At 39.1% G+C, this 124,116-nt stretch overlaps 2 protein-coding genes across 2 annotated transcripts; both read left to right on the top strand.

Moving 5' to 3' along the window:
* Positions 1-2,528: 2,528 nt before the first annotated feature.
* On the top strand, positions 2,529-64,601 carry IL13RA1 (interleukin 13 receptor subunit alpha 1). Its single transcript, XM_079123406.1, has 11 exons — positions 2,529-2,794; positions 11,692-11,831; positions 16,953-17,091; positions 19,400-19,520; positions 28,604-28,791; positions 31,065-31,216; positions 36,792-36,839; positions 37,127-37,259; positions 40,301-40,397; positions 42,017-42,101; positions 62,057-64,601. The coding sequence occupies exons 1-11, from the start codon at positions 2,716-2,718 to the stop codon at positions 62,147-62,149; spliced, it is 1,275 nt and encodes a 424-aa protein (XP_078979532.1). The 5' UTR covers positions 2,529-2,715; the 3' UTR covers positions 62,150-64,601.
* Positions 64,602-89,270: 24,669 nt separating this feature from the next.
* On the top strand, positions 89,271-92,246 carry ZCCHC12 (zinc finger CCHC-type containing 12). Its single transcript, XM_079124679.1, has 4 exons — positions 89,271-89,316; positions 89,659-89,714; positions 89,877-89,992; positions 90,427-92,246. Exon 4 carries the CDS (start codon positions 90,535-90,537, stop codon positions 91,741-91,743), a length of 1,209 nt encoding a protein of 402 aa, XP_078980805.1. The 5' UTR covers positions 89,271-89,316; positions 89,659-89,714; positions 89,877-89,992; positions 90,427-90,534; the 3' UTR covers positions 91,744-92,246.
* Positions 92,247-124,116: the final 31,870 nt, after the last annotated feature.

Genomic DNA, 124,116 nt, shown 5'->3' with positions numbered 1-124,116 from the left:
GTGCATAGGTCAGTCCAGGACTCCAACCACCCTGAGCTAAGGCAAAAGCAAGGTGACTGATAGTCTCATGCCCAAGTCGTCAGGGCTGTAAGGGTTAAAGCTAAATTTGGTGTTTCCTCATCATGATTTTGATTACTCAAAGCCAAACTGATGAGAGTTTCTTGTTTATACATTTCCTGGAAAGCTTTCCGTTTATCTGCATTCTGCTGCAGACCACGACAGTGGCCTAATTCGATCCAAGATACCCTTTGAACAAAAGTACACAGAGATTACAAATAAAGGTTTTGTGTTGAAGAAACAGCATTCTTAATCCTCTCTGCCACCTTCAAAAATAATTTTTTAAAAATTATTGCTGGATGTGTAAGGATCAGAAGGAAAGGGAATTAGTACAAATTCTTAGTCCTGGATAGTTGGCCAGAATCATCTTGGTGATATGAAATCAGATTCCTCCCTTCCCCTTGCCACCGTTTCTCTTTTTCCTCACACTGCCCAAATTCTCAGGGTCTTTTCTGGAGGCTAAATAACAAGTTGCAAACCTTATCTTTCTAATCATTGGCTGCCATTACAGGTTATTTTATTAAACACCCACTCGATCTATGCCAGGCAGTACCCATAATGGCACACAGCCAGTCCCCAGGGCCTCCTTTTCCAACTGGAGACTCCTTAAAAGGGAGATGACATAATCATTTTGGAAATGTTATTGTAAACGCATTATATTAATGTTCATAGCAAATGTCAACAAGCGTGTATGTCTGGTGATAGGAGAGGGGAGGCCTTGGGTTACAGAGTAGCCAACCTATTTACAGAGGGATTTAAAAATAATAGTACTATCTCTCAGTTCTATATGCTTCGCTAATTTATGGGGCATTTTCTTTAATATAATTTTATTCAAATGTATATATTTAAATATATATGGCAGGGATTTATACTGAACCTTTAATTGCAAGAATCAATACCTTAAGAGACAATGCAGGCAGGCCTTCCACCTAGAAGCCTCCCCTCTGATAACACACCCTTCTTTGTGTCCCATAATTCCATGTTCTTACCTTTATGATAGACCCTCAGACTGGTTGCAGCTCTTTGTTAGCACCATCTGCGTGTGTGTGTGTGTGTGTGTTTGTGTCTGAAGATGGAACACAGGGACTTGTGCATGTTAAGCACAGGCTCTACCACTGACACCCCCAGTCAAATTCTGGTTCTAAAGATCATCTTCCACAGTTCCTAGAAGTACTTCATAAATATTTATTGAACCTGAGGGCCTTCATTCCAAGAGTGGAGCATTTGTTTTGATTGGGTTAAACATCCTAATGCCCTTTGGGTGAGGTTGATACTGGGTACGTTATCAGTCAATTTATTGTATATTTTTTGCAACTGCTTTTCAGGTATATACATTGATTTAATTTGCCCCCGATACACCTCACTTAATGGGTCTCATAATCCATTCAGACATGACTCTTTCCTGGAGGGGATGATGACAAAATAATGCTTCCTACAACATGCCCTGATCCCTACCACCTGAGGACGTATTGTCTTACATAGTAAAAATGACTGCAGATGTGATTTAATCAAGGCTTTTATGTTGGGAAGATTATTGTGCATTATCTGGAGGGCCCTGTCTAATCCAAGGGGAAAATGAAGGTAGGAAGTTCAGTCAGAAAGAGATGGGAAGCAAACAGAGGTCTGAGTGGTACAGCAACAAAGCAAAGAATGTGGGCAGCCTAGAAACTGGGAAAGTCAAGAAGACAGATTCTCTTCTAGAATGTTGAAAAGAAATGCACTTTGATGTTAGGTTAGTGAAACTTCTGACCTCCAGAAGTGACTAAATTTGTGGAGATTTGTTATCGCAGCAGTGGGAAACTCAAAAGGGTTCTCATTTTCCTCCTTCCTCGACCTTTCACAGGCACCTACTTTCTTGTATTCGATGTGCAGTCTTCCAACTCATTCCATGCTCTCAATATATATCCTTGAAAATAAGTACATAGGAAGTTGGTTGTGTGCTTTCAAAAATACAAGTACATTGTATGGTACTGTCCTTTGTATTTGGAATGTTGATTTAAAAAATAATCCAACTCAATATACTGCATCACCAGCTTTCAGATATACTGTTTGTCCTTCTCATAAAGCACAGGTGCCACCAAATCTGTTTGGACTCTCGAGTCCACCCAGTGAAGTAGGGCTGGTGTTAGTAACCCTGGAGTCAGAGTTTAGGAAACAAGGGCTCAGAGGCCAAGGGCTGGCAGCCAGGTTTTCCGACTCCCAGGCCAAGGTTCTTTCCACAGATGACAGTGCCCTAGTGTCCAGCAGGGCACAGCCCTTGGCACCTCCGAGACCCCTCAAGTGCGCACCCAGCCGCTACTCCAGCGGGCGCTGACTCCACGGCGCCGGGGGCGGGGGCCCTCGGGCTCTTGAGCTGGGCCGCGACGTGGTCGAGGAAGTTGTACTTGGTCAGAGACCGGACCTCGGAGCGGCGGGTGGAGGCCGAGCGACGAGGCCACGTCTCTCGCGCGCCGTGGGAGCCTCGGGAGCCGCCGGCGCCCCGCCCCCTCCGCCCGCGCTCGCTGGCTAGGGTTACCTGCGGCCGTGGGCGGGGCGGCCTTTCCCGTCTGCGCCGGCCCCCAGCCTCCAGGGCGGCGGAGCCGGGAAGTGGGAGAGGGAGCGAAGTAGGCGGAGACTGCCGAGGCTCCAGCCCGGCTGGGCTCCGAGGCAAGGGGCTGCATGGAGCGGCCGGCGCGGCTCTACGGGCTGTGGGCGCTGCTGCTCTGCGCCGGTGGCGGCAGGAGCGCCGCGCCCACAGGTGAGTGGGGCCCCTGGTCCGGGATGGTTGCCGGAGGGCTGGGGATGGTAGAGGTCGCGGCCGAAAGGCCGGCGAGGGCATCGCGGGGCCCAGGGGTGCGTCGAGGGCAGGCGCTGGGAGCTGCCCTCGCGTCGCCCCGCGTTCGGCGACCGCAGCTTCCCGCGATGGCTGTCTGGGGTCCTGCGTTCGCACCGCGTTCGAGGTGAGAGACCCAGGAGTGTCGGGGTTTTCCCAGGCGCGGTGGTGGCGACAGCGGAGCAGGGGGCGACGGCAGGCAGTCTCGCTTCCCTAGCGCCGTCGGGAAGAGCCCAGTAGGCTGGCGCCCGGGGGCGGTACCGAAACCTGCCTGTGGCTTTGCTGTGAGCCCAGGAGGGGTTGAGGAAGCCGGAGATGGCTGGGAAGGCGACCCAAGTCCGGGCGAGCCCGGAACTTCCCGGGATCTGCCCAGGGCGGCGCAGATCCTTACTATGGGAACGTGGCTTTTGGGGGGTGGAAGTTGACGGGAAGCGCTTAAGATCCCGGTCCCTGAAGAAAAGGACGTGAGAGTCACAGCCTTCTCTGGCATCTGAGAAATCCGTTGAGAAACCTGGAGCACCATCTGGGCGGATCTTCCCCCTTTAATAAATTTATGTTCTGGGTTAATCTTAGATATATGGAAAAGTTGCAAAGATTGTTCAGAAAGTTCCCCTATCCTCCTCAACCCTTTACAGAAACTTTGATTAATCAACACTGCAAAGTTGCTATAAAAATTAAAGCTTAATGATTTCTTCTGTTCCTTCTATGAGTGGTCTTTAGGACATTTTTGGGCGGCAATGGTAGCTCCAAATTTTATAGATTTTATTATTATATTGATATAAATACCAACAATTTGCTTATTGCATTTTTACCATTGTGCTCTTCTTTGAAACTCAAGTTAAAACGTCAGCTAGGAAACCTTGATGCCATCTAGTCAGTGAACATAGTGTATACAGAGTCTGCTTTGTGCCAGGCAGTGTTCTAAGGGGCTAAAGATGCTACAGTGAACAAAATAGATCGAATTTTTGCCCTGTGGAGCTAATGTCCTATTGGCAGAGTCAAGGGCGCAGCGGGAGGGTGTAAAATATATGGTATGTCAGATGACACTAAGTGCTGTGGAGAAAAAAGAAGACAGGGCAGAGGTATGCCATTATAAATTTTTCAGAACTTACTGAAAAAGCAGCATTTGATTAGAGACCTGAAGGATGCTTGAAGTTTGTGTATGTGTGTGTGTGTGTGTGTGTGTGTGTGTGTGTGTGTTGCCAGGGGTAGACCCCAGGGCCTCACACATGCGCATGCCACGCCAGTGCTCTATCACCGAGGTGCATCCTTAGCCTTTAAAAATTATTCAACTGCCTGCCTGTCTGCTGAGCCAGGCTCTGAAAGTCAACTTAGAATCTTAGAGGATACAGCATGATCTTTGCCTCCAAAATATTTCTGGTTCAACTGGGAACACCTGATTTCCACAAATACGTGAGGAAATTTCAGGTCAGAGAAGGGAAGGGACTTGTCTAAGGTCACCCATATTATTAGTCTCCTGATACTCACTCTGCCACTGCAGCACCCTCCCTCCCACAGAGTCCCTCCCACACGCACCTGAAACAACAGCTGGCCTTCTAGACAATACTGGCAACCCCTGAATTTTGTCACAGTGATTTGCTGGTAACTTGTTTACTTAGAATACAAAAACTTTTGCTCCCCATTAGAAATATCAGTAGAGCCAGGCATGGTGGCACACGCCTGTAATCCCAGCAGCTGGGGAGACTGAGGCAAGAGGATCTTGAGCTCAAAACCAGTCTCAGCAAAAGCAAGGCACTAAGCAACTTAGTGAGCCCCTGTCTCTAAAATACAAAATAGGGCTGGGGATGTGGCTCAGGGATCAAGTGCTAGTACCAAAAAAAAAAAAAAAAAAAAAAAAAAAAAAGAAAAAGAAAGAAAGAAAATATCGGTAGACTTTCCACTGAGGTATGGTGACAAAAACATTAGTTATCCCCAGTCATGAGACTTTAAGTTTTGGTACTTCTGACATTTACAGCTGTGAGACTCTGAGCTAGTCATTTACCCCTCCCTTGGACCACAGTTTTATCATCAGTGAAATGACGAGGTTGAATTCCTTAAGTTCTAAGAGCTCTTCCACCTTTGACCCATTAGGTTTAAACATGATTAGGTTACCAGCTTAGTTTAGTCTGTTCAGCTCAATAGCCCACATTGTGGCAGGTCCTAATAACGGCTAGCATTTATATAGTGTTTACTCTGTGCCCAGCAAATTTCTAAGTGCTTTACTTCTGTTGCATTTAATCTTTACAACCTAAGCCATAGGTGCTGTTACTAGTTCCATTTTATGTATGAGGAAGCTGAGGCACAGTGAGGGTATGACCCTTGCCCAAATAAAGGGGAGGAGTGAGGCTTCAAACCCCAGCAGCCTGATTCCAGAGGCTATGCCCTTAACCACTGTACTCAGTGTCCCTCTCAGTAGATGTGAGGGTAGTCCTTAGCTGGCAGGGAACCGTTTGCCTCCCAGGCAGCAGGGCAGTACTGGTTGGGACCCATGGAAGTATATGCAGACTACAGAAGCAAATAATATATATTGGAGACTGACTTTATGATGGCTGAACTGTGTAATCCAAATAATAAATACTACAGGCATTCTGAAGAGAGGAAACTGCAGGGATTGATAGTTTCATGGAAGAGGTAAGATTTGAGCTAGACCTCCAAGATGGGTGGAATTTGAGTAGGTAGAGAACTGATTCCCAGTGGGAGATGGTTGGCAGGAGCAGACCCACAAGTGAAGGTAAGAGTGCTCTTTTGTGGTAAGGAGCCTGAACTGGCAGGAGAGGGCATTGGCAAGGTCAATCGAGGCAGAAGAGATTTATTTGCTCTTTTTTTTTTTTTTTTTTTTTTTTTTTTTTGGTACCAGAGATTGAACCCAGGGGCTTAACCACTGAGCCATATCCCCAGCCCTTTTTATTTTGAGTCATGGTCTCACTAAGTTGCTTAGGGCCTCACGAAGTTGCTGAGGCTGTCTCTGAACTTGTAATTCTCCTGCCTCAGCCTCCTGAGCCACTGGGATTACAGTTGTGTGCCATTGCACCCTGCTTTGTTTGCTCCTATAGACCCTGAACTGGACATGGTCTGAGGAAAATGACCCTAGAGGAGAAGCAAGCGGGAAGACTTGACTAGTTAGGAAAGCCACTGGAGTGTGAAGCTCTGTGGCAATTGGGGATTACAGGTCTCTGTTGGAAAGATGTGCTCTGTACACCTCCACTGCAGGACCATGATTTACTGGTGTCTCCTTCACCTGGTGAGGCTCAACAGAGCATGTTGTTGTGGTTGGAGTGATTAAGAAAGATGTTGCAAGAAAAAAAATGCACAGGAGTTGATGACTGAGTGGATGTGAGGAAAGGAGATGGTTGACTCATATATGATTCTTGTGATTTCCTTAATTTTTCCCAAAATGTGCCAGCTCCTGTGACTGGACAGAAGAAAAAACTATAAAATAAGCAACATGCTTTAAAGTTTAAAAAATATTGAGTTGTGTTAACTCTTACTTCACGTAGTATGTGGTTCTAGATGACAGTAGGCTCACTTGGGGTTTTCATTTTAGCTGGAGGAGATACATGGGTCATTTCTTCCTTCCCTCTTCCCTTTCTGAAGTCAATGATTAACCCCCAAGAAATGTTGGAAAGTAGATGTCTAAGGAAGGTACAAGGGATACTTTTTAAGTCTCAAAGGCCATGGATACATAACAATTTCACAGAAAGCTGAAGCAACTATTTAGAACCATTTTGTCTAGTCAAAGAGAAAGCAGCACTGGGCACGTGGCACTCACCTGTAATCCCGGTGGCTCTGGAGGCTAAGGTAGGAAGATCATGAGTTCAAGGCCAGCCTCAGCAACTTAGCGAGACCCTGTCTCAAAATAAAATATTTTAAAAGGCTGAGGATGCAGCTCAGTAGTTAAGTGCCACTGGATTCAATTACTGGTACCAATAAATAAATAAATAAATTTAAAAAAAAAGGAAAAGAAAAGAAAAAGAAAACAGGTAGCTAATACATAGTACTTGATCTGTGCAAAAACTGTTCTCAATGCTTTACCTATATTAACTTATTTAATCCTTACAGTAGCCCTTTGCAATAGGTTATTGTTATCTTTCTCATGTTATAGGTAAGAAACATGTGGATAGAGAGGTTAAGTAACTTCCCATTTATTAATGGGGTATGAACTTGGGCAGTCTGGCTCTATAGCTTTTCCTTCTAATTACTACACTCTAGTGAAAGAGCAGTTAGAGATCTTTACAAGAAGTATCATCACCACTTCTTTATGTATATGTTTGAGTGTATTATACACATCCACACACACAGTTCTCAAGTATTCATATGTTTAAATATTTGGTGATTATATTTTGAGATGTATTTATTTATGCTGGAGATTTAGCCCAGGGTGCTTTACCACAGAGTGACAGCCCCAACCCTTTTTTATTTTTATTTTTTTTATTTATTTGAAAAGTTTTTTTTAGTCGTAGATGGACATAACACCTTTATTATATTTATTTATTTTCATGTGATGCTGAGGATTGAATCCAGTGTCTCATATGTGCTAGGCAAATGCTCTACTTCTGAGCTACAACCCCAGACCCCCAGCCCTTTTTATTTTTTATTTTGAGACAGAGTTGTACTAAGTTGCTTAGGAACTCGCTAAGTTGCTGAGGCTGGCCTTGAACTTATGATCCTGTAGCCTAAGCCTCCCGAATTGCTGAGATTATAGATGTGCACCACTGAACCCAGCTCAATTTTTTATTGTGATAAAATACAAATGGACCTCTACTTAATAATGATCTTTCCTATGGTTTTCAACCTTACAGTAGTGTGAAATCACTACATATTAAAAAGAAACTATTATTTCAAATTTGATTTTTTTTTGGGGGGGTGCTGGGTATCAAACCCAGGGCCTTGTGCTTATAAGGCAAGCACTCTACCAACTGAGCTCTCTCCCCAGCCCCTGATCTTTTTAATAAACATGACATATTCAATATTTTATCATAAAATATTGATGATTTTGCCCTCACTATAGGCTAATGTAAGTTTTCTGAGCACATTTAAGGTAAGCTAGTCTAAGCTATGATGTTTGGTAGATTAGGTGTATTTAAAGACATTTTCTTTCTTCTTTTTAAAGAGTCAGGTTTTGCTATTTTGCCCAGGCTGAACTTGAACTCTTGGGTTCGAGTCCTGCCTCAGCCTCCCAAGTGACTAGGAGTACAGACGCAAGTACCCAGCTTGTTTTCTGTTCTTGTCTTGTTTTGATAGTAGCCATCCTAATGGGTACGAAGTGGTATCTCATTGTATTTTTGAATGATATGTCCCTAAATGTAAGATATTGTGAACATTTTCATGTGCTTTTGACCATCTGTACATCTTGTTTGGTGACATGTCTATTCAAGTCCTTTGCCTCTTTTTGACTTGGGTTTTTTCTTTGTTGTTGGGTTTTAAGAATTCTCTCTATATTGTGGATATGAATTCCTTATCAGATATGATCGATAACTATTTTCTCCCATTCTGTGGGTTGCCTTTATACTATGTTGATATTGCCATCTGATATACAATTTTTTAAAAATTTGCACAAATTCCAACTTGTCAATTATTTTTGTTACCTGTGTCCTTAGTGTCATATCAAAGAAATCAATGCCAAATCCAGTGACATGAAGCTTTTGTCTCACATTTTCTTCTAAGAGTTTTAGATATCACATTTAGGTCTTTGATCCACTGTGAGTTCAGTTTTGCACACAGTGTTTTGTAAGGTCTTCCTTCTTTCTTTCACATGTGGATATCCTGTATTCCCAGCGTCAATTGTTAAGACTGTCCTTTCCAATGAGTGTTCATTTGACACCCTTGTCAGAAATCATTAGGCCATATATGTGATGTTATTTTCATGTTCTCTATTTTATTCCCTTGTTCTGTATGTCTTTGTGAAAGGACCATGCTGATTATTGATTAATAGCTTTTTAGTAAGTTTTGAAATCAGAACTATGAGTCCTCCAGCTTCATTCTAATTTTTCAAGATTGTTCTGGCTATTCAGATTCTTTTGAGGTCCTATACGAACTTTAGAATGGGTTTTTCTATTGCTGCAAAAAACGTCATTGCAATTTTGTTTTGTTTTTGGCAGTGCTGGGGATCAAACTCAGGGCCTTGCTAAACAAGAGCTCTATCACTGCATCACCTTCCCATCCCAATGTCATTGGAATTTTGATAAGGATTGTATTGAATCTTGAGGTCACTTTAGATAGAATTGACATCTGTTTTGTTTTGTTACCCTGAATTGAACCCAAGGGTGCTTACCCACTAAGTCACTTCCCTAGCCCTTTTTATATTTTATTTCGAGACAAGATATCACTAAGTGGTTTAGGGGCCTCACTAAACTGCTGAGGCTGGCTTTGAATTCACGATCCTCCTGCCTCAGCCTCCTAGGTTGCTGGGATTTCAAGCGTGAGCCACCATGCCCGGCTAGAATTGACATTTTAATAATATTAAGTTTTGTAATACATGAACATGAGATGTGTTTCCATTTATTTATGTCTTCTTTAATTTCTTTCATAAATGCTATATATATATTTATAAATATATAAATGTTTTATATATATACGCATATATATTTTTTTTTTAATTGTCAGTGGACCTTTTTTTTTATATGCAGTGCTGAGAATCAAACCCAGTGCCTCACACATTCGAGTCAAATGCTCAACCACTGAACTACAACCCCAGCCCTGTAGTTTTTATTATACAAACCTTTGACTAATTTGTTAAATTAATTCCAAAGTGTTTTATTCATTCTGAGGCTACTGTGAAATGGAATTGTTTTTGTAATTTCCTTTTCCTGTGGTTATTTTTAGTTTATAGAAATATGACTAATTTTTGTGTGGTGACTTTGTATCCTGATACATAGTGGAATTCATTTATTAGTTCTAACAGTTTCTTGTGATATCTTTAAGATTGTCCACATATAAGATCATGCCATCTTCAAATGCATAATTTTACTTCTTCCTTTCCAACTGGATGCCTTTTATTTTTTGTGTCTAAGTACTCTGGTTAGAAATTCCAGGAATATGTTGAGTAAAAGTGGCAAAAGTGGCATCATTGTCTTCTTCCTGGTCTTAGAAAAAACTTTCAGTCTTTCACCACTGAATGTGATGTTTGTTGTGGATATTTCATATATAGGATTTATTATTGTGAAGTACTTTCCTTATAGTCCTAGTTCGTTGAGTATTTTTATCATGAAAGGTTTTTTTTTTTTTTTTTTGTACCAGGGATTGAATTCAGGTGTGTTCAACTGCTGAGCCACATCTGCAACCCTTTTTATTTTTTATTTTGATCAGGGTCTCAATGAGTTACTTAGGGCCTCACTAAGATGCTGAGGCTGGCTTTAAGCTCACAGTCCTCCTTCCTCAGCCTCCTGAGCCACTGGGATTACAGGCGTGCACCACCATGCTTGGCTTTTTCTTATTTTTCTTCTCTTTCATTTGTCTCTACTATAATCTTCATCAGTTCCTTCCTCTTCATAAGTCTGGATTCCATTTGATAAATTACTGTAACTATAGTCCGTAATTAATTATAATTCAGTTTGCTGCTTTAGAAAATTTGGGGGGATTTTTTTTTAATGAATTTAATAAATTTTATTTTGGATTTTTTTTTGTTGGTTCTGGGGCTCTTTCTCATGCTAGGCAAGTGTTCTACCATTGAACTGCACCCCCAGCCATATTTTGGAATAATTTTTGATTTACAGAAGGGTTGGAAAGATTGGATAGAAAGTTCCACCCAGTTATTGGGGAATGACATTGATAGTCCTGGTTTTAGGAGTTCTCAGGAATGTTTGAAATGTTGTTTCATGGCTTCTCCTCTTTCCCTCTTCAGATTAGTCAAAGCTTCAGTTCCAGCTGCTTAGTGTCAGACCTCAGGGGAACAACTGGGCTGCTAAATCTCTTTCTCAGTACTTCTTTGGAAAAGCTCTCAAAACAACAAAAATAATAACCAGATCATGTTAGAGAGCACAATTAAAGACAAACTTCTTAAATCTACTTGCAGAAATGCCGAGATTAAGTTGGCTATTACAAATTGAGATTTAAATCCCAAGTGCAGGGAACCCCAAATTCCTGCATGAGCACAACTCAGAAATGCTAGTATTTAAAAATATATTCTTCTTTGTGTTCACGGCATATCAAATACAGTTGGCCCTCTTTTGTCAAAGGGTCCCATATCTGTGGGTCAAGTAACCACAAATTGAAAATATTTGAAAAAAATTGTGTCTCTACTGAACATGTACAGACTCTTTTTCTTGTCATTATTCCCTAAACAATAGAGTATAACAACTGTGCATCAGTTACATTGTATTAGGTATTATAAGTAATTCAGAGACCATTTAAGGCATAAGGAAGGATTTGTGTTAGGTTATAGGCATATACTACTCCATTTTGTGTAAGGGACTTGAGCATCCACAGATTTTTGGTTTCCACAGGTGGAACCAAATTTCCATGTATACTGAGGGAGGCCTGTAGTTAAAAACATGACAGAACCACATTTTCCAGGTTGTAGTTCCAGCTCTGCCATTTACTAACTGTCTGCTATGGGGCAAGTGTGACTTAACCTCCCTGTACCTCAGTCACGTCATCTTTAACATGAGGCTAATAGCAGTTCCTATCTCAAAGGTTGTTGTGAGAATTAAATGTATTAACATGTGTAGAGTATTCGCAACAGTGCCTGGGTCAGTAAATGCTAGATATTGTTAACTCAACTATTATTATTCTTGACTTTTAGGAAGTGAGAGAATGGACTAAATGAACCATTAAAAATACTGGCTGGTATTGATAAATTTCTTTTGTGTGCTTGTTTTGAACAGCAACTCAGCCACCTGTGACGAATTTGAGTGTCTCTGTTGAAAACCTCTGCACAGTAATATGGACATGGAATCCTCCTGAGGGAGCCAGTCCAAATTGTAGTCTAAGGTATTTTAGTCATTTTGGTGACAAACAGGACAAGGTAAGTTTTCTGGAACATACTGCATTGTTGAGGTAAAGTGAACACTATGTTTTGGGAACCAAGAATAAGTCAGAATTCTAATCTTACTTCAAACTGGGAATTCTATTTTGGGTTGTATCCAAATTTCAATAGGGGTTGAACCAGCTATTGACGGAAGTGAACATTTAAAAAATATTTATGTTATTATTAAAGTTTGTTCTTACCTGTAGCTGTGTCAACTTGCATCTATGTAACACTTTCAGTTTTCAAGGAACTTTCACATTTAACATCTTGTACAGATAGATGTGCAAGAACTTTCTGGTCTAAAGTAAGTGGCCATAAAGAAAGTGAAAAACTAAGATGTCAGTAGTAGGTGGGTTTGAGGAGAACGTTTCCTGATGCCTGAGGAAAAATGAAGGAAACTTTTTAGTCAAATGTATTCAACTAATTTAAGTAAATGAGTATTAACAGCATTGGATAATTTCAGGGTCTTTATGATAATCTTTTCAACTGTAATATCTTTATATCTTCTTTCAGTATGCATATATATGGTGGGAAAATTTTGGTGGTGGGAAAAGTCAAACTAGATTTAGTTGGCACACTAGTCTTAACTGACTTAACTGGTAAGTGACTTAACCTCTCTAAGCCTTAGTATCCTGGTGTGTTAAATGGGACTCTACTCACTTCCCTGGCTTGCTGGCATGTAGGAAATAATGTATATGAAAGTTGAATAGTGATGTTGGAACAGGGAACTTTCCAGAGGGAAATTTGCTTTCCTCTTCCTTCTCTGCTGAGGTATTAATTATGGCTTAGGTATTAATTGAGGCTTGTCAGAAGTAGTTGTGATTGATTGATTGGATTGAACCCAGGAGTACTTTCCCCAGCCCTTTTTATTTTATTTTGAGATACATGCAGCCATCTCACCTGATTAGAAATTGCTTTCTGTTTGTTTTATATTTTTTTGAACTGGATATTGAACCCAGAGGTACTTTACTACTGAGACTTATCCCCAACCACTGCTCCCCGCCCCCAGCCCCCGGTTTGAATCAAGGTCTTGCTAAGTTGCTTAGAGCTTCACTAAGTTGCTTAGAGCCTTGCTAAGTTGCTGAGGCTGGTCTTGAAATTGTGATCCCCATCTTAGCCTCCAGTGCCTATGGGATTTCATGGTGTGGGCCACCATGCCTGGCAGTATTTGCATTTTAGAAGAGGTCCTCTAATAGAAGTTCCAGGAGTGAAACTCAAGTTCCCCTTTACATACTACTGGCTTCTTCCTCTTCCTAAGGAAGAGTCTTATGTATTTGAAGTCTTAGTGCTTATTTTTGGTAGCAAAGGATTTTAAGTGCGTTTGCATGTGAATCCCATGGTCACATAAGTATCTAAGTGAAACTCTGAGGAGAGTCAGGTCCCTTTTCACTAACTTGTCAAGGATCAGTCGGGTAAATATGCCGATATTCTAGCCCAGAAACTAAGCTAAGTCTTCAGTGTACTTAGAGAAATTTAGACTTGAAAGTCTAAACCTTAAGACACAGTGCAATTAAATAGAATTGGGTTTGAAAATTTGTCTCTTCTCCTCTCAAGCTGTGTGACCTTGGATAAGTCACTTAACCTCTCTGAGTCTCCATTTCTTTGTTTTTAAAATCTGGGGTGGGACCGAGGATTTCATGTGCATTAAAGGAAAAGAGATTTGCCATGTACCTGACAGTTTGTGCTCAAGTAATTGTTAGCTATTATTATTAATGTTGTTAGGTTGAAATGCACAAAATTGCCACTAGTATAGCATAAAAATGTTTGAATGTTGTCAGTATTATATAATTCAGCCTAAGATTATCATTTAATTTTTTTGTTCCCTCTATTTTGCCCCTGAAGAGACCAGATGGAGACCATAAAGGGTAACCTCTGCCTGAGGCCTTCTTGTTATTTTAGCCATTTAAGGGTTAATATTTATCAATCCTGCAGTTCTGATAAATGTAGATTATTCTTTCCAATCAGTGATGGTGAATTTCCTGTCTTGACTTGTTGGAGTTTACTATGCTAAAGCTGAAAATAAGTGGCAGGAGTGATTTTCCTCCGTTCTTTCTTTCTTTTTTTTTTTTTTTTTTTGCGGTGCTGGGGATCAAACCCAGGGCCTTGTGCTTACAAGGCAAGCACTCTACCGACTGAGCTATCTCCTCAGCCCCCTCCCTTCTTTCTTTCCTTTGGATACACCATTAATATCATAGGTAAAAATGGGATGTGTATACCTTTGAAACATTGAAACACTGTCATTATGATGGTTTGTACATGTTAGTGGACTTATGCAGTGTCCAGTGGTCCCAAGTTGCTAAATGAGATAAACTCTGGAGGTCATTTTCAATCTTCAGATGGTAGGCTCATCAGTCAATGTCTATTAATTCCCCAATCTGAAAAGTAGAAGGATCTAGTATCAGATTTTAGTTATCTTTCATCATCAAGAGATAGGCAAGTCCCACTGGGTGAATTAATCAAAAGTCCCTTCTGTCCAGGCATCTAGAGAGGCAGAAGCTGAAGCTGACTCCATTTCCTTCTGGGAAAGGAATTTTGGAGTTGGGAAGGTACAATCCAACCAAGTGAACATTGGTCCAGATAAATAAATTCAGGACTGTTGATACATTTTCAAAGGATGCCGGATTCCCTGAGGGGTGGAGAATAATATAGCAGCTACCAGTAGAATGATTCACCAAAGCCGAAAGTCACATGGGAGCCATCACACATATCTCATCAAGATCTGATGGGAGGAATCTAGTCCTTCGTGTGATAGAGATATGCCTGACTTGGCAATCATTAATAATCAGAGTTCCTATTTTCTTTTGGCAGTACTAGGGATTGAACTCAGGGGTGCTTTACACCGAACTACACCTCCAGGCCTTTTTATTTTTATTTTTATTTTGAGACAGGTTCTTGCTGAGTTGCCCAGACTGGCCTTGAACTTGCCATCCTCATGCCTCAGCCTCCTGAGTGGCTGAGATTACAGGTGTGCACCACAGTGCCCAGCCACAGTTCCTACATTGTTTGAACCAATTTAACATTGTTTACCTTGAACTCTCAAATACTTTAAAAAATATTATTTAAAAAATATTTCCTCCCAGTGTCCTGTTTCTACATTATCTTATTATTCATGTGCCTAAAAGATAAGATTCAGATTTAGGTACTAAAGCATTTAAAAATTTTTAAATTCCATTATAATAAAAATCTCTGTGTAATAAAGGTCCTCATCCCTCTAACTGAAACAATATCTAATATGATAAGAGAACTGAAATTTTTTCATGATGATTCTAGTTTATTGGTGTTTTAAATTTGTGGAAAATTGATTTTTTGTGGTCTGTAGCTGGAACCCAGGGCTTCACACATGCTAGGCAAGTACTTTACCACTGAGCTCACCCCAGTTCTAATTTATGATAGCTGATGGTATGTTTTCCCCTGGTGTCCTCAAAAGGCAAATACAGATTCCAAACAAGAATTATCAAGGATCCTTAGGCCAGTGTGACTCATTTAGGGGTAGATAGGACTTGTGTTCAGTACAATTGTGAGTTTAGTGAAATTTTCATGCAAAGCTTCCTGCTGCCTTAACGTGATGCTGGGAGGTGGTCTTCAGCTTCACAGGCCCAGAAACCTCATTTCCTTAGCACACATTGATCTCTTAAGGGGCAATGTCTTACTTTGCTGTGAAAACTAAAATGATGATGCATTCTAGAAAGACTCCTGTCAGCATAACTGGTGTGTTCCATCCTAGTAGGCAGAGCCTATATGGGAAGCCAAATGATAAGTAGGTTTCTTGGCAAGGAATCAGGAATTTGTTGTGAAAATGTACTTTGCTAAGAATAGCTTGAGGCCCCACTGAGGGTAAGCAGAGCTTTGCTGGATACTCAATGTCCATGTAGCTAAGTCCCCCCTCTTTTCTCTCAGCCAGAATTTTGCTCAAAGATATTTCTTTTTCCAACTGGACCAACTTCCCTGTTCATAGTGCTGTCTTGACCTGGCCTAAGAACTCTTCTGTTTCTGTAAAGGGATTTTTTTCGTGTCTTTGCTATGGTTTATTCATTGTTGAATACTTCTTAGCAGGTATTCTTACATCCAGGTTTTGGAGGTATCTCACAGTTGCCCTCATGCTTAGCTGGCATCAAGCATGTGAAATGTCAGAATAGCTGTTTGGGGTAGTAGATAGAGCTAACTATGACCAGTTTTCCCCTTCATGATCATCAGCACATTTTAAAAGGAAATATTATCTGAAACTTGAGTCAGACACTGTTACAAAACAGGAAGTACTCTCCTTGAAGCTCTGATTGAAAGCAGCTCCATTCTTAATTATTCCAACTCTGTCACCTTTGGAAATGTTAATTTTCCAGAGAGCCCTTTAATTTCATTATTCTAAGTCATAATAACTGAATTGGTGATTTGTGTCTTTAAGATGTCTATAAGTTGACTTTTGTGGCTCCACAAATCTCATCCACTTTTTAGAATAAGAGTGTATGTACTCAGTGCACATAGTGACTCTTTAAATTTATATGCATATGGAGGATAGTCAGAATAATCAAACAGTACAGAAAAGTGTTTAATGAGAAGTGTTCATTTGACTTTCAGTCCCCAGAGATAACAACAATTACCAGATTCTTAAAGCAATCCTTTTTTTACCTTGATCTTAATGGTATAGTACATCTGCTTGAAATTGAATTTTGATAATCATATTGTGTTTCCTGTAAAGTGGTTTTTGACAGCTGATGCGTTAGCATGGTATGTTTGTAGATACATTTCATGATGTTGACAGTTTTAAAATGTGGGAAATTTTCTTTAATCCACACCAGTGTTTGTCAGTGGTGGCACAGCTTACATTTGGTGCAGGATTATTTGTTATAGGAGGGAAGGCTATCCTGTTTTTTGCAGGATATTTAGCATCTTCCTTAACCTTTATCCTCTAGCTGCTAGTAAGTTATGGATGTCCCCAGACATTACTAAATGTCCTCAGGGATGGTAAGAGAACAAAAGTACTTTCAATTGGGGATCATTCATCCACAGTGTTTGACGACAACTTACCATTTAAAAAAAATTTGGGCATACTAATGTTAAAGTTTTTAAGTGCATTTTTGTGTGTTTGCTCAAGCAATACCTTTTTAAACTTTCTAACCTCAGATAATTGCTCCAGAAACTCATCGTTCAAAGGAAGTGCCCCTAAATGAGAGGATTTGTCTGCAAGTGGGGTCCCAGTGTAGCACCAATGAAAGTGAGAAGCCCAGTGTTTTGGTGGAAAAGTGCATTTCCCCCCCTGAAGGTAACAACTGGAAAAACACTCTCTCTTGGTGTTTAGGGATTAAATCCAAATGCTATATGTACTTGTGTTTATTGGTCATTGATTCATTCAATTTTCAAACTTTTACTGCATCTAATAAGGGCCAGAGAGTGTACTAGGTGCTGACAACACAATGGTAAATCCAAGTTTGTCTTTTTCTTCAGTGTGCTCAAGACAGTTTGAGTAATAATGTCTATTAGTTCTAGTGCTTTATAAATTGGAAAAATGGACACACACACACACCCACTTCCCTAAATTGAGCCTCATTAGCTTACCTTGTGAAGTGAGTATACCATGTTTTATTACCCTGATCTGTTTTATAAGGAAGAAGACAACTGAGTGACTTGCTCTAGATCTTCAGATTTCAGGTCCAGTGCTTTTGTTAAAACCAAAATACTATTTTATTCTGATATATGGAAAATAAGTATACAAGATGTATTTGGGGAAGAATGTTAAAAAAGGGAAATAAGCATGTTGGCCTAGCTTCAGTACATGACTAGCACTGGGAAAAACTGACAAGTAATGAGGTTGATCATTGTCCCCCAATCTCACATCATCCAACGTCCTTCTAGCTCATATGTTGCATACAGAATATAGTGTGTACTGATAAGAGCAGGGTTATGAGATACTAGCTGTCTTAGGTTTAAATCCTAACTGTCACTAATCACAGAAAAAGTATGATCTTAGGCAGATTCCTTAGCCCCTGTACACCTCAGTTTTCTCATCTATAAGACGGGCATGATGGTGGTAACTACCTCTTGAGATTATTGAGAGGATTATCTAAGTCAATATATATGAGATGCTTAGAATGATCCCTGGCAAGAAGAAATGCTGTATACATGTTCATACTTCCTTCCTTCTTTCCTTCCTTCCTTCCTTCATTTCTTTCTTCCCGGTCTCCCTCCATCTATCTCCCTTCCCTTTCCTTCATTTTTCTTCTCTTTCTTTCCCCTCTTCCTTTCTTCCCTGGGATTGAACTCAGGGGAACTTAACCACTGAGCCACATCTCCAGCCCTTTTTATTTTTTTATTTCCAGAGAGACTCTGGCCTTGAACTTGTGATCCTCCTACCTAAGCCTCCTAAGCAACTGGGATTATATGTATGCACCACCATGCCCCGCCACATGTTATTTCTTAATATTATGTTGTCCCTTGGTTGAGTAGGGCAGGGACCTATTTTTCACCTCCATACCTTAGCACCACATGCCCTACCTTCCTTGCGCTGATTAAAACCTATGAAATACTGTTCATAAAATTATAAAATTCAAGACTGCCAAGAGATTGGGAGCATGGTTTAAGATAATTTACCTGCTCTGTTCTCATTTCTTTAGGAGTTTAATAATCTGAGAAGTTATATTATGACATAATATGGTTGATGAGAGCTTGGTGCAGTGCCCCTTCAAGGATCATTGAGGGATACAGGTTTATTTACTTATTTTCAGTACTGGCAATTGAACTCAGGGTTGCTTAACCACTGAGACTTATCCTCAGGTCTTTTTTGTATTTTATTTAGAGACAAGGTCTTGCTAAGTTGCTGAGGCTGGCCTTGAACATGTGATCCTCCTGCCTTAACATCCTGAGTTGCTGGGATTACAGGCATGTACCACCATGCTTGGCTACAGGTTTATACTTTAAAAAGAGGCATTGAATTTAGAGAAATGCCACCTTAACTAAAATAACTTATTAAAGATAGGGATTTCAGTTCAGAAAGATTTTTGGGCTCCTAAAGGCATAACACAAAATAAGTTACTATTAAAGTTTATGTTTATCTACTTAGAACTATTTCAGGAGGAATATTGTTTACTTTTTAAAATAGTATTGATCAAAAGACAGGAAGGTATACTGTACCTTAGTAAAGTGTTTTTCAATACAGGGACTGGAACTGGGGATGTAACTCAGTGGTAGAGCATGTGCTTAGCATGCATAAGACCCTGGGTTCCATCCTCAGCACCAAAATAAATAAATAAAGGTTGTTTGTATTTCTGTATTCATTTGTGAATATTCATTTCCTATGATTGAAATATTATTTGACCTTTAAGCCTCTCTCTCCAGTAAAGGTAGAAGAGTTAGGGTCCCCAGACATAACAAAATTGTATTGTGTCAGGAGGTGATAAAGAAGGTTACAAGCAAATTAGATTTGTGTTTTTGCCATCTTGGTGACTTCTAGGTAAAATGGGATGAGAGATTAGGGATTAGCTTTCTGATAAAGTAGACTGAAACACCCTCCACCATTCACCATGCCATGGAGCCATTGGCAATAAGGGTCCTAAACTCTTACCTGGTTATTCTAGGTGATCCTGAGTCTGCTGTAACTGAGCTCCAATGTGTTTGGCACAACTTGAGCTACATGAAGTGCTCATGGCTTCCTGGAAGAAAGACAAGTCCTGACACTAACTATACTCTTTACTATTGGTGAGTATGTATGTGTAGTAAAGTTATTGGAGGAATGATTGTGATTGTGTAGGGAGCCTTTGGATTTAACCTAGTTTAAAAAGAGGAATATTCTATTATTTTCTACAAAGGCAAGAGGGAGGGCACTTTGCTTCGGTGGAAAATGCGTCTGCTTTGGTGTCTACTTTAGTCTTTAGATTTTTTATATATATTTTTAGTTGTAGGTGGACACAATTCCTTTATTTTATTTTTATGTGGTGCTGAGGATCGAACCCAGGGCCTCACATGTGCTACGTGAGTGCTCTACCACTGAGCCACAACCCCAGTCCAGGGCGTCTTCTTAAAAAAAACTTTCTTGTATGTTCACATAGCTGTATATTCATCACCATAATCAATTTTAAAACACTTTCATTACTTCAAAGAAACCTATTCTATCAGTGCTCAACTCCCTTTCTTCTTATCCCTCCTAGCCCCTGGCAACTACCCAGCTATTTTCTGTCTCCATAGATTTGTCTATTCTGTACGTTTAATACAAATGGAATCATATAGTGTGGGGGCCTTTGAGACTGGCTTCTTTCACTAGGCACAATGTTTAGGGGACTGGGGAGATAGCTCAGTCGGTAGAGCGCTTGCCTTGCAAGCACAAGACCCTGGGTTCGATCCCCAGCACTGCAAAAAAAAAAAAAACCACAATGTTTACAAGGTTCATTTGTGTTGTAGGATGTATCAGAGTATGTATTGCTAAATAATGTGCCATTGTAGGGATACACTACATTTTCTTTATCTGTTCATCATTTGATGGACATTTGGTCATTTTTTGCTATTGGCTATTGTGAATAATGTTGCTATAAAAATTCATGCACAATTATTTATGTGGACATATGTTTTCACTGTAGGAGTACCTATGAGTAGAATTGCTGAACTATATGCTAACTATGTTTAACTGTTTAATGAAGGCTCTATTTTTCTTGACATTATTAAAAACATGTGTTTTCCCTGTTAAGTGAATGATGATACATAATGGAGGTGGGGGATGGGGGATAAGAGAAGAATGGAGGAACTTTAGATTATGTAGAGGGAAATGAGAGGGAGGAGGGGGCGGAGGTATGAAAGCTGGTGGAATGAGACATCATTACCCTGTGTACATGTATGATTACACAAATGGTATGAATCTACATCATGCACAGCCATAGAAATGAAAAGTTGTACCCCATTTGTGTACAGTGAATCAAATTGCAGTCATAAAAATTAAAAAAATAAAAAATTTTAAAAAGTGAAAAGTAAAAAAAGACCTTTCTATTTTTAACTATAGATCCATAGGGTGCTGCCGTGTGTGTGTGTGTGTGTGTGTGTGTGTGTGTGTGTGTATGAGTGAATGAGAGAGAGAGCTCATGTACTTTTCACCCAGTTTTTCTCATTAATAACCTCTTGGGTAACTATAATGCAATATCAAAACTAGAAAATTGGCATTGATATAATCCACACCCTTATTCACAGTTCACCAGTTTTACATGTGCTTGTGTGTGCTCACATGCAGTTTTATTACATTGGAAGTATAGAATGGTTCCATTGCTACCAGATGCCTTGAGTTGCCCTTTTATAGCCATACTTGCCTTCTGCACCCCCTCTTCTCTGCATTTCTCTCCCCCAAATATTCTCTCTCTCACCACTGGCATCTAATAATCTATCTTCCATCTCTATAATTTTGTCATTTCAATAATGTTACTGGAATGGAGTCCTGTAGTGCATACCACTTAAAACTGGCCATCTTTTTTTTACACACAAATGCCCTTAAACCTCATGCAAGTTGTTATGTATATAGTTTGTTCAACAGTGTTACTGGAAGGGAATCCTACAGTGCATACCAGTTAAAAATGGCCCTTTTTTATACACACAGAATGCCTTTAAACTTCACGCAAGTTGTTATATATATCAAGAGTTTATTCCTTTTCATTGCTAAGTGGTATTTCATGATATGGATGTACTTAATTTTTGTTTTTAATTTTTTGTATACTGAGGATTGAATCCAGGGGTACTTTACCACTGAGGTAAATCCCTAGCCCTTTTTAGTTTTTTTTTTTTTTTTTTTTTTTTTTTTTTTTTTTTTTGGTGCTGGGGTTGGAACCCAGGGCCTTGTGCATGTGAGGCAAGCACCCTACCAACTGAGCTATATCCCCAGACCTCCTTTTTAGTTTTTATTTTGAGAAAATTTCACTAAGTTGCTGAGGATCTCGCTAAGTTGCTGAAGCTGGCCTCAAAGTTGTGATCCTCTGCCTCAGCATCCTGAGTTGCTAGGGAGTCACAGTTGTGCACCACCATGCCTGACTGGATGCACCTGTTTATTTATATTCACTGAAGGGCATTTCAGTTGTTTCCAGTTTGTTGCTATTACAAATTAAGCTTCTATAAATATTTACATATAGGTTTTTATGTGTGCATGACTTTTTATTTCTCTTAAACAAATACTGGAGTGTAAATTACAGAGTCATATGGTAATTGCATGTTGAGTTTTATTTAACAACCGCCAAAGTATTATCTAGAGCAGGTGGACCATATTACATTGCTGCCAGCAATCTAACTCAATTCAGTAAACCTTTATTTAGCCCACATTGTGGGGAGAGCATTGAATGGGTAGCAGACAAGAAACTTGTCCCTTGGTTCCAAAAGCCTAAAATAGGGGGAGATAGTGTCCAGCACAGTTACCTTTGTCACTCTAAGCCAGTGTATGATAGAGTCTGTTGCTGAGGCACTGAAGGATTTTTTTTTTTTTACGGTGCTGGGGATCAAACCCAGGATCTTGTGCTTGCAAGGCAAGCACTCTACTGACTGAGCTATCTCCCCAGCCCAAGGATTCTTGTAGGAAGCTAGGGTGGAGTGGGAGGTGATGGCAGGGGCTGGGAGGCTTCAAATGGGAGATAGACCAGACAGATGGGAGAGTTTGTTAGAGCTTGGCCCATGGGAAGAGTGTTCTGAGGGATGGAGAATTTTTTTAAAGCAGATTTATTTACTCTTTCTAAAGGCCCTGAAAATATCCTGGATGCTTCAATTATTTTTTAATCAACATATAATATTTGTACATATATATGGGATCAAATATTGTAATTTGATACATGTATACAATGTGTAATAATCCAATCAGGGTGATTAACATTTTCATCTCAGATATTATCATTTCTATGTTTTGGGAACCTTTAAACTCTTCTCTATTTATTTTGAAATGTACAAGTAATTGTGGACTATTGTGGCCCTGTTGCACTCTAGAATATTAGAACTGCTTTCCTGTCCCCTGTGTCTTGATACCTATTGTCTACCCTCCCACTATCCCTTTCTCCCTTCAGAAATGGGAATATTGAGTTGGTTTGATAGCAGGCGGAGAAGGGAGGATCCAGCCTTGACACTCTACCTTGTATGTGAACTTGTTCCTCTCACTATTTTTGTTAAAATGTTTCTGAAAGAACAGGTTGTAGAGGACTATGTCAAGGAGATCTGCAGCTACCAAATAAGCACTTTCATCCTAGAGTGTTGAGCTGGGGGTGGGGTTAAGTGACAGAGCACTTGCATGAAGCCCTGAGTTTGATCCCCAGCACCATAGAAAAGAAAGAAAAAGAAAAAGAAAACCATCCTGGTGTGTCCACTTTGCTTTATGACCTGACAAAAAGTATTTTTGGTATATTAAAATACTCATGGCTATAGAATGCAAAACCCCCCAAAATTTTTGTTTAAATTTATTTTAACTGATACATAAAAATTATACATATTTATGTATCACTCATGTGAGACTTCAATACATGGACAGAGTGTGTAATGTTTAAATCATGTTAAACATTTATACCTCTTCAAACCTCATGACTTTTAGAATGAAAACCTCCAAAGTCAAATTTACTGACATGTCTTATAGAAGGGTCCTCCCAGCAAAATTGAGACTCATTGCAGGTGAAACCAGATGGCACTGGGATTGTGTGGTTCTTTCTGGAGGTTTAACCCAGGGGTGCTTTGCCACTAAGTGTCATCCCTGGCCCTTTTTTATTTTTATTCGGAGACAGGGTCTTACCAAGTTGCTGAGGTTGGCTTTGAACTTGTGATCATCCTGCCTCAGCCTCCTGTGCTGCTCATTTCTCCTTTCCTTAAAACCCTTTATGGCTCCTTGGTGTCTTTGAGATAAAATCCAAATTCTTGAACAGGACAGACAATGGTGTTTATGACCTGGCCCCTGTCAACCTACCTAGCCCAGGTCTCATCCCCTGTCCTCTTGCAGCCTACCATCCAGCTCACACTGAACATCTTTCATTTCCTCAGACTAACACTTCAAGCACTCAGAAGAGTGGAATTCAAACAGATTATTCACACAGAATAGTGAAAACATTCTGTTCTTTTGTCACCCATATTTTGCCCTTTCCCATAATGCCTCCCATTTTTCCTCATCTCAGCTCAGACACCATTTCCTCTCCAGAAAGCTTTCCTTGACCTCTTAAGTCTAGATACATGCCCTTTCCTCATGTCCCACGGCACCTTGTACTTTTGTATGTCATAGCGCTCAGCACATTGTATTGTCATTTCCTGTTTTCTTGGTGATAGCCTGCCCCAGGCTGCAATCTCCTTTGAAAACAGAGGTTGTGTCTTGCTTCCCCCAGTGCCTGACACATGGTAGATATTCTATAAATCACTTGTGAATGTTTGGTAGGATCCAGAGCTAAAGAACATTCAGGGTTGGGGGAAGAACTTAGAAAGTGTAAGTGACTCAGAAGTATTATAGTATGGGAATCAAAAGAGAAAAGGATGGAGTAAATAGACCTGAAGGTTGGCTGGTAAAGAGGCCAAAGAACTAAGTCTAAGAAGTTCTGGCCTGTGAATGTACTCACTGATATGCTGATGCTGACACACAGAGAGGGTGGGGGAGGAGAGAATAGAAGTTCATTGGATGAGGCCAAAGGGCAATGACGGGAAGGGAGTGCGATGGGAATAGGAAAGACAGTAGAATGAATTGGACAGAACCTTCCTGTGTTCACATATGAAAACACCACAGTGAATCTCCACATCGTGTACACCACAAAAATGGGATCCTAATTAGAATGTTATACTCCATTTATGTATAATATGTCCAAATGTGCTCTACCATCATATATATCTAAAAAGAACAACAATAAAAAAGAAGCACTGGCCTGGTTCTTTTGACATTGCAGTGAAGTATAGGGAGAAGCTTGTTACTACAGACTTTTAAAATTATGTGTTATTTATTTAAGTTGATGGACCTTGATTTTTTATTTATTTATATGTGGTGCTGAGAATCAAACCCAGTGCCTCACACATACCAGGCAACTGCTCTACCACTGAGCCACAACCCTAGCCCTACTACAGATTTTTAACAATGTCTAGGAGTTGGTAGCATCCTGTGTTTATTATGCTATTTAACCCCTCTTGCAGTCCCTGGAGGAATTATAGATAAAACCACAGGGAAACCTTTAAATAGTCTGTATCTATATAAGGGGAAGGAAAGAAGTCTTAAAATCATGTCTCATTCTTTGACAGACTGTGGAAAAGTAACATAGCTAGTAGAATTGGGTAGCACTGCAGGTGGATGGCTTAATCCTTGGGGGTTCTGATAAGACAAAAATAGGGAAGTGTGTTGAGAATATACTAGCACAAACTAAGTCTCAAATTGTGCTGAGTGTCTTCTCTGAATGAATGAATTAGAAAAAACTGGACTCACCAATTTGAAAAAGCATTCTCCTTCCTCTATGCTTATGTGGGTTCTTTGCCAAAGCTGGTAGTAGACAGGACTTGGGCTGACTTTCAGCCCTCAGTTGATGCCTTTTTGCAGGGTACAGTCTATATATACAATAATAGAAGGTGGCTCAAGAGAGTGGTAGTTCATTGACACCCAAGTGGGGTAGGTATGAAAGATCCTACTTCCTATCACATACATTCCCAGACCTGTTCATCAGTAGGGTTTTTTTTTTCCATAGTATACATTGTGTGCTATTCAACACAGGAACTGTTAGCTACTTGTGGCTATTTACATGAAAATTTAAATCAAATAAAATTAAATTAAAACTTCAGTTGCCCAATCTCACTAGCCAGTTTCACAGTGGTTCTTGTATTGGGCAGCACAGATATGGAACATTTCCATGATCTCACAAAGTTCTTTAGAACATTGTTGGTAAAGGTTCTTTATCCTCTGACCCCACTACCCTTAACTTTTTCTTTCTGGAGCCAAACTGCTTGTATTCAAATCATGGCTCACTTCCTTACTATCAAGATGATTTGGGGCAAGCCCCTTCTTTCTGATCCTGAGTTTTATAATCTGTAAAATGGAGGTAGTGATAATAGTTCCAACTTCTTAAGGTTGATGAGGGATGTTATTGTATGAAAAGTGTTCAGAGCCATGACTAACTGCTGGTCAGTATAGATTAAGCACTGAGCCCCAATAGCTGTCATTATTGGTGTGTGTTATTTATCCAGTCCCTTACAGATTGAGTCATTGCACAGCGCTGGCCCCTTCTCTGATCTTGGAGATTTGGTACCAATCCTTTACTTCTTCTTCCCCTGGTCTTCCCTAGATAGATTCTTTCCCAAACAAGATCACAAAAGCAAGGGAGTCAAGATAGTGCTCATTAACAAGCACCCAGAAATGGTGTAGGTACCTGTGTAAATCACATCACATATACTGCCAAAGACTATTTTCCCTAATCTTCAATTAGAAGATGTGGAGTCATTTTTTAAAAATTCAAAATAGATCTTTGAAACTCTAGGGTAATGACTTATGTCCTTACAGAGATAGTCTGGCATTCAAAGGACCTGAATAGCTACAGACTAATCAGGGCAATAAGTTTTAGGGAATTTCTTACCACATTAATCATCCTCAGGGTTGGAAAATAATCTCTAGTTTATCCATTTATCCCTCATGTCTGCAGTGGATTCTGCAGAGGAATTCTGTGTGTTTATTTCCACGGAAAGCACTTGCTATCTTAGTTTATCATCTAGTCTTTCATGAAAAGTTCAGAAAAGTTGTCTAATCAAAACCAGTATTTTCCCTTTTATTATTTTTCTAAGTTACAACAAAATTGTTTTAAAATTTTACATCTGGGGTCCAAATACTCAGGGTACAAAAATGAAAAAAGGATTTAAAAGACTGCTTATTAGAGGAGTTCCTTTCATTATTAAAAATAATTTTGTGCATAATTTTCTCTAGTTATGTAAGAAAAATGTCTTTAGTTTCTGTTTCTGGTTGTGGGTGGGAAACATTCCAGGATGGTCTGATCTAAGAACTAGCCATGACAATAACTTAATTTTTAAAACATTGTTTTCTTTCATAAACTATAGGGACCTACGACTTGGAGAAAAAGTCTTGTACTATCTCTTGAAGGATAAGAACATTCTCTATGTTGAAGACTTTACACAGTCTTTGTAGGAGTAAATATATGAGATCTGAATTTTACAAAAGGATTTGCAGGAGAACTCCCTGGAGAATTTTTGTTGGAATGCCTGATTCTTAGGCCCAGGTGATCCCCTTCTAAGTCAGATTCTCTGAGAGAGGGTTTGAGGAATCAGCATTTTAAATAACTACATGGGCCAGGGATGTAGCTCAATGGTAGAGCACTTGTCTAGCATGCTGGAGGCCCTGGGTTCCATCCCCAGGATCAAAACTAGCTAAATAACTGTATAACTACAGATGATTTTGAGGTAACAGACCAAGGGCTTGGGACTCTTTACTCTTCTTTCATTTTTAAAAAATTGCCTTCCTTTTCTGCAGAATGTTGGCACAGCTCCTATTGTGGCTAAAGATAGAAAGCCTGATTCTGTGTCTTCTGCTAATTACTAAAAAAAAAAATAGTTCCTACACTAAAATGTGTAATGAGTGCATCTTTTCTCCCTGCACTATGCTAGGTGCTAATGATCATTAGGGAAGGTATGCGTAGAGGTGAAGTGGGAAATAAGATACCAGCAGTACTATTTATTGAAGGCACTTAAAGCCACATTGTGGAGTAGGGCACTTAAAAAGCCATTGTGTTCTGGAATGTTGATCTGGCAGCAATGGAAGGACACTAATGATGAAGGTCAGGGAGGTCAATCTGGGGAAGTCATGAAGCCTGAGGCAGTGAGATTATGAATCAGGGTGTGGGCAATGAGAGTGTCACAGAAGACAAGAATCCAAGAAGCTTTGCAAGCAAAATTTGGTGATAGAATATAGGGAAATGAGAAAAAAAGGGTGATTTCAAAGTATATAAGGAACCTAGAGAAAATGAGCTCAGAATGATGGAAATGGGAAAGTTGGAAAAGGCAGTTTGACGGGGAAGAGAGTACATGCTGCACTGACCAGAGACTGTAAGGCAAGAGTAGAACACTCGGATGGGGCAGCTAGAATCTGGAGGTTCTAGCAGGGGAGCGCGGCTACTCGTATACTCTTGACCGAAGAATGGTCCTCCTCTATTGGGGAAGGTTGTCCTCTTCGACCAAGCGCGCAGCTTCGGGAGGGACGCACATGGAGCCGTGAGGGAGGAAGGGGACACCCGCCTAGCCAGCCAGATCAGCCGAATCAACCCTGGTGATCAATGGGGTGACAGATGTCACAGCCAGATCGCCCTCACATCCGGGCAGTTAGAATCTGGGACTACCTCAGGGTGAGAGGTCAGGAATAGGAATCCCCATAATAGAAATTATAGTGGAAGGATGGTAGTGATAAACTGGAGTTGAATGGAGGAGGGAGTCAGAAATAGAGAAGAATGTGAGTATGAACAAGCCAGAAAATAAAGGAATGAGCAGGCAGAAGGGACTCGAGGGGAACGATGGGTTTCAGCTTATCCACATTTTCAAGAGGCATAAAACTACTTCTCATCCTGGCTTCAGAATATCTTCATTCATGCAGAAGAGGAATGCCAGGACTCCCATAGCTTCCACAGCTATTTTCTATACAAACGTCTATCAAAGAACAGCCTTTTTTCTTAGAGCATGAAATGAGCCATATTATGAAATAGAGTTGAAAGAACACTATCTCGCCTTATTGCAAATATTGCTTTTCATGGACATCTTTAATCATTAAAAATTCTACCTTTGTTTCTTGAATACTTTGTTCAAAATAATGCAGAAGGTTGTCTCTTGTCTTGTAGGCACAGCAGCCTGGGGAAAATTCTTCAATGTGAAAACATCTATAGAGAAGGTGAACACATTGGTTGTTCCTTTGATCTGACTAAAGTGAAGGATTCCAGTTCTGAACAACACAGTGTCCAAATAATGGTCAAAGATAATGCCGGAAAAATTAGGCCATCCTTCAATATAGTGCCTCTAACTTCCCGTGGTAAGTTTTAAAAATCCTCAATGACTATGGGTAAAAGTGTGCTATATCTTTTGAACAATCAATAAAAATAATAAAAATAACGATAATTTTGGTTTTAAGGTCTTCTTGAAACAAGAGACTACACTAATGTAGACCTTTCTTGATATTCTTTGATGAAGCAAGCTTGGAAATTCTATTTATTAAGAGCTCATGTGCCAGATGCATTATTTTTGTTTACTTAGGAGTACACGGAAACTTAGCGCAATTAGTTGTAGAACCAATATTGGAACCCAGGTCTGTTTGACTCTAGGACCTTTTCTCTTTTCACTAGTGATATTTGAGAAGATGGTGCTCATATGATCAGATAGTTTCAGAATAATCTATCTCTTGGTTAGAAAAAGCTTAGATTGAGGGTGGTAATATTAGGATTAATATACAAAAAAAAATTTTTTTTGACACTAGGGAAACCCAGGACTTCATGCGTACTAGGCAAATGTTCTACCACTGAACTATATCCCCAGTCCAAGACTGGCATTGAACTTGCAAAAATATTTAACACTTTCTATGGCACAGGCACTAATCAATCAGAACAACCAGGATAGCAGTGTCTGGGTATACTAGCTGAGTATTTGCCTATCAGAAAGATTTGAACACAAAATATCTGTTTGAAAATATCTGGTTGAGGTCCCAACTCCTCTACCCTAGACAGGCATATACACCTTTTATAAGTATTTTTTTTATCTATGACATGGCGTATTCAGTTCTTTTTGACCTCAAAGAATTGTTATTAGGTTCCAATGATATAAGGTGTATAACAAGTGTTTTGTGACTCTCTATAGCAAAATAGCATCCACATACTGGTTAATTTGTTCCTAGTACCCTAGCAGGGAGCTCCAAGTCTGACTAAATGGTGTATGGATGATTCATAGGTAAGAAGCCATCATTTGACAAAGGCTCCCAAGTCTGTGAGCAGAACACTGCTTCCCACCCCTACAGATAGTCACAAGAATAAATTCGAGTAGGGGACCAAAGGCAACCTGGTCAGTAGGTGATGGGAGTGAGGCTGGGGTAGTTTGCCAAGTGGTGTAGCCTAAAGCAAAGTCCCCCCCCCCCCCCCATTTGGTGGATTATCCTAAATGGACTTTCTAAGACTTATTTTGCTGTTCTTCTTCCTGGAAGTAATGGTGACATAAAGAATAATCCTTTCAGTCAGACTATGACATATACAAGTTTTTTTCTGTTAATTATTCATTATATTCTGTGACATGGTCTTAACAAATACCTGACTTCTGCAAAAGTAAAGTGACTTGGCTAATGCTTTATTTTATTTTATTTTTTTGGTACTGGGGATTGAACCCAGGTGTGATTAACCCCTGAGCCACATCCTTAGCCCTTTTTTATATTTTACTTAGAGATAGAGCCTTGCTAAGTTGCTGAGGTTGACTTTGAACTCGTGATCCTCCTGCCTCAGCCTCCCAAGTTCTGGGATTACAGGCATGCACCATGGTGTCCAACCCAGGCTAAGGCCTTTTTAAAAAAGAACTTTATTTTATAATGTAATCAAATAACATTAAATTTACTATTGTAATCATTTTAAGTGTTTAGTTAGTGTTAACTATATTCACATTGTTGTGAAACAGCTCTCTTGAACTTTTTCATCCTGCAAAACTGAAATTATGCCTACTAAACATTGATTCCTCTCCCCTAAAACCTTAACAACAAGTTTTTTCTGTTTCTTTGAATTTGACTACTTTAGATACCTCATATGAATGGAATTATACAGTATACATCTTTTGTGTTTAATTTATTTCACTTAGCTTAATGTCCTCAAGATTCATCCATATTTTGGCTTGTTATGGAGACTAGTGGATTTAACTCTGGTCCTTGATTGGCTAGGGAAGACTCTTGGACCTAAAACTTTGTTGCCTATGAGGTGGGAGCACATTTGGATCCAAGCATTTTTACTTATTCTCTATGTTGAAGCCATATATATGTCCTGATTAAAACCTGGTCATGTTCAAACCAGATGCAGGTCGGAGTTTGTGACATTTACCAGACACACCCAAAGATTTTCCTTAATTCCGTTTTACTAGGCAGTTTTAAATAAACTTCTTCAATTAATTGTGGCTAATCAGAAATTGTAAAACTATATATTTGATCATGTAAAGTCATTAAAAGCATCACCCCTATTTTGATTTAACTTTGTGAATCTTCCTTAACCATATATTGTCCATGAATATATGTATATAATCAAATCAACTTTGGAAGCTAATTTGCTTTCTTCTCTCTTTCAGTGAAACCTGATCCTCCACATATTAAAAATCTCTTCTTTCAAAATGGTGCCTTATATGTGCAGTGGGAGAATCCACAGAATTTTATTAGCCCATGCTTATCTTATGAAGTAGAAGTCAATAACAGCCAAGCCGAGACACATGATACTTTCTATGTAAGTTTTCCTTTAGATGGTTGTTTTTCTTTAGATATTTTTCTTTCATTTGAATGTCTTACATTGAAATATCAATGAAATGTAGGTCTTACATTTGTCACCAGATGATGATGATGGTGATAGACTTTTTGTCTGAAACAGGGCATCATGGAAGGTTGGAGGGTTTATGGTAGTATTGGCTACTAGGTTCAAGCCATTCATTGATTTGTTTGTTTGACAAATTTTTATTAAGTGTTTACCATGTGTCGGGCACTTTTATGTACTAGCGATAAGGCAGCAAACCTGACAAATTTTTTATCTTCATGAACCTTACATTCTAGAGAATAAGTATGTAAATGAGCAGGCTAATTTCAGACCATGAGTGCTATGAAAAAAATAATAAAGTGGGGTGATGGAGTGTAGTGAGCAGTTATAACTGAGGGTATATTAGATAGGGAAATTATCCCAAGTAATCACCTTTGAGATGAAACCAAAATGCTGAGCAGGAACTAACTATATGAAGATCTAGGGTTAGAGGGGGTAGCAAATACAAAGTCAGAGGCAAGAATGAGCTTGACATGTATAAGAAAACAAAAAGGAGACTGGTGTGGCCAAAATAAAGTAGGAAAAGGTATCATAGAAATAGGTAAAAATTAGGTAGCCTAGATATTTGGAGGCTCTGATAATGCCATTCCATTTTCTTGGCATTTGTGCAAGGAAAATAATCAAATTTGACTAGTCAATATTTGTTGGGTTATGTATGGTTGTGTCGTTCAGAATCAAATGCAGTACATACTAATTCGAGATCTCTGTGGGACCTTGACCAGAATGTAGTATACCTCAGGGCATTAGCACCATTATTATATTTATATAGAAGTCACAAAGTAGCTGGTACACACACTTTTAATCTTAGTGGCTCAGGAGGCTAAGGCAGGAGGATCATGAGTTCAAATCCAGCCTCAGTAATGGCCAGATGCTAAGCAACTCAGTGAGACCCTGTCTCTAAATAGAATACAAAATAGGGCTGGGGATGTAATTCAGTGATCAAGTGCCCCTGAGTTCAATCCCGGATACCCCCCAAATAAAAAAGAATAGGTCACAAAGTAGGTCCTTATACATTTCTGATTGGATCACAAAGTAGGGACTGGTTTGTCTCTTTGTTTACTAAATTGCAACTTTTGGCCCAGATTTAAAATCAGGCTACCCTATGAATGTATTTCCATAAGGTGGCACCTCAAGACCACAGGGACTACACCACTCACTTGTTTGCTACCTGCCTGGGTCCTTTGTGTATTTGGGTTCTAGAAGTTAGATGCAAAATGTTTCATACTGGTTTTTAAAGGAGCCCAGCATCTTGCACGTGGGTAAATTCCTTAGTGCAGTTGTTTAAGCTCATCATGGATCTTTCAAAATGCTTACTAAAATAAGCCAGTGTTGACAGGCTGTAACTCCACAGGGAGCAACCAGGTCCACAGCAGATTAGAATTCTGGGAATTTGCAAATGAAATCTGGCTGCTGAAATATAGTCATTATTACTACCAGAATCCACGGTGTCCTCATGAAATACCCCAAAAGGCAAAAAGCAAAGGACTTGCATGTGGGGAGGGGTGTGATGCATAGATTTACAACAAAGCAGTTTATCAGAAGGCTGAAATAGTCTTGATTACTCCAATCTTTTACTGTGTAAAATCCTGAGACACATGCTACTTGTATTAACACATTTGTCCCCCAGTTATGTCCTGATATTTAAAACATGATCACATGTATTCCTTTTTACTAAAAATATAAATACTGTAGGAGTCAGATGGTGTCTGCTTTGTGCCGTTCTTGCTTCTAATAGTAGCTAACGTGTACTGAATGATCACTGTGTACTAGGTATATTTGTAAGTACTGTATCTGAATCATGTAGTTTAGAGTTCACAATAACTCTGAGGATCTAGGTCCTGTTATTGGGTCTCTGTTTTATAAGTGAGGAAACTTAATCATTCCTAAGATCATATTTCTAGTAAGTGGTAGATTCAAGATTTAAGCAAAGATGTGTTCTTGTATTCTTTTTGTAATTTGTTCTAATTAGTTATACATGACAGTAGAATGCCTTTTGACACATCACACATAAATGGAATATAATTTCTCATTTGTCTGGTCGTACATGGTATAGTTACACAGATTGTGTGATCATATATGCACATAGGGTAATAATGTCCAGTTCAATCTATTATCGTTCCTACCCCCATGCCCCCTCCCCTCCCTTCACTCCCTTCTCGCTAGTCCAAAATACCACTATTGTACCCCCACTCTTCCACTTATTGTGAATTAGCATCTGCATATCAGAGAAAACATTTAGCCTTTGGTTCTTTGGGATTGCAAGCTTATATTCTTAACCACTGGAAACCACCTCAATATTTACTTGTAATAGTAATAGACATCACTTATTAGGTGTTTAGAATATGCCACAAAGATACTCTTCTGTGTGCATTTTTTTTTGGTAGTACTGGGGATTGAACCCAAAGCCTCATGCATGCTCATCAAGTGCTTTACCACTGAAGGCCACATCCTCAGCCCTCTACGCATTTTTTATATAGTAGCTTATAACAATTTGTGAAATAGGTACTATTGTAACCTACATAATTTTGAGAAACTAAAGGTTCAGAGAGGCTTAGTAACTTGCTAGTCTACATGGCTAATAAGTCAGTAAGTACTCAAAGATTGATTGGTCTCCATGTATTAAACTTTGCCTGAGAATACTTAGTGTACCACCATGTGCATAATAATCATTTAATGAAATCTTATTGATTTAAATTATTTTTTTTTGCTAACTTACAAACTAAAGAAAACACATAGATTATGGAAGTTATCTACCTATTGTCAGAACTATAGTGTCTCTGGAATTCTCTCCGTTTATACACTTGAGCTTGATATTCTCTCTCCTAGCAGATGTTCACCAGCTGCTTCCTCTCTAGAATTTCATCATTTCTTTGTGTGCTCACTGATTTTGAACTGTTTTGGTTATATATTTTTTTCTTTTTGTAACATTCAGGAACTATTTTTTTGCCTGGTGTTATATTAAGAAGGGATGTGAGCTGGAACACGTACTGGTACCATCACAAGAGTACTGTGCAGTTAGAGGTAGCTCATGACACAATCATGAAATAAGGAACAACTCAGGGCCTTGTGCTTGCAAGGCAAGCACTCTACCAGCTGAGCTAACTCCCCAGCCCAGAACAACTTTTTTTTAACCGCCCCTCCCTGCACCCCTGCAAATCATCTTCTTGGTACTCTGTGCCCTTGATTTTCTCCTCTGAAAGGTATCTAATTAACTGATAAACTATGCAAGGGAATTTACATTTGAACAAGAGCTAGAGTCTTAAACTCACAGAATGATTTGCTGACTTTAGAATTTACATATTTGTGAGATGGTTGGGGGAAGAAGGACATCAGTCTACAACCTGATGCCTCAAGTGGTAGTTGACACTTGTGATTCCTAGCAGGCCTGTGGTTCCAAATGGCCAGTAATGGGACACAGTAGCCCCTGAACTTTTCTTTTATGCCCTTGTATGAAAGTTTGAAAAGATGGTCCTTCATCATTCTATTGACCTTTCATCTCTTCATACATGCTGGCAAGAAATACTTAGTGAATGACGCTGAATGCCCAAATTAATGACTGTGTTCTGGTCTTTGTTCCATGTTTAAACATCTCTTTGATAGAAGTTGGCTAAACTATGTAACAGACTTTCATGCATTGAATTTTCAGTCCACTTTTGAAAAACTTACATTGAATGAACTAACTATTCTCTTTATATCAGATAGTAAGTGACTTACATTATGTGGGGAAGAATTGTGCATTAGACTTTCTTTTATTCTACCTAGTCAGTTTTTGTACCTTATATTCTCAACAAGGGGGACTAGTGTCTCTCAAAATTTTTTATCTGGCTGGGGGTATAGCTCAGTGGTAGAGAGCTTGCCTAGCATGTGTAAGACCCTGAGTTCCATCCCCAGCACCACACACATGCAAAAACCTCCAACTTTTTATTGATGTATAATACACTATAGAAAAAATTTACAAACTAAAACATAGAGTTCAATGATTTTTCATACATGGTTTTCACAAATGATTTTTCACCCATGTAACCAGTCCCCCAGAACCTCCTCATGACCCCTCTTGGTTGCTACTCTCCCAAACAGCAACTACTATCTGGATTTCTAATTCCATAGATTTGATTTATTGCTACTTTTTAATACTTTTTATAAATGGAATCATACTGAATGTACTTTTTTGCGTGTCTGCCTTCTTTCACTCAGCATTATGTTTATGAAACTCTCCAGTATTGTTTCCCATAATTGTGGATGAGTCATTCCCATTCTACGCATTCCATTTTATGAATATACCACATTTTATTTATCTGTTCTCTCATTGACTTGGATAGTTTCCCATTTAGGTTATGATGAATAGTGTTTCATGAGCATTTGCATACTTGTCTCTTGGTGCACGTATGTATACATTTCTTTTATGTATAGGCATATATGGGTTATAAGGTTACATATTATTGTCTGTAGTAGATAATAATAGTTTTGCCAAATCATTGTGCCAATTTACACTATTAAGCAGATATTGAGACTCCTAGATGATTAGGCCTTAACTAATACCTGATAGCATCTAGTAGGTGTTGTGTATTGTTATCTGTGGATTCAGTTTGCATCTCCCTGATCACCAGTTATGTTGATAAGTTTTTCATATGTTTATTGGTAGTTTGTATATCCTCTTGTGAAGTGCTTATTTAAGACTTTTGCCAATTTTTCTATCAAGTTGCATTTTTTTCTTATTAATTTGTGGAGAGAAACTTTATACAAGTCCTCTGTCAGAAATTGCAAATATGTTTTCTCCTTCTATGCATTGCCTGTTTATTTCCCAAATAGGGTATCATTTGATGAATGGTAGTTTTTAGTTTTAATATAGATCACTTTATAGGAATTTTCTACTCATGATTAATGTGGGGGTTTTTAGTACTGTTTACGAAATGTTATGAAAATGTTCTGTTGCTCATCTAAAAGCTCATTATATTTATGTGTTTCATTTATATTACTTTGCATATTATATCTGCAATATATTTGCTATTTAGCTTTTGGGGGGATGTACTGGGGATTGAACCAAGGGTGCTTTACCAGTGAGCTACATCCCCAGCCCTTTTCTTTTCATTTTTTATTGGTATATTCAGTTGTGCATATTGATTTTTTTTTTATTTTAAGAAAGGATCTTGCTAAGTTGCTTAAGTTCTCTCTAAGTTACTGAGGCTGGCCTTGAACTTGTGATACTTCTATCTCAGTCTTCTGAGTCACTGTGATTACAGGCACATGCCACTGTGCCTGGTGAGCTGCAAAATGTTTGTAATTAATCTTGCAAATAGTGTGAGTTAGGGATCAAAATTCTTTTTTTCCTGCATGGATATGTAATTGACCTAGCACTACATATTTAAAAGACCAAACTTTTTTCAATGTACCTGATCCTCTTTTAATGGAATATAAGGGAGGTTTGTAAGAAATGACTGAAAGATACAAAATGTGTTATTAAATATTGGAAACTCATGTTTTTATTTTCAAGGTTGAAGAGGACAAATGTCAGAATTTAGAATTTCAGAGAAACATGGAGGTCAGTAGATTCAACTTGAATTATTTGGGCTTATACTCCCATGTTATCAGGGGTGGAGCAGAGCATAAATTTGAACTGATTTGGGAAAAACAAACTAATTTGTTATGTGGTGTTATGTGGGTTATTGCCAGTTTTTTTTTTTTTCCCTAAGGAGACAGTTAGATAATTTGAATTGCAATCCAAGTCTTAATCATATACAGAATTTGGCAAATAATTATATTATGATTCAATAGCAGAGGCAGAATAAACTGGTAATATTCTTTGTGTATTTTTATTTTATATCTAAGGATACAATTTGTTTCATGGTTCCTGGTGTTCTTCCTGATACTTTTTACACAGTCAGAATAAGAGTCAAAACAAATAAGTTATGCTATGATGATGATAAACTCTGGAGTAATTGGAGTCAAGCGATGAGTATAGGTAAGAGAAGAGAATTTAATTATAATTTGAAACATTGATGTGTGGGAACTGAGGTGTAGCAGAAAAAATATCGGGGAAAGAGACTGTCATGCTTCCTTTTTTGGGGGGTACTAGAGATTGAACTCAGAGGTGCTTAATCACAGAGCCCCATCCCCAGCCCTTTTTATTTTTTTAATTGAGACAGAGTCTCTCTAAGTTGCTTAGGGTCTTTCTAAGTTGCTGAGGCTGGCTTTGAACTCGTAATCCTCCTGCCTTAGCCTCCCAGGCTACTGGGATTATAGGTATGTGCCACTGCACCCAGCTGTCATGTTTTCTTGATATCAGCCAAAGTGTACTTACAATTGACATTTATCTTCTCTGTAATTACTATCAAATAACCAAGAGTTAATTGACAATTTAAAAACTCTGTAAAACCAGACCCCAAATGGTGTTATTCTTATCTCTGTCCCATTTCCAGTTTTTATTAATAACCTGAATAAAGACATAGAAGGCAGGGATGATCAAATCTTCATGATGTACCATGCTAGAGGACTGTCCTATATGCTAGTTGATAGAATTAGGAGGGGCAATATGATCTGATGGAATTTAATAGAGATAAACCTATATCTAGATTGAAAAAATCATTTGTTAGTGGAGATTCTGAATGAGCCAGGCTCAAATACTGGATTAGAAAGACCTAGGCTTTATGTCTCTATGTTGTAGAGTGGCATACAGGGTTATTCTTCACTGTAAGCTCAATGCGACTCAACAGTGGAACCTTAAATAGTCCTAAGAGGCATGTGTGGTATTGGGCAGCAATACCTGTGCATCTCCCAGAACACGGGAATGCTGCAGGGTAGGACATGGTGGTCCAGCCACATCATAAGTGTGCAGTATCCTATTCCAAGTAATATGTTGTAGGAGATGCTTTGGCAGACTGGACACCCTGCCCTTAAAAGGGTAATCAGGATGTTGAAGGACCTTGAAACTTGGTGAGGAACATTTGATGAAGTAGACTTGATAAATCATAATTGCTGAATTCTAATATTTGAGGAATCATCAGATAGAAGAAGGAATAGGCTTTCCTTTTTGCAGCTCCATGGGGCAATATAGAACCAATTTAAGAACTTTGAAACAGCTGAGTCAGAGAGACAGGTTGTTGTGGTGGAAGTCAGTTCCCCATTTATTGAGATACTGAACAAGCTATGTGCCAGGTATGATTGTACTAGGTGTCTATTGTATAACAAACTACCCCCAAAGTTTAGTGGCTGAAAACAACACACATTTACCATCTTACAGTTTCTTTGATTCAGAAATGTAAGCATGGGTTAGCTAGAGGCCTTATGTGGCTGTCAGACTGCAATTAGGACCACAGTCTTTCTCATGTGATTGTTGAAAAAACTCAAGTTACCAACTGATTGCTGGATGGAAGCTGTGGCAGGTTAAATCATGTACCCCCCAAAAGATATGTTCAGTTCTCAACCCCTGTACCTGTGAACATGACCTTATTTGGGAATTGGGTTTCAACAGATATAATCAAGATGAGATCATACTGGATCAGAGTGGGTCTTAAATCTAATGACTAGGATCCTTATAAGAAGAGGAGAGGGCATACAGAGTTACAGATAGACACACAGACACACAGGGGCAAAGGTCATGGAAGAAGGAGGCAGCAAGTGAAGTGATGGAACACCAAGTACTCTCAGGAGCCAACTGGAAGAGTTGAGGAGTCTTCTCAAGAGCCTTCAGAGAGAGAGAATGTCCTTGCCAATGCCTTGATTTTGAACTTCTAGCCTCCAAAACTATGAAAGAATAAATTTCTGTTTTAAACCCCCTAGTTTGTAGTAATTTGTTGCAACAACTTTAATAAACTAATAGGGAAGCTTCCCTTAGTTTCTTGCTATTTGGACCTTCCCACAGGATTACCTCCTGACATGGAAGCTGGCTTCCCCAAATGAGTGAGCCAAGCAAGAAAGGATGTGTGAGGGAACACCCAGTGTGGAAACCATGATCTGTTATCACCTAATATTGGATGTGACATCTTATTACTGCTGTTCCGCTGTTTAGAAGCAAGTCAAGTAGTGCAGCCCATGCTTAAGGGCAGGGGATTACACAAGAGCGTAATTACCAAGAGGCAGGAATCTTGTGTGGTCCTCATAAAGGCTGCCCAAAGCAATGCTGCTAGGCCCTTATGATGCTTTCTAGATATTTATGCCATTTTGGGAAAGATGAACATATAAATAGGCAAATGGCATTCCATGTGTTAGGTGTAGCAAGGCAGGCTTTGCATTGTACAGTGTTAGATTTGAGACATGATGCCATCATTTGTTAAGCCCTTCTGATGTGTTACTAAACTTCTTATTCCTCTTGTCTGTATAAATGACAGATAATACTATATAACAGGGATAGGAGATAAGCCTGTCAAAGCATCTCATGTACCAGATGTATAGTAGGTTGCTCATTTAAGAATAGTAGTAGTTGCTGTTAGGACTATTGTAGGTTTTCTAATACTATAAGTAAGCAGTAAGAAAAGATAGTCACTGTTCATTAGATGACATGTTTAATAGATATGACATCTTTGTTAACAGTGTCTGGAACTAGTTAAGATATCCTGATTGCAGATAATCTTTAGGGTGTTTACTTGTCCAGGAAATTTCAGGCACCAAAACTGGACATTTTTGTAACTTTTTTGTTTTTGGTACCAGGGAGTTACCCAGGGGTGCTTAACCACTGAGAAACATCCCCATCCCTTTTAATATTTTATTTAGAGACAGGGTCTTGTTAAGTTCTTTTAGGGTCTCAGCTAAGTTGCTGAGGCTGGCTTTGAACTTGCAATCTTCCTGCCTCAGCCTCTTGAGCTGCTGGGATTACAGGTGTGCACCACTGTGCCTGGCTTTTGTAAATATTAAGGTAACAGAAGACAAGCTAATTGAACAGTTTGGGACAATAGGTTGGAGTAGGGTCAGAAATATCTGTAGTCTCACAGGCTAACAGAACTGTTGCCTCATCTCTTACTTAAAGGGTTTTCATTCTCATGTCTTTACTTGTTTTCTGTTCTCTAGGTAAGAAGCCCAGTTCCATATTTTACATAACTATGTTACTCATCATTCCAGTCATTGTTGCAGGTGCCATCATAATACTTCTGCTTTACCTGAAAAGGTAAGGTACCTGCCTGGGCAGGTTTTAGTTTCTGCTATTCTGGTTGCTATGGTTACTACTATCTGTCCTGGTATTTTATGTTTGCCCACATATTAGAAGCATTTTGCCTATAGATATTTTTTCGTGGTATGACATGGCAAAAAAAGTATAATTGTGCCTGTTTTCTGATAAGGAAAGCATTGGTTTAGTGTCTTAGGGTGTGTTGAAGCACTGCTCCTTTTGCATGTATTTAGCATCATTGGATAGATCTTCTACTAATTTATTCTTTTAAATGTATAATGTATCAACATTTAGTTGTTTTTTTTTTTTTTTTTTTTTTTGCGGTGCTGGGGATTAGAACTCAGGGCCTTGTGCTTGCGAGGCAAGCACTCTACCTTCTGAACTATCTCCCCAGCCCCAACATTTAGTTGTTAACTCTTGGAGTAGAAGTTTAGAAGTAAGGACTGGGGATAAAGCTCAGTGGTAGAACACTTGCCTAGCATGTGAAAGGCCCTGGATTCAATCCCCAATGCTGAAAAAAGAAAGAAATAAAAGCTAGGGGTTTTGCTCAGTGATATAGCATGTGCTTAGTAAGGGTGAGACCCTGGATTCATTCCCAGCACCAAAAAGAAGTGAAGATTATTGCTACAGAAATGACTTGTGTAGTTTTAATGCAAAGCAGGCTGCTGCTAATGCTATAGGATGAGAACTTCACCAGATTGTGACTAATATCTGGCACTTACTTCTTAAGAATATTTCATTTTCTTGGACTGGGGATATAGATCATGGTAGAGCACTTGCATAGCATACACGAGGCAGTGGTTCGATCCCCAGTACTGAAAAAATAAACACACCCAAGAATGTTTTATTTTCTCTGGCTCACTATATGGATTTTTATTTGCTCCTGCAATAAATACCTAAGATTGGAATAAGGCTGTTAAGCTGGGTCCAGAACCTACTTTTTTCTTTGCAGTACTGGGGATTGAAGCTAGGGGTGCTTCACCACTGAGCTACAGCCCTTTTCATTGTTTATTTTGAGACAGGGATTTGCTAAGTTGCTGAGGCTGGCCTTGAACTTGTAATCCTTCTACCTTAGCCTCCTGAGTTGCTGAAATTATAGCCATGTGCCACTGCACCCAGCTCAGAACCAATATTTCAACATTTTTTTGATATGCATACTATTATATATTGAATGCCTATTTATTTGCCAGGCACTATACTAAGTGTTGGGATTATAGCAGTGAACAGATTGAAGTCTGTCTCTATGTTCTAGTTGGGGACACGCGCGTGCGCACACACACACACACACACACACACACACACAGTTATCAGGATTTTGTTTTCAAAATTATAAAAAGCAAGCTCTCATCTGATCTATTCAAAGTATAGCATCTTATTATTTGAATAATAGAATATAAGTAAATTGCTTATTCTGTTGGTTCATTTGCTTCACCCATACATAATGCTCTTAGGATGCTAATTTCCCATAACTGTTTTAAAGAGTATTTTCACAATTGTCTCTTCAAAAAATGGTTGTGTACTATGACTTTTACCCACACTTTCTTTTAATATGGCTATATTTAAGTGGAAGCTCCTATATGCCGGAAGATTTGATGTAGATTATCTCTGTTTTCTTAAAGGCTCAAGATCATTATATTCCCTCCAATTCCTGATCCTGGAAAGATTTTTAAAGAAATGTTTGGAGATCAGAATGATGATACCCTGGTAAGCACTGACTCCATGGGGGTTTGAAAATTTTTTTGAGGTTAGCTATCAGATTTTTTAATAATTATAGTAAAATATGCATAACATAAAACTTACCATTTCAACAATTTTAAGCATGCAGTTCAGAGTCATTAAGTACATTTATTATGTTATACAATAATCACCACTGTTTTTATCCAAAACTTGTTCATCTCACCAAACAGAGACTGTATTCATTAAACAATAACTTCCCATTTCCCCATCTCCCTGCCTCTGGTAACCATTAGTCTATTTTCTGTCTTTGGGAATTTGCCTGGTCTAGGTACCACATATATGTGGAATCATACAATATTTGCCTTTTTGTATCTGACTCATTTCACTTAGCCTCATACTTTCAAGGTTTATTGTGTCAGAATTTCATTTTGAAATTGGTCATTTTAAACTACAGTTTATCTAAAAGATTAAAGAAGAACAGATTTAAGATTTTGGGTCTAAGGTCAAGCATACCAGCTAAGAAGGCCCCAGAATACTTTGCCTATCTCTGATCACTGGGCTTCATGCTCTTTCTGGGATAGAGGATGTATTTTATTGACATACATACAAGGAGGAGCCTCTTATATGAAGCTAATCTAATACACTGCCTGAATCTTGGGTAATTTTTAAAACTTGATGCAGGGAAATATAAAGATGATGTAAGTGATGGAAATGCACTTTGTTCATGCAATTCCATGGAAAACTGAACTGCAAACACAGAGAAGTAGGACAGACCCATCCCAACTGCTATTGTCAGTCTCCAGCAGATTCTCATGCTAGAATTTGTGGCTAGAAACCTAAGACAGTACGGAAACAAAAGAGGTTGAGGTTTCTGTGATAAACACATTCACTCTAATGAAATAATAGAGACACTAAATGAAATAAATATCATCACTGTTTATATCTTAAATTAGTAATAAGGGGCATAGGGCAATATTTGTAGAAGTAGCACAACATACTAGATAATAGCCTAGGCTCTGGAGTCAGATTGTCTGGATTTAAATCTCTGCTATGTCATTTACTGTCTTTTTGACCTTAGGTAACTTCCTTAGCCTCTCTGTGACTTGGTCTTCCCATTTGTCAAGTTGGAAGTAACAATAGCACCTGTCTTATAATGCTGTTACATGGATTCAACTAACTTAGTAGAAAGAGTTAATTCAATAGCAACTAGTTAGCATGCCTGGTACATTGTAACTGCTTATTAAGTGTTAGTGATAAGTTTTACTATTGGTAATAATTTCCATTTATCTTTAATACCCAAATAATTCACAATGGCATTTTGAATGATATTTGACTAGGGAAGGAAGGGAAACTGGCAAGCCATCCGAGGAGGATCCCTCTGGATCACTTTTTCACCAAGTCAACTTCACACATGGTGGGTAATTGCCAGACCCTGGAGGATAGGGTGCCAATAAGCAGGCAGGTCCAGAAGTTTGGTAACTGGTGAGGAAATTGATTACACACCATAAGTGGGGTGACTATGACAACCAGTAGTTCTTCAAATTTAGTTGAGTTACAGTCAGCTGGAGTGCTTATAAGAAATATAGATTCCTGGATCCTGTCTCCAGAAATTCTGATTTGGCAAGTCAGGGGTGAGCCCCAGGAATATGCATATCAAACAGGAGCCCACAGATGGTTCTGATCCTGGTAAGATGGTCTGTGGATTGCACTTCAAAAATCACAGTTATAGATATTTTCCTTAGAATCACCATGCTCTCTTTTTTCATTTCAATAGCTACTGTGATAGATGCTAGAAGTTGGAAATTGTGCAAGTACTATAACAACTCTAAGCAGTTATTGAAAGTCTGCTATGTGCCAGAGAATATAATACATGCTTTGCTTATATTATCTTTTTGAATCAACTACCCTATGGAGTATGTATTGTTAGTATCATTTTACAGATAAGGAAGTAGAACATCCATGAGGTTAAATAACTTAGCTGTGATTACACAGCTAGTTGGTTGTAAGGTAATATTGACCCAGGACTGTCCGATTACAGAGTTCTTTTGCTTTTTTGCTGATGCTGCATTGCCTGTTGTAAGGTATAACACTTCCCATCAAGGACCTTACAGTCTCCTAAGAGGTCTGTATGACAGGAGTAGAAAGTTAGGATAGGGGAATTCTAAGAAAAATATTTGGGCTTACATTATGAATAACTTGCAGTGGGAAAGTATTACAAATATCATTCTGACAACAGTCTGGAAGGAGTAGATTAGCAAGAGGAGGCACTAGCATGATAGCAAACTGAAAACCTAGGCCTAGATAAAATACAGTGACACAAATGCCCAGTATCTGTGCAAACATGTTTGAATTTACCAATATATAGGGCATTCCAATTAAAGCATTGATGAAACATCTATTTTCAGCTTAATATCTAGTTTTAACAAGTAGTGGGAAAGTGGTAGTTTTCATGCATTACTGGTGGGCCTATAAAATAATATGATCAGGGTGAATATCTCTTATCAGAAATGCTTGGGACCAGAAGTATTTCCAGATTTCAGATTTTGTAATATTTTCATAGACGTTACTGGTCGAGTACCCCCAGTCGAAAAATTTAAAATCCAAACTGCTCCAAAATTTAAAACTTTTCAAGCATCATGTGAGCACTCAAAAAGTTTCAGATTTCAGAGCATTTTAGATTTGGGATTTTTAGATTAGGGATGCTCAATCTATATATTCATATATATCTCTTTTGGAGGACAACTTGACAAACTGTAACAAGAGTCTTTGGTCCTGTAATTATGCTTTTAGGAATAGATGTTTTGTGGTGCTGGGGATCAAACCTTGGGTTTCAAACCTAGGGCATCATACATGCCACACAAATGCTCTACCAACTGAGCAATATCCCCGTCCCTAGGAATAGATTTTAAGGGGAAAAAATCAATCCATGGCATAAGGATGATCAATGCATCATTTTTTCTCTTTCTCTCTCTCTTTTCTTTTTTAAGTATTGTGAATTGAACCCAAGGTCTCACACATGCTGCACAAATGCTTTACCACTGAGCTACATCTCCAGCCCTTTTAAGTTTATTTTGAGCAGGGTTTTGTTAATTGCTGAGTCTGGCCTCAAACTTGTGATCCTTCTGCCAGAGGCATAAGTTGGGATTACAGTTGTGGCCACCAACCCTGGGGCATCATTTGTTTTCTAATATGAAAAATTAGAAACCAATGAGACATCAAAAATCTAGAATTAGTTTTATAATTTAGGTTTTCAATGCATTTAATGTCTTAACAAAACACAGAGTAAGAAAGACTATAATCCTGAGTATATTACAATCCTAATTTTATTAGACAAGGATTAATATATACATAGAACAAGGAATGAGTGGAAGGAAATGGGCCAGAATGAATGATTACCTCTAGGCAAAGGGATTGTGGGTAACTAATAGTATTTTGTTTACCTTTATGAAATTTCCAAATTGCCTATAATGAACATGTATTAGTTTTGTAATAAAAGAATCCCTGTATAAGTCATTAGTGAAGAGAAAGAATATTGTAGTCATTTAGTCTGAGAGATAATAGGGACTTGAACTTAGATGGTAGCAGAGGAGATTGATGTAAGAGACATTATTAAAGCAAACTCATTGTGACTTGGTGACTGTGTGGATGATAAAAGGTGCAGAGAATAAAAAATAATTTCAAGTTTTCAAGTCTGGGCAATAGAGTGAATGATGGTAACATTGACAGCAAAATCAGATCAATTATCTTTCTCAGAGATGAGAAAATTGCTTTTTTTCAATTTTCTGTCTCGAGGATAATATGTTGTTTTTGTCCCGACGAGTCAGATAATTCTGTAATTTAGTGAGGCAGATATACCAACAAGATGGACCACTAAAAGCATGAGATGTTTTTGTTCATGGTGGTTGTAGACCATTAAACAGAATCAGTTCTTTAAAACTAAAAGTATAATAAAAATCCAGACATGGGAAAGGGTAAAGGAACAGATATTTCTGTCTGCTTTTAAACAAATGAATAATCTGCTTTCTTCACATGGCAGCAATTCTCTCAAATTGTTGTGCACATACAGCACAAGGACTAACCTTTTATTTCTATAATCGTCAAGTAACAGAATAAACAAGATCCTAGAGGTCATCTAATGAAATAGATGTTTGCATGTTTTGTTATTTCCCTTTAATTACAAGTTTTCAAAACTTTAGGTTCTTATTCAGCTTCCTCACTTTAGGATTTTTTGGACCATAGAGAAGTTTCTCAAGAACTGTCATATAGAGATGTAATTATAGAACTTGGATTAGAACCAGGTAGCCTAAAGTTACCAATTTCTAATCCACAGAAATAATCCATGTTCTTTTAAAACATTCTTTACTTCTATACCACATTACCAGTGCTTCTTTTCTGTTTGTTTTTGGTACCAGAGATTTAACCCAGGGGTGCTTAACCACTGAGCAACATCCCCAACCCATTTTATTTTTATTTTGAGTCACAATCTCACTAAGTTACTTAGAGTCTTGCTTAGTTGCTGAGGCTGGCTTTGAACTTGTGATCCTCCTGCTTCAGCCTCCAGAGTTGTTGGGATTACAGGCATGTGACACTGAGTGTGGCTCAATAGTACTTCTTCAAAAAAAGTTATTTAGATGTAGCCACAAATTAAATCATCATTATAGTTTTTCTTAAGTTTTCTAGTGTTTTGATGATGTTTTTTCATCACTGTAGTAACGTTTTGGCCAACAGCATTTCTTCCTTTTGCTTTGCTGTTTGCCTTTTCCTTATGACTAATTGGGCTGCTAGCCATATTTGGGGTGGGGGAGGGGGACTGCAGAGGGAATTGCCTCTCCTCTGTATCTTCACTTCTTTCATCCACAAAAAAAAATGTTCTTCCCCTACTTCTTGGAAACCAATTATAATTTCAATACTGTGCCAATTTTACATTCCTGATGAGAAAGCAGCTTTTTAATTTCCAAATATTTTTTACTTCAGTATTTATCCTTTAAAACTAAGAATGCTTCCCTCCATAGCCAAAATAACAACACTGCAATTTAAAAATTATTAATTTCTTAATATCATCTAATACTCAGTTCATATTCGGATTTTTACACCTCTTTCAATTGTCTGGGGACAGATGTCATCCGGTTGTTCCACTACTAAGATTGACCACTGTATTTGAGGTGATGACTGCAGGTTCCATCTGCTATCTGCATTTCTCTCCCTCCCTTGCCACCTGGAGTATTCATGTGGTGTTATGCTAGCATCGTGTCACCCCTTTAGATAATGCTTTTTAAGTCAGTGAATATCCTTGCCTGAATCAGTAATTTCTTTAAGGGCTATAAAGTGATGATTTTCTCATTCTGTCATTTCAGTTACACTTACAAGCTGACACTTTCCTGTAAAGCACTGCTTTCAGTCATCAGCTGACTCTGGTTGGTCAGAAATTCAGTTTCTGCTAAAAAGGCAGAATGCAAGTTTAATTCTTTCCCTTATTTACAAATTTTTAAAGTGAGGAGTTGAATTAATAACCACTTTAAGTGGTACCAAATTAGACCCATGCACGCCATATTCAACTTGTTCTCTTTTGAGCTGCAGTACTCTTAACATGTAGGGATCTGTAATTTTTATTGAACAACTTTCTATTTTGACTGTTGATCTGAAGAAGACTGGGGCATGAAATAGGTTGATTCATATACAGAATACCAGTGATTTTGAGTGGTACTTTGGTACATAAAACCCACTTCACTTCTATAGACAATAAACTGTGAAAAATATCTTAACCAAATCTTGAAAATAATGTTAAATTCAAACATGATATCCTATTATACTGCTGAATTTATTTCTTTATAATATACAAACTCATATACTATTTTTCTAGACTTAGATGACTAACAACTAAATACCATAAACATTGATTTTTTTGACATATGATATTTTACCTATGTGGCCATTATTCTGTTGCTGATGACCTTATTTTTTTTTTTAAATGACTAGGTATGGTGGTGCATGTCTATAATCCTAACAACTTGGGAGGGTGAGGCAGGAGGATCACAGGTTCAAAGCCAGCCTTAGCAACTTAGCAAGGCCCTAAGCAACTTAGTGAGACCATGTCCACAATAAAATATAAAAAAGGCTGGGGATGTGGCTCAGTGGTTAAGTACCCCTGGGTTCAATTCCCATTACCAAACGAATAAATAAATAAATGACAGGATAAGGATTGAATTATGGACTGGTAATTTTATGGATGACTTTATTTTTTTTTCTACAAGTGATCTTCAAATTAGAATGGCATATAATGCATAAAATCAGATGCTAGGTTAGAGCCCTTATATGTATTCCTGTTCCCTCTCATAGACATATTCCATGCAATACTCAGGAAAAGTAATGATAAAGGGTAAAAGTGAGAGTAATCTAAGTTTTAGGAATGAAGAAAGGCAGTTGAGAAGATTAATGTATTCCTAGAGGCCATTCTGCTTCAGTGTTCACCTTATTAAAACAAACTACTTTTTTCTTGTCCAGCACACTCAAGCATTGGGTCTAATGATCAGAAACCAATGAAACTGTTATTTTCAGGGTATATTTTTAATTAAAATATTTTCTTCTAAAAGAATTATTTATTGTAGAAAATGAGAACTGCAGATAATCAAAAGAAAAATAAAATCACTCTTAATCCTGTCACCTAGACATAACTAACTAAATGCATGAATAGCACAAAGAGACAGAAATAGACCTACTGATAAATGGAATAATAGCAACAACAACAATAATAGTTCATACTTACTGAACCTTTACAATGTGTCATATACTTTTCTAAACATGTCCCTCATTAATCTCTTCCCATCCTGAGGTAGATATGTATTATCTTCATTATACAGCTGAAGAAAATGACATACCAGAATGATGTGTGTAACTGCTCAAGGTTACACTGCTAGTATCCAACAGAACTGGGATCCAAACTTGTTTAAGTGACCTCATATAGATCCCTCATTTAGTGTTACTTCTTTCATGAATACATATTTGATGCTCACTTCAGGTCTTTGTGCTAATATCTCTCCTGTCATTTTGGATATTTGAAGCTCTTAACATTTTCTCAGAAAGGTTTCATGGGACCAACATGTCCTGAATTATTTACACATTGATAGAGTTCACTGCATGTATATCTGAAAGTCATTTTGGCAAGATATAGTCACATGTCCTGCCTTTCATCTTAAATGTGTCATCCATTTTCTTCTGATGTAAAATGTTGAAGAAAACTGACAATACCATTTTCCTTTCTGTATGAAAACACTTGGCCTTTTTGCCTGGTTTTAGAGATTTTTTGTTCCTTCAAAATCCAATAATTTAACCAGAAGATATCTTAGTGTTGTTGATTATTCTGGGTTGACTTTCTGAGATACAGGTTGAGGACCTCTAATCTGAAAACAAAATCCAGAATGCTCCAACATCTGAAGTGTTTTGAGCCCTAACATGATTCCACAAGTACAAAATTCTACATCGTGAATCTTTGTTTTACTCACACAATTACTAAAAATGCCATATATTTTGCATATGAAGGGTAATTTTTACCATTCAAGTTCTGTGCATAAGTAACATAAATGAATTTTGTGTTTAGATTTGAGTCCCATCCCTAAGATATCTCATTATATGCATGCAGATTTGCAAAAACCTCCCGATTCAAAATACTTCTGAATCCAAGCATTTTTTCTTGAAATTTAAATTTAAAAAGATTATTTGTTCTTTTTGGGTATACATGACAGTAGAATGTGTTTTGACATATTACACATATGTGGAATATAACCTATTCTAATTAGGAGCCCATTCTTGTGGTTGTATATGATGTGGAGTTTCACTGGTTGTATTCATATATGAACATAGGAAAGTTCTGTCTGATTCATTCTACTGTCTTTCCTGCTTCAAGCAATTCAATAAAGGGTATTCAACCTATTCTGTTCCTTGTTCCCCTTGCCTGTATTTTATATTTCTCACATCCTCTTGAATAATTTTCAGACCTTTTTTATTTAAAAATATCCTACCTTTTGTTTTCTGTTTTTCTTTAGGTTTTGTCTAATTTTCTGTTGTGTTTGCCTCATTTTGTCTCTTGCTTATAATTATTTCTTTTTACTTCTAGTTCTTTTTTTGTATCAAAAAGTTTTTTTTTTATTGTAAACAAATGGGATACATGTTGTTTCTCTGTTTGTACATGGAGCCAAGGCACACCATTTGTGTAATCATAAATTTACATAGGGCAATGTTGTTTGATTCATTCTGTTATTTATTTTCTTCCCTCCCACCCTCCCACCACTCTTTTCCCTCTATACCGTCCTTCCTTCCTCCATTCTTGCCCCCCTCCCTAACCCTAACACTAACCCCTCCCACCCTCCATTATATGTCATCATCCGCTTATCAGCGAGATCATTCGTCCTTTAGTTTTTTGGATTGGCTTATCTCACTTAGCATGATATTCTCCAATTTCATCCATTTGCCTGCAAATGCCATAATTTTATCATTCTTTATGGCGGAGTAATATTCCATTGTATATATATGCCACAGTTTCTTTATCCGTTCATCAACTGAAGGACATCTAGGTTGGTTCCACAGTCTAGCTATTGTGAATTGAGCAGCTATGAACATTGATGCAACCCCACCAGCAATGTATGAGTGTACCTTTTTCCCCACATCCTCGCCAACACCTATTGTTGCTTATGTTCTTGATAATTGCCATTCTAATTGGGGTGAGATGAAATCTTAGGGTAGTTTTGATTTGCATTTCTCTTATTACTAGAGATGTTGAACATTTTTTCATATATCTGTTGATTGCTTGTACATCTTCTGTGAAGTGTCTGTTCATTTCCTTAGCCCATTTGTTGATTGGATTATTTGTATTCTTGGTGTAGAGTTTTTGAGTTCTTTATAGATTCTGGAAATTAGCGCTCTATCTGAAGTATGAGTGGCAAAGATATTCTCCACTCTGTAGGCTCTCTCTTCACATTACTGATAGTTTCCTTTGCTGAGAGAAAGCTTTTTAGTTTGAATCTATCCCAGTTGTTCATTCTTGCTTTTGTTTCTTGTGCTATGGGAGTCCTGTTAAGGAAGTCTGATCCTAAGCCAACAAGTTGAATATTTGGACCTACTTTTTCTTCTATAAGATGCAGGGTCTCTGGTCTGATTCCGAGGTCCTTGATCCATTTTGAGTTGAGTATTGTGCAGGGTGAGAGATAGGGGTTTAATTTCATTCTGTTGCATAAGGTTTTCCAGTTTTCCCAGCACCATTTGTTGAAGAGGCTATCTTTTCTCTATTGCATATTTTTGGCCCCTTTGTCTAGTATGAGAAAATTGTATTTATTTGGGTTTGTGTCCATGTCCTCTATTCTGTACCATTGATCTACCTGTCTATTTTGGTACCAGTAGCATGCCGTTTTTGTTACTATTGCTTTGTAGTAGAGTTGAAGATCTGGTATTGCGATACCCTGCTTTGCTCTTTCTACTGAAGATTGCTTTAGCTATTCTGGGTTTCTTATTCTTCCAGATGAATTTCATAATTGCTTGCTGTATTTCTGTAAGGTACATCATTGGGATTTTAATTGGAATTGCATTGAATCTGTATAGCACTTTTGGTAGTATGGCCATTTTGACAATATTAATTCTGCCTATCCAAGAACATGGGAGATCTTTCCATCTTCTAAGGTTTTCTTTAATTTCTTTCTTTAGTGTTCTGTAGTTCTCATTGTAGAGGTCTTTCACCTCTTTTGTGAGATTGATTTCCAAGTATTTTATTTTTTTCGAGGCTATTGTGAATGGGGTAGTTTTCCTAACTTCTATTTCTGAAGATTCATCACTTATGTATAAAAATGCATTGGAGTTATGAGTATTGATCTTGTAACCTGCTACTTTACCGAATTCACTTATGAGTTCTAAAAATTTTGTGGAATTTCCAGGTTGCTCTAAATATATAATCATGTCATCAGCAAACAGGGATAGTTTGAGTTCTTCTTTTCCAATTCGTATCCTTTTAATTTCTTTGGTTTGTCTAATTGCTCTGGCTAGAGTTTCAAGGACAATATTGAGTAGAAGTGGTGAAAGAGGGCATCCCTGCCTTGTTCCAGTTTTTAGGAGGAATGCTTTCAGTATTTCAACATTTAGAATGATACTGGCCGTGGGCTTAGCGTAGATGGCCTTTACAATGTTAAGGAATGTTCCCATTACCCCAGTTTTTTCTAGTGTTTTGAGCATGAAGGGGTGCTGTATTTTATCAAATGCTTTTTCTGCATCTATTGAAATAATCATGTGATTCTTGACTTTAAGTCTGTTGATATGGTGAGTTACATTTATTGATTTCCTGATGTTGAACCAGCCTTGTATCCCTGGGATGAAACCCACTTGAACATGGTGCACTATCTTTTTAATATGTTTTTGTATATGATTTGCTAAAATTTTGTTGAGAATTTTTGCGTCAATGTTCATTAAGGATATTGGTCTGAAATTTTCTTTCCTCGATGTGTCTCTGTCTGGTTTAGGTATCAGGGTGATATTGGCTTCATAGAATGAGTTTGGGAGGGTTCCCTCCTCTTCTATTTCATGGAATACTTTGAGGAGTATTGGAATAAGCTCTTCTTTAAAGGTTTTGTAGAACTCGGCTGAGAACCCATCTGGTTCCAGACTTTTCTTTGTTGGTAGGCTTTTGATGACCTCTTCTATTTCATTGCTTGAAATTGATTTATTTAAGTTGTGTATATCCTCCTTGTTCAGTTTAGATAATTCATATTCCTCTAGAAACTTGTTGATGTCTTTGAGGTTTTCTGTTTTGTTGGAATATAGATTTTCAAAATAGCTTCTAATTATGTTTTGTATTTCACTCTTGTCTGTTGTGATATTTCCTTGTTCATTCCAAATTTTAGTAATTTGAGTTTTCTCCCTCTTTCTCTTTGTTAGTGTGGCTAAGGATTTATCAATTTCGTTTATTTTTTCAAAGAACCAACTATTTATTTTGTTAATTTTTCTGATCATTTCTTTTGTTTCAATTTCGTTGATTTCGGCTCTGATTTTAACTATTTCCTGTCTTCTACTACTTTTGGTGTTAGTCTGCTCTTCTTTTTCTAGGGCTTTGAGCTGTAGTGTTAAGTCGTTTATTTGTTGATTTCTACTTCTTTTGTTGAATGCGCCCCATGAAATAAATCTTCCTTTAAGTACTGCTTTCATAGTGTCCCAGAGATTTTGATATGATGTGTCTTTGTTCTCGTTTACTTCTAAGAAATTTTTTTATTTCCCTCCTTATGTCTTCTGTTATCCCTTCATCATATAATAGTATATTATTTAATCTCCAGGTATTGGAGAAGTTTCTGTTTTTTATTCTGTCATTTATTTCTCATTTCAATCCATTATGATCTGATAGAATACAAGGTAGTATGTCTATCTTCTTGTATTTGCTAACAGTAGCTTTGTGGCATAAGATATGGTCTGTTTTAGAGACGGATCCATGTGCTGCTGAGAAGAAAGTGTATTCGTTCTTTGTTGGATGGTATATTCTATATATGTACGTTAAGTCTAAATGTTGATTGTGTTATTGAGATCTATGGTTTCTTTATTCAATTTTTGTTTGGAAGATCTATCCAGTGGTGAGAGAGGTGTGTTAAAATTGCCTAGTATTATTGTGTTATGGTCTATTTGATTTCTGGAATTGAGAAGGATTTGTTTGACGTACATGGATGAGCCAATGTTCGGGCATAGATATTTATGATTGTTATGTCTTGCTGATTTATGCTTCCCTTAAGCCGTATGTAATGTCCTTCTTTATCCCTTCTGACTAGTTTTGGCTTGAAGTCCACATTATCTGAAATGAGGCTGGATACTCCAGCTTTTTTGCTGTGTCCATGTGCATGGTATGTTTTTTCCCATCCTTTCACCTTTAGTCTATGGGTATCTCTTTCTATGAGATGAGTCTCTTGCAGGCAGCAAATTGTTGGATTTTTCTTTTTAATCCATTCTGCCAGTCTATGTCTTTTGATTGATGAGTTCAGGCCATTAACATTCAGGGTTATTATTGTGATATGATTTGTATTCCCAGTTATTTGACTCATTTTATTTTTTTTGACATGATTTGGTTTCTCCTTTATTTGGCTATTCCTTTAGGCTGGTCCCTCCCGTTGCTTATTTGCATCGTTGTTTTTCATCTCTTCCTCATGGAATATTTTGCTGAGAATGTTCTGTAATGCCAGCTTTCTTTTAGTAAATTCCTTTGGCTTTTTTTTTTATCATTGAAGGATCTTATTTCGTCCTTAAATCTGAAAGTAAGTTTTGCTGGGTATAAGATTCTTGGTTGGCATCCGTTTTCTTTCAGGGCTTGGTAAATGTTGTTCCAGGCCCTTCTAGCTTTTAGGGTCTGGATTGAAAAACCTGCTGATATTCTTATTGGTTTCCCCCTGAATGTAATTTGATTCTTTTTTCTCGTGGCCTTTAAAATTCTGTCTTTATTTTGTATGTTAGGTATTTTCATTATAATGTGCCTTGGTGTGGGTCTGTTGTAATTTTGTATATTTGCAGTCCTATAAGCCTCTTGTACTTGATTTTCCATTTCATTCTTCAGATTTGGGAAATTTTCTGATATTATTTCATTGAATAGATTGTTCATTCCTTTGGTTTGTTTCTCTGAGCCTTCCTCAATCCCAATATTTCTTAAATTTGGCCTTTTCATGATATCACATAATTCTTGTAGATTCTGTTCATGATTTCTTACCATCTTCTCTGTTTGTTCAACTTTGTTTTCAAGGTTAAATATTTTCTCTTCAATGTCTGAGGTTCTGTCTTCCAGGTGTTCTATCCTATTGGTTATGCTTTCTGTGGCGTTTTTAACTTGGTTTATTGTTTCCTTCATTTCAAGGATTTCTATTTGTTTTTTTTTTCAGTATCTCTCTTTATTGAAATGATCTCTTGCTTCCCGTATTTGCTCTTTTAACTGTTGATTGGTGCGATCATTTAATGCCTGCATTTGCTCTTTCATCTCCTCGTTTGCTTCCCTGATTGTTTTAATTATGTACATTCTGAACTCCCTTTCTGACATTTCTTCTGCTGTGCTTTCATTGGGTTTTATTGATAAAGTATCTAGGTTTGTTTGGGACATTTTCTTCCCTTGTTTTCTCATATTGGTCAGATGTCAGTGGGACTCTGAGATATTGCAGATTTCCTCTATTGGCTTATAGTGTCCCTGTAGATTTCCAGTATATCACCTCCCAGCCTTCAGTAGCCTGAAGTCTTGGAGGAACTTGATAATGCAGTGCTTCCAAAGAAAGCTGCCCCTAGCCTGCTACTGGTTCCAGGGCTTGGAGCTGGCTCTGTGCAGAAAGGCTCTCACTGGGCTGTCTGCTCCGAGAAGCTGACTGTGGAAGGAGCCTGCCGCCGGAGGGAGCAGAGCTGCCTGGCGAAGTCTCTGGCTGCCCTGCCCTGGTCCCAGAGGCTGCCTGCGGGCCAGAGCTCACCGCTGGCTCCAGGACCCAGAGCTGGCTCTGTGCAGAAAGGCCCCCACTGGGTGGCCTTCTCCGAGAAGCTGGCCATGGAAGGCGCCCACTGCCGGAGGGAGCAGGGCTGCCTGTGGAAGTCTCCAGCTTCCCTGCCCTGCTCTGAGAATCTGCCCCTGTCCAGGCCTGCCGCCTGGGCCGAGCTTCACCCGGTGGGGGAGACTCACCCCATGGCTCTATGTTAGTCCGAGTCTCTCAAAGCCTCTCCCTCTCGAATCCTGGTTCTGGAGCGACAGGAGATGCAGTCACTCTCTAGTCCGCCATTCCTGGATCTTACTTCTAGTTCTTTCCTGAGTTTTGTCATTGTTTTTTGGAACCAGGATTGAACACAGGGGCACTTGACCACTGAACCATGTCCTCAGCCCTTTTTCGTTCATTATATTTTGAGACAGCGCCTTACTAATTTGCTGACTTTGAACTTGGAATTCTCCTACTTCAGCCTCTTGAGCCACTGGGATTACAGGTGTGCACCACCACATCCAGGTTCTGAGTTGTTCTTATTCTGACATTTTATATATGATTCCATGTCATTTACATTGTTTTTCATATCATGTAATTTTTTTCTTAACAACTTTAGCTAGTTTTGAAGTGTTATATTGTAGTTTTCATTAATTTTTGTGGGTTATCTTTCTGTTATGTTTTAATTATATAAGGATATTATTCTTATGCTCATTTTTACATGAAATTAGTTTCTGAATTTTTGTATGGAGGCTCAATTTCAGTTAATTTTTTTCTAATTTCATGACTATAGAACTCTATATTTTATTGCTTTTGAGAATTGTTGTGGCAGTTACTTCTGAGATGGTGAATTACTTCTGAAATCTCCTTGCCCTGCAGTCTGACTCCTGTACATTTTTTTCTTTTTTTTTAACTTTTAATTATTTCTTCTCTTCTTCATCCATTTGCCCTTCCTCCCTCCCTAAGCCTGCTGCCTTTCTTGTCTCAATTACAATTATTCATTCTTTCTTTTTCATTTCTCTTATCTCAGTCCTCTCCAGTTTGGAGTCTATTCCCTCTATTTTCTCATCAGAGTGCAGCTTTGTCCTTCAAGGGAGCACTGGATGATTAGTTTTAAGAGTTCTTGGGGGCTCAGGCTGTTCCTAGTCTAGACTATGGGCTCCTTCCACTCAACCACTATTTGGAGGGGCAGATCCCTTCCTTCCATTCTTAGCTCTTATGCATAAATTAGTTCACTAATGTTTACGTAAATTACTTTAGAGTTCTCAGATCTCTCAGATGCCATGTTGATTCTCTTCTCTCTGTGTACTCTTCCATAGTTGATACCATTTGGTCTGGTTTGTCCCCACCCTCTCTTATTTGGAATACAAGTAGAAGTTATTTTCATGTAGTTTGGCTGTAGATTGTGTCAGTGAAGTCTGGTTTTGCTTTCATACTTGCCTTACTTATCTTTCCTATTTGTCTTTTTGTTTTTGTTTTTGTTACTGGAGATGAAGCCCAAAGGTGCTTAACCACTGAACCACATCCCTAACCCTTTTTATTTTTTAAATTTTTTCATTTTTAAATTTTGATTCATTGTACACAAATGGGATACAACTATCATTCCTCTGGTTGTACACGAAGTAGAGTCACACCATTTGTTTAATCATACATGTACATAGGGTAATGATGTTTGTCTCATTCTATTATTTTTCCTTCCCCCCACCCACTCCCCATCCCTCATTTTCCTCCATACAATCCATCCTTCTTCCATTCTTGCCTCCCTCCACCCCCTGATATGTATCACCAACCACTTATCAGAGGAATCATTCAGCCTTTGGTTTTTGGGGGTTGGCTTATCTCACCAAGCATGGTATTCTCAAACTCCATCCATTTACCTTCAAATGCCATAATTTTATTCTTCTTTATGGCTAAATAATATTCCATTGTGTGTGTGTGTGTGTGTGTGTGTGTGTGTATCACAGTTTCTTTTTTTTGTTTTTGTTTTTAGTTTTTTTTTTATTATTGTAAACAAATGGGATACATGTTGTTTCTCTGTACATGGAGTAAAGGCAAAACATTTGTGTAATCATAAATTCACATAGGGTAATGTTGTTTGATTCATTCTATTATTTTTTACCTCCCCCCCCTCCCACCCCTCTTTTCCCTCTATACAGTCCTTCCTTCCTCCATTCTTCCCCGCTCCCTAACCCTAACCCTAACCCTAACACTAACCCCTCCCACCCCCCATTATGTGTCATCATCTGCTTATCAGCGAAATCGTTCGACCTTCATTTTTTTGAGATTGGCTTATCTCACTTAGCATGATATTCTCCAATTTCATCCATTTGCCTGCAAATGCCATAATTTTATTATTCTTTATAGCTGAGTAATATTCCATTGTATATATATATATATATATATATATATATATATATATATATACATACCACAGTTTCTTTATCCATTCATTCATTGAAGGGCATCTAGGTTGGTTCCACAATCTGGCTATTGTGAATTGAGCAGCAATGAACATTGATGTGGCTGTATCTCTGTAGTATGCTGATTTTAAGTCCTTTGGGTATAGGCCAAGGAGTGGGATAGCTAGGTCAAATGGTGGTTCCATTCCAAGTTTTCTAAGGAATCTCTACACTGCTTTCCAGAGTGGCAGCACTAATTTGCAGCCCCACCAGCAATGTATGAGTGTACCTTTTTCCCCACATCCTTGCCAACACCTATTGTTGCTTGTATTCTTGATAATCGCCATTCTAATTGGGGTGAGATGGAATCTTACTGTAGTTTTGATTTGCATTTCTCCTATTACTAAAGATGTTGAACATATTTTCATATGTTTGTTGATTGCTTGTAGATCTTCTTCTGTGAAGTGTCTGTTCATTTCCTTAGCCCATTTATTGACTGGATTATTTGTATTCTTGGGGAAAAGTTTTTGAGTTCTCTGGAGATTACTGCTTTATGTGAAGTATGTGTGGCAAAGATTTTCTCCCACTCTGTAGACTCTCTTCACATTGTTGATTGTTTTCTTTGCTGAGAAAAAGCTTTTTAGTTTGAGTCTCTCCCAATGATCGATTCCTGATTTTATTTCTTGTGCAAAATTCAACTCAAAATGGATCAAGGACTTAGGAATTAGACCAGAGATCCTGCACCTAATAGAAGAAAAAGTAGGTCCAAATCTTCATCATGTTGGCTTAGGACCAGACTTCCTTTTTATTTTTTGAGATGAGGTCTTGTTTGGTTACTTACAGCCTTGCTGAGTTGCTGAGACTGGCTTCAAACTTGCAATCCTCCTGCCTCAGCCTCCTGAGCTGATGGGATTACAGGTGTGCACCACCATGCCAGCTCTGTTTTGTTTTTTTCATGGCCGCATTTGGAAAGATTCAAAAACTACTCTGCCACCACCACCTTCCCCCAAGAATTTCTCTGCAAACTACAGACCATGGGCCGAATCCTGTCACCTGCTACTTGTTTTTATATAGCTTTAGACCTAACATGGTTTCTGCAGTGTTTTTTTTGTCTTTTGTGTGTATGTATCATATTGGGGATCAAACCCATGGCCTCGCATGTACTAGGCAAAAGCACTTTACTAGTTAGCTACACTCTTAGCCCACAAGCCCTACTTTAAATTTTTTGGTATTGACAGATTATCATCCTGAGAGGTATGCAAGTTAAATATCCAGTAAGTATACCAGTTAGGTAAATTATGGTGCATTTATGCAAGGAAATATTTATTATACAGAAATAAAGAAAATGAGGTTGATTTATTTTACTGATATATACAAATATATAACATATGCTGTTAGATGAAACATTCAGGTTTCCAGTGTAGAGTAGAATTTCTTCATATTAAGGAAACAGAAGCATTAGAATATACAAAATTAAATTTTTTACAGGAAGCATAGCTTACAACTAAGATGTACTAATTTATATACCTACCAGTAGTATATCCAAATGATTGTTTGACCACACTCTTGCCAACATTGTGTTATCTGATTAAAAAAATTATTGTCAAGTTGATAGTGGAGAAAAAGCCATCTTATCTTAATATTACATAATAAGCTTTACATTTTTGCATAAGTTGTTTGCCTTGAATTAATTCTTTTGTGAATTTTTTTCTTGTCCTTTTCCCTGTGTGATATTTCTTTTCCTTAATGGTTTAAAAAATTCTTAATATATTAGATAGTAATCCTTTGGCTTATCATCCATTTGTGCCTCTTTATTTCATGTAGAGTGATTAATGATGTACAAAAGATTGTTTTGTTTTTCTTAGTAATCCCAATGACTCAGGAGGCTGAAGCAGGAGGATTTAAGTTGGAGGCCAGCCTTAGCAACTTAGCAACACTCAAAATTAAAAAATAAAAAGAGCTAGGAATGTAGCTCAGTGTTAAGAGTATCCATGGGTTCAATCCTCAATGCCAAAAAAAAAATATTTTTTTCCTGCAGTAAAATCTTCCTTTTCCCTGATGATGATGATGATGTTGATGTATAGAAAGCCCTTCCCACTTCAGATTTGTCTATTTGTTCCCCTATATATTTTTGTAGTACTTAATTGTTTTTGTGTTTTACTTTTAGTTCTCTAATTCATGAGGGATTTATTTGTGTGGTCTATGAGGTAGACTTTAACTTTGTTTTGCAAATGTTATGCCAGTTGTCTTAGTGCCATCTATTGAATAAGTCATTATTTCAAGGTTATATAATCTTCAGATTGTTTTTATGAGAAGTCTGCACATTTTAAATTTTTTAAACATCAGGTTTTTTGCTATGTAATTCACAAACAATAAAATTTACTCTTTTTAAGCGTTCAATTTGAAGAGTCTTAGCAAAACATATGGAATAGTTCCATCATCTCCCAAAAGTTTTCTTACACCTCTTTGCAGCTAACCCTCCTGACCCTAGACTCCTACAATGGTTGATCTGTTTTCTATCCCTAAAGTTCTGCCTTTTCCAGAATATCATATAAATAGAATCATATTATACATAGCTTTTTGAGTCTGGTGTCTTTCACTTAACATAATACATTTAAGAGATAGCAGCAGTGTTGTATATATCAATAGTTCATTCATTTTTATTGCTAAGCAGTATCCATGATATGGTCTACCATTGTTTGTTTAACTATTGACTTGTCCATGGACATCAGGGTTTTTTCATTTTGGAACCATTGTGTGGACATGTTTTCATGTCTTCTGGATGAATACCTAGGAGTAGGATTTCAGGGTCATGTGGTAAGTATATGTTTAGTTTTTAAGAAATTTTCAGCCTGTTTTCCATAGTGATTGGATGCTTTTACACTTCAACCAACAACATGTCAAAAATCCAGTTACTCTGTATCCTTATCAGCACTTGTATTTGTCAGTGTTTTAACTTTAGCCATTCTACCAAGTATGCAGGGTTAAATAGTTTATTGAGAATAATTTGGATATTTTAAGTAGTATTTCCCGACTCATCTCCCCATATATTCTCTAAGACTGTATACTCCTAAATTGTTTGGTCCATCTCTTATTGCCTAACCTGAGGCTGCCTAATAATCATAGTTGCTCATTTGTGGTTTTTTCTTGTTTCCATTTCTTCCCCGAAACATAAAAAGTATAGCATATCACAGTAGAAAAGGAGCTTAGATATAATTTGGTACAGGGGCTGGCAAGCTTTTTCTATAAAGTGCCAGATAGTAAATATTTGTGGTTTTGCAAGCCATTAAGCCTCTCAGTCTTTTTTAGAAATCAGCTCTACCAATACAACATGAAAGAAGTCACAGCCAATACAGAAAAAAATGGGCATTTTCCAAATAAAACCTTACTTACAAAAACAGGCAGCTAGCCAGATTGGCCTGGACCATAGTTTGCTCACCCCTGGTTTAGTCTTAACAACTGTATTTTATAGATAAGGGAACTGAGCTCAAATTTCCCCCTTTCCTCATATTAACAAATAAAGAGGCAAGGACCAGGATATTGGCTTTCACCATAAGAGACATGCTTGAATTGGGTTCAGGATGAGCTTACCTTTTGCATAATGCTCTGGTCCAGCAAATGATGTTAGGTGAAGCCATTAACCACAGAAGCTTTCTAAAGTTTTAACTGAGCTAACACTTTCCAGGCAGCTTGTCAGATTGCCATTCACTGAGATGTTAACTTTTTGAGCCTGTTATCTCTCTGGAGCAGTGGTCAAATTTGAGTTGTAAGAAAATAAAGTGATAAAGGTCCAAGTTAAACAGTTAAAGTAAGAGAAGCATTCCATCCTTTTATTCATCCTCAAAAGACTGTTTCCAATTTGGATAGGTCCACATTTCTTTGGCTCTCTCGATAGCCATCAAATATCATGTAACAGTCTCATGCTTTTTCCATCTTTAATGTTAGTTCTTGATTTTATTCACTAATTGTTTAAATAGATGAATATTCTTAGGTTGACAAACAAAAACAAAAACCAGGAAAACATTACACTCATGGTTCCATGCACGCAAACCTAAAAATAGGCATTGGCTATGACTACTCAGAGTAAGGACATTGTTTAGAAGTCATCCAATATGTATTTTTTCCTTGCTTGCAGCATTGGAAGAAGTATGACATCTATGAGAAGCAGTCCAAAGAAGAAACTGACTCTGTAGTGCTGATTGAAAACCTGAAGAAAGCTTCTCAGTGATGGCGATAATTTATTTTTACCTTCAATGTGACCTTGTGAAGATTCATCACATTCTCTCTTTGTTATCTGGGGACGTGCTAAATGGAAAGTGAAACTACTGGATCCTTTAAAAACAGGCAGCTCATAAGAGCCACAGGCCTTTTTGTGTGTCATGTACCGAAAAACTAAAAATAATGGGCCCTTTGGAAAAAAGAGTGGAGTCATTGAATTACAAAAGCAGACATTCTTTGCAAAGTCTTTATACTAGGGGACAAAGCAAAAAGTCATGATAGCAGTAGAATTAACCTTATCAGGAGTTGTGACGGCTTCCTGAGGATCTATGCTTGTCTTTTATTTTTTGTGTCAGATAAACCCAAGAAATTTTATTTGTGAGGGAACTCATTTTGGGTATAAGTGCTAATGTTGAACTTGACTCATAGAGAACATCTAACAAACAAAATCGATACAATCTGGTATCTATTTTTTGGAGATCCCATTGAGTAATGTTTATGACTATTAAAACTCCTAACAGTCTGGAATCATCATCTACTTCAACAGCATTTCCCTGTACTTTGAAAGCCCCAGAAATGGGTATTGGCCATGATGATGACAATGACAGAAAAAGCAGGTGCAGCTTCTTTACCAAGATCATTCATGCTTTTAAGGGCAGTAGAGGCAGAATGACTCATTGCGTATTAGAGTTTGAACCAAAAAGTCCCTTATGATGTATTTTTTTTCTTTACCTCCGCTACCCAAATCAAGTATTAACTATGCATCTGGCTTATACCAAGCCCCCAGCTGTAAGGGATGTACCCCCCAATGAGTTTACAGTCCAGTTGGGACTCCTCAGTTCTTGCCACTTTCTTGATCTCCCACCAGTCATTTCTGAGACGTTTCAACTCCCCAGCTCCAGGCCAATTTTCCCTTTTGCCTTCTCCCTCATTCCCTTCCTTGGAGCCTTTTGATGTTCATTGGAAATTTGGATACACATCTGCTCAGAACACCTAGAGGAGCAGGGAACAATTTGCATCTCAGGTACAGTGTGAGTAAACTGAGAAGTAATGAGTAATTCTTATATATTTTGTAACTTTTTATGCGAGTCTTCAGTTGTTTGAGGGTTTTCAGCACTTGATGTTTATGTATCTTCTAAACAGAGATGAGGTCGTATTTTCACTTAGAACTTAGCTGTTGGCTTGAGAAAAATGTAGTTTTATCTGTTTCTGTTTCTCTGTAAGATGGACCCTAGGATTTCTTTTCCCTCACAGAAATAATTAAGTAGCATTTGTATGCTGTATTGATAGCCAGCCATCCAAGTCTTCAATGTATATACTCATATATTAGGGTTCTGTTTTCCCCCATTTCCACAACATATGCATATGTACTCTTCCTTCTTCCTCCAAATTTGAAGAAGTTTGGTAAATGATAGATATTCCTCTCTTTTCTCTTAACACAGACTCAAATCATTGGTAGGAACTTAAGAACTTTATATCACAAGTTCTTCAAACATTTACCATGTCATATTAATAAGATTAAGCTTCTTGGAATTCCTGCTCTTACGGCAGGGGACATAAAAGACCCCTGCTGTCCACAGGTGTGGGCAAAAGTGACAACCTGCCTCCATGGTAATGGAGGAGAAGTGTGCCCGGGCACCTCTGAGGAAATTGGGGTGCATAGCACTGGTAGATGTAAAGGTGTTTCCTCCCTATGATTTCATTTTTTGAAATTCAGATTGAGGCTGGGACACTGGCATGGTAGATGATTCACTTTCTCCTACCATTCACTAGAAAGAATACTTGGTATTCCTGTGTACAAATGAGATTACTTCCTAGCTAGGTATTTATAATTCTGGGAATCAAAACACTTAAACACCCAAAGCCATCTTTACTGGTAGCCTATTTTGATGGCAAGGAGGAGGATGCTTTGAAATAACCAAGAAACTACTGGTGCTGACAGTCATACAGCCTGGGAGTGGGGAAATTGTATTTTGTTTCCATCCTTCTCAGTTAACAGTAAAATGGTTGAGGCAGGAGGCAGTAAATTATGGGAACACCTAGAGTTTTACAGTTGCTAAAAAGTGATCCCTAGGTCTTAGGAGCTCTTGGAGACATTGGTATGTCACCAGCAGGAAACTAGTAGGTTCATTTACTATTTTGTCTAACCTATATGGATTTTTTCCCTATATACCTAAGTACACTCACTGTAAGGATGGTCATTCTTATTCTTTCATTGAGATAAGTTTTCTTCTGCATCTGGGCACTAAAGGGATACATGAACCATTGTTAACATTTTGAGTAATATCTTCAACTAGAAGTCATTTTTGTTTAACTTCTTATAGGAAAATTTGAGTAAAATAAATATTGTCTTTTTGTATATTAACTAAATGTTTTCTTTTGGTTTTATTTTGGGGAAAGTGTTGTGAGTATTTGCTGGTGGAAAAAAATTGGAGATAAAAGAATAAACACTGTAAAAAATTCCAAGGAAGATATTTTATAATCATTTATTTTAAGCTTCCCTGCTGTTCTGCTGTGCCTGTTTTCTGCTATGAGGACATGCACATACTTAATTTAATATTAGTAGTCTTTGCACATAACACCTAAAAGGACTTACATATTTGATAAATTGTAGTTATGATAATTAATGGAAGTGACAAGTTAGTTCTTTCTAATGTTCAACTTAAATTAGATTGCAGTATGCTTACTATCTTGGTATCCATGGCATACACAACATATATGACTGTCATGGTGTATGTGATGGAACACTTCTAGTTAACATAACCAAATTAGCAGGTTATATTTGAGACTGAGAAAATCAGTTTTTAATAGCTGTCCTCTTAAGGGTTGGTGATACAGTTTTGTATTTTCCATGACTACAACATGATTTCAAAGAGAGTTTTTTCTCCCTTGTGTTAAATTTTAAGAGTATGTCTTGGGCTGGGGATATAGCTCAGTTGGCAGAGTGCTTGTCTGTCAAGCACAAGGCCAGGGGTTCAATCCCTAGCACCACAAAAAAAAAATGTCTCTAGCCAGAGCATGTTTGTTAATTACTCTGAATCTCTATAGAATCCAAATTCTAGGATAAGGGGGGGTGGTGCTGATCCTGGTAAGGTTATTTCTGTAACTGTCTAGAATTATCTAGGAAGATTCTGGAAATCTATTTCCAGGTAAGTATAGTTGTGTCTTAAATAAGAAGTCTCTAATTCTTAGTACTTCAACACTCAGTTTTATGATACAAAGCATTTAACTGGGAACACTTAAAGTCAAAAATCTGTATGGAATCTATGGAAAACTAATTCTTATAGCTACAAACATGTTTACCTTGTCTCAGAGGAGTCAGAATAACCTAAGCAAATTTGCTTTCCAGAGTAATTTACCATTTTGGCATTACCATAAACTCCTGCTCCTTTAAAAATGCTACTTTATGCTCACACAAATAGCACATTATGCTACGAGGATATTGTAGTTTTATCTGTCTATCCATCTATCTATCTGTTTGTCTCTTTTTGCAGTACTAGGGATTGAATCCAGGGATTGAATCCAGGTACATTCCCAGCCCTTTTAAAATTTTATTTTGAGACAGTCTCGCTAAGTTGCTGAGGCTCGCCTCACACTTGCAATCCTCCTGCCCTAGCCTCCTGAGTAGCAGGGATAACATGCCTCTGCCACCATGATGCCTGGCTGTATGTTAGTAGTTTTAGAAGAGAGCAAAGGGTGGGGAACTTGGAATGTAGCTCAATGATAGAGTATTTGCCTAGCATGAGTAAGGTCCTGAGTTCAGTCCCCAGCACTGAAAAAAAAAAAGCAAGGGAACAAAAACATTGATTTCAGAACTCTACTTTCTTCCAAACCCTAATGATTTGGCCAAGCATTGATTTTTTTTTTTTTGTAAATACTGTAAATCTTGGTACACTTTTACTTTAAGCAAGGGAGAAGTTGTACAGACATTTGGACATGGTAGATATTTTTGACATCCATCCCAAAGATGCTTTCTTCCTGAAGGTTCTTTAGCCTTTAAATGCCTTCCCCAATGATCACATTTTTAGTTTACCATTAGCAACAAGAAAATATTTCATTTCAGTTTTCAAAATGCACTATGTAGAATATTATATGCAAAGAGAAAATCAGTGGTTATCGTGGGGTTACCATGTGCCAAGTTACGTGTGTTATTTCAATTATTCCCAATGTCAGTGTCATGAAATAAATTGCATTATCTTCATTTATGGATTAAGAAACTGAGATATAAAATGATTGTGTTATGTTGCAAAATCACACAGTTTAACTGAGAAAATATTGAGAAACAAGTCAGCCTAACTTTAAAGCATGGTAGTGCATTCATTTGTCTCAATGCAGCAGCTACTCAAAAAAGAAACACCTTATATCACATTCTTGCCAAATGGTTTATCAACTGGAAGACTGAGAATTTAAATCATTTAATTGAAAGTGAGGTTTTTACAGTGTCTTAAGATTTGTTTGTGTCTTCATTCATCTATGTGCCAAGCAGGATGCTGGGTAATAGGAAAATAGAAGTAAGGTTTGACTTAGTATCAAGATGTATTATATTAGTCAAGTAGAGGCTATTTTGTATAGGAGAAAGAATTCTGGATTCAAATTTAGGAGTTCCAAAGGACAAAAGAGACACTTTCCATAAGAAGGAAAAAAATGGCCAATAGATATATAAAACAATATTTAACATCTCTAGCAATCAAGGAAATGGAAATAACATCTACAATGATATATCATCTCACTTCACTAAGAATGTCAATTATAAGGAATATAAACATAATAAATGCTTGGGTTGGGGTTGTGGCTCAGTGGTAGAGCACTTGCCTAACATATGTGAGGCACTGGTTCAATTCACAGCACCAAAATAAATAAAATAACTAAAGGTCTATCAACAACTAAAATATTTTTAAAAATAATAATGCTGGTGAAAATGTGGGAAAAGTAATCATACATTGTTGGATCTACAAATTAGTACAACTACTTTGGAAAGCAGTATGGAGGTTCCTTAAAAAACTAGGAATGGAACCACCATATGACCCAGCTATCCCACTTCTCAGCATATATCCAAAAGCACTAAAATTAGCATGCTAAAGTGACACAGCCACCTCAAATGTTTACAGCAGGTGTATCTCACAATAGCCAAGTTATGGAACCAGCCCAGGTGCCTATCAACAGATGAATGGATGAAGAAAATGGGGTATATATACATAATGGAATTTTACTCAGCTAAAAAGAAGACTGAAATTATGGCATTTGCTGGTAAATGAATGGAACTGGAGAACATCATGCTAAGTGAAATAAGCCAGAACCATAAAGTCAAGGGTTGAATGTTTTCTCTCATGCAGAAGCTATATCAAAATAAAGGGAAAAAATGCCAGGGCAAGCATCACATGAAAATAGAAGAGAGATCAGTGGAATAGAGGAAGGAGATTGAGGGGGAGGGAGAAGGGACAGAAAAAAGGAAGAATAATGGAAAGAATCTGACCAAACTATCCTATGTACATACATGAATATACCACAGTGAATTTCACCTTTATGTATATTTATAATGCACTAAATTAAAAAACTATAAATAAAGACCAGTAGAGGAAGGGGAACAGGCAGAGGGAGGAGGGAAGGGAAAGGGGAAGTATTGGAGATTGAATTGGGGGGCAAATTATATTTCATGCTTGCATAAGTATGTCAATATTAACCCCAATATTATGTATAACTATAGTGCGCTAATAAAAAGTGCTTAAGAAAACTTTTAAAACTAAGAGTTTCAAAGGCTCTTGGGCAGGTATCTTTATCTGGTTCTCTTTCCCTATTTGTAAAATGATGTCAGTTTTAGCCTTTTGTGATATCATCCACATCTCGTAACAGTGACCATAAATTGTGGGGCTCATTTGCAAGTGGGAACACTAGGCCTGTGACCAGGGATAGGTCCCTTTCCCTTTCTGGGTGTTCTTATCTGTAAAGTGAAGAGATTGGGCTATATTAGCTTGGTAAATTTTGATATACAAGAAGAAGAGTTACTTCCTACTCTTGCTACTGGAAGTAGCTAGCTATCAGCAGTAACCACAGAAGGTCCTTTAATACCACAGGAAGAAGAAAGGAATTGGAACATTGGATGAACCCTGTTGTCCACCCAAATCAGGATTTCCAAAAGGGCCCAGCCATGGTTCTGACTAACAAATATTTCTTAACATACTTGGAAGATCCTAGGAAATTTTGCCTACAAACACAAAAATGGACTATGCATAAGACAGATTGCTTGTTTAATAATTGCATTTGATGTCTTGCCTAAAATTGAGTCCATTATGGACAAATTTGGTAATTGAATTTGACTTTTTTATTTTTAATTGATCAAAATAATATATGCACATAATTTTCAAAAAGTATTATAGGTCTTGCTATATGTAGATCTTAAGTGTCTTGAAAAGGTACATGTGGTAAAGGCTTAGTCTCTCAGATGGCACTCTTAGGAGGTGATGGAAGCCTTTTAAGAGCAAGGCCTAGAAAGGGGTCTTTTGGTTATTGGGGGCATGCCCTCAAAAGGGAGATTAGAACTCCTGCCCCTTACTCTCTTTTGCTTCCTAGTCATGCTCTTCTGCCATGATCTGGCCAAAAGTAATGCGGCCCAAAGTAATGTGGCCAACCAATCCTGGACTGAAACCTCTAAACCTATGAACCAAAACAAGTCTTTTCTATTTATAAGTTGATTATCTCAGGTATTTGTTATAGCAATGGAAAGCTGACTAACAGGACTTATGAAGAAATAGCTGGCTCTTGCTCCATCCCTTCTTACTCCACATTCCTGCTTTCAAAAGGGATGCCCACACCCTAATTCCTAGAAACGGTGAATATGTAATTTTACCCAGGAAAATTATCATCACTGTGGATGTGATTAAAGCTAAAGAACTTAAAATAGGGATTTTTTCCTGGATTATCTGATTAGGTCCGATTTTATCTTTATTTTTTTGTGGTACTCAGAATTGAACAAAGGGTGTTGTACCACTGAGCTACATACCCAGCCATTTTTAAATTTTGAGACAAATTCCAAGTTGCCCAGGCTAACCTCGAATATGTGATTCTGCGGCCTCAACCTCCAGGAGCACTGAGATTTATAGGCATAGCTTCCTCACCTGGCTTAATGCAAACTTGAACCCTTAGAAACAGAGAAATCTCTTTTCTGGAAAAAGAAGAGGAAGAAAGATTCAAATCAAAGTGCAGTTGCTGGCTTAAGGGGTCATTTGGAAGTGTGAGAAGGAACTAGATACTACCATTAACTTGAATAAGCCTGGAAGCAGAATCTCCCCCCGGAGCCTCCGTGTAGTAGCAAAGACTAGCTGATGTCATGATTTTGGCCTTATGGGATCCTAAGCAGTGATATTAGCTGCTCGGTACTGAACTTCTGACCTACAAATGTGTGAGCTAATAAGTTTGTGTTGGCTTAAATGATTTTATAATGTTTTATATGATGTTTATTTCTTTTTGGTCTAGATTGTACCTACTTCTGAATATCATTCTAATACTTAATGCTATTTCTCATTTAGGTGTAGGTATCATCCACTGCTAAATTTCTGTTATGTGAGATGAGGAATTAGCTTTCTTTTTGTGCAGGTGGTGCTGGGGATCAAACCCAGTGCCTCATACTAAATATCTTACATACCTTCCAGCACACACACACACACACATACACACACAGACACACACACACACACACACTTCTCTTCCACAAATATAAAAAATTTGTTTAAAATATTCAATATTTGTCCTATATTGTTCACACTTTATGTGTGTAGAATGTGATTAATTATATTTCTTTTTTTTTTTTTTCCAAATTTTCTCCTTTTTTGTTCAATTTGTTTTTGTACCTGTCATGAGTTCAGCCATGAGCTCTCTGGCAGACCCATAAAATTTCACTCAGTATGGTCAAATGCATTAGGTAATTTGTGAATTTCATTTATTTTTCTTGGAGAGTGCCCCTTAGAGTTTGTTGATGACCTGATTTATTCTGGAATGGTTGTTCTCCAGGCTTGTCACCTAACTGTCATCCTGGGAATTCCCTTTGCTTCCCTTCTGTGTTAGCTTCTGTTCCTTAGATCCTAAATCATTTTCTTTTGTGAGTTTATATTCTAGTTTTGCTGTACCACACCCTTTACTAACTTCCTTAGAAAGGTTGTATTGGAGATGATTTTAATAAAAGCCTTGTGTCTGAATATATCTTTGCACATGATTAAAATTTTCACTATGTGAAGAATTCCTCATAGGAAGCAATTTGAGAATGTTGACAAGATTATTTCAGTGTGTTCTGGCGTCTACTGTTGCTTTAGGGAAGTGATTCTCTAATGATTTCTAATTTTCTATGTATTTTTTCTCTTCATGGTTTTCTTTTGGCCCCTAGGGTTTTATTTTTTAAATTATTTATTATTATTATTATTACTATTATTACCAAGGATTGAACTCAGGGGCACTTAACCACTGAGCCACATCCCCAGCCCTTTTTACATTTTATTTAGAGATAGAGTCTCACTACATTGCTTAGTGCCTCACTTCTGCTGAGGCTGGCTTTAAACCTGTGATTCTCCTGCCTCAGTCTCCTGAGCCTCTGGAATTACAGACTTGCGCCATGGTGCCCAGCTTCTTTTTTCATTTCTTTCAACTTTTCCCTTATCCCTGGAGTAGTTTCAAACTGGAAAAATAAGCCTGGTTCTGCTCTTTGATAAGAAAATAGGCAGTTTGGAGCCCAGACTATTTTCTCAGGGTAGGAGTGTAACATAATCCTTTTTTCCTCCCACATTTTTATTGGTGCATTATAGTTGTACATAATAGTTGTAATAATGTACTAAGAATCATTTTTTATTAAACAAACAAACCAAATCCCGGTGCAGCAAGGTGTGCACCTATAGTCCCAGCTATTCAGTGACTAAGGCAAGAAGATTTCTTGAACTCAGGAGTTTGAGGCCAGCCTGGGCAACATAGCAAGACCCAGTCTAAAGAAGTCACTAATGCAATACTGTTATCACACTTTTAAAAATTAACAATAGTTCCTTAATATTATCAAATATCTAATCAATATTCACATTTCCCCAACTGTCTCATAAATGCTTTTTTTCTAAAATTTGCTTAAATCAGGATCCAACAAGGTTCATCGTGGCTTTTAAAATACTGATACGATATACTTTGTGATACACAAGGGCAAGAATTTGGGGATAAACCTTGTTTGGACATTACTATACCATACTATATCTACACCCAATGATGAATGGCCCTGTCACCACAAAGTAGCTCCTTTTTCCCCCTTCTAGATTTATGTGACTAAACATTTGTTTAGTATTCCATTGGATTCCAGAAATTCTTTATAAGCACAAAAGACATCTGTGAAAGTGAATGTGAAAAAAGTGAAAATTCAAGTCTGGCCTGGAAATGTTAGTTTTTATGCAACCAAGACAGTCTTCATTTAAAAAAAAAAAGAAAAAAAAAAAAAACAACTGGCTGGGGTGTAGCTCAGTGGTATAGTGTGTGCTTTGCATGTGTGTGGCCCTAGGTTCAATTCCCAGGAGCCAAACCAAAAACAAACAGAACAACCCCCCCCCCCCCCCGTGAGTACCCACACATACATATAAATGCCAACTTCTAAAATGTCTAGGGAATGTTTTGCAAATAGCAGTACAGAGCGCATCTGTCTTATATCATTTCCCCCCCACAGGATAAGGACCAATATAAGCATGTTGGAAATGTGATATTAAAAAAGATCACTTCAGCATGGATTAATTAGGACCAAAATGATGCAATTCTTTTTTTTTTTTTTTTGATATTTGAAAGGAGGGCAGAAAAACAGTCTGAATGTTAGGTTGAGAAAGATTGTGTGTGGTTAAATGTGTGTTTCTTAATTCGGCTGAGTTTATACTTGATCATGAAGTTTTCAGTAAGTTGCTGCCTTGCAAGCTATTGGGAAATATTAATACAAAACATGTGACTATCTCCAACAAGGCATATGGATAGTTGGAGTGAAAAATACTGGTGAAATTGAACCATAGTCTGGTAGTAGAATTCCTGCTGTCAGGGGATGCTCTAATCCACTTTACTTTTTTATTCATTCATTCAAGAAACCTTTATAAGATTGTGTGCAAGATGATGTGGTGGATTAAAAAAGAATAGAGCATGCTTTCTGTTGTTGCTTATAGTTTGAGGCATAGACGGCAGATTTGTTTCATCTTGAGATGGATTTCCGCCTGGAGTACTGTTTTGAGAAGGATTTGGAGATTGGATTTGGTCTCAGTGGGAGGACAGCTAAGATCTATTAGTGATGTCTCTCATTGGGTACTGATGGTAGGAGGTGAGCTGAAGTATTTGTGCCACCTAGTTACCATCTTGGGCTAAGGGCTTGGGAGATATTCACATCACATATATAAATAATAATCTGTAGATAAAATGTTAAATATTAAAGTTATAAAATGAGGTCCAAGTAAAGTGCTGTGGACAGGCAGCAGAAATGGGAATGTTGGGGCCATGAGAAGTCCCAGAAAATGTTCTTGAAATGAGGAACTTGTTGATCTGCACCTTGATACGTGGATACAATCCAAATAGATTAATGAAAGGAGGGCATTTCTGTCCTTGGGATAAGTTTGAGAAAAGGCACAGATTATGATGGTATGATGGATTGTGAAGTGAAGATGATGGAGATAAGCAGATGAGCTAGGGGATTAGAGAAGATGTGGGGAGGATATTCTTTGTGCATGAAAAGTGGAAGGAGGCACTGATCTGATTTGGTGTAGAGATGGACTCATCAGGATTTGATGAATGGGAGAGATGTTCAAAATGATATAGAGAAGTGCAGGCTTGGGTGAGGAGGGGTGGGAGTGAATGATAAATATGAATTCCATTTCGGACATGTTGACTGTGGAGTGGTGGAGGGACCATTAGGTCATGGTTTCCAGTGGGGGTTGGAGGCACTGAGGGATAGCAATGAGAGGAGAGTAGCTTCAGGAGTCAGGGTCATGAAATCCTGCCACCAGAGAAAGACCAATGGGGTCACTCACAGAAAACACTTTGCAAGCCCCTTCAGAACAGGACGAGAAAACCCCAAATCTAAGTTTGCTATGGGGTCAGTCAGTTATGGGATGGAAAGTTAGATGTTACCAAAGCAGAGCACTTACTTGACACTTGCAACTCAAGAGTAACGCACTGCTGCCACCTGGGGGCCATGTGTAGGAATTGTAATGGCAGCTTTGTAAAAACCACTTCATGAGCGGGAACATAATTTTGGAGCCAGGGAGAACCCTCCTTTCAAATGGTTTTTATAGTTCTTTTTTGAATGCTTTTCAGCCTAGGTTTATTTCTCTGTCCACAATGAAGAAAACTGTGGAAGCACGTGTTTTGTAGCATTCTTACTATCCAGAAAGGTTTAACTCCAGAAAGCTATTTCAGTTAGCTACATCCTACCACTGAATGGAGATCCTTTGTGCTACTGATGCTGTCCTGTACTATTAACCAAAGCTCATGCCTGGGCCATAACTCCCTGGTGGATTCACCAAATCTCTCACTGACTGCCTGTGTCACTGCCTGACTCTGACCTTTGCTACTAGAATGCTGAATTTTGGCTTCGTTTGCTTCCTTTTGCTAACACCATTTTCTGAAGTGGAACTTTTCATTTGTTCATTCATTCATTCAATGAGCATTTATGGAATGGCTCTAGTGTGCCAGATACTGGGGATAAATTAGGCAGCAAAAGAAGTTGGAAGCGAGGTGCGGTGGTGCACGCCTGTAATCCCAGTGGCTTGGGAGGCTGAGGCAAGAGGATCGAGAGTTCAAAGTAAGCATCAGCAACTTAGTGAGGCCCTAAGTAATTCAGCAAGACTCTGTCTCTAAATAGAATATTAAAATAGGACTGGGAGTGTGGCTAAGTGGTTAGGCACCCCTGGGTTCAATTCCCAATACCAAAAAAATTAAAAATAAAAAAGTAGATGGAACCCTTCAACAAGCTATATTTCAGTCTCACTGGAAGGACAAAAAAAGATTATTATTATTATTTTTTTTTTTTTTTTTTTTGCGGTGCTGGGGATTGAACCCAGGGCCTTGTGCTTGCGAGGCCAGCACTCTACCAACTGAGTTATATCCCCAGTGCAAAAATGATAATTTTAAATATGGAATTTCTATGAAGGAAAGGTGGATGATGCAGTTGGAGCAGGTATTAGGGGGATCTGACTAACTTGGAGGGTGGCAAAAACTTCTCTGAAAATGTGATATTTAAGTTGAAATTTGAAGAATTGGTAAGAATTAGTCAAAAGTAAACCATTTTGAAAAATATGAAACCCACAAGACTGGGAAAAGAAGGGGCCATCGTGGTTCCTCTGCCTTCAGAGATGATAATGCAGCAGGGAGAATCAACTGCTTCACACAGGACAGTCTCCAGGAGATTTTTATTTATTTATTTATTTTAATTTGTTCTTCTTAGCTATACATGACAGAGTGTATTTTGACATACACACATGGAGTTTAATTTCCCAATCTTGTGGTGGTACATGATGTGGAGTTTCACTGGTCGTGTATTCATATATGAACATAGGACAGTTATGGCCAATTCATTCTACTGTCTTTCCTGTTCCCCTCCCCTCCCTTCTCCCCATTCCCCCCTGTTCAGTTCAGTGAACCTCCACTCCTCCTTCCATCCCTTGTTGTGTGTTAGCATCCACATACCAGAGAGACTATTCGGCCTTTGGTTTTGGGGTTTGGCTTATTTCACTTGGCATGATTCTAAGAGAATCTTTAATCCCAATTTAGTACATCTACTCAAGTGAAAAGTGTATATGTAAAATAAAAATAATAATTATAACAACAAAAATTTGAAAATTAAGAAATGTAGGAATACAGGAAACCTCCCCCACTAAAAGCCCTCCAAATTAGACTGCCCTGTTTGGAAAGGAATAGATCTAAATAAAGAAATGCTAATGTTCTCAAGTACTTGAAATAACTATGTGTTAGTTTCTTTCCTTTTTATTTTTAAGATTTGAACCAATTTTTAAAAATCTATGTTCATCTGAACAACTTGATCACAATGTCTTAAATCTTTTAATATATCAGACCTGGACCAAATTGAGATATCGAAACCTGCCTGAGCTTCAGATTTCTCATCAGTAAAACAGGGATACAAACAATAGCTAAAACCTAGAAGTTTTTTAAAATTTTTTGAAACTTAATGAGTTAACACTTGGAAAACACTTATATCAGTGCCCTGGTCTATAATCACATAATGCATGTTAGTCGTTTTTTTTTCAGGACTGACATATTTATAGAATGTGTTAGAGGAAAATGCTTTCACGTGGGTAGAACACTGAGGTTACTACAACTGTGTCATCAAAGAGGCTAGCTACTCCTGCTACACAAGGGTCAACCCTGACACTAGAAATGGTAAGTAAAAATAAAACTCAAGCCTAGTACATTGCATATAAATTACCTGTTTTTCAGAAGTATAAGCACACTCAGACTTATTCCATAGCTCATGTCCCTCCCACATTTCTAACAAGAAGTTATGTAGTCTGCCTAAATACCTCCAGCAACAAGGAATTCTGTGTTTTTAAAGAAAGGCAGTTTCATTCATTTTAGACAGTTCTGATTTTTTAGATTAAGCATCACATTCTGTAGTCAGAAATCATATTCCTCATATATATGTCCATGAATCTTACTTCTGCAGTTGAGAATCAAACAGAATGTGTTCTCCCTCATAATTGGTGAAATTGGAGGAAGTACTGTAGACTACAATGTTGTGTCACTGTTCAACTTCCTGAGTTTCATGAAGGTGCTGGGGTCATCACTGAGAATGTCCTTATCCTTGGGAAATATGCACTCATTGTTAAGGATCAAAGTCATATGATGTGTGCAGCCTGCCTACAAAAAGTTCAGAAAAAGTATATATTAAGTGGTGAGAGTGATAAAAAGTCAAAAATATTTAAAATTGGTGAGATCTGGATAGATGGTTTACAGGAGTTCTTTATTTTATTCTTACAACTCTTCCATGATTTTGAGATTATTTAAAAATAAAAAATAGTGAAAAGAATCATTTTTCATATGACAGATCTTCAAAGGTTGAAAATAATTTATCATAGTTATTCTAGTCTCTCAATCACTTGTTTTCTCCTCATTCTTTTATTCTTCAACAAATATCGATTGAGCATCTCCTTTGTGCATGTCTAGAGTTGGGCACTATGGATACATTAGAGAGGAAAGTCAACTCTACCTGCTTTTATGGAACTTGAGGGCACTTGTGGGTGACTGAAGGAAATCAAACTACTCAACAAATAGTTCTATTCTTTCTGTGATAGACTATGAAGGAAGTGGGGGTGTGAGAGAACCTACTAGAAGTTTATGAACCTGCCAAGTGACCCCAGCATCGAAGGTTGTAGGGATGCAAAGGGTAGTGAGTCAAAGAGATTAGCATTCCTTTACGAAAAATCTGTTGACTGCCAGGAAGGATTTGTGAGCCTAAGTGAGTAGCTTTGGACAAGCATTTGACAAGTTGCTCTATCTGCTCTCTTAAATGTCACAGTGTTGAAAAGAGATTACTTGGATTTGAATGACAGGTGCTGTGTCCCAGTGATGTAACTGAAAAAGAAGTAGAATAGCCTTTGTGCTGTGGTGCAAGTCGAGACCAACCAACAGGCAAAAGTCCAACTAACTCCTCAGATGGTGGGGAACTACCTCAGAAACCAGGGCCCCAGATCTACCCTGTTCCTGCCCTTATCCTCCTTCTGTCTCAGTTATACTAATGACATAGATACAATAGTTTACCCCTTCCTACACGATTTCAAATTTGAGTAAGATTTGGGACCAGAGGAGTTCTAAAAACATAAATTCCAATAGGAACAATGCCAGCTTCAAAAGTAGGACTTGCCTTTACAACCTAGGTGAGAAAATGTAAGCATTAGACCCACCAATGTGTACTTTTTCCAAGAAAAATAGCCATTAAATGTGGGGTGGATTAGAAGATCAAGCTGAGGATGTGCTTGTGAAACCTAGTGTCTGGAACTTAATGAGCTTTTGATGAATGGCAGTGGTTCTTGTCCTCATTAATAACAAGTGGGTTGGAAAAATGTGCTAGCCTGAGGACTCTAAATATTTGATACACTTCTAGGGCACTGTCAAGGGACAGGGGACAGAGCTGTAAGTGGAAGAGTGCAAGAACTCACTTTTGCCTATTTAATACTTCTGCTTGTCACAATCACCTAGCATTCTAAATAGTCATTACTAAAAATCTAGAATATATCTTTTTCATTCATTAACTGATTCATTAAATGGATGTTTATTGAGCGCCTGCTGTGTGCCAGTGTCCTAGGTGCTAAGGATATACAAACAAACAAAACAAGTAAACATAACCTCATAGTTCTATATCCCATGAAAGTTTTCATAGTGCTTTCATCACCAAAATTTCATTCGATCCTCATGACAAACCAGTGTGGTAGGTGCTACTGACGTTGTCTCCATTTTTTGGATGAGGAAACTGACATATCCAGAGACTAATTAATTTGCACATGAGTGGTAGAGCTAGTATTTGAGCCCAGACATCCAGGTTAATTCCAGTTTTGCTTAATTCAGAATGGCCACCAGCTTAATCTACTTCTTGCCAGCCTCCCTTATGCCAGTGGGCACCCAGGGGTTTCCAGCCTGCCTTCTGCCTCTGGGCTCAACCCTCCTCCCTCGCTTGCTCTAGATCTCATCTCTATCAAGGGGTCTAGTCAATCTGTAGGGGGTGGTTTTGGAGTGCCTGGCTCCATGACTGCACAGTAGATAAGTCCCAAAGGGCCACTTAGGCCTTAGTTATCTCAGTCAATCCAGACCAGCTGGTCTACATTTTCTGAGATGTCAACTGTGCAGATTTTGGTGTACTTTTATCCTGAGCCCTTCTCTGGTGGTGCTCTGGGTGGCACTGTCCTGTGTTCAGAGACCTGGAACAGAAGGAGAGGAAGTAGTGAAATAACAGTTTTGAATGCCAGGTCTTTCATTGGGAATTTGGCATTGAGCTCTCTCAGATTCAGTGGCCTGTACTCTCCTGTTGGTAATATGCTTCCTCTGACCTGGAAATCCTACTACTATATTCTTGGAGTTTTTCCAAACTTTAAAAACCTGCCAGATTATTAGAACATAAGCAATTTCTAGGAACATCTATTTATAAGGGTACAGAGCCAAGAGGTTTAGGTACAGACTTTCTCACTATGCAGAGAACTCAGGCTTTGGGACATAATTTCTCTACGTTGTTCATAAAATATGCTGTAATTTGGATCTTAATGTACCCTAAAATCCCAGGTGTTGAAAATTTGGTCCCCAGCCCAAGCCACTAGGTGGTGGAATCTTTAGTAGATGGAGCCTAGTTGGAAGGATCTTAGATTATTGTAGGTGTGATTTTGGAGGAACCCCCACCCCTTCCCTTCTCTCCCTTCCCAGCTGCCATGAGGTGAATAGATTTGTTCTACCATGGGCTCCCACCATGATGTACATTCTTGCCACAGGCCCAAGGTGATTGACAAATTTGTCTTGGACAGAAACTTCTGGAACCATGAGCCAAAATAAATCTTTCTTCCTTTTAAGTTGGTTCTCTCATGTCTTTTGTCACAATGATGGAAAACTGACTAACAAAATAATAAAACTGTATTTGTTTTAAAAATTATCTTAAATCCCATTCACGAATAGTTACATTGAACTAAGAAAACATGGTGCAGTAGAAAGCACAGTGGCTTTGGAATTAGATGAACCTGTTGTCAAAACATGACTCTACCTTTTACAAGCTGTATGACTTTAGGCTTCTCATTTAACCACTCAGAGTGTTGGTTTCTATTAAGTGTGCCAATTCATGAGATCAGTTTGAGGAATAAGGGCGTTTGCACATGTAAAGAAAGCATCTCACATAATGCCTGCCACATTAAAATAGTCAATAAATATTTATTCCTTTTAACCTCCTTCGGAGTAACTGAAGAGGCAGAACTAATCTTGAAGAGAGCATCAACAGAAATGTAAATGTGTGGGGTTTGCGGTTTAGCTCAGTGGTATGAGTGCTTAGCCTGTGCAGGGCCCTGCATTCAATCACCGGGGCCTCCAGAAAAGAATGAAAACAAAGAGAAAGAAATGTAAATGTTTCAAAAATGCAATTTTAGTATTTTCATTTGTCTAAAATAAGTGGAAATAGGATAATAATAGTCCTGCAACAGGGACTCAGAATTAACACATGTACAGAGTTTTAAGAAGAAATAATGGATGCCAGATAGAGAGCAGTTATATGTCATAAAACATTCTCAAAGATTTATAAGGATAATCTTCTTCAATCCTCACAATAACATTTCAGCTAGGTATGATTATAATCTCCATTTACATATGTGGAAACTGAGGCACAGAAGGATCATGAGACTGAAAACTAAGTGGTCAATGCAAAATTTAAACCTGGTGGGTTTGGCTGCAAAACCTCCATGCTTTACCACTATTACCCCATCCTTACTGTTTTGTTCAGAACCAAAGAAGTACTTCTTTTTTGAAAGTTACATTTTCCTTCCTGCCTACTCAAATCCATTCCCACCTCAATTTCCTCTTTTAATCTAAGAGACACTTAAATTAGCAACCTTTTTCTTTAACTATTTGGAATAAGGGACTGGGGATGTGGTAGAATGCTTGGCTGGCATGTGTGAGGCCCTAGGTTCAATCCCCAGCCCCACCCCCACACAAATATATATATATATTGATTTAGATACAGGGCCTCAAACATGCTAAGCAAGTGTTATGGTTTGGATATGAAGTATCTCCCCAAAGACTCATATTTTGAAGTCTTTGTCTCCAATGCAAAGGGTGTTCAGAGGTGGGGCTCTTGGGAAGTTACTGGATCATGAGGGCTCTGGCCTCATCAGTGGATTAATGCATTGATGGATTAGTAGTTTGATGGAATTATTAGGAGGATGTAAAAACTGTAGGAGCGGGACTGGGGTTGGAGTTCAGTGGTAGAGCACTTGCCTAGCATGTGTGAGACACTGGGTTCTATTCTCAGAATCACATATAAATAAATAAAAAATAAAGGTCCATCAACAATTAAAAATTAAAAAAAAAAACTGTAGGAGGTGGAGCTTAGTTGGAGGAAGTAGGTCATTGAGGGCATGCTCGCCCTAGCCTTTTCCTTCCCCTATCTCTCTCTCTGCTTCCCAGCCACCATGAAGTGAGCAGCTCTTCTCCACCAAGCTTTCTCTGTTATGATGTTCTGCTTAACCCACAGCAATGGAGTCAGTCAATAGTGGACTGAAACCTCTGAAACTGTGACCTCAAATCAATCTTGTCTCCTTTACAATGTTTTGCTCAGGTATTTTGTCCCAGTGATGAAAAGCTGACTAACATATCAAATCTATCACTGAGCTATACTCCCAACCCTACTCCCAACTATCCTGACTTTTATGGTAATAGATCTTGCTTTGTTTTAGTTTTATCATCTCTATGTGCATGTCTAAACAATATAGTCTTTACAGTGTGTAAGCTTTATACAAATGTCTTCTTTAAAAAAAAAGCTTTATTCTGATACAGTGCATATCCATAGGTTCATCCTTGTAAATTTTATTGTTCAGTGTTTTAAAAATATATTCAGAGTTGTATCATTATAATCAATTTTCAAATATTTTCTTCACCTCAAAAAGAAACCCTGTACATTAGCAGTGGTGCTCTTTTCCTTTTCTTTCCTCCCCCAGTCCCTGGCCAACACTAATCTATTTTGTCTGTGTGGATTTGCCTCTCCTGAACATTCCATGTAAACAACATCATACAATATGTGGCCTTTTGTGTCTGTCCTCTTTCATTTAGCATGCTTTCAAGGCTTACCTATGTTGTAGCATCAATCAGTACCTCATTTCCTTCTGTCCATTCATCAACTGATGGACATTCCATTTGTTTCCATTTGGGGACTATTATTTTTAATAATATGCTGTTATGAATTTCAGTATACGAGTTTTGTACGGACATTTGTTTTCATTTCTTTTGGGTGTCCATCTAGGACTGCAATTGCTGAATCATATTGTAATTCTATATTTAACCTTTTGAGGATATTTCAGACTGTTTTCCAAAGCGGCTGTACCATATTTGATTCCCAGCAGCAATATTTGAGGATTCTAATTTTTCCATATCCTTGTAAACATTTGTTATTTTCTTTCTTTCTTTTTTTTTTTTTTTTCTTCTTTTTTTGCAGTGCTGGGGATTGAACCCAAGGCCTTGTGCTTGCAGCAAGCACTCTACCAACTGAGCTATATCCCTAGCCCTATTTTCTTTCTTTATTAGAGTCATCCTAGTAGGTATAAAATGGTATTGCATTGTGGTTTTAATTTACATTTCCCTGATGGCCAATGATGTGGAACATCCTTTATTGGTCATTCATATATTGTCCCTGGACATGTCTATTCCGATCCTTTGTCATTTTAAAAATTGGGTTGTCTTTTTATTATTAAGTTGTAAAAACACTTGTGTATTCTAGATAAAAGTCTCTCTTATCAGATATCTTATTTGCACATATTTTGTGCAAATAATTGTGGACTTTTTCCCTGCTGTGGTACTGGGGATTGAACCCAGGGGTTTTTACCACTGAGCTACATCCCCAGACCTTTATAAAATTTTACTTTGAGACAGGGTCTCTCTAAGTAGCCCAGGCTAGCCTTGAACTTGCCATCCTCCAGCCTCAGCCCCCTCAGTAGCTGGAATTACAGGTGGGTGTCACCAAACCTGGCTCTATGAATTGCCTTTTGCTTTTCCTGATAGTGTCATTTGATGTGGAAAAGCTATAAATTTTGATAAAGTCCATTTTATTTGTTTTACTTTATTACTTATGCTTTAGTGTCATATCTAAGAATGGTTTACCTAATTCAAGGACACAAAGATTTACATTAGTTCTTCTAAGATTTTATAATTTTAGCTCTTATATTTGGGTCTATGATCCATTTTGAGTTAATTTTTGTACATGGTGTGGGGTAGCAGTCCAAATCAATTATTTTGCATATGGATATTCAGTTGTCTTTTCACCATTTATTGAATAGATTAGTCTGTCCCTATTGAATGGTCATTACCCTTCTCAAAACCAATTGACCGGGGCTGGGGTTGTGGCTCAGTGGTAGAGTGCTTGCCTGGAAGGTGTGACGCACTTGGTTTGATCCTCAGCATCACATAAAAATAAGTAAATAAAATAAAATAAAATAAATGTATTAAAGGTATTGAGTCCACTTGTTAAAAAAAAGAAAGAAAAAGAAAAAAAGAAAAGCAATTAACCATAAATGTGTTTATTTGTGGACTCTCAATTCTATTCCACCGATATTTGTATCTCTCCCTATGCCAGGACCACACAGTCTTGATTACCATAGCTTTGAGTAAGAGTTCATATTGGGAAGTATAAGTCCTACAACTTTGTTCTTCCTTTTGAAGATTGGTTTGGTTATTCTGTGTCCCCTGCATTTCCATATGAATTTTAAGATCATGTGATCAAATTTTATAAAGAAGCCCACTAAGATTATGGTAGAAATTACACTGAATATATATATCAATCCATAGATTGATCTTTTAGCAATATCAAGTCTTTAACCCATGAACATGAAATGTCTTTCCATTTATATATTCAATTCCTTTCAACACTGTTTTGAGATTTTCATTTTAGGAGCTTTGTACTTCTCTTGCTAAATTTATTCATAAATGTTTTGGGTTTTGATGCTATTGTAAAAGGAATTGTCCTGATTTTATGTTTTGATCATATGTTGCTTTTTTTTTTTTTTTTTTTTTTTGCGGTGCTGGGGATTGAACCCAGGGCCTTGTGCTCGCAAGGCAAGCACTCTACCAACTGAGCTATCTCCCCAGCCCCCACAATTGACTTTTGAATATTTATCTTGTATCTTACAATTGTGCTAATTCATTTACCAGTTACAGTAGATTTTTAATGATATCCCTAAGACTTTCTATATAAAAAAATCATATCACCTACTAATGGAGATGTTTTTACTTCTTCCTTTCTAATTTGGATGCCAACGATTTCTTTTTCTTGCCTAATTATCTTGGCTAGAGCCTCTAGTGCAACATCCAAAAGAAGTAGCAACAGAGGGCATTCTTGACTTATTATTTGCTTGCTTTCTAGTTTATTTTTTCGTATTTCATTAATTTTTGTTCTTATTTTTATATCATTTTAAAAAAAATTTTGTTGGGCTTGCTGGCACATGCCTGTAATCCCAGTGGCTTAGGAGACTGAAGCAGGAGGATCACAAGTTCAAAGCCAGACTCAGCACCTTAGTGAGACCCTGTCTCAAAGTAAAAAATAAAAAAGGCTAGAACAAATAAAATTTAAAAATTAAAAAAAAAAAAATGACTGGGGATGTTGCTCAGTGGTTAAGTACCCCTGGATTCATTTCTGGTAACCAAAAAAAATTTTTAAATTTTTTTCTTACATCTTGGTATGGAAACTTAACTCATTAACTTTTGACCTTTCATTATTGCTAATAGACATTCTTTCCTTCTGAGCACTGCTTTAGATATATCCCACAAGTTCTGATATGAGCATTTTTATAATTGTCCAGCTAAAAGTATTTTAAATACCACTATCCCTCTTCTTTGACCTATCAGCCATTTCTGAATGTCTTAGTTTCCAGACATACTGAGATTTTCAAGTTACCTCTCTGTTATTGATTTTTAATTTATTTGCATGTGATCAGATTTCAATTCTTTGAAACATCTCAGACTTCCTTTCTGGCCTACTACATGGTCAAATTTTGTAAATGTTCTGTATGTGTATACTGCAGTCATTAATTGCAGTGTTCTATACATTAACAATTAGTTAAAGTTCAAAAATTATATATTTATAATACTGTTCAAAAATTATATATTCATAGAGATACGTTTTGTCTCCTTGATCAACTATTGAGAGAAGTGTGATAAGACCTCCCACTCTGATTGTATATTTGCATATTTCTCCTTTTATTATGTGAACTTTTTCTTTATGTATTTTAAAGAATGTGTTATAAGTGCATAATCATTCAAATTTGTTAAACTTCCTGGCAAAGTGAACTTTTTTTTCACTATGAAATAAGCTTTTATATTTCTAATAATGCTTTTCACTTTTAAATGTATGGTGTCTGATATGAATATAGCTATAAATGTTTTCTATTACATGTTACTTGCATGATTTCTCTTTCTCTTTTTATTGTCAGTCTATCTGTACCATTATAGTTTGGATTCATCTCTTTGAAACAGCATGTATTTATATTTATTAATTCCATTTGATGATATTTGTTTTTTAACTTGAGCATTTAGTAAAACATTTTATAAATTAGTTACATTGGGGCTTAAAGCTATCATTTTACTTAGTGTTTTATTCAACCCACTTATATGTATTTTACCTCTTCTTCCCTGATTTAAAACAATTGTTCTGGGAAGGTAGTTCAGTGGTATGTTGTGTACTTAGCATGTGCAAGACCCTGGGTTCAATTCCCAGCACCTAAATAAATAACAAGAAGAATTTTTTGTTAATTATTCAATTTTCCCTCTCTACTAGTTTAGAAATTTATATATTTGCTATTATTTTAATAGTGATATCATATTACTACATATGGAATTACTTTATCAAAGTGTAAAGTTAATAAAAACCTAAATCGTTTCTGATAAGATACAAGATCCTCAAAAATGTTAAATTCTATTTATGCACCCTTGATTTTTTTATTGTATGATCCTTTATTTTTTAAAAATCAGAGTAAATGTTTTCATGATTTCTTCATCCAATGATGTTCACTTACCTTGTCCATTTACTACCACTTTGCATGCTCTTCATTTCTTCCCGCATTTAATTCTTCTGAGATCATTTTCCTCCTGAGGTACATTTTTTAGAATTTACATTAGTGTGCAACTACTCAGGAGGCCGAGGGAAGAGAATCACAAGTTGTAGTCCAGCCTGGGCAACTTAGTGAGACCCCATCTCAAAAAAAGTGCTGGGGGTAGCTCATTTGCTTCACATGTCTGAGGCCCTGGGTTCAATGCCCAGTACCTCAAAAAAAATTCCATTAGTGCAGTTTGATGGTTCTCTCAGTTTTTGTTTGTCTAAAAAGCTCTTTCACTTCTTTTTTTTTTCTTCCTTCTTTCCTTCTTTCCTTCCTACCTACCTTCCTTCCTTTCTTTCCCAGCACTTGAACCCAGTGGCACTTTATCACTGAGTCACATCCCCAGCACTTTTTAGTTTTTATTTTGAAACAGGGTCTTGCTAAGTCGCTTGGGGCTTGTCTTAGTTGCTGAGGCTGGCTGGCTTTGGACTCCTGCCTAGCCTCCAGAGCCTCTGGGATTATAGGCAAGGGCCACTATGCTCTGCTTTACTCTCTTTTCAAATGTGTCAAATTAACATAAGCAGGGCTACTATAAGCATCCTCAGCTAGGCTTTGACTTTGGATGAGCCAAACTCCTAGTGGGAAGTGCCCCTTTACACTTGGCTCCTTTGTTGGGATAATAATGCCTATGTCACTAGGGCTGCTGAGATCCTTAAATGAGGTAAGGTATGGAAAACTAGCATAGAAGAAGAAAGCAGGGAAAGGTAGTTCATGTTTCAACTGGAAGCTTTAGCTCTTAACCTTCAGGATTTTCAGGTTTAATTTTTGCAACTAAAAAATAAAATGCATCTTCCTTAGAGTCATCAGTGCTGGAATTCTTGTAATTGGATACCCCTTCACCCCAATCACTTTCCGACAACATGAGGCCAGAGATAACATACGCTTTATCCAACTTGAGCCAGTTTAGCAAACACGCTTCTTAGCTCTACATAAAGAGACCTGGTTTTGTTCTGATGAGTCAATCCAGGCATCTTTACACAACTGAACTTTAGTCAGAGTTCTGAGATTTAGTCTTCATATTTTCCCCCAGTACTGGGGATTGAACCCAGGGACACTCTACCACTGAGTTGCAACCCCAGTTCTTTTAAATTTTTTGAGATGGGGTCTTGCTAAGTTGCTAAGGCTGCTCTGACTTACCATCCTCATGCTTCAGCCCAAGTCACTGGGATTAAGTCTTTGTCTTTTTGATGCCATTAGGTTCCACTGCAGATTATGGGATTTGGTGATGAAGCCAATTTACATGTTCAGAGGCCAGGATCAGATATCCTAGGGGAGCAGAATCAAAAGTCTGAAGAAAACCCACAAGGTAGGGTCAGCCTCATCACTGACTACAAGGTGAGCAACCTGCCTTCTCTGTACTTTCACCAACCTCCACCACGGAATAACTTATTCTGTGGGGCCAGCGATGCCAAATCCAGCAAAAGAGAAGTCCCCTCCAGAGCTCAGAGAAGAGCAACCCAGCAACCTGTCCTCAAGCCAAGAAATGGAAGTGCTGTATCAGTGGCAGAGAGTGTCATCAAGAGGTTTAGTCAAACTGAGTTTCATTTCATGGGCTTCCTCAAGTACCGATTAGAGGGGAGAAGATATTAATGAAGAAAAATTAAAGGGGAGTGGATTTATTTTTATTGTAAACAAATGGGATACATGTTGTTTCTCTGGTTGTACATAAAGTAAAGGCATACCATTTGTGTAATCATACATTTATATAGGGTAATGTTGTTTGATTCATTCTGTTATTTTTCCTTCCCCCTACCCCTCCCACCCCTCTTTTCCCCCTATACAGTCCCTCCTTCCTCCATTCTTGCCCCCCTCCCTCCCCCTATTATGTGTCATCATCCACTTATCAGAGAGATCATTTGTCCTTTGGTTTTTTGAGATTCGCTTATCTCACTTAGCATGATATTCTCCAATTTCATCTATTTGCCTGCAAATGTCATTTTATTATTCTTTATGGCTGAGTAATATTCCATTGTGTATATATATTACAGATTCTTTATCCATTCATCAATTGAAGGGCATCTAGGTTGGTTCCACAATCTGGCTATTGTGAATTGAGCAGCTATGAACATTGATGTGGCTGCATCTCTGTAGTATGCTGATTTTAATCCTTTGGGTATAGGCCAAGGAGTGGATTTTAATCATTACTGGCCCACAGACCCATTTAAAAATCTACAAAGCTGTGGTTTTAGAAAAATGCACAGTTTGGATAAGTTTCCTGTGGCTGTCTGCTATAGTCTGAACCTGAATGTTTATGTACACTTTCCCTATTCATATGTTGAAATTCCAATCCCCAAGGTTATGGTATTAGTGTTAGAAGTACTGAGGTGCCATAAGAATCAAACACTAGTGGGAAAGTGGGTGGGCAAGGCCAACTTTACTTCTGCCAGAAGGGCATGCTACAGAACCTGGCTAGTAAGCACACCTGGGTGGGCAGTCCACCTGCTTATATCCATAATGCAGCACTGCCCTTCACCACTCTGGAGGAGCTTGGTGTTGCAATCTATGTGATCGGCTAATTTTAAAATTGAGGCAGACAAAGGGAAGAGCTATAATTAAAATGACTACAATTGGATCCAATGAAGGCTAAATACTATATTAAATTAAAATAAATTAAATTTAATAAATTAAAAATTTAAATTAAATTTCAAATAAATTTAAATTTAAATACTATATTAAAATACTATATTAATTAAAATGGACCACTGGACTTTTATTTCTCACATTAGGAAGTGAAACCTTTGATTTGGTCATGAGGGAAAAGCACTCATGATCAGGATTAATACACTAACAAAGGAGAATATGGACAGCTAGTTTCTCCCTTCCATCACATGAAGATAGTGAGAAGGTGCCATCTATAAACCAGAAAACAGGCCTTCAACAAACACAGGATCTGCCAGCACCTTGATCTTGTAATTCCCAGCCTCCAGATCTATGATAAATCAATTTCAGTTGTTCAAAAACCACTTGGTCTGTGGCATTTTGTTAGAACAGCCTGAACAAACTAAGATGTTGCCATAACAAATTACCACAAAATTTGTGGCTTACAACAAATAAAGGCATTTTCTTATAGTCCTGGAAGCCAGAAGTTTAACATTAGCTGAACTGCACGATTCCAAGGTGTTGGCAAGACAGCACTCCATTTCTTGCCTCTTCCAGCTTCTGGTGGCTACTCACATTCCTCTGCTTGTGGCCACATCACTCTGTTGCTCTCTGCCCTGTCTTTCATCTTCTTGTCCTCATTCGTGTGCGTCAACTTTCCCTCTGCCTCTCTCTTATAAACATCCTTACAGTTGGATTTAGGGCCCACCTGGCTGATCTCCCCAAATCGATATCCTTAATCATGTCTGCAAAAAACCTTTTTACTTCATAAGGTAACATTTGCAGATTCTAGGGAGTAGGGCTTGATTTATTGAAGTGGCCATTATTCAGCCTTCTGCAGAATCCCAAATCTTTGCAGAGTTTCAGCAAGATCATGGCCCCCAGGCAGGAACAGCTACCCTGGAGTTGCAGTTCGCCACCAATATGCTGTGCCTATAACAAAGGAGTCAGGCCCTATTCACAAACCTCTCTCCACCACAGACTCAACTAGCATCATTGGTTAAAAACACAAAATTATATGGCAAACCCCTACTCCTAGTAAATCAGATCCCCTAAAGCTGGGGCCCAGAGAGCTGCATTCCTAACAAGCTCCTCAAAATGATTCTGATGCAGCCCACTCTGAACCTCTACTTGCGTATTGGTTAAGGAGCTATGGTGATCCAAATCTCCTATTAAGTGGACATACTGTCACCTCCTTCACAATGAAAGAGGAAAGGTCGGAAGAAAACTGTTTCCACGAAGGGAGCGCTACCGCTTCCTCCCATTCCCCTAACACAAAGGTGACGAGCTTCTATTGTTTTGATTTTGGTCCCGCCTCATGTTTATAATGCGCCTGGCCTCAAGACATGGAATTGAGTCAGGCGAGAGGAAATGAAGCGTGGAGGGAGAAAGCAAGCCGACTCACGGGTAAAACGCAAACCGGCTCTTTCGGCCTGGAGGAACTGCACCTGCCGACCCACCGCCCTGTCCCTCGGGCACAGGTTCGCCCGGCCGACTCGGCGCCCACGCCCGCCCCCGCGCTCCCCTGATTGGCCGCAGCGGCTCGCTCCTCCGCTCTTTTGTCTCAGCCCGCAGAGGATAAAAGCAGCCGCAGCTGCCTCGGGAACCGCGCTGCCGCGGCTCGGCTCCCCCTCGCTGGGTGGCCCTGCGTGGCAGTTCTATCGGGCATCTCCGGGCGGCGTGGCTGCGGGAGAGGTGCTCGTCTTCTTCCTTTCCAGGGCTGCGGACGCCGGAGCACACCTTTAGCGGCGGGTCTCAGGTAAAAAGCAAGGGGGCACGATTCCCTCGTGCGAAGAGGGGAGGGGGCAATCCTCCCCAGTACTGGGCGGCTCCCAGTTTGGAGAAGCGGCAACTTCGAGGCAGGGGAAGGAGCACCCAAGGCCCGGCTGCGCGGAGGAAGGAGGTGGGGTTCAACCTGGGTGCCTCTGACTGGGTAGGATTTGCCTGGACTGGGGAGAGGGGAGGGGAGGGGAGGAGGCCGTGCGCAGGACGGGGGTAAAGAACCGTGTTTGCCCAAACCCTCTTTGCATCTCCTCATCTCTTCCTGGGGAGGAATACGGGGGTGGGTGTGTCCAACTCCTGTTTTCCTTCTCCATGGCAGCTCATCAAAGCCGAACCTGAACTTGAATTCTGTGCAGTTGACTGATGATAGAGCTGGTAGGTCAGTGGTCTTCCGGGGGATCATGGGGGGTGCGTTTTGATATGTATTCAGAAGGTGGGAGAAGCGGTGTGGTGGGGGAGCGGGGAGTAGCGGGATGAGGTTGAGGCCGAGGCTGCTTCTCACCCTTACCTTCCCTGCTTTCCTCCGCTGTGGCGCAGTCTTGACGCCCCGAGCACACGGTTCTGCGAACCCTGGTGGACCGAGGTCAACCAGACCCCGGAGGCGAACTTTCTCGTAGAGGGCACCGGTTGCAGATCTTGAACCTGGAATAAAGGTGAACATTATTTTCTGAGCTCCTGTAAGAATCAAAGAAAAAACGAGGGAGGGGGGGAGGATTTTGAGAAGGGCGTGTGGTTGAGAACAGATCATGAAGTTAATTAGATCTTATTTCATTTCCACAAATCTGTAAGCACTGTGCTCTGTTGAGAGCCCAGCGTCAGCTGCATTATGCTGTTGAACCTGGAATTTGAAGCAAGTTACAGTTCCTCCTGAAGGACTTGGAGGGAGGAGGGGGGATGTGGCTGCAGAAAACACCCTGGTAGCAAAGGGACACCAGCTAGCTCTGAGAAGGTGTAATTGCCATTCTCCTGCAGGATATTTTTTTAGGATAGTGGACAGATATAAGCTGTACTGCACACTATTGAGGTAGGGAGAGACTATAGCTGTAACCGGCTCCCTTTTTAATCCCCCTTTTTCTTTTTTTTACAGCCCCTACTGAAATCGGAGGAAGGAAGAGCACCCTAACACCTGCAGATTAGGCTTTTATTTCTAAAAAGCCTGAGCATCGTGTATTCAGATACCCTATCATTGTTAGGCATGGCTAGTATCATTGCACGCGTGGGTAACAGCCGTCGCCAGAATGCAACCTTGCCGCCTTGGGCCCATTCCATGCTGAGGTCCCTGGGCAGGAGTCTTGGGCCTTTGATGGCCAGCATGGCAGAGAGAAATATGAAGTTCTTCTCAGGCAGGGCAGTGCCAGCACAGGGGGAAGAAACCTTTGAAAACTGGCTGACCCAAGTCAATGGGGTCCTGCCAGATTGGAATATGTCTGAGGAGGAAAAGCTTAAGCGCTTGATGAAAACCCTTAGGGGCCCTGCTCGGGAGGTCATGCGTTTACTCCAGGCTGCCAACCCCAACCTAAGTGTGGCAGATTTTTTGCGGGCAATGAAACTGGTGTTTGGGGAATCTGAGAGCAGTGTGACCGCACATGGTAATTTTTTTAACACTCTGCAAGCCCAAGGGGAGAAAGCCTCCCTTTACGTGATCCGTTTGGAGGTGCAGCTCCAGAATGCTATTCAGGCAGGCATCTTAGCTGAGAAGGATGCGAACCAGACTCGCCTGCACCAGCTCCTCATAGGAGCTGAGCTGAATAGAGACCTGCGCTTCAGGCTTCAGGGTCTTCTCAGGATGTATGCAAATGAGCAGGAGCAGCTTCCCAATTTCCTGGAGTTAATCAGGATGATAAGGGAGGAAGAGGATTGGGATGACACTTTTATTAAACGGAAGCGGCCCAAGAGATCTGAGTCAGTGGTGGAGGGGGCAGACAGCCCTGTAGCATTTCAGGGCTCCCTGCCTGTAGCAATTGGCAGTGATGACTGCAACGTGATAGAGATAGATGATACTCTTGATGACTCAGATGAGGATGTGATCCTAGTGGAGTCTGGGGACCCTCCACTCTCATCCTCAGGTGCCTCTCCCTTCAGGGGCAGGGCCAGATCTCGGGACCAAGTGCTGGTCATTGATTCCCCCAACAATTTTGGAACCGAGTCTCCTTCCACCAGCAGTGGTTCTGGACATAAGATTAATAGTCCCAGGGATATGCGCAGAGCCAGAAAGCGAAAACACACAACGCGCTGTTCCTTTTGTGGGGAGGAAGGACACTCCAAAGAAACCTGTGACAATGAGAGCAACAAGACCCAGGTGTTTGAGAATCTGATCATCACCCTGCAGGAGTTGACACATACAGAGGAGGAGGGGTCAAGAGAGGTCCGTGGTGAATCCACTGATTCCTCTGAGGCACAGTAAGGTGCTAGCCCCATCCTTAACATTTTCCTGCATTGAGTTCAGTGATGGGAAAACTAGAAGGGGAGTTCTAATTGCATGAATTAATCAACAAAGCGGCTTTCTTTTGTCACGGAGGAGAAGGGGTCTCATATACCAGGACAGTGGAAGAGGGTGTCTTGACCTTTAGACTTGCTCCTTTTCCCCACTGCCTGAGAGTCTATTTTCTGTGTGTGTCCATTTCTTTGATGGCTTTATGCTCTTTGTGAAAGTTGTATAGTTTATCGCTAAATCTTTAAATAATAAAAGTTCAAAAAGTAAAGTACAAATTACCCCCCAAAGTCTCCACCCTTATTTAACCATTGTCAGCCCTTGTAGTGAATGTCTTTCTAGATATTTTCCTGTACCTACGAACCCAGATATGTGTAGATAAAAGTGACCAAATATAAGTGCTGTTCTATATGCTGTATTTTTTCACCAAACTATATGTTGTGAGCTTCTATGTCAATAAATATATCAGCATCTACTTTAATATCTCTGTGGTATTTTAAGAGGTAAAGATAAATTTAAAAAAGTGGAAAAAGTACAAAGGGGGGGTCATATCCTGAGGTGGAGTTTTTATCAGCCTCATTTTGCAGATGAGGAAAAGGGAAGAAGAAATGGGCTGAAATATTGCCCAAAGGTAAAGGGTCTCTTGACCACAACTCAACTGTCTCCTACCTCGATGCACCAAATTATAGCCTGTACTAATTGACAACATCACAATACTTTCTTCTCTAATATATGCTGAGGTTACAGCCCAACATGGGGATTCCAGGGGCTCCGTCCCTATTCATTTTGGAGAGGGGTAGTACTCCTTCCTGGGTGGATGCCTTAGATTGCTGCTGCTGCTTCCAGACGACTTCTGATTATAATGGACGCTCTTCTGTAAGATGAATACCCTGTGCCGGCTCCGTGATTAAGAAAAGGAGAGATCAACTACTTTTGGGAGCGCAGCACCATGCAGGCTCAGCTCTGACTACACCCAAGCCTCACTCTGTAAGCTCGTGCTACATGTTGAAGGGCACAGGTAGTCCAAGGACTCCAAAACTAACCCCATTCCAACTCAAGCTCACCTCCACTCCCACCCTTCTTAGGGAGGGATGAGCAGCAATCTAGTTGCCAGGGCACACAATAGAAAATGGCAATCAGAAAGCCACAAAGCCCTACACACCATTTTAGCAGAGTGGAGGACATTCATGGGGAAGAGAAAAAAGGAAGCTCTCTGGAAGCCTGCCTCCCAGGAGCTCTCCCTTCTGGCCTCAAATTGAAGGGTGATAAAAGAGGACATGTACGATCTCAGACCCAAGGGTCCCTATGTTTCCTGTAGGTACAGAAGTTCCCATTTTTGTAAGCTGGATGGGGCCAGCAGTGGGGGTGAAGATGATTGAGTGTAAGGCAGAGGGTTAGAGAGCAAAATGCAGGTGCACATCAGAGGCCCTGAGGGGATTTTTCATGGAGGAAACAGGCTCCACAGATCTGCGAGGACACAGTGTGCAGCCATGGGGGCTGGTGTGTCAGGGGAGAAGTCTAGAACTGTATGGGTCAGGAAAGAGGTGTGAGGGCCCTCTAACCAGGGGGACTTACATGGAGATTGACAGGGACAAGAAGACTGGCAGGAATCAAGAGACCCTAGTTTGTGTTGCACTAGGTGTGGAACAGGTTGGGGGTCCCAGGGAAGGTGATTAGGATTCTATTTATGCTATCAGTTGATGACCTGCTCAGTAGGGACAAACAGGGCACAGGCTGAGGCCCTGAGGAAGGAATGGGAGACAAAGGCTACTGGAAGTGAAGCCTTCCCTGGGCTCTCACACCCAGAACCTGCCTTGAACTTGGAAGTCTTTCTTTACAGAAACACCTCCTCAGCTCTTCCTTGGCTTCTTGCTCCTGACCCCATGCATGACCCCATGATCTGATCTTACAGTCATCCCCATCCCCACCCCATTCCCTGGAGCCACACTCACCTTTGGGTGACAGGTGTGAAGATCCGGCTTCCTGTACTCTGTGCCATCTCTCCCTTCCTCCCCTGCATTCAGTGTTTACTTTAAGCCTCAGTCTCTTTAACCCTCATGGCCAGAAGGAAACGGGGAGGCTCCTCTGCCCCTGACCCTTAAGCCAAGAACTGGGTCAGGCGCAAGGGGACCACTCTTTGCATTCCTCCAGGGAACCTTTTGGTCCCTGGTGGCCTCCTCCATCTCTTTAAAGTCAAAGACAACACATCTCATAACCACAGGAAGAAGGTAGCTCTACTCAGGCCCCCGGAGTTCCAGGAGCCACCAACATCCCCCGCCCTGAGCTTGCATAGCTTCTAACCCTTAATTCCTCCCTATCCCTCCTCAAATCTACCCTTCATGGGTATCTACCCCTACATTTAGCCCAGATTAGAAAATTATTCTGTTTCAGTCACTTTTTCTCCACTATTAACACTTGTTGAATGATTTACCCAAATACATAGATTATGCTGCCATCATTTCTTTCTGGCTCCAGATAGAGTAGAAAAGAGAACAGAAGAATAAATAAATCCTTTTCATACTACCACCCTCCTTTTCACTGGGGATAGCTGGGTCGATCAGTATTGACTGCTATTTGGAAAACCTGTTTTTTGATGGACCTTCTATCCCCTCTCTCTCTCCTCTTCGTGTTGTGTACCTTTGAAATCATCAAAAATTATATTTCACTAACCTGTTGTGAACTGGCATTTCCTTTTTACTTCATTTTGTGTAACAGTGGCTTTTCCTCACTGAAGAAATCTGTACTGTCTCTAATTTGGTACATAGGTATACAGATCAGACTAATTGGATTAGCCAAAAGGCAGCTTTTAGGGAATTCTAAGTCTGATACCCTTCATTTCAGGCTCAGAGCTTATTTTCTTCCTTCTTCCTCCATTTTCATTGGTCACTAAGGGATGAAAATCATTCGTCAGAGGAAACGGGCCTCTGAGTGCCTTTTTGCATTATCTTCCACCTTTCTGGCATCTTTTCCTTCAGTTTCCATGACACCCTTCTCTCAGGGTCCCCCCACATCATCTTTTTGATTCCCACTTCTCATTCTGTTACAGTAGTTTCTCCGATTTTCTGATCTTTGCATGATCATAATAAAAATAAAAATCATTACAACTGTTATCCTTAAGAGTTTATGTGCCAAGCACCTTGTATCAAGCCCTTTAAACACATTAACACGTTTAATCCTCATATCGGCCACATAAGATAGGCATTACTATTATGACATATTTCAGATGAGGAAATGAACTGGAAAATAAGAGACTCACGTAAGGTTATGCTGCTAGTTAGCCGTGGAACCAGAGGTCAGATTCCAGGGCGGATGACTCCAGAGCCTTTACACTCCTTTTATCTCTTAGTTCTCATGTGTTCATGGCAACCTATCATGTAATGCTACTGTTCACATATGACATCCAAGGAAACTGAGGTTTGTAAATATAGAACAGGCCTACCTTGGGAAGGTGTATCCTGCATATGAGTGATTAGCACAGGGAATTCCATTGCAGGCTCTCAAGAAATAGTAGGTACTCACATCAATGTTTAAAGTCGCACAATCCACAATAGCTAAGTTATGGAACTGACCTAGATGGCCAGCAACAGATGAATGGATAAAGAAATTGTATACATACACAATGGAGTGTTACTCAACTATAAAGAATAACTTTATGACACTCACTAGTAAATGGATGTCTCTCCATAGCTATAATGCTAAGTAAAATAAACCAATCCCCCCAAATCAAAGATCAAATGTTCTGTCTGACATGTGGGTGCTAACCAACAAAAAGGCGGGGAGGGGAAGAATAGAAGTTCAGTGGATTAGACAAAGGGGAATGAAAGGAAGGAAGGGGGATAGGAAAAGGAAAGAAAGTGGAATAAATTTGACATAATTTTCCTATGTACATATATGAATACACCATAGTGAATCTCAACATCATGTCCATCCACAAGACCGGGGTCCTCACTAGAAGAAGATGTACTCCATGTTTGTATAAATATGTCAAAATATACTGTCATGATAACTAAAAAGAAAAAATTAAAAAAATTAAAATAAGAAAGAAATGGCAGGCACTAGGCTAGAATGTAATGTTATGCTACAGAAGGAAGGACAGGAAAAATTAATGCTGTCTACCATGCACATAGTGCTTATTTAGCATTAATCTGAGGATGTGACAGTCTGTCTCCTTAAGCTACACTGAGCCTGGCCTCTGATGGGCATAAGAGTGGATTCAGAAATGCCTGGGAGTTTAATGCTGATGATCAGCTGATAAGGGAATACATGCTGCATGTTGTGGCATGTACTGTGGGCAGAAATGCCGCTAGCCCTAACTCCAGCCTCTATGCATGGTCTGTGTGTCCCCAGAGAATTTGTCTTTCCCCTACATGTTAAAAGCACCCCTATCCTTTCAGATAGCCCAAGATCAGCCAAGCCATTTCTCTCAGCAACAGGGGTGTAGGAAGCTGATCTCAGTGTGACAGGCCTCTGTGCATGGTGGGAAAAAGGAATGTTTGAGGTCTGAGGAATCCTTTAAAATGCAGATAACCTTGCAATCCTGTCATTATTAGGTATCTCAGGGACAGGATAAAAAGGCACAGAGTGTCCTAGCTAGCCTAGACACAATGTGACTAAAATATTTTGGAGACTCGCATGGCTTGGTGTGGTAAAGAAAGAGCTCTCTGTGTTTGGGCATTAACTAAGGAAGAAAGAAGGAATAAAACAGAGTAAGAGAATAGTTTTGCAAATATTGTGCAAGGTATGTGAGCACATGAATTCATTAACTTATGCCTAAAGTTTGGGTTAACCTCTGTCTAGGAAAGATAGTGCCAATTAAAATATCATTGTAGCTGGGGGTGGTGCCACACACCTGTAATCTCAGAGACTTGAAAGGCTGAGGCAAGAGGATCACAAGTTCGAGGCCAGTCTCAGCAACATAGGAAGACCCTGTCTCAAAATAAAAAATAAAAAGGCCTGGGAATGTAGCTTGGTGTTGTAAAGTGCCCAGTTTAAAAAAAAAAAAAATCAGTGTCAGTTAAGGTATATAAGATGATTATTATATGTTATTGTTCTTATTTCCTATTTTGACGAAAAATTTCTGTGATATTTTACTCTGCTAGAGAAGAAATAAAACTGTAACTTTTGTGTTATCAAAAGTGGGGGGGGGAGGGATCAGAGAGCTGGGCTAGTTCTTATGTTCTCATCCTCATCCTAACAGGAAATACAGATCCCCAGCTATAGCAGTTCATCTCGTCATTGCAGACTGGAGCTGACAACTTAGTGTGGCCTCTCAGAATGCTGCCTCAGATAGCTACCATGTTCACCATCCCCATTTTACAGAAGGACATCAAGGTACATACGGTTATAGTCACTTGTTGAAGATTACACAGTTACTATGGACTGAAGCTGTAATTTGAACTTCAGATCTGCTTCTCCCCACAGCCAGAAGTGATTAGTGTTGTGCTATAAAGAGTTCCTAATGTAATGGGTACAAATATTTGATCATTTTATTGGCTGCATTCTGGGGCCAATGTCTAATTGCCAAGTCAGTACAGTAGCATGGACTCAGTCTCATTTCTTTTATTAAGACAGAAAAACAGTTTAGTCAAGTTCTTTTTCAGTGTCTGGTATCATCTTTTCCTCATATTCATGGGATAAGATAATAAAAATAACAAACTGTTGATGAAGATGTAGGCAAATAGTCTCTCTCCTACAGTGCTGGTAAGACTGAGGATTGACACATTCTTACTGGTATGCTATCTGGGAAATGTATCAAAGGTTGAATTATGAAAATTCCTGGATCCAGCAGTTTGACTTCCTGAAATTGATGCTGAGAAAAGAGAGGGACACACGTAAAAGATTTTATGAACAAAGATATTTATCCTAGCTTTTTTTTTTTTTTTGGAATGGTGAAAAATTGGAAACAACTTAAAAGAAAATAAGATTTGACCAAATATATTAGGCTCCATGTTTGCAATGGCTTGCTACATATTAAAAACTCTGGGTGTGTCTTCAGATCATTGGCCTTTGTTGGAAAAATGATGCGTGGCTTCTCTAGGAAAGGACTTACAAGACCACTGCTCTGCCAGGTCGCCTGTGTTCTCTTCTTTTTTTTTTTTTTGGGTGCTGGGGCTTGAACCCAGGGCCTTGAGGCTTACAAGGCAAGCACTCTACCAACTGAGCTATCTCCCCAGCCCCACCTATGTTCTCTTCGACCCTCAGTATTCTGCTCCATCAACCTGGACACTCCCATTCATTTGACAAAACTCTCATCAAACTTCAGTTGTCATTTCACCTGGTTGTCCTGTGGGCCAGCTTTCCCTGACTCTGCTAAAACTCCTTCCCTATACTACAGATAGTATTTAACATTTTGTTACAATTGCTTATATAATTATCTGACTTTCCCATTAGATTTATACTCCCCATGCCCAGCACTGTATTTTTAGGGTGTCTTAACACATACTTTAGGCAGCCACCTCACATGTTTGCACCAGCTGTTCTCACAGCTCCTCCAGATAGCTCTGTGACTTGGTTCCTCGTTGATGTTCCAGAATTTGCTCAAATATCATCTTCTCAGTGAGGCTTGCCCTGAACTGCCCATTTAAAACTGCATATCTGACTGGGTATGGTGGTGCATACCTGTAATCCCAGTGGCTCAGGAGGTGATGGCAGCAGGATCACAAGTTTAAGGCCAGATTAGCAGTTTAGTGAGATCCTCAGTAACTTAGTGAGACCCTATCTCAAAAAAACTTTTTTTTTGAAAAAAGAACTGGGGACGTAGCTGAGGTTCAATCCCCAGTACCAAAAACCAAAACAAAATAAACAAAAACCAAAAGACCCCCAAACAAAAACACAAACAAAAATCCTGCATATCTGGCACAGGTCCTCCCATTGCCCTTCTTTTTGTTCCTCCCTGCTCTGTTTTCCCATTTCATGCACCTCTTCTACTATACTGTACTACATAATTTACACACTTATTATATTGTATATTGCTGTCTTTCCCCAAAGGCCTGACATCCTAGTCTGCTTAGTTCACTGAAGCACCTTCATCTCCTAAAACACTGCCTGGAAAATAGCTGGTTCATACGTTTGTGGCTGTAATGAATGAAGAACCTGACACACAGTAGTCACTCACTGAATGAACGCCCACCTGGAAAAGCTGCTGCTAGCGAGGAGATGTCAATGAGAGAACAGTCCCCACCACCGAACCACTGTCCACCTACTTGTTGAGATCACAAACCTGGGAGACTCTCTAGATTAATTGCTTGCATCTCTCTCCCCAAGTCCATGCCATACAGAATGGGAGATAGGTTTCATCTATGTCACATCATCAAACTGTAAGTGTTTCAAATTCATAATCATCCTATGTGCATTAGTAAATAATAAAAATAATTGCCCTGAAAAAATGGATGTTTAGGATACTCTATTATTTTCCTTTTATTAAGGAGTAATCAAGAGTAGTAATATGATTTTCTTTTGTATGTATTAAACATATCAACAATATACTAAGAATTCTTAATCTCATTTTAGAGGAGAGAAATGAGTCTTAGTAATATATATATATATATAATAGTAATATATTAGTAATATATATATATATATATAGATACATATATAAACAGATTAAGGTTATATAACCAGAAAGAAATTGGTAAATTGGACTTCAAAATCTGTGCGTTATCCCATATTTCAAGTAAAAATATTGATGTTGCTGGGAAAAACTGAACCACAGTGGAAGATAATTATTGGGACAGGAGTAATAGGGAGAGATGAATACTTGACCAAGTTCCTGTTCATCAAGCACAGAATAAAGCTGTCCAAAAATTAGAAGTAAAGGAAATCAAATTTTACTAGTGGGAACATAATGGAGGCTGATTTTAAATGCTCCGGATGGACAAAGACCTAATTTTGGTTCAGGGAAACATACTTGAAAACAGACTGTTATATAACATTAATATCTTAAACTCATGGAATGATATATAAACCTTTTCCTTGTAGCTGGGGGAGGTGGTGTCTGCCTTTAAGTTCTTGCTATCAGAAGGCTGAGCAGGAAGATGCCTTTACTTCAGAAGTTCACGGCCAGCCTGGGCAACTTTGTGAGAGCCTGTCTCAAATATAAGATAAAAGCTGGGTGCAGTGGCCCACACCTCTAATCCCAGCAATTCCAGAGACTGAGACAGGATTGCAAGTTTGTGGCTAGCCTCAGCAACTTAGTGAGCTCCTGTCTCAAAAAAATAATAACAACAATAATAATAACAACAAAACAATAATAAAAAGGGCTGGAAAGTAGCTCAGTGGTAGAATATACCTGGATTCAAACCCCAGTACCCCAATAAATAAATAAATAAATAAATAAATAAATAAATAAATAAATATAAAGCTCTTAACCACATCCCCAGCCCATTTTTGTATTTTTATTTCGAGGCAGGGTCTCACTGAGTTGCTACTGCTTAGGGCCTCACTAAATTGCTGAGGCTGGTTTTGAACTCTTGATTCTCCTGCCTCAGTTTTCCAAGCTGCTGGGATTACAGGCATGCACCACAGTGCTCTGCTAGAATATTTTGCTAAGTTATTTATTAAACAACTGTAGGGTTGTTATAACATAGAATATTTACAATATCTAAAACTTTATAAAAGATTTTATATGGTTAATATTTAAATAGTCATAAAAGTATACAGAAAGAGAAAAGTAAACCACAGGTGAACACAGAACATTTTGTCTTATTTCTTTTAAAACTTTTTTCTAACTGTGAGTATAGATACATGTACAATTTACTTTGTTGAGATTGTACTCATAGAATTCCAAATATGATAAAACATAAAAATTGTTTTGTTCTTTTTCTAATGATAAGTGTAATAATTTGTTTCTTTTCTGGTACTGGAGATAGAACCCAGGGACACTCCACCACTGAGCTACATCCCACCTCTTTTTATTTTTTATTTTGACACAAAGTCTTGCTTAGTTGCTGAGTCTGACCTTGAACCTGCTGTTCTCTTGCCTCAGCCTGGGATTATAGGCATGTATCATCACACCCAGTGATAAGTACAAAACATTTTGAGAGCAAATGATAAAGATTATTTGGCAAAAAAAGAGGAAATAGTGGGTCATACTAATAAAAATGCAAGCAATAAACACTGTTGTTATTAAGTTGAAAAGCACTCATCTTAAATTGTGTGATTGTTTTCCTAGAAAAAGCAACAGAATTCATGGCAACAACTGAAAATAAAATGAGGGACAATGTAAAATCTGAATGACTTAGAAGAAAACAATAAAATCTCTTCTGAGTACACAATTCAAAGATTTGAATGAATGGAGAAAACTCAAGCTTAGCTAGAGGGTGGCCAGTGCAGTGGCCAGGAAAGAGAGGAAGATATCTCCATAAAATCACCTGGGGAGATCCAAGATGGTGGACTACAGGGAGGCTGCATTCCTTGTCACTCCTTAACTCCGGTTTCAAGCAGAGGATATCTGTTTCTCGGTGAGGCAGATTTTGCTGCTTATCCATCCCCTGGTGTTTACCCCATTTGTCTGCTGTGATGACCTACAGTCTGCCAGCATACCGACACCTTTTTTGAGTGCAGATTGCTCACTGTCTGGCATCTATCATCCGCCATTTGCCTGCCTCTCGCCTGTCTATCGCCTGCCTTTCACCTATCCATCACTCAACGCACGAGGTTCACCTCCCGATCGTCCGACAACGTCAGCAAACTGACCGCTGATCACCAGAGGAGCACCAGCTGCCTGCTGCTGCCTGGAAGTTCACTGTCACAGTACCAGCAGGTTTGATTACACGTGGCTGCCGCCATTTTGAGACAACAGCCAGGCCCCGTAGGACCCCTGGCCGGACTGACCGAGTCCCGTCTCCAGGATCCCTCACCCGACCAATCACTCCCTGCCTCTGGGGCCCTCACATCAACTGATTGCTCCCTGCCGCCAGGGCCCCCAGACCAACTGACTGCGCCCTATCACCAGGAACCCAGACCAACTGATTGCACCCGGCATCCAGGATCCCACAACCACACCAAACACACCGGACCTCCAGGACCCCTGCCGGACCAACCGCATCCCACCTCCAGGACCTCCAGCTGACCACGTCCACCCCTGAGCTGCAGCTCCCCATTTGCCAACACATTTCGAAGCCAGAGTGGCCATCTTGGATAATCCTGGACTCCGGAGCTCCGATCTTTGGGTGGGGCAAATCCCATCCTGAGACGCCTGCTGGAGGCTTGAAGCCCATCGTCAAGTATCTCTCAGGCATCAGGCTACTGAACACTGAGAGGCTTCATTAATATATGACTGTTATGCTGTAGATTTTCTTTTTTCTCCTTTTTAAAAAATTTAAGTTTTTATTTCTTTACTTTTCTTGCTCTCTTTTCCTTTTGTTTACCTGTTCCCTCAGAGTCTCTTTCTCCCTTTTTTGCATGCTAATATCCAATTTTTTTATTACACTCTCTCACCCTTTCTATTTTCTAGAACTTCTGTATATTCTTTCCTTATCCCATTAACAGCCACATTCTACATCCCTCTGCATCCTCTTTGTCCCACATTAGAAACTGCAGACCTTATTGCAAACCTGTTTGTTTTACCAAAGATAATATTTGAACTCATTCTGTTTACTATGACAATTTTGTTATTGTCCCCATAGGGGCTATTTGGTCTAGGATTGCATAGTGTCTGATTTGGGCACTGCTAATATTGATCTCCCCTTAAAGAAAGGGTTTTGGAAACCTATAGGGCCACTATAAGCCTATAGGGGGAAATCTACAATACCCCAGATCTGCACTGCTAGAGGGGAAGATACATGAACAACATGAAAAAACAAGGGAAGAAAATGATCCAAACAAATATAGATTCTATATTAATAGAATCCAATGACAGTATGTTAGAAGAAATGTCAGAAAAGGACTTCAGATTATACATGATTATGATGATTCGCGAAGCAAAGGATGAGATTAGAGAACAAATGCAGGCAATGAATGATAATACAAATAAGCTGAAAGATCACCTGCAGGAAGCAAAACATCATTTCAACAAAGAGATAGAGATTCTCAAAAAAAAAAAAAAAAAAAAAAACCAAACAGAAATCCTTGAAATGAAGGAAACAATAAACCACATAAAAAACTCAATGGAAAGCATCACCAAAAGACTAGACCACTTGGAAGACAGAACCTCAGACAATGAAGACAAAATATTTAATCTTGAAAATAAAGTTGCCCAAACAGAGAAGATGGTAAGAAATCATGAACAGAATCTCCAAGAACTATGGGACATCATGAAAAGACCAAATTTAAGAATTCTTGGGATTGAGGAAGGCACAGAGATACAAACCAAAGGAATGAACAACCCATTCAATGAAATAATATCAGAAAATTTCCCAAACCTGAAGAATGAAATGGAAAATCAAATACAAGGGGCTTACAGAATACCAAATGCACAAAATCACAACAGATCCACACCAAAGAATATTATAATGAAAATGCCTAACATTCAAAATAAAGATAGGATTTTGAAGGCCTCGAGAGAAAAGCATCAGATTACATATACGGGGAGACCAACATGGATAGCAGCCGACTTCTCAACCCAGACTGGAAAAACTAGAAGGACCTGGAACAACATATTTCAAGCTCTAAAAGAACATGGTTGCCAACCAAGAATCCTATACCCAGCAAAACTAACCTTCAGATTTGAAGATGAAATAAAATCCTTCCATGATAAACAAAAGTTAAAAGACTTTACAAATAGAAAGCCTGCACTACAGAATGTTCTCAAAAAAATATTACATGAGGAGGAAATGAAAAACAACAATGTAGGTCAGCAAAGGGAAGAACTACCTTAGAGAAAAACCACTCAAAGGAGAAACCAAGCCAAGTTAAAAACCAAAAATAAGCAAAATGACTGGGAATACAAATCATATCTCAATAATAACCCTGAACGTTAATGGCCTAAACTCATCAATCAAAAGACATAGACTGGCCAAATGGATTAAAAAGAAAGACCCAACAATATGCTGCCTGCAAGGGACTCATCTCATAGAAAAAGACATCCACAGACTAAAGGTGAAAGGATGGGTAAAACCTACCACGCACATGGGCTCAGTAAAAAAGCAGGGGTTTCCATCCTTATATCAGATAAAGTGGACTTCAAGCCAAAGTTAGTCAGAAGGGATAAAGAAGGACATTTCATACTGCTTAAGGGAACCATAAATCAGGAAGACATAATGACAGTAAATATTTATGCCCCAAACAATGGTGCATCCCTGTACATCAAACAAATCCTCCTCAATTTCAGGAATCACATAGACCACAACACAATAATTCTGGGTGACTTTAACGCACAGCTGTCACCACTGCATATATCTTCCAAACAAAATCCAACCAAAGAAACCAGAGAATTCAATAACACAATCAATAACCTAGACTTAATAGACATATATAGAATATTCCATCCATCAATGAGCGGTTTCACTTTCTTCTCAGCAGCACATGGAATCTTCTTGAAAATAGACCATATGTTATGCCACAAAGCAGCCCTTAGGAAATGCAAAAAAATAGAGATACTGCCTTGTGTTCTATCAGATCATAATGGACTGAGAGTAGAAATCAATGACAAAATAAAAAAGAGAAATTACACCAACACGTGGAGACTAAATAATATGCTATTGAATGAAACATGAATAACAAAAAACATCAGGGAGGAGATAAAAAATTCTTAGAGGTCAATGAGAATGATGATACAACATATCAAAATCTCTGGGACACTATGAAAGCGGTACTAAGAGGAAAATTCATTGCATGGAGTGCATTCCAGAAAAGAATGAAAAGTCACAACTAACTGAGCTAACATTACAGCTCAAAGCCCTAGAAAAAGAAGAACAGAATAACAGCAAAAGTAGTAGAAGACAGGAAATAATTAAAATCAGAGCTGAAATCAATGAAATTGAAACAAAAGAAACTATTCAAAAAATTGACAAAACAAAAAGTTGGCTCTTTGAGAAAGTAAACAAAATAGACAAACCCTTAGCCACACTAACAAAGAGAAGGAGAGAGAAGACTCAAATTACTAAAATACATGATGCAAAAGGAAATATCACGACAGACACCACTGAGATACAGAACATAATGAGAAGCTACTTTGAAAATCTGTATTCCAACAAAATAGAAACTACCGAAGACATTGACAAATTTCTAGAGACATATGCTCCTCCCAAACTGAGCCAGGAGGACATACACAATTTAAACAGATCAATATCAAGCAATGAAATAGAAGAAGCCATTAAAAATCTACCATCCAAGAAAAGCCCAGTACCAGACGGATTCTCAGCCGAGTTCTACAAGACCTTCAAAGAAGAACTCATTCCAATATTTCTGAAAGTATTCCAGGAAATAGAAGAGGAGGGTACCCAACCAAACTCATTCTATGAAGCTAATATCACCCTCATACCCAAACCAGGCAAAGACACATCAAGGAAAGAAAATTTTAGACCAATATCCTTGGTGAATATAGATGCAAAGATCCTTAACAAAATATTGCCAAACCATATCCAAAAACATATTAAGAAAATTGTGCACCACGATCAAGTGGGGTTCATCCCTGGAATGCAAGGATGGTTCAACATTCGTAAATCAATAAACGTAATCCATCACGTCAATAGACTTAAGGATAAGAATCATATGGTTATTTCAATTGATGCAGAAAAAGCGTTCGACAAAATACAACACCCCTTCATGCTCAAAACACTAGAAAAAATAAGGATAGTAGGAACATACCTGAACATTGTAAAGGCTATTTATGCTAAGCCCATGGCCAACATCATTCTTAATGGAGAAAAACTAAAACCATTCCCTTTAAAAACAGGAATGAGACAGGGATGTCCTCTTTCACCACTACTATTCAACATTGTCCTCGAAACTCTAGCCAGAGCAATTAGGCAGACCAAAGAAATTAAAGGGGTATGAATAGGAAAAGAGGAACTTAAGCTGTCACTATTTGTGGGTGACATGATTATATATTTAGAGGATACAAAAACCTCCTCCAGAAAACTTCTAGACCTCATCAATGAATTCAGCAAAATAGCAGGCTATAAAATCAACACGCATAAATCTAAAGAAATTTTATATGCAAGCGACGAAACAGCTGAAAGGGAAATGAGGAAAATAACCCCATTTGCAATAGCCTCAAAAAAGAAAAATACTTGGGAATCAATCTAACCAAGGAGGTAAAAGATCTCTACAATGAAAACTACAAAACATTGAAGAAACAAATTGAGGAAGACCTTAGAAGATGGAAAGATCTCCCATGTTCTTGGATAGGCAGAATTAATATTGTCAAAATGGCCATACTACCAAAAGTGCTATACAGGTACAATGCAATTCCTATTAAAATCCCAATGATGTACCTTACAGAAATAGAGCAAGCAATCGTGAAATTCATCTGGAAGAATAAGAAACCCAGAATAGCTAAAGCAATCCTTAGCAGGAAGAATGAAACAGGGGTTATGCAATATCAGAACTTCAACTCTACTACAAAGCAATAGTAACAAAAACAGCATGGTATTGGCACCAAAATAGACAGGTAGATCAATGGGACAGAATAGAGGACATGGACAAAAACCCAAATAAATACAATTTTCTCATACTAGACAAAATATGCAATGGAGAAAAGATAGCCTCTTCCACAATTGGTGCTGGGAAAACTGGAAATCTATATGCAACAGAATGAAACTAAACCCCTATCTCTCACCCTGCACAATACTCAACTCAAAATGGATCAAGGACCTTGAAATCAGACCAGAGATCCTGCATCTTATAGAAGTAAAAGTAGGTCCAAATGTTCAACTTGTTGGCTTAGGATCAGACTTCCTTAACAGGACTCCCATAGCACAAGAAATAAAAGCAAGATTCAATAACTGGGATAGATTCAAACTAAATAGCTTTCTCTCAGCAAAGGAAACTATCAGCAATGTGAAGAGAGAGCCTACAGAGTGGGAGAATATCTTTGCCACTCATACTTCAGATAGAGCACTAATTTCCAGAATCTATAAAGAACTCAAAAAACTCTACACCAAGAATACAAATAATCCAATCAACAAATGGGCTAAGGATATGAACAGACCCTTCACAGAAGAAGATCTACAAGCAATCAACAAACATATGAAAAAATGTTCACATCTTTATAATAAGAGAAATGCAAATCAAAACTACCCTAAGATTCCATCTCACCCCAATTAGAATGGCGATTATCAAGAATACAAGCAACAATAGGTGTTGGCGAGGATGTGGGGAAAATGGTACACTCATACATTGCTGGTGGGGCTGCAAATAAGTGCAGCCACTCTGGAAAGCAGTGTGGATATTCCTTAGAAAACTTGGAATGGACCTACCATTTGACCCAGCTATCCCACTCCTCGGCCTATACCCAAAGGACTTCAAATGAGCATACTACAGAGATACAGCCACATCAATGTTCATTGCTGCTCAATTCACCATAGCCAGATTGTGGAACCAACCTAGGTGCCCTTCAATTGATGAATGGATAAAGAAACTGTGAGATACACACACACACACACACACACACACACACACACACACACAATGGAATATTACTCAGCTATAAAGAATGATAAAATTATGGCATTTGCAGGCAACTGGATGACATTGGAGAATATCATGCTAAGTGAGATAAGCCAATCTGAAAAAACCAAAGGACGAATGATCTCGCTGATAAGCGGATGATGACATATAATGGGGGGTGGGAGGGATTAGCATTAGGGTTAGGGTTAGGTTTAGGGTTAGGGATAAGGAGGGTGGTAAGAATGGAGGAAGGAAGGACTGTATAGAAGGAAAAGAGGCGTGGGAGGGGTCGGGGGAGGGGAAAAATAACAGAATGAATCAAACAATATTACCCTATGTAAATTTATGATTACACAAATGGTATGCCTTTACTCCATGTACAAACAGAAACGACATGTATCCCATTTGTTTACAATAAAAATAAATTTAAAAAAAATCACCTGGGCACCAGCCTCATAGTTGCAATACAGGGCACCCTTACCCTACTAGACTTGCTGTTAGGTGCCATAGTACATTGAGAATGAAACAAGTATGGTGAGACACATGGAAAGGGTGAGCCAGGGGACATCTGAAACAGAGGAGAGCCCTATAATCCGGGGAGTTATGAATGGCTTCTTATAGATGATGTGTGGGCTGCAGGTCCATTATTATCCTTAGCAAGTGGGAACTCAAGGAAAGAGATCAGAGCTCCCAGCAACGTGAAACCTATGTACCCTACCATTGTGGCAGAGAGCCTCACGCAGGAGGTTCAAGAGGTCTGAGAGGAGCACGTCATTTCCAAATTGGTGGTCTTGAGCCATGCTAGGGAATGAAGTGTACGCCTCTACTGGATTTCTATGGGGCTTTCAAAACTGTCAGGTGCTGGCTCCTGAGTCTCTTCAATGCACCTGTTGCTATGACACAGCTGAGTTTGTTGCTGATCTCAGTAAGGGGGAACACTACCTCAGAAAGCCTTGAGAGTGCTTCAGGGAGGAAGGGAAAGAATTTATTGAGAAATGGAAGTTTAGTTTAAGGTGGTGGGTCTTTTAAAGCAAGGATTTGCTAAGGCATGATACTGACAGTCTCGGATTGGTAGAAGGAGCCAGGGGAGGATTTTAAGAAGAGACACTCAAAGAAATTTAGGCTACAAGTTCTTGATGCTTTTTCATTGAAAAGTTGATGTGCTTGGGAAGGGCTCCTGTAAATGAAGGAACTATTTACCTGCGCAGTGAAGTCCTGAAAAATAGTAATGAAAATGAAGACAGTGGACTAGCAAAGTCCTGTATATGTGAATCCTAAGGTGTGGTTTTTAAAATTGTTTTTTATTCTTAAATTTGTTCTAATTAGTTGTACATGACAGTAGAATGCATTTTTACACATTGTATATAAACGGAGCACAACTTCTCATTCCTCTGGCTGTACATAGTGCTGAGTCACACCAGTAGTGTAATCATACATGTATACAGGGTAATAATGTCTGTTTCATTCCACCGTCCTTCCCATCCCCCCTGCCCCACCCCTCCCTTCACTTTTCTCTGCACAATCCAAAGCTCCTTCATTCTTCCCTACCCACCCCACACTATGGATCAGCGTTTGCGTATCAGAGAAAACATCTGGCCTCTGGTTTTGGGGGATTGGCTTATTTCACTTAGCATGATATTCTCTAGTTCCATCCATTTGCCTGCAAATGCCTAATTTTATTCTTCTTTAAAGTGAGTAATATTCCATTGCGTATATGTACATTTTCTTTATCCATTCATCTGTTGAAGGGCATCTAGGTTGGTTCCATAGTTTAGCTATTGTGCTAAGGTATAGTTTTGTTTCTCAGTGTCTAGGCTGAATGTGGGGAGAGATGGTTATAATTCTCATATACATAGATTTAGGTATGTATTTTATGGTATCAAAATACTTTCATTTTCCTGAATCCTGAAGAAGGACCCCTATTCTTAAGTGCATGCTGAGCCCTGAGAAACAAATCAGACTTTGATCAGCCTGTTAAACCCTTGGGTTATTTTACTTAATCCCTATAATCACCTTGTGAAGTAGCACTATTAATATCTATATTTTATAGATTGAGGCTCGGAGAAGTAATAATTAGCTTACATTACCTCAGCTGGAAATACACATTTTCAGAAACATCGACAATAACAAAACCCTTAAACAAAACATCCCTAATCTCTACCGTAGTGGGTTTTTTTTTTTTTTTTTGGCATAAGTGGGCTGAGATCCATCGTGGAGGAAAGGATGGACGCATTGTGCCTCCAGGTCAGGCTTGGGGCGGCTTCCCTGGGCCTCGCGGTACCAGCCTCCATGTCATCCTGCCAGCCTTCTGGCCATTTCCGTGGCAGAGATACAGGTCGCGCTCCCTGTCCGCTTAGGGGCGCTCCCTGCTCGTGCTCCGCTCGTTTCCGCGCTGCCAGCTTTGCCCGCTTTCGGTCACCAGGGGGCGCTACAGAGCAATGGCGCATAGGGCGATGGCGCGTGGAAGGCGGGGCGATGGCGCGTGGAAGGCGGGGCGATGGCCACGTGACCATGGTATCACGCGCAGTGTGGGGGGCGCCGGGGATGGAAGTGGTGAGGCGCGGCCCTGCCTGCTCGGGCTGCTTTCCTTCCTCCTCCGCGGGCCCTCGTGGCTGTGGGGACCGGAGGTTGGGGCTGCAGCGGCGAAAGCGAGTCAAGTCGCGGCGCGACTGTGCGTTTCCCTGGCACCAGGAGGCCCCGGAGGAGCCACTTGATCCTGACGCGTGGCGTATTTTGCCGTTCCCGCGAGACAACGAAGGAGTGACTTTGCCACACCTTTCCCCTAACTCAGAGAGGCGCCCTTACGTCCGTTGGCGCCTTCCATGGCCCTTGGAGAGATGGGCTTTCCCTGGAGGATCCACGGGAGCGCCGGGTGGGGGTGAAAGGGCGTGTGGATTTTGTAGGTCTTGGCTGATCTGCCAGGACATCCTTGCCCAATAGGCACCGACCGAGTTCCCCCCCTACCCCCCAAGCCAATCAGCAGTTTCCCAGATGTGCCATTTAGTTTTTTGCTGGGAGTAAGGGACTTTATGCACTCAAAGACTTAAATTGGCAGGCCAGGAGTAAGTATCCAGAGATCTCAGATGGAAGCTCAAGACAACTGAAAGTTTTAGAGATGCAGACGTTTGATGATTCTGGGGTCACAACCACAAACCTCACCAAACAAACAAAAAACCCTCAAACTTCATTCATCACAGTCTTTGTAGGGGTCATCTCTCTGGGTGGAAAAAGGTAATTCAGAAAGAAAATAATGTCATAAGTTGAGGGCTTTTTTTCCAGCCTTATGTTTTACATACCATAAAAGGATACAGTTATTTATTTTTAGTAACTCTTTGGAGTTATGATCCATAACCAAAATCCAGTTTTAGGGAATTTCTACTACTGCCCCCCACTCCATTTCCTTAGGCCTGTTTTCAGTTAATCTTTTCTCTCACTTTTAACCCTAAACAACCACTTATTTGCCTTTTGTTTCTATATAGTTGCCTTTTCTGGATATTTCATATGAAATAATACAATATGTGGTCTTTTGTGACTGGCTTCTTTCAACTTGATGTTTTCAAGATTCATTGTACTCCATTTCTTTTTCTGGCTGAATAGTATTCCATTATAATGGATGTACCACATTTTGTTTTTTCATTAATCAGTTGTTAGAAGTTTGAGTTGTTTTCATTTTTCAGTTATTATGGATAATCCTGTGAATATTTCTGTACAAGTTTTTGTGTAAAAATATGTTTTAAGATATCTTTGGTGTATACCTAGGAGTGGAATTACTGGATCATAGGGTAACCATATGTTTAACTTTTTAAAGAACTTCCAGATTATTTTTCCAAAGTGGTGGCACCATTTTGTTTTCCCACTGGTAAATGTGTCAAGGGTCCTATATTGTCCCAACCTCACCAATACTTTTTTCAAAATTGTGTATCATTGTGATGTTAGTTTGCCCAGAATGAGGGGTTGTTGGTTGTATTTGGTTTATCTAATTTCACTTCACCTTAATGAATGCCTTTTTAATAAAAAAATTTGGAGCTTTTGCTTCTTTCAGAGAGACAGAAACACCATTAGAGTGGAGTGTGTTAAGCCCTCTGATGGAGTTGAGCGGGAGATACTGGAATGGAGGAAAATATTAAAGAAGCCTATTCTAGAAGGAGTTTTAGTGGGCCTGTTTTTCTTTCATTTATTTTTTATAAATATTATACGTGTACATAGTTTTAAAAAGTGAAATACTTCTACAAGATTTTTATTTAAAGGAATCTCTTGATTTCCTCCCTATTTTCTGTGCCCCAGAAGCAACCACTTTCTATTCTTTTAGTTTTTTATTTATTTACCTCTAGATTTTTAAAGATCATATTTTTATTTGAGAGAGAGAAAAAAAACCAACCCTGAAATAGGCCAATCACCATCCTCACATGCATTGATTTTTAAGTTCATAAATATTAACACTTGGTTAATTATAAAAGTCACTGTCACAATGCAGCCTACCCTCTGTCAATCTAAGCGAAAAGAAGACAGGTATGCTTGGCAGTTAGGCATTAACTGAAGTAAGACAATATACACATTTTAAAGGAGTGGCTGAGGAGTTGTTTTCCTCATTGGTACCTTAATATGTAGCTTCAATATGCCAGCACCCATATGCAACTGTCAATTAAGATGATTTTTATTTTCATTCATACTTTTTTGGGAGGTGGGTAATGGTACTGGGGATTGAACCCAGGGGCACTCCATTGCTAAATATTCCCAGCCCTTTAAAATCTTTTTATTTTAAGACAGGGTCTCACTAAGTTGCTGAGGCTGGCCTCAAACTTGCTATCCTCCTGCCTTGGCCTCCTGAGTCACTAGGATTGCAGGTGTGTGCTACCACACCTGGATTCATTCAAATCCTTAAAACAAAAGCAAAGTCACAAACAAGCAGCATAATATAGTACAGGGATTGGCAATCTGTACCTGTGGGCTAAGAATGGATTTTTTTATTCAGATGAACATTGAACATTTACAATAGTTTTGCTAATAGGCAACACTAGCTTTCAACATCAGTAAGTGAAATATTATTCTTCTATTACATTCCTTTCATTAATAAACCTGTATTACAAAACCTTATCATTAATTATTGTTATGTTTTAAATTCTATTAATAAAAAAATTGTGGAATTTATTTTTCTCATTATATAAACACCTAGTAATGTCCTCGATTTTGCTTCTTGGTCCATAAATCCTAAAATACTAACTATCTGGTCTTTACAGAAGTGTTTGCCAATTCCTGGTTTAATAGAACAAAATTACAGAAAGAAATTGACACATTCTTGCTGTGTGACCTTGGGAAGTCATTTCAGTTTTCTGGTTTTTATTTTCATTATAAAGTGGAGAAAAAGGGTGATATGCCAGTGAAATAAACACTAGATGCCATCGCCTAAAATTTTTTGAGTAATTATATAAATATTTCTTGAGGTACTATTATGTGCCAATGACTGTTACAGTCTTTGGGAATACAGCAGGAAACAAAATTCCTGTCCTGAAAAAGAATAGTAGTCTAAATGAAAAGACACTTTACATGCAACATGTGGTCTAAGATTGGATCCTGATTTGAAAAAGCTAACTTTATAGAAAGAACGTTTTTGAGAAAAGGAGGGAAATTTGAGTATGGATGGGTATTAGATGAGATGAAAATTTACTTAAAATGGATTATTAAAGGTCATTAACTTGGAAGTAGTTGTAAAATATTATCTCATTTTGGGAGAAAATGCATATGAGTATTATATATTCTTAGAAAAAGATCTGGGCCAGGTGTGGTGGTGCACGCCTGTAATCCCAGCAACTCAGGAGGCTAAGGCAGGAAGCTCACAAGTTGGAGGCAGCCTTAGCAACTTAGATTGTGTCTCAAAATTTAAAACAAAATCAGAAGGGCTAAGGATGTAGATTGGTGGTAGAGAGCCCCTGGGTTTAAGGGTATACACTAAGCTGTGGGTGGTGGTGATTTCTGTGTGGTGAGACTCCAATATTTCAGTTGACTTTCTTGTTTTCTAATTTTCGACAATGAGCAGGTACTGCTTATTGTAAGAAAAAAAGATAATTTGTAATTAAAAAAATAATCTGTCTTCATGGGAGTTTACATGTTTGCTTCTTGTAAGTATTCATATTGTCAAGTCTGTCAGTTTTTCTGGGGAATGCATATAAGAATTATACTGCCAATAAAGATCAAGGAGCTCTCTGAAACAGTTGCAGAATGTTAACTGATGCTGCAGGCAGTTCCTTGGTATTTTACTTAAGGAGATCTTTCTTGTACCCAAGGCTTTTGAATGGGGTGGGATTTTGTAGGATGGCCAGCAGTTAAGTAGAAGGACCTTAGAGGCAGTTCTTGAAAGTGTCCATCTGAGCACTGTTCCGGAAAGAGGCCCTTTCTTGAGAACGGACTGATCTAATTTAGCTGGAGATAAATGTAACTGTTGCGTCAATGTATCAGGCCACCAAAACCTGGTGCAATTAACCATTTGAATCGTGTAACTATTCCTCTTATTCTAGGCCAAGGTCCGCAAACTACAGCCTGTGGACCAAATCTGGCCCACCATCTAATTTTGTAAATCGAGTTTTAGTGGGACACAGCCACACTTACTTGTTTGTGTATTGTCTAGTATTGTGTTTTCCCTACAATGGCAGAGTTTAATAGTTGTGTCGGAGACTGTATATAACCCACAAAGCCTAAAATATTTACTCTCTGGTCCCGTAAAGAAAAGGTTTGCAGAACCTTGTTCTAGGCTCAGCAGAAAACTGTCTCAGTAGGCATTTCTGTGGGGAGAGAATGACCATTAATGATTCTATTTTAAAAATTAGTGTTCTGATTTGTAACCCTCATTCTTTCTTGAGCTGTATTAGCACGTGTCAGTACTCTTAATTTCAGATGAATCCAGATTGTATTTGTTATCCTGCAAAGCTGAGGTGAAGGCCAGACCCTGACAAATCAGAAAAAAAAATCATTAAGGTAAATGCTGCCTGGTGAGCCTTATCAATAGCTAGCTAGTTGATGTTCTATTCATCTAAGATGTGTTTATGCTTCTGATTTAGTTCAAGTGCCACCTCCTGTCAGAAGCTGCCTCTGATTCCTTATCCTGATTTCACTATATGCACCCCTTGCAGACTCTCTGTCATAACACTGAGCACGATGCCTGGTAAGTCTTGGATTTGTTCTTTCTTTCTGCTGGAGAAGCAAGGACCATATCCATTTGTTCCTTGGTATGTCTCCCTAAGCCTAGCATGTAGTAGCTTACTAGCTGTGTATCATTGGCCATGTAATTTCTCTGAACCTCAGTTTTCTCATCTGTAAAATGGGAATGATAATAATAGTAGCCCTCATATTGTTTTTTTTAAAACTATCTCAACATTTTTTATATATTTTTTAGTTGTAGGTGGACACAATACCTTTATTTTATTTTTATGTGGTGCTAAGGATCAAACCCAGGGCCTCATGCATGCTAGGTGGGAACTCTACCACTGAGCCACAACCCCAGCCCCCCTCATAGTGTTTCGATAAGAATTAAATAAGATCATATTAGCTATCTAGTCAGTAAACAATTGTCGATTGAGTGAATGACTGATATATAGGAAATTGAATTATGTTGGAAATTGTGAAAATCTGTCTCAGCAGTACCAAAAGTAATGTGCAGTGGTTTTGTGTGTCCTTTTTAAATTTTTTAATACCTTTATTTTATTTATTTATATTTATATAGTGCTGAGAATCGAACCCAGTGCCTTACACATGCTAGGCAAGTGCTCTACCATTGAACCACAGCCACAGTCCCTTGTTTGTCCTTTTTATATTAGAATACACTTTTCTTACGTTTCTCACCCAAACTAGAGCATCATTCATTATTTCTCTTCCTCCCAGGGTCTTGTGCATTCTAAGCACATGCTGTATCACTGAGCTACACCCCTAGCTCCTCATTCATTTATTTTGTCAACAGTTACTATCCTTTCTTTTTTGTTTTGGTCTGGTATTGGGGATTGAGCCTGGGGGTGCTTTACCACTGAACTATATACTCAGTCCTTTTTTATCTTATTTTGAGACATGGTCTTCCTAAGTTGCTTAGGGTCTTGCTAAGTTGCTAAGGCTGACCTTGAACTTGTGATCCTCTTGCCACAGCCTCCAGAGTTGCTGGGATTACACTGTGCCTGGTTTCTGTCAACACTCATTAAATACCTTTTGGATGGCAGACACTATGCTACAGACACAGCAGGATATATACAATCTCTGCCTTCATGGAGTTTTTATTCTAGTGGAAAAAAGAGGTCAATAAACAGGTAAACTTGTATACAAGAATATGTTATAGATTGTGATAAATGATAAAACAAATAGACTGAATTAGACTAATTGAGGAAAACTGTTTTATAACTAGTGAGTGAGCTTCTTTGAAGAGGTGAGAATTAAGGTGAGAGTAGAGGAATGAGCCAAACATGAAAAGATCTGAGGAAAAATATTCTAGACAAACAGTAGTAAGTGCAAAGGCCCCAAAGTTATAAAAGAACTGGTATGTCAAGGAACAGAAGGTGACAGGGGAAGCTGGAAGGGTAAACAAGTTGGACTCATTGTAGTAGCAGAGGGATGGCATTTGACAGTTTTAAGGAAAGTGACATGATCTGACATTATCTGTCCCTGTTTTTTTAAAAAAATTTAAATTCAATAAAAAATCTGTTAGATAGAATGAGACCCCCCCAATATATTCATGTCCTAATTTCCCAGAACTTTTTAATATGTTACCTTATGACAAAAATGAATTTTGCAGATGTGATTAAATTAAGGATCTTGAGGCAGGGAAATTATCCTGAATTATCTGGGTGAGCACAATATAATTACAAAGGTTCTTAGGGAGGCATCAGAAGAGCCAAAGTGAGAGGAAGGGGGTGGGATAATGGAAGCAGGGTTCACAGCTAGAGAGAGATTTGGAGATGCATGCTGGATGGAAGATGCCTAGAAGGTAGAAGAAGGGAACATAAACCAAGGAATATAGGTGACCCTTAGAGGATGGGAGAGGTAAGGAAACATTCTTCCCCAGAGCCGCCAGAGGGAATACAGCCTTGCTGACACCTTGGCTTTGGACCTGCAAGACCCATCTCAACCTCTGACCTTCAGTATTGCAGTATAATACATCTATAGTGTTTTAAGCCATTAACTTTGTGATAATTTACAGGAACACTATGTGTAGAGATAAATAAAAAAAGATGAGATTAGTACCGAGATGGATGGTAACAGGGTAAAGGATGGGGAAGTAGTAAGGGTGTGAAAAGGGACTTTAAAAAATATATATATATGTATTACTGATTTTTAGAATCATGTTTATGTTTCATCTACTAACAATGTGGACAAGGGAACACAAACAGAAGCAAAGTCACTTAACTGTAATGAACAAGAATAACAACTGCAATGAAAGAACAGCAGAAAATAACTGAGTGTTATGGACTAAATTGCGTTTCCTAAAAATTCCTTGAAGCCTTAATCCCCAGTGTGAGTGTATTTGGAGAGAGCACCTTTAAGGAGGTAATTAAGGTTAAATGAGGTCATAAGGGTAGGTGTTTACAAGAAGAGGAGGAGACAGGAGGAGTACATACACACAGAAAAGACCTTGTGAGAATGCAGCAAGAAGGTAGCCATCTACAAGCCCAGGAGAGAGGCCTCACCAGAAACCAGCTTTGCTGACATCTTGATCTTTAGACCTCTAGTCTCCAGAACTGTGTCATGCAGGGGGCTAAGACCCAGCAAACAAAGTTTGTGGTTTGGCAGGTAGAAGAAGATGCAAGACGCTGTTAGAGTAGTAGACATGATTTATTTTATTCAGAGGGGGCAACAGCCTCCAGTTTCAGCACCTAGCCAGTTCTGTTTTGCTCCCATTTAGCCCCTATGTCTTTTCCATAGACCCCTTTTATATGAAGGCTGAACAAAGAAGGCACATTCCCAGCAGGTTATATCAGTGGGAACATGCTCATGAGCAAATGTTTGTGACCTTGAGCATGTACACTGAATCAGTGTTTCTGAGCTTGACTACACACTGACCATAAGAGGGCCAATTCATTGCTGTGGCTACATACTAAAAACATAACCTAAAACATAATATAGCCCTCTAGAAGTCTCAGTGAGGGAGACCAGCTACAGTCATTTGGGGCCTGTCCCAATGATCCATCCCTTTAGGATTCCTCACCATAAAATCTACACATCTGAAATCTTCCACAATGATCCCTTAGCAAGGAGGGCAGGGCCCTGCATCCATGGACCACAATAACAATACAAGCTGCAACATACAACCAAAAGACAAGCCTCATAATTTATGATTACTAACAGCCATGTCAGTGTCATCCTATGTTGAGATAGTGATATAAGTCTTTCCCAGCCATGTCCAATTGCCCAGGGACATAGACTGGATTCACCAGTGTAGTCTAGTAGCAGAACTCACAGGCAGGCACTTCAGTGTGTAACTAGCAGGCAGAAGCATTTGCTACTCTGGTGTAGATGTGTGCCCAGTTCACAATGGTTTTGGTGAGGACATACCTACTGATGAAAGCACAAAGCAGTTACAGGCATTAGTACCAGTAAATCACATCCTTCTGGGAAAATGCATGCCAGCTTTGAGTCCCGGGTAAACAGTGTCCACCTGGGTGATGATACCACACTTGTATAGCTTGGTTCTGAACTTCAGCAGGCTTAGTGTGCACCAGAACTGGGCCAAAATTGGCCAAAGGGAAATAACAAACGTGCTCTTTAAAATCTGTGTCCCATCTGCGGGACCTGGCCAAGTCACGTATACCCAGGGGGTCCATTGACTAGTTACAACGAGATCACACTCCAAACCTTTTCTTCATGGGACCAACAGGGCTTGCCAAAGAAGGTGGGGGGGCCTTTATTGTCTAGGGCCATGTCCACTCCACATTACATTTATTTAATCCAGTAGGAGCAGGTAAAAGAACAGTTCTTTGTTTCTCAAACCCAGGTTTAAGTACAATGTCCTTTATTGTCACTTGGACCTGTATTGGTGCTGCTGTGTGATTCAGTAGAGCTTCCACAAGAGCTGGTCCCCCTCACTGGGGATGTTCATTCAGAGCTCTCACAACTACCTGCAGGCACTGTGCCCACTACTTCGTGGAAGGTGGGTTGACTGCAGTCCTAAGTCCTTGCTTGAGCAGATCATTGTATCCCTCTCTCATGCCTACAGTCTGTGGTTGGTATCGGATGTGCAGCTTCCATTGAATCTGTAACAGAGTTGCCCGTCACCACATTCTGATCTGTAAAATGAGTACCATGGTCACTCCCTATTGTGATGGGCCAGCTTTACAAGGTCATTGATACTGTCAGGATGTGAATCATAGTATGCTGATTTGCTCGACCACTGGGCCAGGCAAACAAACCTGTAGTTGCATCCACCACCATTAAGGCAAACTGGTCCCTTCTGATTTAGGCCCTTATCAGGGCATTCTATGTCAAAGGCAGACTTCCTTGTTTGACTACATTTCACATAGTTTTCATACCTGCATGCTGTGGACAGCGATGCAGCCAATCTGCCAAATTGGTGGGAGGCACCCTAGCCAAAGCATCTGCTTCATCATTCCCTGGGCTAGTCAGGGGCCATGGCCAGAATCATGCCCTATAGTCACTTGTTCCTGGTGGCCTAGCTTCCCAGAGCTCTTTCCACAGAACTCATCCCCAGTACACAGCACAAGTGTCAGTATGTGTCACTGTGGGGATGCTTCATCTGCTATCACCATTCGACTCAGCTCAGTGGCTATTTTGTTTCGTACTGGTACTAAACCAGTGTTCGTTTCTGACTCCACAGCCACTGTCATCCATACAGATAGTTGGTCATGGCTGGAGTCATCAGTGTGTCAAACACTGAACAGTATAGGTGCCTTACCTTCAAGGTATGGGCTTGTGTCTGGTTCCCCTACGTAGGTAACAGGCCCTGGCACCTCCTGAGGTCTCTTGTCCCTGTCAGCTCCTAGCCTACTTGGGCTCTCTTGGCCCTTCTGGCTCTTGGCACATCTAAGTCACATGGTTGTGGAGGATCAATAACACGTAGCACATGGGGTATTTTGCTCCTGTTGGCTCCCAGCATCCTTAAATCTCACAGGCATAACAACAAAGCAGCCAGGGCTCTCTTGGCTTCAGTCCAAATTATTTTCCCAAGTCACCAACTCTGCATTACTGGCAGCCCGTGGTGAACTTGGTTCCTAGGCCAGCCCTGCCAGCAGTTGCCCATTGGAGCCATCAGTTGTTACTGTTTCTTTTTGCTTTTCCTTTTTTTTTTTTTTTTTTTTTGCATTACCACTGGCGGGGCTTGCAAGTGATAGTCTTCCTTCTCCTCCTCCTGGGATGCCATCAGCACTATGGGGGAGGCCAGGATGTATTTTTAAGATATGGAGGTCCTCCTCCAGCGACCATACTCTGATGCTCAAGGCCCCTTCCTTATCTTGCAACTCCCTCGTCTTGGCAATTTATGGTAAAGCTGCATCAGTTTTTGCTCAGAGCTGAAAGTAACATTCATCCCACGGCCCCAGTGGCTATGCACATTGCTCCTCAGGCAGTTTCATCGTCTCATCTGCATTGCTATTTTCATCTCTGTCCTTGGCTGCAGGCTGACACCTGGGCTCTTTGGCTCAATTCACAGTTTGCTCTACTAGGTTCATGTTCCCCATAGGACAATCAGACTTCTCTATGTTCACAGGAAACCCATTCACCACATCCCAACTCTACACAGGAGTCCATGTTAATAGGACCTTGGCCACTGAGTGCTACATGCTGCTTGGTGGCCATAGGTCTCTCCCTTCCACCAGGGTTGAGACATCTTTCACCTGTGGAAGATCCTGCTGGCTACATCAACTGTTGTGTGGGGACTCAGACCAGGAAACAAAGTTTAGGCCTTGGCAGATGGAAGAAGATATAAGATGCAGTTAGGATAGTATACATAATTTATTCAGAGGTGACAACAGCCTCCATCCTCCAGTTTCAGCTTTAGCCCCAGGTCAGTTTTATTCTTGCACCCATTTACCCCTGAATCTTTTCCATAGGCCCCTTTTATATGCAGGCCAAACAAAGAAGGCATACTCCCAACAGGTTATATCAGTGGGTACATACTCACAAGCAAACGTTTATGACCTCAAGCATGTGTACAGAATCAGAGTGTTTCTGACTTTGACTACATGCTAACCATAAGAGAACCAACTCATGGCCTTGGCTACCTACTAATAGCATGACATAAAACATAACATAGCCCCCTGGTGAGGGAGCCCAACTACAGCCATTTTGGGCCTGTCCTAACAGTGAGAAATAAATTTCTGGGGTTTTTTTGTTTTTGTTTTGTTTTGTTTTTGTTTTTGGTACCAGGGATTGAACCCAGGGGCACTTAACCATTGAGCCACATCCTTAGCACTTTTTATTTTTTATATTGAGACAGGGTCTCACTAAGTCGCTGAGGACCTCCCTAAATTGCTGAGGCTGGCTTTGAATTTGTGATCTTCCTGCCTCAGCATCTGTAACTGCTGGGATTATAGGTGTGCTCCATCACTCCTGGAAAGTTTCTGCTATTAAGCCAACATGTGTGGTATTTGTTATGGCAGCCAGATAACAAATAGACTTATATACTAATAAGACTAGACTAATATACTAAGTAATTTTGGTAAACAATGTTCTGTCTATAAACTATTAGATAGTGATACTTAAACCAAGGCATGCAAAAGAGTCATATAGAGGGCTTGTTAGAACTCAGATTTCTGGTTCCTGCTCCCAGAATTTCTGACTCCATAGGATTGGGTTGAGGATCCAGAATTTGCACTTCTAACATGTTCCCAAGTAAAACTCATGGTGCTGTTCTAGGAACTGCACTTCAGAATTAAAGACAAATTACCTATTGCAATTAGTATTGGGATAATCTTGCTTCCAGGCTTTCTCAGCAGACAGAGTTAGTAAATATATGTATATAAACAAATGTAGGTGTGTATTTCCATATCTCTAGACTCTGGACTAATTATCTACTATAATTAGCAGGGTTGTTTCCCATGGGGGTATGAGTTAGCAAATCTGAATCTGCATATATCCTAATACTTAGTGAATAAGTAAATATATTTCAAATAATTAGAGCCAGATTTTACTTTGTTAGAGGAAGGAGTTACAAGTAAGAAAAGACAGAAGACTAGACATGAACCTGTGTCATCAGAGTTATCAGTATGAATGCATTGTTTTATGTGTGCACATACACCACTCCCTCCCACATTCCCATGGAAATAGATATATAAATAGAAATATCCATTTCTGTATATACATATATATTTCCTAACTGTGTGGAGAAAACCTAGAAGCAAGGATATCCCAATACTGATGAGCATACCTAGTACTCAGATCTTTGGTTTTAATAGTTTAAAAATTAATTAATTTTTAATTAATTTTATTTTATTTATAGTGATGGGGTTTGAACCCAGGGCCTCATGGCTGCTAACTGTATGCTAGATACATTATTTTTTTTTTTGCATTATTGGGATTGAGCCCTGGACCTCTTGCTTGCTAGGCACTGACCACTTGACCACTGAGCTACCTCCCCTAGATATTTCCTAAATAAAAGGAACTTGGGCTCCTTGGAGAAATGGTTGATTCCAGGACTGGGGCAGGGCAAATATAATATGAACTTGATTTATCTTCTTCTGCTGGGAAGAAGGTGTTCAAGGCATAACGAAGACATATCAAAAAGACACAGAAGTCAACTTGAAAGGGTTTCTGATGGTGAAATATGGAACAATTTAAACAACAAAATAAATAATAGTAATGAATTGTAACCCACAGAATAAAGTAAGAATCCATGAGTCTATACTAATATAAAGATATAGCTGAATAAATGAATGAGGAAGAAGGGAAAGCAGGTTTCTATGGGAGAATCCCAATTAATGTAGAAAAATAATGGAAATAAAAATTTATCATTTGGCAATCACCATAGCAATAATTGTTTCAGGCACCAATCATCAATGACTGGGCATGGTGGTACATGCCTGTAATGCCAGCAGCTTGGGAGGCCAAGGCAGTAGGATCACAAGTTCAAAGCCAGCCTCAGCAACTTTGTGGGCCCTAAGCACTTATTGAGATCCTGTCTCAAAATAAAATTTAAAAAAAGCTGGGGATATTGTCCAGTGGTTAAGCACCCCTGGGTTCAATCCCCAGTGCCAAAAGAAAATCATCAACAGATTCTAAAATTAATGGACAAAAGTATGTTGAGAAATAAATACTTATATAGTTAGAGTATCTCCCCCACATAATGCATATTAATTACAAAGGGCAAAATAGTCACTCTGGAGAAAGCTAGCAGATACCACCTTAATCAAGCAATCAAAGTAAACATCACTAGTAATGGAACAAACTGACATCATATGTCTTTTGATAAGATGCACTGCAGACACCCCATCACATATCTACAGTGTTCTTGCCAGAACACATAACCTGAATTTAGTCATGAGGAACCATCAGATAGACCCAAAATTCAAACTGGTCAATATTTTTCAAAAATGTTATGGCAGTGATGGGGCTGGGGTTATGGCTCAGTGATCGAGTGCTTGCCTAGCATGTGTGAGGCACTGGGTTCAATCCTTAGCACCACAGATAAATAAGTGAATAAAATAAAGGTCTACCAACATCTAAAAATATTTTTAAATGCTATGGCAATGAAAAAAGAAAGACAGACAGAGTGAGGAACTGGTCTAGATTAAAAAAGTCTAAGGAGGCATGTGACATCCTGGGCCAGAAAAAGGACATTGGTGGGGTGATTGGAGAAAATAGTATGTGACTAGGTTATAATAAAGCTTGAATGTTAATTTCTTGACTTACAATGCCATACTGTGCTTATGGAGGATGTTAGCATTTGGAGAATCTGGATGAAGCATGTATGAGAAGTTTTGTACTGTTTTTGCAACTTTTCTGGTGAGTCTGTAATTATTTAAAAAATGAAAAATTAAAAAGAAAATGCAAATTATTTACCTCCCCGCTAAGCATAACTAGTTGATCTGATTTCTCCGTGCAATATTGTGTACAGAAAAACCTGAGTATAAGCTGGGAGACTAGTCAGGAGACTTGCACTGCACCAGGGGTAGATGATGGTGGCTTGACCTAGACAGATGATGGTAGTGGAGCTGGAGAGGGGTAGATGGGTTCAGGATGCATTTTGACACTTCCATGGGAAGGGCATTGCATAGGAAGGAATGGAAGGGAAAACAACATTATTTGAAAGCTAAATCTCTGTGCATTACTTTCTGATAAAACATAGAACAGAGTAGATCCTACATGCCTGTAATTGTTGCCATTAGATCTTGTGGATTCAGAATCCTCTATTATGTAAGCTAGACAGTTTATAACGGGGCTTTTATTTTCTTTAACTTTTTTCCCCTCACATTTTTAATAGTGTTTTCTCATCCAAGGGAAAGGGCTTTCTTTGGTTTCCTCCTGAATTTACTTTTGCCATAGATCCTTCTCTTGCTAATCCCTCTCTGCTCTTTTCAAGGAGGGTATTGAGTTCTGTGTTGTCAATCAAATTGTGACTTTTACAAAAACCCATTGGTCTCCTTGGTTTTCCACGTGCTATGTCCTTTCCTACATTTAAGTCTTTATCTAGAATAGTCTCTTATCAAAATGTGGTCTGTCTTTTAAGGCTCAGCTCAAGAACCACCCCATTCTAAGATACCTTCCTGGATTTACTCATCCTAAAGTAATCCCTTCTTCCTGGGTAAGTTATACCTCTTAGTTTATTTGGCCTACATTCATTCATTAGCAGTCATACTTACTGCTTTGAACTTATTT

The sequence above is a fragment of the Sciurus vulgaris genome (genome assembly GCF_902686455.1).
Source record: "Sciurus vulgaris genome assembly, chromosome: X".
Classification (NCBI taxonomy): domain Eukaryota; kingdom Metazoa; phylum Chordata; class Mammalia; order Rodentia; family Sciuridae; genus Sciurus; species Sciurus vulgaris.
This window is presented reverse-complemented; position numbering and strand designations above follow the sequence as displayed.

Excerpts from the sequence above, each read along its gene's own strand:
- IL13RA1 (XM_079123406.1), top strand. The coding sequence starts at position 2,716 with ATGGAGCGGCCGGCGCGGCTCTACGGGCTGTGGGCGCTGCTGCTCTGC. Across the intron at positions 17,092-19,399 it reads GTGCATTTCCCCCCCTGAAG|GTGATCCTGAGTCTGCTGTA; the intron begins GTAACAACTGGA and ends TGGTTATTCTAG. Across the intron at positions 37,260-40,300 it reads GAGTCAAGCGATGAGTATAG|GTAAGAAGCCCAGTTCCATA; the intron begins GTAAGAGAAGAG and ends TCTGTTCTCTAG.
- ZCCHC12 (XM_079124679.1), top strand. The coding sequence starts at position 90,535 with ATGGCTAGTATCATTGCACGCGTGGGTAACAGCCGTCGCCAGAATGCA.